Consider the following 107,938-nt stretch of genomic DNA (forward strand, 5'->3'; position numbering starts at 1 on the left):
TTATTAGAAGTGTGAGCATCACATTTACATACAGAAACCTGTTTGGGGAGGAGGATATCATCAAGCATCTGAGACACTCGAGCATGATGTGCAATTGATTTGTCTCTGTTTCCAAATCGCGCAAAAATCTTGCACACCAACTGTAAGTGTAGATATTCACAGTTTTCCTTTTAGCCAACTTGCATGCTTCAATGATAGCAGTGAGCTCTGCTGCTTGTGGAGACAGAGAAGCAGGAAGTGGTGGTGCAATCAATCACAGGCTGTGCAGATAGGCAGCTGCACATCCTCCACCCTGATTCTCAACACAAGTGGACCCAGGGCTGCGTGCTCAGTCCTCTCCTGTACTCCCTGTTCATGCATGACTGAATAGTCATCCCACAACTCCAACACCTTCATTAAATTTGCTGCTGACACATCAGCAGGATGGGCCACCCAGTCCTGCACTTAACTCATTCAACTCTGAAGCTCAATTTGGTAGCGAAAGCGAATAATAAAAAAAATCAATAATTAGGGGAAATTTGGGTAATATGAGACATTGTGAGGGACACCTAAACTCCAGTTTGCTTAATTCATGTTTAAAAAATCAGTCAACAGGACTTTTACTGTAGTCAATCGTTATAACCGTGGAATTGCTTGACAAGGTCAATGACATAAGATTCTGATAAGATTAATGTTAATGATATAAATATACAATAAATAAGAAAATGTTACTCATTGTTATAGAATTTTGTTTGTGATGTATTCAAGCCTCAAAATATGCATTGATTGGTTTAAAATATGTTTTATCTGTTTATTTTCTACAGTCATGACAGCCTCAAAAAGTAGAGCCCTATAGTCCTGATCGCACACTGGTGGCTGCCTGCAGTATAGGTCATAGATCCTGCATCGTTGATGGTAATGGATGGGACATATACTAGAAAAAAGTGGTGGTCCGACCACTCAGACTCGGTTCTACGGGACTGCTTGAGCACCACGGAGTTGTGTGTGTTCCGGGACAACAACATCAATACATACACGGACGCGGTCATCTGCTTCATCTGGGCGGCTGTGGCTGAGGGGTAGAGTGGTCGTCCTCCAGCCTGAAGGTCGGCTGTTCAATTCCCAGTCTTCCCCATGCTGAGGTGTCCTTGGGCAAGATGCTGAACCCCAAATTGCCCCTCATAGAACAACAAATGCTGCTAAGAGATGCACTGTATGAATGTGTGTGTGAATGGGTGAATGTAAAACTGTACTGTTAAGAGCTTTGAGTGGTAATCAGACTAGAAAAGTGCTACATAAATACAAAACCATTTACCATTTACATCAGCAAATGCATCGATGACGTCAATCGTGTGAGAGAGAAAGTGAAGGAGGAGCAGGATTTCAAACTAAAGGTCAGATCCTTTTCTTTTCTTCTGCGCTCTCTCTCCTGAAAGGCAGAAGAATCACAGCCTCACAAAAAGCCTGTGGAGGTAATGGAGGTGATGGAGGTGGCAGTTAAATTTAATCACAAGCAATTTGAGCCACAATTTGCCTCTTTTATCTACCGCCCCCCCCGGTGTTCGTACTTGTGGGGCCTCCAGCAGCGCCTGGGTCCAGTCGCCCACGATGCGGATGAAGAAGATGACGAAGAGGTGGTGCGTGTACCAGAAGACCTCAAAGTACGACCTCCGGATCACCTCCGTGGACGAGGTGATGATGAGGATGAGGGCGAGCGTGATGACCACGCCCGTCAGCCCGGCGATGGTGGTGAACATGACCACGGTCGGGTTCTGTGTCAGAGGACACATGAGTCACCATGGTGTCACAGGGTCAAAGGTCAGTTTAGGAACATTTCTCCTGAAGGATGTTATCTGCTTCCTCGTTCTACGTTTGACTGAATCAGAGATGGAAGGAAATTCATGTCAGGATTTCATGAGGATTTCGGTTTAAATGAACAAAGAACAAAGAGAAGAGCAAAGAGGAAGTTTCTGTCGTGACAACATCTCTGCAAAGGTCAATTCCCCCGAAGAGGAAGGTCACCAGATGAAGAAACACGCAGGTTGAAGACACCAGATTAAGCAACTGACCCGAGGGAGTTTCTCAAGCTTGAGCAACAGGAGAAGAATCCCACAACATGCACGAGTCAGAAGAACCGAACCGTCCGAGTGTTTCCACAACACGAGAAGCAGGAAGTGGTCTCGGGGACTCACCGTCTCATTGGTCCTGATCGGGTTCAGGAAAGACGCGTTGTCCCCGGTGCCGATCTCCGAGAGGACGAAGAGCAGGAGGCTGCTGTTTTGATCCAGTTGTGCGTCCATGAAATACTCAAAGTTGAACAAGTGTGAGAAGATGTGAACGGCTAGGAGACAAAGGATGGTTGTGTGCATGAGGACAAACCACCGATCATCTCACATGTGAGTGTTGGACCAGGTTCATGAGTCCTGGGAGTCCTGAGTTCACCTGTGTGGAAGGCGATCATGTACGCCAGCAGCTTGTGGAAGGTGATGTTTCTGTCCAGTTGTCGAGCGGCTGAGCGGCTGCAGCACTGACACACAAACACACACACATGTCAGTACTGAGCAGAGGGACACTGGGGTCTGTGGGGGGGGCAGGGTTCCTACCTGGATGGTGCCGCGCAGGAAGGAGAGCAGGTTCCTGCAGACCGGCAGCAGGATCAACATGCAGTTAAAGTTCAGGCAGGCGGCCGGAGCTCGGGCCCAGGACAGTGCTTGCTGGGAACAGAGTAATCAGATTACTTCTTCATCACACGTCACAGAATTGACTTTATTCATTAGTATCAATTCATCAATGTTCCTGGGAAGTTTGATCCAACCTATAAAATCCAGCTTTAATTCAAATTTTCATCATTGAAGTTTCTTCCAAAAGTTTAAAATATTAAATAACACTTTTAATCACGACATGAATTCAGACGTTAATTCATGTTAATATTTTAAGATACAAACATCTTAAAAGTCTGTTTCTCATTTCTAATCTTCTTACTGTGGCTAATTTTTATGTTTCAATTCATTTATTGGAATTTCATTTTAATTTTGGCAGGAATAATAAATAATAATATTTCAGTTTACCTGCTGGCAGTCACATGCTTCTGAATACAATATAAATACACACTTTTATTATCAGCTCTTAATTCTTAGCTGGGTCCTGAAGACATATCTTTACTTATCAGTCTTTAAAATAACAAACTACCTCTAAGTGATACTGAACTGTAAATAATTGATTTTATATATAATTGATATAATCTTTCACGCTAATCTGTAAATCATCTCCAGCTCAACACAAACAGATTAAACTGTTTGATCTTCACGTTTCCCGACAGCGATGATGTTTGGTCTGTTTCACTTCTGCAGACCTGAAGCTGAGCAGATGTGCAGCAGCTGGTTTGATCTGATCTTCATCATGAACTGAGCCGAGAGCACGGAGAACCACTCCCCCCCTCAGGACCAGGAAGTGTGACCTCTTGTAGATAAAGGGAGATTAATCGCAGGAGTGGACGTGTTGAGGAAGAGGTGAAACACCTTGTGAGTCATCCAGCTAATCAAACGTTCTTTCTGATATCTGACGTGGACCGAGGAGGAGGAGGAGGAGGAAGAGGAGGAGAAGTCTCCTGCAGCATGTCTCATTAAAGATGGAGACTTGAAGCAGCTGCAGCAACAAGAGGAACTGAAACCTGATTCTCTTGAATGACTGATTGCACATTTCCCTGTTGACTTGTTGGAGCCTCAGAAGAAACCATGGTGCTTGGAGTGAAGCTGCAGATCAGCAGGTGAGACTCACCCCCAGCAGAACCCTGGTGTAGAACCACTTGTCCGTCAGGAAGGCCATGTAGAAGTGCACAAACAGGAAGGCATTGATCCCGAGCCACACCAGCTGCAGCACACACACACATGCACGCACGCACGCACGCACGCACGCACGCACACACACACACACACACACACACACACACACACACACACACACACACACACACACACACACACACACACACACACACACACACACACACACACACACACACACACACACACACACAGACACAGACAGACAGACAGACAGACACACACAGAGTTCACACACTTCAAACAAGAAGTTTTGAGTACTGTCTGATCACAATCATATGGCCAATCTCTATAATCTGTATTATTTTATATGTACAATTCAATCTGCACATTATTCTTGTACAATCTAATAAACAGATAAAAGGGAACTTGGCTTGTAAATGTGTTTAAGGCAGCTGTGTGTTGAGGATCACAGAGGTGCTAATGAAAGTTAAAAAGGGTTGTTTTGTAAAAATAACTAAGTGTGGTTGAAACCTATTTTGCAGATGAAATCTAAGTTTATGAAGAACTGTCTAAATACATATATAACCTGTTTAAATACTTTTATAAACTGTCTAAATACTTTTATTTCCTAAACTGTTTATGATCGGAACTTTTATAACCCGAAACCCTTATGACCTTTTTAGCACTTATTAACTCTCCAAAGAACTGCATTTATATCTGCTTTATCTGCAAATATGTATATGTAATAATTTTTCTGTGTCTTGATTCCTGTCTCAAACGGCGCCTACAGAACCAGTCTAAACCATCTCCATCAAACAGCCTTAGTTTTCCTATATAAGATCCTTGCATTTGACTGTTCTCCACATTCACTCTGAGATCCCTGTGACTCTGGATTGATCCTTTCTGCAGAAAGCCCCTATTTAAATACACAAAGACAAATTTGGTGTTCAAGCCTCTTGTATTTTCAGATTTCCATCACACAAGCTTCAGGGGTACGACGGTATTGAATGCTGAACAGTAGTCAATGAACAGCATTCTCACATATGTGTCCCTCTGGTCCAGGTGGGAGAGGGCAGTGTATGGGTGAGGGAGATGATATATGCAGGTGACCTATTTGGCCTGTAGGCAAACTGAAGAGGGTCCAGTGAGTCAGAGAGGGAGGATGTGATGAAGGATTTGACTGACCGCTCAAAACACTTCATGATGGTGGAGGTGAGTGCTACTAGGCGGTAGTCGTTCAGGCTTAGGGTTTTTGTTTTCTTCGGAACCGAGACAATGATGGTCTCCTTGTAGCATGTGGGGACTACAGACTGGAGCAGAGACATGTTGAAAAGGCTTGTGAACACATCTGACAGCTGATCTGCACACACCTTGAGAGCTCGACCAGGGATGCCATCAGGTCCAGGTGCCTTGTGTGTGTTAATCCGGTTAAGTGATCTATACACATCTACCCTGGATGTTACAGGGGGGCAACAGTCCTTCTTGGCCTCTGGTATCTCCACAGTTGCTCTCAAAGCGAGCATAAAAGGTGTTCAGTTTCTCTGGGAGAGATGTAGACACAACCTCAGCACTGCTGGTCTTTCTTTTGTAGTCTGAGATAATTTTCAGTCAAGCCCACATGTGTCACACCGCGGTGAGGTTTGTCTTGTCTTGGGGTTTTTGTCTCGTAACTTCCTGTTTTATTTTGAAATCCTAACTCTCCTCTCGTTTCAGGTCACTTGCCCTTCCTCATGTGTCACCGGTCTGATTGTCTCTGATTGTTTCCACCTGTTCCCTTCACCCTCATGTGCTTATAGTCTGCGTCTCCCCTTTGTCTTGTGCCGAAGTGTTTCGTTCTTGTTCGTGCACCTAAGCCTTACCCACAGTCATTGTCGTTTTTGCCAAAGAGTTTCTTGCTACGCCACGTAAGTTGTTTTCTGTTTCCTCCTTGAGAGTGATTTTTTGTTTGTTAAAGTTTTCCAGTTTAGCTTTGTTTTGTGTTGTTTGTAAACTGTTTTTCTTCCTCCCTTTTGGAGCGATTTATGTTAAGAGAGATTTAGTTAGTTTGTTGAGCCTCCTGTTTAGGTGAGCCTTTTCTTTTGCCCCATTTATTAGTAGTTTGGTTTTCCTCCTTCGGGAGCGCTTTTGATTTCTTGCTCTTGCCATTTGTTTGTCCTCCTTCGGGAGTGGTTTATGTTTAAAAGCTTTTTCTTTTTCTAGTGTATGTTTTGTATTTATTAGGAAGTTCTTTTTCCCCAGTTATTGCTTGCCAAGTATTATATTATAGATATAGTTAGTGAGATTTTCATAGCCTTCTTGTTTGTCACCCTGCATTGAGGTTCTGAAATCAATAAAGTGTGCTGGTACGTGATATTCTCTGCTTCTGAGTCCTCATTCCAGTCCAGGCCTGACATTACACTTCGGCCAGTATGGACTCAGCAGGGATGACACAACTCACGGCAGTCCTGCGAGCCCAAGAAGCCCGGCTCTCCCGTCAGGAGGAATTCCAGACCGCTATGGCATCCCAGATGGGGATTCTCTCGACACAACTTCAGAGCCTGAACGATTGTCTGGTGCAGATGACAATTACAGCACCCGAGCCTCCAGTAGCAGCGGATGCTACAACCGTGGTTCCCGTCCTGACTGTGCCAGCCGTTGGAGCGGGATGCAAGTTAGCCCCACCAGCACGATTCGCTGGTGAATTAGGATTATGCAAAACATTTCTCATAGACTGCTCCATACACTATGAACTAAACCCCAATGCTTTTCCTTCTAACCGAGCCAAGATTGCCTTTATGATTTCCCACCTTACCGGAAGAGCCAAGGCATGGGCCTCGGCAGAGTGGGCCCGGGATTCGCCAGTTTGCCAATCCCTCACAGACTTTGAAGCGGCGCTGCAGAAAACTTTCGACCCGGTAACGACCGACCGGGAGAAAGCTGGGGAGCTGAGCGGGCTGAGACAGGGCAGCGACTCCGTTTGTGATTACGCTATCCGTTTCCGCACTTTGTCGGCGGAGAGTGGCTGGAATACAACGGCCTTATACGACGTGTTCCTGAAGGGGCTGGCAGTTCCTATCCAAGACCTTCTGGTTCCCTTGGACCTACCCACAGATCTCGACTCACTCATCGCACTCGCAATCCGGACAGACAACAGAACCCGTCAACTCAGACAGCAACGTCTTCCGAGACCCACAACGATGGAGAGACCCCTACGCACTCAAGCACCAGGATGGTCAACCACCCGTCGATCACCGCCAGAGCAGCGTCATCATTCCCATCCGGAAGGAGAGGGAGAGCCCATGCAGCTAGGAAGAGCTCGACTAACACCCGGCGAACGACAGAAACGTCTGCAGGAGGGCCGATGCTTCTACTGCGGTGAACCCGGTCATCTCGTCGCCACCTGCACTGCCAAACGGACCATGGTGGTGAGTGAATTCAAGGTTTCAGGCACCACCTCACGCACTCTCACGACAGTCCAGGTAATGCACCACACCACCACTGAACTCAAGGCGCTCATAGACTCAGGAGCTGATGAAAGCTTGATGGACTGGGAACTAGCAGAACAACTGGGGCTTAGCACAGAACTTTTAGCTAAGCCCATCAGAGCTAAAGCTCTTAATGGTCAGGAACTGTTTACTATCACACATATCACAGCACCTCTCAAACTGTGCATTAACCATCACCGGGAAAACATTAGTTTCTATGTATTCAAGTCACCGTCACAGACTCTAATTTTGGGACAGCCATGGTTATTCCGTCACAATCCCCATATAAACTGGAGAACAGGAGAGATCCTGGGCTGGGGAGGGGACTGTGTGAGCAACTGTTTGAACCCCTCAGTTTGGGAGGAGGAAGTCACGAACATTAAATTGATCTCTGTCAATCCAGCCGCAGATCCCAATTACCCGGAACTGAACTCTGTGCCTTCCTGCTACCACCACCTCAAAGAGGTTTTTAACAAGACTAAAGCCCTCTCACTTCCTCCTCACCGACCCTATGATTGTGCCATTGAGCTGATTCCGGGCTCAACCATTCCCAAAGGCCGCCTGTACGCGATTTCTGGGCCAGAGAGGTCAGCCATGCGGGAGTACATCGAAACCTCCCTGAAAGCGGGTCTGATTCGCCCCTCATCATCATCAGCCGGAGCCGGTTTCTTCGTTGTGGGGAAGAAGGATGGCTCCCTAAGACCGTGCATTGACTACAGCCCACTCAATGACATCACTATAAAGAATCGCTATCCACTTCCTCTTATGTCATCCGTGTTTGACCAGCTCCAACAGGCCAAGATCTTCACCAAGTTGGATCTTCGCAACGCCTATCACTTGGTGCGGATCAGAGAAGGTGACGAGTGGAAGACTGGTTTTAATACACCCAGTGGACACTATGAGTATAAAGTCATGCCTTTTGGTCTCACAAATGCTCCTGCTGTTTTCCAGGCTATGATAAATGATGTGTTAAGAGACTTTCTTGACCATTTCGTGTATGTTTATTTAGATGACATACTTATCTACTCCTCTGACCTGAAAAAACACCAAGACCATGTAACTCAGGTACTGAAAAGACTGCTAGAAAATAAACTATATGTCAAAGCAGAAAAAAGTGAATTCCATGCCGACACTGTCTCCTTCCTTGGCTTCATCGTAGCCCCTGGAAGTGTGCAGATGGACCCGGCTAAAATTAGCGCTGTGGTCGAGTGGCCTACACCTGATAGCCGCAAAAAGGTTCAGCAGTTCCTTGGATTTGCTAACTTTTACAGGCGGTTCATCAGAGGCTTCAGCGCAATAGCTTCCCCTCTCCATGCTCTTACCTCCACAAAGGTGCAGTTCCAGTGGTCTCCTGAAGCTGATGCTGCTTTTCGGATCCTCAAGCACCGCTTTACCTCGGCTCCCATCCTCACCCTGCCTGACCCTCAACGACAGTTCGTGGTAGAGGTGGACGCCTCCAACGAAGGAGTCGGGGCCATCCTCTCCCAGCGGTCAGAGCAGGATGGTAAGGTGCATCCTTGTGCCTTCCTGTCACGGCGGCTATCCAGGGCGGAGCGGAACTACGACGTTGGTAACCGGGAGTTGCTGGCGGTCAAACTCGCGCTGGAGGAGTGGAGACACTGGCTCGAGGGTGCTGAACATCCATTCATGGTCTGGACTGATCATAAAAATCTGGAATACATCAAGAAAGCCAAAAGACTAAATTCTCGCCAGGCCAGGTGGGCGCTATTTTTTAACAGATTCTCTTTTTCTCTCTCATACAGGCCGGGGTCCAAGAACGTCAAGCCAGACGCCCTGTCTCGTCTCTTCGACCCCGAACCTGTTGCCAAGGACCCAGAAACGATCCTCCCACTTACCTGTGTGGTTGGAGCACTGACTTGGCAGATAGAAAATGAGGTTAAGCAGGTTAATGGTTAGGTCCCATCACCTAGTGGGTGCCCAGAGAATCGTTTGTTTGTCCCAGTTGAATTGCGCCCACAGGTGATCCACTGGGCCCACACCACGCTGCTTTCCTGCCATCCGGGAGTTCGAAGAACGATGTTCGCTATCTCCCGGAGGTTCTGGTGGCCCTCCATGGAACCGGAGGTCCGGGAATACGTAGAGGCTTGTTCGGTCTGTGCCCGAAACAAGACGTCCTCCGGGTCACGCATGGGTCTTTTGCAGCCACTTCCCATCCCCTCCAGACCGTGGTCCGACATCTCGGTAGACTTCGTCACGGGGCTTCCGGTCTCTCAAGGTAACACCACTGTCCTCACAGTGGTGGACAGATTTTCCAAGATGGTTCGATTCATCGCTCTGCCAAAACTGCCCTCCGCCAAAGAAACGGCGGAGATCATGATGAACAATGTTTTTAAGGTTCACGGATTTCCCAAAGACATTGTCTCAGACCGGGGTCCCCAGTTCGTCTCCCGGTTCTGGAGGGAGTTCTGCCGGCTCATCGGAGCTAAGGCCAGCCTGACCTCGGGTTACCACCCGGAGGCCAACGGCCAGACCGAACGCCTAAACCAGCAGCTTGAAACCGGCCTCCGGTGTCTGGTCTCCCAGAATCCCTCGACATGGAGTAAACACCTGGTCTGGGTCGAGTATGCCCACAACCTACTGCCCACCTCGGCCACAGGTATGTCACCATTCAAGTGTGCATTTGGTTACCAGCCCCCTGTTTTCGCAGACAACGAGTTGGAGGTGTCTGTGCCCTCCGCCCATGCCATGGTTCGCCGCTGCCACCGCATCTGGGCAGCCGCCACGCAGGTATTGATTCGCCAAGGGGACAGAGTGAAGAAAACTGCGGACCGCAAGAGACGACCTGCCCCCGCCTACCAGCCAGGACAGAGAGTGTGGCTCTCAGCCAGAGATCTACACCTTAAAGTCCCTTCCAAGAAGCTGGCGCCGCGGTTCGTGGGCCCGTTTCCCATCATCAAGCTCATCGGTCCTGCAGCAGTTCGCCTTCGCCTGCCCCGATCCCTCCGTGTTCACCCCACCTTCCATGTGAGCCGGGTCAAGCCCGTCAAGGAGAGGTCGATGGTTCCAGCCGCTACCCCTCCGCCACCCCCAGAAGTGATTGAAGGCGGTCCGGTATACAAGGTCAAGCAGTTGCTGGCGGTTCGCAACAGGGGTCGAGGTAAACAGTATCTGGTGGACTGGGTAGGATATGGTCCTGAGGAGAGGCAGTGGGTTCCGTCTCGTCACATTGTAGACTCTACACTCATTACAGACTTCCACAGGGACCACCCTGACCAGCCTGGGCCGTCAGGAGTCGGCCCTGGGGGGGGGGGGGGTACTGTCACACCGCGGTGAGGTTTGTCTTGTCTTGGGGTTTTTGTCACGTAACTTCCTGTTTTATTTTGAAATCCTAACTCTCCTCTCGTTTCAGGTCACTTGCCCTTCCTCATGTGTCACCGGTCTGATTGTCTCTGATTGTTTCCACCTGTTCCCTTCACCCTCATGTGCTTATAGTCTGCGTCTCCCCTTTGTCTTGTGCCGAAGTGTTTTCGTTCTTGTTCGTGCACCTAAGCCTTACGCCACGTAAGTTGTTTTCTGTTTCCTCCTTGAGAGTGATTTTTTGTTTGTTAAAGTTTTCCAGTTTAGCTTTGTTTTGTGTTGTTTGTAAACTGTTTTTCTTCCCTTTTGGAGCGATTTATGTTAAGAGAGATTTAGTTAGTTTGTTGAGCCTCCTGTTTAGGTGAGCCTTTTCTTTTGCCCCATTTATTAGTAGTTTGGTTTTCCTCCTTCGGGAGCGCTTTTGATTTCTTGCTCTTGCCATTTGTTTGTCCTCCTTCGGGAGTGGTTTATGTTTAAAAGCTTTTTCTTTTTCTAGTGTATGTTTTGTATTTATTAGGAAGTTCTTTTTCCCCAGTTATTGCTTGCCAAGTATTATATTATATTATAGATATAGTTAGTGAGATTTTCATAGCCTTCTTGTTTGTCACTCTGCATTGAGGTTCTGAAATCAATAAAGTGTGCTGGTACGTGATATTCTCTGCTTCTGAGTCCTCATTCCAGTCCAGGCCTGACAACATGTTCCTTGTGTTGGAGCCCTGGTAGTGAGACCAAACATGGTGTCACTACAACTCTTGGCACTTCTCATAGCACTCTGGAGCGCGTACCTGGACTTCCTGTATACCTCTAGATCACCTGATTTGAAGGCGTCGGTCCGTGCTTTGAGTTTGGCATGGACGTCACCATTTATCTAGGGCTTCTGGTTTGGGAATGTTCGTACAGTAATCCTCTGTAAGACCAGAGATGGGCAAAAATACATACAAATGTATTTTGATACAAAATACAAAATACCCCTCAAATAAATGTATCAAAATAAAATACAAAATACAGGAAATACTTTTTCTGGATTTTCTGTTTTCTCACATTTTTGTATAGCAGAGCATTCAGGTTTGGACTATATAATGTACACACAGCTCTGGTGAACCCCACAAAAAGGAAGAACAGTCACAGAATGTCAGTGTAACTAAGCAAAGCTATTAAAGACAACAACTTGATTGATTATGTATATACGCTACCGTTCAAAAGTTTGGGGTCACCAAGATAATTTTGTGTTTTCCATGAAAAGCCACACTTTTATTTATCAAATGAGATGCAAAATGAATATAAAGACATTGACAAGGTTAGAAATAATGATTTTTATATGAAATACTAATTTTGCTCTTCAAACTTTGCTTTCGTCCAAGAATGCTCCATTTGCAGCAATTACAGCATTGCAGACCTTTGGCATTCTAGCTGTTCATTTGTTGAAGTAATCTGTAGAAATGTCACCCCACGCTTCCTGAAGCCCCTCCCACAAGTTGGATTGGCTTGATGGGCACAAGCTGCTCCCACAGCAGCTCAATGGGTTGAGATCTGGTGACTGCGCTGGCCACTCCATTACAGACAGCAGACCAGCTTCCTGCTTCTTCCCTAAATAGTTCTTGCATAATTTGGAGGTGTGCTTTGGGTAATTGTCCTGTTGTAGGAGGAAATTGGCTCCAATCAAGCACTGTCCACAGGCTATGGCATGGCGTTGCAAAATGGAGTGATAGCCTTCCTTATTTAAAATCTCTTTTACCTTGTAAAAAATCTCCCACTGTACCAGCACCAAAGCAGCCCCAGAGCATCACATGACCTCCACCATGCTTGACAGATGGCCTCACGCCTCTTCCAGCATCTTTCTCAAAGATACTGCCAGTTGAGGACCTGTGAGGCGTCTATTGCTCAAACTAGAGACTCTAATATACACTCCTGATCAAAATCTTAAGACCAGTTAAAAAATTGCATGAATTTGCATTTTGCACTGTTGGATCTTAGGAAGGTTCTAAGTAGAGCTTCAAAATGCAAAAAGAAGAAATGGGAACAAGAGACCAAAAGTTGTGAGCAGGCAATTTGTTGAAAACGACAATTTAACTCAAATAGGCTGTTCATCAGCTGATCAAAAGTTTAAGACCACAGCCTTTAAAAGCCAAAATCTGTGCAAAAATTTGGATTCCATGTCATTTCCTGTCAAGTAATCACACTGTGAAGATCTCTTGATGGCAAAGGCAAAAAAGCTCACCGTCTTTGAACGTGGTAGGATTGTTGAACTGCATAAACAAGGCCTCTCACAACGTGCCATCGCTGCTGAGGTTGGACGCAGTAAGACAGTCATTTCTTAAAAGATCCTCAGGGTTATGGAACAAAAAAATCAAGTGGTAGACCCAAAAAAATCTCACCGGCGCTGAGCCGGAGGAACCGAATGGCTGTCCGTCAAGACACGGGACGATCCTCGTCCCAAATTAAGGCCATTACTGGTGCTGACTGCAGCCCAATAACCATCAGACGGCATCTGCAAAGGAAGGGCTTCAAAAACAAGAAACGTCTTCAAAGCCAACGTCTCCTTCAACGCCACAAAATTGCCCGTTTAGACTTTGCAAGGGAGCACCAAACATGGGACATTCAAAGGTGGAAGAAAGTTTTATTCTCTGACGAGAAAAAATGTAACCTTGATGGTCCTGATGGCTTCCAACGTTACCGGCATGACAAGAAGATGCCACCTGAGATGTTTTCTACGCGGCACAGTGGAGGGGGCGCCATCATGATCTGGGGTGCTTTTTCCTTCAATGGAACAATGGAGCAATGGTTGTGCAGGGGCGTCAAACAGCAACTGGCTATGTGAAGATGTTGCAGCGGGCATCCCTCATGACTGAGGGCCCTCGTCTGTGTGGACTGGGTTTTTCAGCAGGACAACGCTCCAATTCACAATGCCCGTCTGACCAAGACTTTTTTCCAGGAGAATAACATCACTCTTTTGGACCATCCTGCGTGTTCCCCTGATCTTAATCCAATTGAGAACATTTGGGGATGGATGGCAAGGGAAGTGTACAAAAATGGACTTCAGTTCCAGACAGTGGATGCCCTTCGTGAAGCCATCTTCACCACTTGGCGCAACATTCGCACTAGCCCTTTGGAAACACTTGCATTAGGCATGCCAAAACGAATTTTTGAAGTGATCAACAATAATGGTGGAGCTACTCATTACTGAGTCAGTTTTTGACACTTTAATTTCTGTTTTAGGAGGTTTTTTTTTTTTTAGCTGTGGTCTTAAACTTTTGATCAGCTGATGAACAGCCTACTTCAGTTAAATTGTTGTTTTCAATAAATTGCCTGCTCACAACTTTTGGGCTCTTGTTGTTTTTGCATTTTGAAACTCTACTTAAAACCTTCCTAAGATTCAACAGTGAAAAATGCAAATTCATGCAATTTTTTAACTGGTCTTAAGATTTTGATCAGGAGTGTACTTGTCTTTTTGCTGAGTCTTGCACACACACCCCCCCCAACCCCCCACCCACTTCTCCTTCTACTCTGGTTAGAGCCTGTTGTGCTCTATCTGAAGGGAAGGGAGTAGTTCACACCGTTGTAGGACATTTTCAGTTTCCTCTCAATTTATCGCATGAAATAGCAATCATTTCTAAGAACAAGAATAGACTGGCGAGTTTCACATGAAAGTTCTCTTTTTCTGGACATTTTGAGAGTATAATCAAACCCACAAATGTGATGCTCCAGATACTCAACTAGCTCAAAGGAAGTTCAGTTTTATAGCTTCTCTCAACAGCTAAACAGTTTTCAGCTGTGCTAACATAATTGCACAAGGTTTTCAAGGATTTTCTAATCATCCATTCATTTTCTAAGGTGATTAGCAAACACAATGTACCATTAGAACACTGGAGTGATAGTTGATGGAAATGGTCCTCTATACATCTATGTAGATATATCATTAAAAACCAGACGTTTCCACCGAGAATAATCATTTACCACATTGACAATGTATAGAGTGTATTTCTGAATAATTTAATGTTATCTTCATTGAAACATTGCTTTTATTTGTGACCCCAAACTTTTGAACTGTAGTGTATATATTAATGGGACTTAATAACCCATAAACTTTGGCTTTGTATCAACAAGAAATTATTCATCACATATGAATAGCATCACACATAAGGCCTATGTATACTATAAAAGCAAAATATAGAATTAAAACCAGTTTTACACAGGTAAAGAGCCTAAATAAATTACTCTACATCAAGTTCTGCACAGAAATATGAAAACAAATAAAAGGTAAAAAGCAAATCAATACAAAAGTGAACAGGTAGCCTACTTACTTCTCTTTTACTGTACCTTGGCCAGTGGCATGGTAGGCCACATAGTTCTATATTAAAATGTTAAGTGTCTCATACAGGTTCACACTGACATCCTTATGACATAATAATCCTTCCATTTTGGTTTTCTTGAGACCCAACCACTGAGTAGCCAGTTTAGTTGCCTTTAAGAACAACTCCCTTTTCAAATATTTCTGTTGGTAACCGCCTCCTGTGCGGATGGAATATTATTCCTGCAAACGAGAACAGTCTCTCAATCGGAGCTGGGGAGGGTTGTGTTAAATCAAACAAAAAGGAGCTTGATAAGTGGTTACTGCTGAAGAGAAAGCAGGTCTTTTCTGGTGTCCTCCAGAAAACGAAGGGTCTCTAACTCAGCTTTGCTGTGGCTTGTGATCTCTTGTCTTTCCTGGACTTGAGTTTCTTAAGCTGAGAAAACAAAGGAGTCATCTTCCTCATCATCTTGGAGGCTGGAGGAAGCCGTTTCACTCTCTGCCACCAGGCCAAGATCTTCAGCTGAATGGAGCATAAACTGGTGGATCGCCTCCTTTCTCCTGACAATCGTGGTGGTAGCCAGCGCATTTTGAAGAATGGTTGAACTTGTGAATTGTTTTTGGATTCGTGGAGAAAGTATCTTGAGTATTTCAAATACAAAATTAATTCACTCTAAAGTATTTTGTTACAAATTACGTTAGATTTTTTATCGGCCCTATCAAATACAAATTACAAAATACTCAAAGTAATTGAAATACGTATTTCAAATAAAAGTAATAGAAATACTGCCCATCTCTGTGAGCAACAGTCATCTACCTGACCCGCTGGAAGGAGACCGAGGTGCAGATCCAGAGTTTGACCCAATGAGCATCACCAGCGTGTGAGACGTCCTCTCACTGCATCGCCATGTGCTTTCTTTCAGGCGGCTAACTTCCGTGTTCACCACGAGGCGGAGAACGACCCGATCACAGGCCTCAAGCAGAAGACCCTTTACGGGAAACCCAACTGGGACAACGAGTTCACCAACATCGCAGCCAATCACCCGGGGTGAGGCTCCTTATCGCACTGCACACACACACACACTGTGGAGTTTATGATCTCATACACACCCATTAACTCTGTAAAGACCAGACTCACTGATTATTAAATGATATGTAACTCAAATGCCATTTATAAAGTAAATACTGATAAAGAATAAACAGCTGCTGGTTTCTCTCTTCACTTTATACTGAAGAGGGTTAAAGGTCACATTCACTTTAAGTAATTCGATGCATCTTCAACATTATTGATATTCTGATTTATTAAACCTCTTTAGAAATGCAGTTTTCTTCAGGATCAATCTAATCCAGTGATATTTGGGTTATGGTTAAATTCTTATCTGAATTAAACAGTCTAATAATATAATAATGTTTTGTGTCCTCAGAACTAAAGTGGGAGTTTTCCTGTGCGATCCGCCCCAGCTCGGGAAGTCTCTGGAGAAACAGTGTCTGTCACACTCAGAGGCCGACGTCAAGTTCATCTTCAACACGGAGAACTTCTAGAAGAGCAGAATCGACAGTGGAAAGTTCCCAAGGAGCTTCTGAGCCTCGGAGCGTACGTGCTGCTCCGCTCGCCGCTCCACTCGCCGCTCCGCTCGCCACAAACCGTCTCTCTGTAACGATGCTGAAACGACTCTGCTGTATTTCACACTTTGCTTTCTTCTCCTTTTAAAGTTACATCAATAATACGAGAAGTTTCAAAACCTTTCTTCGCTTCTGAGGCTGAACATGGTCACGATTTCTCAGTTTTTTCTTCACGAACAGATAAAAATACTGAAACTATTCTTTAAATAAAATACTTTTCACCTGGTTTGTTGTTTAAATGATGAACCAGCAACTCTTTGTTTGTTTTGTGCTCATGGGAAACATGTTGTATATTTATGAAGCATAGATAAACAGTTGCTCTCGCTGTCGAGATGAATAACATAATTAAATATGCATGAAACAAGTGATGGAGACTATTTGTTGTTGTTGTTTTTTATTCTCTTGCAGTAATGTGACATGATGTAAACAACAGGAGAGCGTTTCCAGGCGTCTGTGATAAATAAGGTGAAGCTGCTGAAGCGACGAGATAAATACGTTGAGATGTTTTACTTGCATCTGAAGGAGAAAATCCAGATGTTTTCTTCTCTGCGGCTGCACAAACAGCTGGATGGTTGTGGCACTCGGTGGCTCCCCCTGCTGTTCACGTAGATAAACTGCATGATACTCTTTCTGGGTTCAGTCGTGTGTGTTGATGAGAGTGTGTGTGTGTGTCTGTGTGTGTGTGTGTTCTACGCGATGGCCACAGCGAACACACTGACCACACAGTACATGGTGCGGTTCTCCCATCTCACTGTGCAACTTCCTGCAGAGACAAAGGAGTGAGGAGAAAATAAACTATACAGGAGTTTTCTCACAAATATGAAGGAATTAATTTCTATTTGTACATTTTACTTCTTAGTCATTGGAGAGTTGATGGAAAAATAAAACAAAACCACATCTCTTATGTAAGATTTAATTTTCATTTCAACTGGTTTATTTGATATTTCCCTTTTCGTCTGTTCTAAATTGTTTTTTGTTTCTTTCTTGTCCTTCTGTGCTTCATATGAATAAAGCTGTATTATTAATTATGGAGCACAGGTCTAAACTTTATCAATAGTAAATTGCGGTTTATACTTTGATTTCTGTGACAGATGTTTTCCAGATGAATCAGTTATTCCCTAAGGATTTCATGATGTGATGACGGCTTCACTGGATAAAGTCAGATGCATACTGGGATTTTTGTCTAAGTGCAGTTACTTCCTGCTTGGCTGTGACTCAGCACAGGAAGTCGTCCTTACCGTCCATGTCCGTGTCCCAGAAGCAGGAGTTGGCCGTGTGGAGTCCGGCTCCGGTTTTCTGCATCACCGCACACGTCACTGTCCAGACACACAACAAACCAGGAATCATTTTATTATTATTGAATTCAACAGATTCCAGCAGAAAAAACACAGATTCAAACCCTCGCAGAAGGGAACAGGAAGTGAGACGCTCGTACCGATGTGAGGAGTTAAAATAAAAAGTACTTGTAAATAAATCTACGTTAGTACCTCCTTGAAAACAGGAATAAACATGAAACAGCACTTTGACCATGTTTGACTTCAGATTTATGGAAAAAGGAAATGACATCATTACACGGTTCATGTATAATTTGGTTTATAGATAGAACGACACAGGTGAAGAACTAGGTTACATCTACTGAATCACGACAACAGGAATATCTCATATATTAACGACAGTGGTTTTATTACTGTGCAAAACTAAATATACAACTCTAGTGAACGTGAGAAGAACGAGTCCTGCAGCGACACAAACGTTCCTATAAACTCTGTCCTATGAATTCAAGATAAAGACATGTGGGAACAGGTAACAACACATGTGACCCTGTCTGGGCCAATCACAGTCAGATGCTCGGCTGCTTCACACACGAACCTGTGAACTCAAACACGTCTGTCATGGAACTGTAAATATCAGATCAGATTAAAATCACAAGTTATTTAGAAAGGAATTTGTTAAACATTGAAGATAATGAATCAGCTCTTTATGTAGTAACATGAGACATCTGTTAGATTCAATAAAGAATAAACATATTAAGTGAGGAAATTAGAAACATGTAAATGAATGAGAACAAAACCAGAGGGAACAGAAGATCTCACATTTTATTTTTGAGGTTTCTATATAAATGTGATATTTAACACTGAAGACTGTCAGAGAATCAGAGCAGGAAGGGGAGTGGAGTCATTCAGGTTTTCAATCATCATGTAAAAATAATGGGTCAAAAAAAGTAATGACGGGTGTGGTCGCTCTCAGTTCCGTCTGTGGCCACCAGGCGTCTGAGTGAAGTAGTGGATCGTTCAGGTGTGTGACGCAGATAACTTCGACAGGACAAACACAACGTGATCTGAAGGTAAAGTCGTTTTGTGTTTAAATGTAATATAAAGTGTGTTAGTGTTTAATGACCTGTCACGTGTTATCACCGTCAAACACCATGTTCGGATCTATTTTATCATTAAACAGCGGAAGTAGTATAAATATACCTGCAGACGTGTAGGAGGGGGGGGAGCAGCCTCCTCTGTCCCCGCTGTCTGACTCTAAACTCGGACTGAAGTTGTCCGGACAACCGCTGAACATCTGAAGGTTCATTCATTACACCTGAGACAGAGGAGGAACAACTTATACATCTATCATACATCTATCTATTATCCATCTGTTTATTATCCATCTGTCTATTATCTGTCTGTCTGTGTATGTGCAGGTTATTTAAGTGTTTTATTATAAATACACTTCCTGTTGTTTGGGTGACTCGAGTCAGAAGTGGAGGATGACTCCTCTCTTGTTTTTTACACTGATATTCTAAATCTGGTTGGTGCATATTTATTTATGTTAATACTTTTTAAATTGGATTTCATTTATCTATCGCATTTGAAGTTATGCAAAACTCAAGGTGTGAATGATTTTAGGAGTAAAATGATGTTTTTAAGAGAGTATATTGATTTCCAGAGGCCATAATAATAAAAGATTGTGTGTTCTCCAGGTGAAGTTGTGTAGTTGTGATCAGGATGAGTGCGGACACAGAGGAGGTGACGCCCCCTCCTGACGACAAAGAGGAGGTGACGCCCCCTCCTGATGTCACTCAGGGTAAAGAGCCCCAGAGCGAAGACCAGAGGTGAGAAGAAGAGTTAATATCCCTCATCAAATGTTGATGTTAACACTTCAGTGGCTGTGATCAGGAGAAACATCAGATTCACTTCATCTTCTCTCTGCCTTGACGAGTTGGGACAGAAACTTGTGGACTGAGACAATCTACTTGGCAAAGTATAGTTTACACAAGTGAAGCTCGGAAACTGAGGATTGAAGATTTAAAACACATAGTCTCCTCCTCCTCTCTCCTCTCTCCTCAGCCCTGCTGGGAAAATAGAGCAACGGCTGTCATTAATGGACCGGCTACGAGGGTAAGTGAACCTCAGTCCTGATGTAAGCACACACAGAATCATTTCACATGAAGGAAGCAGAGTGAATCATACTGATCAGTAAAGTGACTCCTCTAAACATCCTGAACTAAAAACACTAGAGAGAAAACGACTCAGTTGAGCAGTGAGAGGAAGAGGAGGAGATTCAGGAGGAGCTCTGATGTTTGACTCACCTCCTGAATATTTCCCTCTCAGGTCTGCTCGGTATCTCTACGACTACTGGATCGGGGAGTCACCTGAGAGCCACGGTGCGTCAATGAGGACGAGGATCGGATACATCGAGCAACCAATTCTCTTCAGGTTACCGAACCTTGTGGATCCTGGTAGAGAGAGACAAAGGCCACCCTGACCCCACACCTCCTCCTTGTTAGTGGACTGTACATGGACCAGACCTAAAGCTCACTATTCAGATTGTCTGTCACGTTCACACCTTGTTCTTCTTATGATGATCAAATGAATCAGAGACGGAGAGAAGTTGACGCTGTTTAACTATAAGTTGTGTTCTAGAGGAACTTATAACCTCAAGTCCTCAACACGGGTTCACACTACACACTGAAGGCTCCAGGAGTTAATCAAGCTCAAAGTTCTGTGTCTCAGCGCCGGTGACACCCAGTGGCAGAAGGCATTATGTATTCGGGTTGTCTGCCCTATTTTATACATGATGATTCTTCATGATTCCACAGAGTCGACCAGAAGGGCTCAGACGCTCCCAGTGGTCAGTCCGCCCAGCAGCAGGACACACATCTGGATCCTGTGTTAACGGTCTGCTCTGCTGCTGCACCACAATAAACACTCCACCTTTTAGACCGCTGCCTCCGTGACTTTGATCCCATCTCGTTCTGCTCCTCCAGATCCTGCAGGACAACATTTTCGCTTTTGTGAAGGACGAGATGAAGAAGTACCAGAGGGTCCTGAGTCCAGATTACCCAGAATGCTTCGAGAGTCTGGGCGAGGATGAGAAGGTGTTGGACGGCGAGGATGAGGAGCAGAGGAGGAGCATCAAGGAGGCCTTTCTGAAGCTCGCAGTGAACTTCCTGAGGAGGATGAAGCAGGACAATCTGGCCGAGTGTCTGCAGAGCGGTAGGAGGATTTCAGGCAATGACAACATCACTTCCTTTAATAAAGAACTTCTTGATATGTTTTCTTTTGTGTTGATTCAGGATCTCGGGCTCCACTTTGTCAAAGTAAACTGAAATCCAAGCATCGAAGTTCCAGTGTGTGTTTGAGGACGTGGCCAAAGCCGGAAACCCGACGCTCCTGAGCCAGATCTACACCGAACTCTTCATCACAGAGGAAGGGAGCGGAATGGTCAATGACGAGCATGAGGTCAGACAGATTCAAACAGCTTCCAGGAAACTAGTCAGAGCGGAAACGACCATCAGACAAGAAGACATCTTCAAAGCGTCACCAGGAAGAGACAAACCAATCAGAACGGTGATGACAAAGGGAGTGGCCGGAATCGGGAAAACCGTCCTAACGCAGAAGTTCACTCTGGACTGGGCAGGAGACAAAACCAACCAGGACACAACGTTCATGTTTACGTTTACGTTCCGAGAGCTGAATATGCTGAAGGAGAAGAAGTACAGCTTGGTGGAGCTCGTCCATGACTTCTTCACTGAAACCAAAGAAGCAGGAATCCGGCGCTTTGAGGAGTTCCAGGTCCTCTTCATCTTGGACGGTCTGGACGAGTGTCGACCTCCTCTGGACTTCCACAACACAGAGATCCTGACCGACATCACTGCGTCCACCTCAGTGGACGTGCTGCTAACCAACCTCATCAGGGGGAAGCTGCTGCCCTCGGCTCGCCTCTGGATAACCACACGACCTGCGGCAGCCAATTAGATCACTGCTGAGTGTGTGGACAGGGTGACAGAGGTCAGAGGGTTCACTGACCCTCAGAAGGAGGAGTACTTCAGGAAGAGGTTCAGCGATGAAGAACAGGCCAATACGATCATCTCTCACATCCAGACGTCACGAAGCCTCCACATCATGTGCCACATCCCGGTCTTCTGCTGGATCACTGCTGCAGTTCTGGAGGACGTGTTGAACACCAGAGAGGGGGGGGAGCTGCCCAAGACGCTGACGGAGATGTACATCCACTTCCTGGTGGTTCAGTCCAAACTGAATAAGCTCAAGTACGACAGAGGAGCTGAGGCAGATCCACTCTGGAGTCCAGACAGCAGGAAGATGATGGAGTCTCTGGGGAAGCTGGCGTTCAAGCAGCTGCAGAAAGGAAACCTGATCTTCTACGAGTCCGACCTGACAGAGTGTGACATCAACATCAAAGCCGCCTTCGTTTACTCAGGAGTGTTCCCACAGATCTTTAAAGAGGAGCGAGGCCTGTACCAGGACGAGGTGTTCTGCTTCGTCAATCTGAGCGTCCAGGAGTTTCTGGCTGCTCTTCACGTCCATCTGACCTTCATCAACTCCGGAGTCAATCTGATGTCAGGCCAAAAAACAACCTCCCCCTTGTCTCACATGACAAACTTCTACAAGAGCGCTGCTGACGAGGACTTACGGAGTCCAAACGGACATCTGGACCTGTTCCTCCGCTTCCTCCTGGGTCTTTCTCTGCAGACCAATCAGACTCTGCTATGAGGTCTGCTGACCCAGACAGAAAGTGGCTCGTGGACCACACAGGAAACGGTCGAGTACATCCAGACAAAGATCGAAGAGACGACCTCCACAGAGCAAAGCCTCAACTTGTTCCACTGTCTGAACGAACTGAACGATCACTCTCTGGTGGACGAGATCCAGTGCTACCTGAGGTCAGGAAGTCTGTCCGCGGATCAACTGAGTCCCGCCTACTGGTCTGCTCTGGCCTTCATCTTACTGTCGTCAGCCAAACCCCTGGAAGTGTTTGACCTGAAGAAATACTCTGCGTCAGAGGAGCATCTTCCTCGGCTGCTGCCGGTGGTCAAAGCCTCTCAACGAGCTCTCTAAGTGTTTACATGAAGACGCCACTTACTGCACCCACACTGATACGGTTTACTTTCAAAACTCATCACGGTTCCTATGGTTACGCCCTTACATCACATTCACATTGGATTTCATTGAATCCCCAACAGCCATGTTGATGTGTCGTTCTCCAGGCTGAGCGGCTGCAACCTGTCGGAGAGGAGCTGTGCAGCTCTGTCGTCCGTCCTCAGCTCACCGACCTGCAGCCTGAGGGAACTGGACCTGAGCAACAACCAGCTGTCGGTCTCAGGAGTGGAGCTGCTGTCTGTGGGACTGAGGAGTCCACACTGTGTGCTGGAAACTCTCAGGTCAGGATTCTTCCACCTGTTTAACTGAGGATCTTTACCTCCTGCTCTCCGCCTGTTCATCAGTACGATGAACTCTCCTCCTTTCACACTTCATATCTGTCCAATCAGAGAAATATCTTTGGAAACGTTCTGCATGGTTTGATTCCACATCTCCAGGATCTCCTTTTAATGACCTCATGAATATTTCCCTCTCAGCTCTCCTCGGTCTCTCGACACCTCCCTGAACGAGGAGTCACCTGAGAGCCACGGTGCGTCAAGGAGGAGGAGGAGCAGATCCATGGACCAACCGATTTCCTTCAGGTAACCGAACCATGTGGATCCTGGTAGAGAGAAACAAAGGCCACCCTGACCCCACACCTCCTCCTTGTTAGTGGACTGGACATGGACCAGACCTAAAGCTCACTATTCAGATTGTCTGTCACGTTCACACCTTGTTCGTCTTATGATGATCAAATGAATCAGAGACAGAGAGAAGTTCTGTTTAAGTTCTATTTAACCACTCGGTCTCCAGTAATCTTTAGAGGAAACTGGATGTTCTACACTTCAGTGGCTGTGATCAGGAGAAACATCAGGTTCACTTAATTTTCTCTCTGCCTTGACGAGTTTGGACACAAACTTGTGGCCTGAGACGATCTACTTGGCAAAGTATAGTTTACACAAGTGAAGCACTGAAACTGAGGATTGAAGATTTAAAACATGTATTTTCCTCTCTGCTCAGGTTACGCATACGCAAGAGTCAGTCCATGGACCCACTGCCGTCATTCAGTGGACAGCCGATTCCAGAGTAAGTGAACATCAGTCCTGATGTGAGCTCTCACAGAATCATTTCACATGAAGGAGGCAAAGTGAATCATACTGATCAGTAAAGTGACTCCTCTAAACATCCTGAACTAAAAACACTAGAGAGAAAACGACTCAGTTGAGCAGTGAGAGGAAGAGGAGGAGATTGAGGAGGAGCTCTGATGTTTGACTGACCTCCTGAATATTTGCCTCTCAGCAGTCCTATGGTTGGCTGCTTCTCCCTGAACGTGGAGTCACCTGAGAGCCTCAGTGCGTCAAGGATGAGCATCAGATCCATGGACCCACCAATTTCCTTCAGGTAACAGAACCTTGTGGATCCTTGTAGAGAGAAACAAAGACCACCCTGACCCCACACCTCCTCCTTGTTAGTGGACTGGACATGGACCAGACCTAAAGCTCACTGTTCATATTGTCTGTCACGTTCACACCTTGTTCGTCTTATGATGATCAAATGAATCAGAGACGAAGAGAAGTTGAAGCTGTTTAACTATGAAGTTGTGTTCTAGAGGAACTGACTTATAACCTTCAAGTCCTCAACACGGGTTCACACTACACACTGAAGGTGTTTATAAGTTTTTACAGTGCACTTTCCTCCTCTATATTTATCCGTCCAGATATCAGACTGTAAATAAAGACTGAATGACCGCTGGCTGCAGTAAGGGTCTCAAACCCCCCCCCCCCTCCTCCAGGTCAGCAGATGGGACATGGAACAATCAAAGTACATGTTAAATACTTCTTTTGTTCAGGTTTCTGATCAGTTTGGTTTTAATTAGTTATCTGATGGTATAAAAACAAGGTGAGACATCGTGACTGACAGCTGACTCTTGATTGGTTGAGCAGCTCCCTGGTCCCTGCTGCTCAGAACACATGACACCAGGTGTGAGATGTCAGCGTTGGTATCAGTTATTCTTTATCTCTGGAGGAAGTGGAGACGCGTCTTCGTCTTTATTTACAGTCTGTGATCAATGAATAACCAGGAGCTCAGACTGAGCTGCTCTGACGCCCTCTTCTCTGTTCAGGGAGGAGCCTGATGGCGTCCGATGGTTGAGACCAGAGCTGAAGAAGTGTAAGTGTGGCTCGTTCAGATCACTGATGCCCGAGTCCGAGCGACGCATCAATAACTGCTCATCGTCTCATTGTCTCCATCAGATCTCTGTGAACTCGTCCCGGACACAGACACGATGAACAAGAACCTGCAGCTGTCCGACGACGGCAGGACGCTGACGTACGAGGACGACGTCCAGAAGTATCCCGATCATCCCGCCAGGTTCGACCAGCGCCCTCAGCTGCTGTGTAGAAACGCTCTGACTGGTCGCTGCTACTGGGAGGTCGACTGGAAGGGGATCATCAACATAGCAGTGAGCTCCAGAGGAATCGCACGGGAAGGAGACGGAGAGGATTGTTGGTTTGGAAGGAACGACCAGTCCTGGAGTCTCTACTACTCCGATCGTCACGGTTACACCGTCTCACACAAAGAGCGTCCGATCTGCAGCGATGGTCATTTCCTGGCTTATCACGATAACAACCCAACAACTTGCTCCACCACCTCCTCCGAAGACTCCAACAGAACAGCGGTGTACGTGGACGTCCCTGCCGGCACGCTGTCCTTCTTTGTCGTCTCCGGAGACGAGCTGATCCACCTCCACACCTTCCAGACCACATTCACCGACCCTCTCTATCCTCGGTTTGGGTTCTGGGGGGGTTCCGGTGCCTCAGTCTCTCTGCCTTCAGTGTAGCACGGTTTCACATTGACCCTCGTGAGTGGCAGAGGTCAAGACACGTGGTCAGAGACATGGAGGCATCAGAGCAAACGTGGAGCGCTGCTGTCGAAGGGGAGGGGCCAAGTCAATCACACTATTCAGAAACCATAAGTAAAACCAGCTGCTCGGGTTTGAAAATGTTACAAAGCTAAAGAACAATGTTGACATCTGCTTGTCGTGTCACACAGGAACACGCTGCTTCATCTGTCATATTACTGTTTGGTCCGTTACTCACATTTATTGTCAGATGAATGATTTACAGGGTCAAACACTTCCAGTCCTTTTAAAGCTGAAGGTACCACTGTATTTCTGTTGCGTTCATTTTCTAATTAAAAGCCACAATATTCAATTCAACCTGTCAGTTTGTCTTTTCTCAGGTTGAAGACGACTTGAAACTCGAGACTGAGAAAGAAACTCCTCAGGAAAATGTTCAGTGACGTTATAAAGTGAGAAGAGTCAGTTTCTCATAGTTCACTTCAGTCCCAGGTTTCAAACACTTCACTTGCTGGAGTCTACGTGTGTTTCACTGAAGTAACGACCTGATCCCTGATTGGTGCTTCACTCACCTCCTCATCTTCATCACTGCTCCTCCTCCTCCTCTTCATCACTGCTCCTCCTCCTCCTCTTAATCACTGCTCCTCCTCCTCATCTTCATCACCCCTTCTCCTCACCCGTCCGTCACAGAAACACGTCCCCAATGTCCTAATCACAGCTTCTTCGGTTCCACCTTAACAGTAACAGTGGTGTACAAAGTGAAGTACTGGGAGATAGAATGTAAGTATTTGATATTCAAATATACTTCAAGCACTAAAGTACAAGTACCTGCAGAGTGAAGCTTGTTCATTGGTGGTCTCTGCAGCAGGAGGCGGGGCCTAGTGGTACCTGCCCGCTCTGATTGGATGAATGGACCATATATGAAATAGTTTTACAATGTCAATCAATATTATTTTTTGCTGATATATGCAGAGGAGTTAAAGTAAAAAGTACTTGTTAATAAATCTACGTTAGTACCTCCTTGAAAACAGGAATAAACATGAAACAGCACTTTGACCATGTTTGACTTCAGATTTATGGAAAAAGGAAATGACATCATTACACGGTTCATGTATAATTTGGTTTATAGATAGAACGACACAGGTGAAGAACTAGGTTACATCTACTGAATCACGACAACAGGAATATCTCATAAATTAACGGCAGTGGTTTTATCACTGTGCAAAACTAAATATACAACTCTAGTGAACGTGAGAAGAACGAGTCCTGCAGCGACACAAACGTTCCTATAAACTCTGTCCTATGAATTCAAGATAAAGACATGTGGGAACAGGTAACGACACATGTGACCCTGTCTGGGCCAATCACAGTCAGATGCTCGGCTGCTTCACACACGAACCTGTGAACTCAAACACGTCTGTCATGGAACTGTAAATATCAGATCAGATTAAAATCACAAGCTATTTAGAAAGGAATTTGTTAAACATTGAAGATAATGAATCAGCTCTTTATGTAGTAACATGAGACATCTGTTAGATTCAATAAAGAATAAACATATTAAGTGAGGAAATTAGAAACATGTAAATGAATGAGAACAAAACCAGAGGGAACAGAAGATCTCACATTTTATTTGTGAGGTTTCTATATAAATGTGATATTGAAAACACAGAAGATGTTTAATTCTTCTTGGTTTCCTGACACAAAAAAAACGTTATTATCCTCTGAGCTGTTTCATGAGTGTGTGAGTCGCTGTGGATGTTAATCTCTGCACCTGACGTATGTGGGTGTGGGTGGGTGTGTGTGTGTGTGTGTGTGTGTGTGTGTGTGTGTGTGTGTGTGTGTGTGTGTGTGTGTGTGTGTGTGTGTGTGTGTGTGTGTGTGTGTGTGTGTGTGTGTGTGTGTGTGTGTGTGTGTGTGATTGTGTGTGTGTGTGTGTGTATAAGACTAAACGAGATAAGACTAGCACAGTCTCGGATTTTTTGGCCCTGATGTCATATGGGCAGTTACATAAGCAGAAATAGTATGAATAACCAGAGATAATTTATAGTGTGGCATAATGGTAACATTTTCCTTTACTTTCCTCCCTTTTGATCGTACAATGATCACAACAGTATATACAAAACATCATAATAAACATCAGACTCAGACATTCACAAAGATTCAATCTAGGACATCATGAACATGGTGAAAATCATATGTTCCTCCCAAAATAAGCATTTCAGGTCATCTGAAGAGATACAAAGCATCACAAAGGTCAAATGTCCTATTTGAAAATTATTTAGTCTGACTAACAGTTTAAAATAAAAGTCTGATTTACTGTTGCCAGCAATGACTTAGATATTTTGTCACGTCGAAGGGGAAATAAAAGTTTCTGTTCTGTAAAAACATCTGTTATTTCATGTTTTATAGAAGTCTAACATATATCAAATAAACAACTTATAAAACAATAAAAAAACATAGGTAAAATAAACAACTCACAACTAAAACACCAGATAAGATGGACTCTATAGTCCCTGTAATGGAAAATTCCATTGATCAATGTCTTATTACTGTTTTGACCGTTTCTGTGCACTTAGCTGATACATCATCAATGTCTTCAACCTCCTGTTGACCTTTAACTGTGTGCTAGATTTGTTCCTCTTTCTATAACTTTCTGTTCTGTTTCCCATTTACCACATTGTGTAAAAACCCTCCTTTATAATTCTCTTGTAGTTGCACTTTGAGTCATGTTAATGACCGTGTAAACCTCTGCAGAGCTAATAATGAAACCTCTAAAGACAACTCCGGTTTGAGAAACTCATTATTTCAAATCTCATGATAAATTTCCACGACATCCCATTAACAAAAATTGCCCTTGAATTCATATCAAATATCTGACACAGGATATATGTTAGTAGCTCAGTAAACTGCTTCTCTTATTGAATTGTTAAAATCCAAACATTCATATTGTACAATTACAAATTTAAAGGGACATTGACTACCTGAGCATTTTAGACCTTTACACCCTTTGGATAAGAACAGTTTAATAATCACATCAAATAGGAACACTAAAATGGATTTGACAAAAGATATGCTCAAACATACATTTTAACTGGGACTTAAATATTGGAATTCATTACAAAGTATTACATATTATTATATAGTCACAAAAAAGGGAAACATTCCTGTAAATCATTTAAATGTCTTTATTATTATTAATTATCGATGGAGTTAAAGCAACAAAAACACAATTAATAGAATTATAAGAATTGACTGTCTGATTACTAAAAATCACACTTGTTACAGAATCATTGAAAGCAGTAGGGATTTGTCTCAGGTAGAAACAAACATGGATGGCTTCACCCACAGGGGTGAAGTCCTGATATCTACATTATCTGCGTGTTTCTCTTTGCTCATTGGGAACTCAGAGGTGCATAGTCTTAGTCAAGGCTTTGTTCTACTTCGTTCTAGTCTCAATATGTTTGGATGAGAGGGATTTTCCCGCTGCTGTGATCACATGACCCAGGAAAGTTACTTTTGTCGAACAAATTGCAATTTAAATCACGTGAAAAATAGGCGTGCGTACTGGTGAGTGATGCCATGGAATGATTACTCTTACTTTCCAGTAAAACTGGAGTTATGCCTTTAATGGCTTCAGTTTTTAATGGATACTATTGTTGGCAGGGCCTGAAGTCATATTTTGGCGTTATTAGCCAACGTCATGTTTGCCTTGACCACACAGTGTCTTAGGGATTTCCTGTAATGCGGAGATGATCGCAACAGCTATTTTTGACAAAAGATGATGAGTCGACGACATTAAAGTTACCAGATGAACAGTTTTCTGCACGTGCACTGTAACAGAACAAAAACGTTTTATATGCATGCAGTTGGGGGGTAATGTACAATGCAGAGAAAGTCATTTTTAAATTCTCAGCATGTGATCGCTTCTAATATCAATGTGTGTGTTTCCCTATCCTGTTTGTGTGGTGTGGGTGTGATACCGTGTATCTCAGGCGTCGTATGAATCAGAGTTTCCACCGCTCTCTCCTGGCCCCCCTCCTCAAATCTGCCTGAGCAGCTCCACCCCGTTCCTCCAGACACTCCCTCGCCCGCAATGTTCTTTCCGCCTCTGCCCTTTTCTCTGAAACCACCGCGTCCTCAAACATCGGCAGAGTTGGTGTGGCAGCACCAGCTTAACAGGTGGATGTCGACTTTTATGCGGGTTAGAGGAGGTCTGCTTCTGTTGTCTGCTGTTCTGTTCGTGGAGTCTGGTGGATGGGCAGTTGTTGGTGGAGGACTATAGGGCGGAGGTGAACCGGCTGGGCCTGAAGCCACTTCAGGTCTCTGAAGGGAGGCACAGTCGAGATCGTGGTCCACTCTGACACACTGAGGCACTGTAGAATACAAAGAAACCTCTGTGCAGATTTATCTGTTAGTTCACATTAATTTGCCATTTTATCACATTCATTCCCTTGGGTAAGAAACAATATTTGTTTTGCATTCTTAATTCTTTCCCTGCATCTATATTCCTTCTTCCACACACTCAGTGCTTTCAAATGTTTTTCAATTTCATTGAGATCCTTCTTGGACACTTTTCTTTTTGACTTTTTCTTTTTAATTCCCAACTCTATTTGATCAATTCCAATTGACTAAATGTCCAAGACAATTACGGATAAAATGGTGTCTCCAGAAGAGCTTTTTTTCTCTCTGACGTCTCCTTGCCTTCACACAGGGAGTCATGGATCCCCTTCCATGAATCCATCTCTGAGCTCCACAGAGTAGCTCTGGCCCTGATCCACTTTGAGAAGGCGGTCTCATTGCCTTTTGCCAGACTGATGCTGTCCTTACAGATGTAGAAGATATCCATGCCAATGAAGAGAGCATTGAGTGCTATGAAACCTACCCTGGCTGACTTGGAAAGAGCTAGAGGCCCTTTGGCAACTGCCTGACCAATATCTGGGATGTCTGCGGCCACACTGGGCACATTATGTAATGCTTTACCTTCCTGAACCACCACCTTACCAGCACCTGTAATCAGCTCTTTGTTTTTCAACAATTTAGCAGCAGAGGCAGCATCAACTAAGTCATAACAACCTTTTGCAATAGCACAAACTTTACCAATACCCTTGCCAACTCCCAGAGCCACTGTGGTGATGCTCTCTTCCATTTTGGTGTCGGCTTGACTGGTCACCTTGTCCAGACATTCCTGGAGACTCTGCACATCCTCCATGAATTTCTGGAAAACCTCTCTGGCTTTGTTCTGCTGAGTTTTATTTACTCCGATCTCTGTGAAGGTGGTGACAGCGCCGTTGGCTGCGCTGGTGATTCCCATACTTAACCCCGTTATTGTCATAGCTAGAGACACCCCTGCCGTAAAAGGAATTAACACCAAGCCGACAATGGAGAACACACCTCCAGTCGCCCCAACCGAGCTGCCTACCACGCTGGAGATCTTTGCCCCCTTATTCATCCTGTCGAGCTGGACAGCACTCTTCTCCAGGTCGTTGAAAAACTCCAGCATCCTGTCCTGTTGCTTGCTGAAGACACTGATGAAGTCACAAAGCGATTCCTCTTGAAACAAGAACACCATCCTGAAGTGCTTGTTCATCCTGATGACGGCAAAATAAATTCTAAAATGTCAAAGTTTCAGATGCACCTTCAAGGCGCCATAATACCCTGTCCCTGTGATAATTGTTTTTACTGATCTGTATTTTCTCCTGGAATTTCTTCTGGAATTTTTAACTCCCTCCATATGACAATAAATTCTACCAGTTATCGCCCAGCCTCCAGGGAACTAAGCTGTCCGATTCAACAGTTAAATTCTCAGGTGTGGGAAAAGGCAGTGGAAAGAATAAAAATAGTATTTGATTCTCTGACGAGGAGTAAAATTATAAATAACATGACCAACACAGGCTTAACAAAAAAGGGCCAAGGACGGACCCTTGTGGGACCCCACATCACATGACCGCAATAGAAGAACTGAATGAAAAAATATTAAATTAAAAGCAGTTCCGTCTATAGCCCATCCAGGCTACTGAATCTGTTCCGGAGAGATGTATGATCTGCTGTAACAAAGGTTCCACTCAAGTCCAGTAAGTAGTTTCAAAGCAGCTTAAACAACACTTACCTGATCTCATCCAGCTGATTAATATGATCAAGCATCCTCTGCATGTCATCTTCAGACAGATCCAAGTCGAAGTTCACCACAGTTTCCGTCGTCATTTTCAAATGAAAGTCACTGAGGGAGTTGTGAAAGACAGTTACACTTACTTCCAGCACTAAATGTTACCCACTGCTAAATGTTTCATGTTGTTGTACGTCGGCTCACCTTTTTCCTAAAGTCTTGCAGATTTTCTGCGTGGTCCGTATGTACTTGTCCAACTCATGCAAGAACACTTCCACATTCTGAAGTCTGGGCTGGAAGAAGACTTGTGCATCTCTTTTGAACTTGAGGAGGAGAGGGCAGATCCGCCGTGCCGCAGTGATGACAACCTGAACACAATCGAGGGTGATCCCTTTGGGCAGAGATAGTGCCTGGTTCTCCGTAAACACATGGAGCGAAGTGACCGCCAACTTCTCCACTGCATCCAGGAAGTATTCGAGCTTCTCCAGGCCAACCAAAGTGTCCTTGAGCACGGCATCCAGCTCTGACTTAGAAACATGGTTGTCAACCCTCTCTTTGATATCTTTCATCATTTTTAATTCTGTCTCCCTACCGAGCCTCCATTTAGAGACGTCCTCACAGAATCCTCTTACAGTGTCGATGTAGATGAGGGTCTCTGTGACATAGTGGCACAACACCTCTTGTAGCTCTTTTCTGTAATAAGACATAAAGCATCAATCACTTTGGGACATTTCATTTAAGTCCAGAGCAGAAAATGTCACTGAAAAACTGACTGTATCTCTATCATAAATTTGAAGTGCCTTTTTTACTGAAAATTTGTAATAAGTTACAGTTACTAGTTACTTCTTTTAAAGGTAATTGAATTACTTCACCAGTTACTGTATATCAAAAGCACTTAGTTACTAGGGAAAGTAACTTTTAAGTTACTTTCTGTTATTTTATTGTGAAACTGTTTTATTGTGAAAATGTTACATGATTTTATTTTGAAACGGTTCCAGTAGAGTCGCGGATATTCTTTAATGACGACAACGGCGCAACGGAAAGGTTTATATTTATAGCGACCCTCCGAAGAAGCACTATTTCTTACAGTGTCCACGGTTGTTTTAAGGTGTTTCTAAGTTGTTCTAAGTTTTATTAAGGGGTACGGTGTTGCAAGGACGGCTCAAATAAACGACCACAACATCAGTTTAAGTCTCGACCATCTTTCGGGGGATCTGCTTCACTTGTCTTCTTGTCTGCAAGTGTTCATTTTTCACAAAAGAGAGTAACGCGAGTAACGAACTCATTTAAATTTCAATAATTGTAACTGCATTACTTGATTTAAAAAAATACTTCTCAAAGATCAAAACTCAATATGCAATGAAACACTAGGGAAACAGGAAAAAACAGCAAAGCACAAGGCATACGACCAAGAAGACACTGGAAACATGACAGCGAATAAGGAGCAAATTTTTCTAAATTAAACAGGAAACGCAAAACTCAGAATAAACAAAAATCTAAACCCAAGGTAAAACGCCATAATGAAAAGTGTTCAACAAAATCCAAAAGGTCTTTCTTTAGCTTAGAGCTCAGATGACATTGTCGTTGTGTTGTATCTCTTTGTTGTTTATAATCTCTTTGTGGTTACTTTCTGTTTCATTGTGATAGTTTTGTTTCTCTTTCCATTTTTGTGTATCTTTGTTCAAAATAACTGCTGACATGTTTAGGTCAGGGAGCTCAATGTCAGCAGGTGTCTTCATTCACTACACTTTACCTTTAATGGAAAATAGTTGTTGGTTGTTAAAGATCTCAAATACCTATAGCAGTTTTAAAAAAGCACAAAAACTTTAACTCCAAAAGAGCATTTGAAGAAAGGTACTGAGGCTCCTTTCTACTAGTGGATTTCTATGTTTATTCAATACTATAAAGAAAAACAAACTCAGAATGAACAAGGTTGTGTGTAATATAAGGATTAAAAGCACTTGAAATATTATCTCTCTCTTTTTTCTGCACTAAAGTCAAACTTACCTTGCAGCAGACATTTCCCCTTCTGCTGTCAGTTCTTTACTGGGGCTTCGTTGCTTCGCTGGTCTCTCTGATACAATGAAAACCAACTGCGTGTTTCTGGACGGCATGTTGCAAGAACTAAATCCTCAGCAGTCTTGAAAAAAGATGGTTTGGTTTCATTTTCCTTTCTCCACATCAGCAGGATGGGCCACACCCAGTCCTGCACTTAACTCATTCAACTCCGAAGCTCAATTTGGTAGTGAAAGTGAATAATAAAATAAATAAATAATTAGGGGGAATTTGGGTAATATGAGACATTGTGATGGACACCTAAACTCCAGTTTGCTTAATTCATGTTGAGGTCAATCATGATAACTCTGGAATTGATTGATACGGTCAATGATATAAGATTCTGATAATTAAGACAATGTTCCTTATTGTTATAGAATTTAGTTTTTGATGTTTTCATACATCAAAATATGCATTGATTGGTTTCAAATGTGTTTTATCTATTTATTTTCTTTCATCATGACAGCCTCAAAAGGTAAAGCCTTATAGTCCTGATCGCCCACTGGTGGCTGCCTGCAGTATAGGTTATAGATCCTGCATCCTCCATGGTAATGAATGGGACATATAATAGAAAAACTCAAAAGTCAAAGTACACATAGAAATAAATGTCTGAGTTCAAATTAATGGAAACCAGATAATGTTACATTAAGAGCTTCATTCCATCTAGTGCATTTATTTTTTGTATGTCTTTAATAAAAATGGTTCTTAGGGATTTGATGTTTCACAATTAACAGTTTGCATTTGTATCATGTCACAGAATCACACCGTAGATTGAATGTGAAGGTGGTTGACATGACGGCAACAGACTTAGTTTTTTTCCACTACACTTCCTTCCTTTTTGTCATTGATGACAACAAAAAGAATGCACAACTACAGTAAAACATTAAATAGATAAATTCACAAGGATTCAAGTGTATCTACACCATTACTGTAGGAGAGAGCAATTTGTATCCGGGGAAGGGAGTGCGTCTTTAACAACCCATCTGTGTACGTGCAGCCACATTTCCTTCAAAGTGCATGCACAACTGCTGTGGCTCTAAGTTGGAGTTCCTGTAAGTCATTGTTGTTGAGTCGACCTGTAAGAGAATGTGTGAGGCTGGCTGCTTTTGCTTCTGCATCCGCGCTGTTATTACCTTGTGACACTGGGTCATTATTAGAAGTGTGAGCATCACATTTCCATACAGCAACCTGTTTGGGGAGGAGGATAGCATCAAGCATCTGAGACACTAGAGCATGATGTGCAATTGGTTTGCCTCTGTTTCCAAATCGTGCAAAAATTTTGCACATCAACCGTCAGTGTAGATATTCACAGTTTTGCTTTTAGCCAACTTGCATGCTTCAATGAGAACAGTGAGCTCTGCTGCTTGTGCAGACAGAGAAGCAGGAAGTGGTCGTGCAATCAATCACAGGCTGTGCAGATCATAGATATCTATGGTGCAGATAGGCAGCTGCACATCCTCCCATTGACACTCAACAACGGTGGCCCCCAGGGCTGCGTGCTCAGTCCTCTCCTTTACTCCCTGTTCACGCATGACTGAATGGTCATCCCTCAACTCCAACACCTTCATTAAATTTGCTGATGACACGACAGTCATAGGCCAGATCCCCGTCATCGGCCTGATCATCGGCAACAATGAGAAGGCCTACAGAGAGGAGGTCAGAGCCCTGACATCTTGGTGCCAGGACAATAACCTCTATCTCAACGTCAGCAAAACAAAGGAGCTGACCTTGGACTACAGGAAGAGACGAGGAGTAGGACATGCCCCGGAATCAAGGAAATTTCAATTTAAAGCCACTGAAAATAAATAAATACTCAATTAACGGCTAGATTTTTGCTGCTTTACTATTTTGTACTATGCCGTATTTTATAATCATTTTACTACTGTACATTTTACCCCTTCACAGTTTCTGTTTTTAGTTTGGCTTCTGTATCAGTCTTGTTTGTATGATTTCAATAATAAATAAAAAATAAAACTAGAATGTCACTCAGTGGAGCACATACCTCCTCTTACCTGCACCTGATCATACTGTTTTATCATCAAGACGCTTGAATTAATCTCAGACAAATCAAGGAAAATGTCCCTATTTTACAATGTTTGAGAAGATGATTTATTTTATTTATTAATTCATCTTTATCTTAATCTTAATTAATATATATTTTTATGAAACATTTGATCAGTTGTGATAAAGATGTTTGACCAAAAGGGGGCGACAAACGTTTCCATCTCTCTAACAGAATAGAGAGATGGAAACATTAGTGTTCTAGGGTTAAGGTGTGAGGTGGGTCCTGAAGTTAGACCAGTTGAGAAACACTGATCTCAGAATCATTAGCGCCCCTGGTGGCTGTCTGCATTATAGGTCATAAATCCTGCCTATAAATCCTTTTTAGCAGATAAGAGAGAGACTTAAATAACGAAAAAGTCAAAATACACATCAGTATTTTCTCTCTAAGTTGGTTTTCTGTCACTTAAGGTAGTTCTTCTCACACTGATGTTCCAGTGTTATTTGATTACCATGTAACGTTATGGTTTTCACAGAGACTTGGCTGGACCATAAACTCAGGGAAGAGCAAGGGAGGAGATGTCTGCTGCATGGTGAACAATCTGTGGTGCTCAGATGTGGAAATTTTTTCTTCGGGCTGTTCTCCGGACCTGGAGCACCTCATGATCAGATGCCGACCTTATTATATCCCGAGGGAGTTTACATCGGTCGTTATAACAGCGGTGTGTATTCCACAACATGTCAGGTACTGGACGAGCTGCATGCAGTTATCGAGAGGACAGAGGCCTCACGGCCTGAGGCTGCGTTTATTGTGGCCTCAGTTCTGCTGCTGCCCTCCTTTAGGTAAACTGAAACGTGACAGACCGGTGACTCGGACGATTCAGTGGTGGTACGACCACTCAGACTCGGCTCTACGGGACTGCTTCAGCACTACGGAATGGTGTGTGTTCCGGGACAACAACATCAACACCTACACGGACGCGGTCATCTGCTACATCAGTAAATGCATCAATGACGTCGTACCGAGGATTACTGTACGAACATTCCCAAACCAGAAGCCCTGGATTAATGGTGACGTCCATGCCACACAAGGAACATGTGGGCTTGACTAAAAATCATCTCAGACTAAACAAGAAAGACCAGCAGTGCTGAGGTTGTGTCTGCATCTGTCCCAGAGGAACTGAACAGCTTTTATGCTCGCTTTGAGAGTTGTGGAGATCACTTAACCGGACTAACACACACATGGCACCTGGACCTGATGGCATCCCTGGCCGAGCTCTCAAGGTGTGTGTAGATCAGCTACCAGATGTGTTTACAGACCTTTTCAACATGTCACTGCTCCAGCCTGTAGTCCCTGCATGGTTCAAGGAGACCATCATTGTCCCGGTTCCGAAGAAAACAAAAACCCTGAATGACTACCGCCCAGTAGCACTCACCTGCACCATCATGAAGTGTTTTGAGTGGTTAGTCAAATCCTTCATCACCTCCTCCCTCCCTGACTCACGAAGAGGTCCATTTAAAATCCCATCAGATTTTAATTTTCCAAGGGGACTAGATGGCAGGGCGTTTCATAGTAGCCTACAATTCAAAACACTCTCAAATGGAGAGAAAATCACAAGACGTTGGCTTGTTTACTCGCAACAAAGCAAAGCTGTGAAGATTTTCTCAATACTTGAATGTGTGTGTTTTAGCTGTTCTACATAGTGTGTTTACAAAGTAAAGTAACATTTTGTGAATTATCTGCTTCTAAATCTTTGCTTTATTGAAGAAGATTGCTAACTTGTATACTTCTGCTTTTAAGTTTGTATTTATGGATGACTATTTAATTTCTACGAAGATTTTGCACATCCCAATACTTGTGTGTATGTATGTTTTGGCCGTTCTGTGTACTGTATTGACAAAGTAGATTTTCCTTTTTCGTTTTAATAAAATGTTAAACTGACAGAAACAAACGTTTTTTTCTCGGGGGGGGGGGGCATCATAAAGGAGTTATGCTTAGGGCACCAACATGGCTAGCAGCGGCACTGCATCTCCCTCACCCTTACACTGCCCTCTCCCACCTGGAGCAGAGGGACACATATGTGAGAATGCTGTTCATTGCCTGCACTTCATCATTCAATACCATCGTGCCCCTGAAGCTCGTGTGATGGAAATCTGAAAATCTGTGTCTGGAACATCAAATTTGTCCTTGTGTATTTTAATAGGGACTTTCTGCAGAAAGGATCAACACAGAGAGTCACAGGGATCTCAGAGTGAATGTGGAGAAGAGTCAAATGCAAGGATCTTATATAGGAGAACATAAGCTGTTTGTCTGAGATAGTGCAGACTGGTTCTCTAGGCGCAGTGTGACACAGGAATCAAGACACAGAAAACTGATTTACATATGTTTCCTTTGGCAATAAAGCAGACATAAATTCAGTTATTTGGAGAGTTAATAAGTGGTAAAAAAAGGTCATAAGGGTTTCTTGTCATAAAAGTTCAGATCATAAACAGTTTAGGTCATAAAAGTATTTAGACAGTTCATAAAAGTATTTAGACAGGTTATATATATATTTAGACAGGTCTTCATAAACTTATTTTTCATCTACAAAATAGGTTTCAACCACACTTGGCTTTAGGGATAGGTTCAGGATCCTGCTGAAATGTCAACTTTGTGTTTCGATTTCATTTGGATAAATCTGAGCACAGAATGATTCCATGTAGCTCAGCATTCACCCTACTGTTGCTATCACCAGTGAAATCCTCTGATGTTCTTGTCATGAAGTCGGCTTTTCGTTTTCTGGACTAACTGTACATTAACAAAGAGGTTTTACTTCACTTTTCAAAGGATTTTTGTCTCAATCAGAAGATTCAGGATCAGAAGACATGTTTTCCTCCGACGATCAGCTTGTTTTACCACTTAACCATTTTTTTTTCAAGACAAACCCAACTGTTGATTTTTTCTTTTTAACCTTCATTATCACTTCCTTGATCCTCGACACACAGCTGCCAAAAACACATTTACAAGCCAAGTTCCCTTTTATCTATTTATTAGATTGTACAAGAATAATGTGCAGATTGAATTGTAAATAATACAGATTGGCCATATGATCGTGATCAGACAATACTCAAAACGTATTGTTTGAAGTGTGTGAACTATGTGTTTGTGTGTGTGTGTGTGTGTGTGTGTGTGTGTGTGTGTGTGTGTGTGTGTGTGTGTGTGTGTGTGTGTGTGTGTGTGTGTGTGTGTGTGTGTGTGTGTGTGTGTGTGTGTGTGTTGTGTGTGTGTGAATAGTAAAATCACATGAGATAAGACACAGACAGAGGCTGAAGTCTTCTTCGAGGTCTTGTTGGGGGTAGACAAGCACAGTCTCAGATTTGTGGCCCTGATTTCATCCTGATAGTTACATAAGAAGAAATAGTATGCATAAGCAGAGATAATATATAGTGCGGTATAATGCTATCGTATCCCTTTACTTTCCTCCCTTTTGATCATACAATGATCACAACAGTATATACAAAAAATCATAACAAACATCAGACTCAGGATTTCACAAAGATTCAATCTAGGACATCATGAACATAATGATAATCATATGTTCCTCCCAAAATAAGCATTTCAGGTCATCTGAAGAGATTCGATGCATCACAAAGGTCAAATGTCCTATTTGAAAAGAATTTAGTCTGACAAACACTATAAAATAAAAGTCTGAATTACTGTTGCTGACTTAGATATGTTGTCATTAGAAGGGGAAATAAAAGTTGCTGTTCTTTAAAAACATCTGTTATTTCATGTTTTATAGAAGTCTTACATATATAAAATTAACAACTAATAAAACAATAAAAAAACATAGGTCAAATAAACAACTCTCAACTAAAACACCAGATAAGATGGATTTTCTAGTCCCATTAACAAAAATTGCTCTTGAATTCATATCAGTCATTTGACAGTATATATTTTACTAGCTCTGTAAATTGCTTCTCTAATTGGATTGATAAAATCCAAACATTCATATTGTACAATTACAAAATTATTGGGAAAATTAGTGACTGAGATTTTTACCTTGACACCCTTTGGATAAGAACAGTTTAATAATCACATCAAACAGGAGCACTAAAATGGATTTAACAAAAGATATGCTCAAACATAAATTTTAACTGGGACTTAAATATTGGAATTCATTACAAAGTATTATATAGAATAAGTCACAACAAAGGGTTAAATTCCTGTAAATCATTTAAATGTCTTAATTATCAATGGAGTTAAAGCAACAGAAACACATTCATTAGAATTATAAGAATTAACTGTCTGATTACTAGAAATCACACTTGTAACAGAATCATGGAAAGCAGCAGGGATTTGTCTCAGGTAGAAACAAACATGGATGGCCTCACTCAACAGGGGTGAAGTCCTGATATCTACATTATATGTGTGTTTCTCGTTGCTCATAGGGAACTCAGAGGTGCATAGTCTTACTCAAGTCTTTGTTTTACTTCGGTCTAGTCTCAATATGTTTTGATGAGAGGGATTTGCCCTCTGCTGTGATCACATGACCCAGGAAAGTTACTTTTGTAGAACAAATTGCAAATTAGTTTTTTCCTGTGAAAAATAGGCGTGCGTACTGGTGAGTGATTCAATGGAATGATTGCTCTTACTTTTCGGAATGATTCAAATACTGGAGTTATGCCTGTAATGGCTTCAGTTTTTAATGGATACTATTGTTGGCAGGGCTTGAAGTCAGATTTAGGCGTTATATTAAGCCAACGTCATGTTTGCCTTGAGCTCACAGTGTCTTAGGGATTTCCTTTAAGGCGGAGATGATCGCAACAGCCATTTGAGACAAAAGATGATGAGTCGACGACATTAAAGTGACCAGATGAACAGTTGCACGTGCACTGTGACAGAACATAAACTTTTTATATGCTTTAATTCTAAGCATGTGATTGCTTTTAATATCAATGTGTGTGTTTCCCTATCCTGTTTGTGTGGTGTGGGTGTGATACCATGTATCTCAGGCGTCGAATGAATCAGAGTTTCCACTGCTCTCTCCTGGCCCCCCTCCTCAAATCTGCCTGAGCAGCTCCACCCCGTTCCTCCAGACACTCCCTCGCCCACAATGTCCTTTCTTTCTGCCTCTGCCCTTTCCTCTGAAACCACTGTCTCCTCAAACATTGGCAGAGTTGGTGTGGCAGCGTTGTCTGCTGTTCTGTTCGTGGAGTCTGGTGGATGGGCAGTTGTTGGTGGAGGAATATAGGGTGGAGGTGAACCGGCTGGGGCTGAAGCCAATTCAGGTCCCCGAAGAGAGGCACAGAAGAGATCATGGTCCACTCTAACACACTGAGGCACTGTAGGATACAAAGAAACCTCTGTGCAGATTAATTTGTTAGTTCACATTCCCTTGGGTAACTCACAGCATTTGTTTTGGATTCTTTATTCTTTCCCTGCATCCACATTCCTTCTTCCACACACACAGTACTTTCAAATGTGTTTAAATTTCATTGATATCCTTCTTAGACACCTTTCTTTTTGACTTTTTCTTTTCAATTCCAAATTCTATTTTCTCTTCCAATCTTAGTAATGGTCTTGGACTTAATGTTCATGTTAATGTAATGGGGAGCCGTATTTATAAGGGTCTGGTGGCAACCTCACCATATTTAGTTGGAATGATTTTCAACTTTGGAGCCTCAAAATCTGGCAAATTATCAGGGTTCCATTTAGCTACTTTTGTGGAGAATTGTGAAAATCCTAATACAGAGATACTCTCTCTGCACTGAGCACTACTGTGTTCACCACAACAGTTTTTCTTCCAGTTCTAGTTTACTTTGCTTCTTCACATCCATCTCCGGATAAAATGGTGTCTCCAGAAGAGCTTTTTTTTTCTCTGACTTCTCCTGGCCCTCACACAGGGAGTCGTGGATCCCCTTCCATGAATCCATCTCTGAGCTCCACAGAGTAGCTCTGGCCCTGATCCACTTTGAGCTGTCGGTCTCACTGCCTTTTGCCAGACTGATGCTGTCCTTACAGATTATGAATATATCCATGCCAAGGAAGAGAGCATTGAGTGCTATGAAACCTGCCCTGGCTGCCTTGGTAAGAGCGAGAGGCCCTGTAATCAACTCTTGGCTTCTCAACAACTTAGAAGCAGAGGCAGCATCAACTAATAAATCAATACCTTTTGCATTAACACCAACTTCATTAAGACCCTTACTAACTCCCAGAGCCACTGTGATGATACTCCCTTCCAATTCGGCTTGACTGGTCACCTTGTCTAGACATTCCTGGAGACTCTGCACATCCTCCATGAATTTCTGGAAAACCTCTATGGCTTTGTTCTTTTGAGTTGCATTTACTCGGATCTCTGTGGCGATGATGACAAGGCTGTTTACTCCGCTGGTGATTCCCATACCTAACCCTGTCATTGTCAGACCTAGAGAAACCCCTGCCGTAAAAGGAATTAACGCCAAGCCAACAATGGAGAGCACACCTCCAGTCGCCCCAACCGAGCTGCCTACCACACCGGAGATCTTTGCCCCCTTACTCATCCTGTCAAGCTGAGTAGCCCCCTCCTCCAGGTCGTTGAGAAACTCCAGCATCCTGTCCTGTCGCTTGCTGAAGACACGGATGAAGTCACAAAACGATTCCTCTTGAAACAAGAACACCACCCTGAAGTCCTTGTTCATCCTGATGAATGCAAAATAAATTCAAATTTCAAAGTTTCGAATGCACCTTAAAGGCGCCACAGACTGAACATTGTCACATTTTTAATACCCTGTCCTTGTGCTGATTGTTTTTGCCGATCTGTCTTTTCTCCTGGACTTTCTTCTGGAATTTTTAACTCCCTCCCAATGACTATAAATTCTACCAGTTATCGCCCAGCCTGCAGGGAACTACGCTGTCAGATTCAACGGTTAAATCCTCAGGCGTGGGAAAAGGCGGTGGAGAGAATAAAAATAGTATTTGATTTTCTGACGAGGAGTAAACTGATAAATAACATGACCAACACATACAGGCTTAACAAAAAAGGGCCAAGGACAGAGTCTTGTGGGACCCCACATCACATGAATGCAATAGAAGAACTGAATGAAAAAATTTAATTAAAAGCAGTTCCGTCTCTAGGCCATCCAGGTTACTGAATCTGTTCAGAAGAGTTGTATGATCTGCTGTAACAAAGGTTGCACTCAAGTCCAGTAAGTAGTTTCAATGCAGCTAAAACAACACTTACCTGATCTCATCCAGCTGATTAATATGATCAAGTATCCTCCGCATGTCATCTTCAGACAGATCCAAGTCGAAGTTCACCACAATTTCCGTCGTCATTTTCAAATGAAAGTCACTGAGGGAGTTGTGAAAGACAGTTACACTTACTTCCTGCACTAAATGTTACTCACTGCTAAATGTGTCATGTTGTTGCACGTCTGTTCACCTTTTTCCTAAAGTCTTGCAGATTTTCTGCGTGGTCCGTATGTACTTGTCCAGCTCATACAAGAACACTTCCACATTCTGAAGTCTGGGCAGGAAGAAGACTTTTGCATCTCTTTTGAACTTGAGGAGGAGAGGGCAGATCTGCCGTGCCGCAGTGATGACAACCTGAACACAATCGAGGGTGATCCCTTTGGGCAAAGATAGCGCCTGGTTCTCCGTAAACACATGGAGCGAAGTGACCGCCAACTTCTCCACTGCATCCAGGAAGTATTCGAGCTTCGCCAGGCCAACCAAAGTGTCCTTGAGCACAGCAGCCAGCTCCTCCTGCAGCTTTGCATGGCTCCCTGACTTTGAAACATGGTTGTCAACCCTCTCTTTGATATCTATCATCATGTTTAATTCGGTCTCCCTTTGGAGCCCCCATTCAGAGACGTCCTCACAGAATCCTCTTACAGTGTCGATGTAGATGAGTGTGTCTGTGACATAGCGGCACAACACCTGCTGTAGCTCTTTTCTGTAATAAGACATAAAGCATCAATCACTTTGGGACCTTTTATTTAAGTACCTGAGCAGAAAATGTCACTGAATGTATCTCGATCAGAAAATTGAAGTGCCTTTTTGTCTCTTTGTGGATGTTTTGTTTCTTTGTAGATCATTTACTGTGTCTTGTCTGATTTCTTTCTTTTTGTGGTGACATTGTATCTCTTTGTGGTTGTTGTGTGCCTGTAGTTGTTTTGTAGTCATTTTATGTCTCTTTGTGGTTGTAATGTTGTCAGTTTGTTATATTGGTGATGGTTTTGTTTCTCTTCTTCTTTGTGCTTTATTGGCAAGTGCTTTATTGGCAAGTGGCAAATTGCATTACCTTCATCTTCGTGATTGTGTCTTTTTGCTGTTGTTTTTTTTCTGTTTGTGGTCGTTCTGTCTCTGTTTAATATTTTATGTGATGTGTCTTTGCAGTTAATTGTTTTGTCTATTTTTTGGTGCTTTAGCCTCTCTGTCGTTGTTTGGTGTTGTTTTGTAGTTTTTAGTGTATTTGTTTGTCAGTAATAGGGGAAAAGCAGGTTCTGAATGCAGGAGCCAGTCAAATAACAAAAAAATGTTCGGCAGAAATAATACTACAGACGCAAAATAGGATTCCAAAAAACAAAGATCAAAACTCAACATGCGATGAAACACTAGGGGAACAGGAAAAAACAGCACAGCACAAGGCATACATCCAAGAAGACACTGGAAAGTTGACAGCGAATAAGGAGCACATTTTCTAAATTAAACAGGAAACGCAAAACTGAATAAGAATCTAAACCCAAAAAAACGAAAAAGTCTTAAGCTTAGAGCTCAGATGACATTTTCGTTGTTTTGTATCTCTTTGTAGTTTATAATTTCTTTGTGGTTTTTTCTGTTTAGTTGTGGTGGTTTTGTTTCTCTTTCCATTTTGTGTTTGACTGTGTCAGGACACACGTTACATGTGTCAAAGCCTTTGTTCAAAGTAATTGTTGACATGTCTAGGTGAGGGAGTTTAATGTCAGCAGGTGTCTACATTCACTACACTTTACCTTAAATGGAAAATAATTGTTGGTTGTTAAAGATATCAAATATGTATAGCAGTTTTAAAAAAGCACAAAAACTTTAACTCTAATAGAGCACTTAAGGAAAGGTACCCAGGCTACTTTCCCCTTGTGGATTTCTATGTTTATTTGATACCAAAAAGTAAAAACAAACTCAGAGGGAATAAGTTTTTGTGTTACTATAAGTATAAAAAACACCTAAAGTCAAACTTTACCTTGCAGCAGACATTTCCCCTTCTGCCGTCATTTCTTTACTGGGGCTTCGTTGCTTCGCTGGTCTCTCTGATACAATAAAAACCGACTGCTTGTTTCTGGACGGCTTGTTGAAAGATCCTCAGCAGGATTGAAAAAAGTTGACACACACATTTTCCTTTTCCTTATCAGCAGGATGGGCCACACCCATACCTGCAGGGCACATTATTTTCTACATGCTTTAAGAGTAGACTGGATAAAATAACTCAAATGATTTGTTAAAAGAATGATTTTTGAGGATGTTATGAATGTTGAACAATCGTGTGACCACGCAGCGCAGTATAGGCACCAGATTAAAGAAGCAGGCTTTCACTTATTTTATGATAAAATGGCTTAAAATAAAAAATAAGATAATAATAATTATATTTGTTTATGAAAAGAAACAAGTGGTCCACTCTGACTGTCTGTTGTTGGTGTCTCAGTGTGTGTGTGTGTGTGTGTTTGCGAGGGGCAGAGCAGGGACACATTTATATCAAAGCGCTCACTCAGCTGCTCTCTGCTCAGCACAGACACTCAGTGATCAGAGTGGGAATGACATGGCAGAGTCCTCACATGCAAGACAGCAGCTAAACACCAGTGGAAAGTAACTGAGTATACTTTTACTCAAGTGCTGCAATGCATTTGTGTGTTTTGCTTGCTTAAAGTATCTTATATCTGGGAGTTCATGTTGTCAAACTGTTAGGACAGATCTGTTTAGCAACAATAAACTCAGCACAAACCTTTTCAGTTTATCTATGTCCAAAGTGCAAAAAAACATAAATAAAGAGGAGTAATAAAAAGGAGCTTTATTATACCCAGGGCAGTTTACTTCCTGCATGTCCTGAATGAAAGTGTGTCCAATGCACTTTGATATTTGAGGACTTTACTATTTTGGTGACATAATAGTATCAAACCATAGACAATAAAGTTGTATGACATGTCAGCACCAAAAGTGAAGTCAAATCATTTTGAACGCCCCCTGGTGGCTGGCTGTCACATAGGTCATAACTATATATAACCCTCATAGTTATTAGCACACTGATGCATGTTCAGGTGTTCATGTTTCTGACAAGCTTGGTTTTAATAAGTTACTTGATCACATAAAAACAGGATAAAATGTCATGATTGAGAGCTGACTCTGTCGAGCAAATGTATCGAGAATATTTACCTCAATTGTATAAAATTTGGCTGCAACTCTGTTTAACCCTGAAACTCCAAAAGGGTTTTGTGGACTTAACACTTCACCCACATTGATATGAGTGATTTTATGTTTATGAACTAGCTCTATGAAAATGGTCAAAATTCAGGAAAACGAAGAAAGCAAAAAAAGGACCCCAAATGCTTCAATGTTAAAGAAAATCATCAAATCCTACTCTTTCCAAAGCTCATTCACAAGTGCATTTCTAAAAAAAGGAAATGTTTTTCACCCTGGAGAGCAGAAGGCCCTTGGGTCCATACACCCAGAGACTCCAACTAATCAGGATCAATTACTGAGGATAGAAACAAATGTTCAAAGGGCGACCATCTTTTTTTCCACTTCTTCTCCAGGGCAAGTTTACTAGAAGCTCTCGCCGAGCCAATGCTCCGGGGGCCCTCTAACAAGGCCCTGATTAGGGATGGATTTGCAGCTTGCTGAGTTAATGTCAGATTGGCATAAAGAATCCATGTGGGAGCGATGTGGGTGCAGGCCTGGGACCTGATTTGTGTGGCCCTCTTCGCCTGTCAGGGATAATTGTTTAATGAGAGCGAAGGGCGTCCCAAATCCTGGCAGAGGGGGGAAACAGAGAGGTCTTTAGTCGGAGCTCAAGGTCTCTCTTCTGGGAAACGTGGTGGATCTGCAAGAGAGAGAATCTGCCTCAGCAAGCGTTTACAGTATTCTCCTGTAGAACAAACACTGGGTTGATAATGTAGATTAACTCAAGTGCTGTACGTAACTCCAGTCTGGAAAACAAGTTTTTCTGTTTTATGTACTTTATATACCTATTCTTTAAAGTAAAATGCAGGCAACTTAAATTTGCTCCACCTCAAGCAGATACATTACAAAAATGTGTAATGATATGTGATTATGAAATAACATAATTGAATTAAAATTGTAATGATAGTAATGATATACTTTTACTTTATTTCTGACTATTGACTTTTACTTGTAATTTGTTTGTTTCCTTGAAACTTGATGGAAGGAGGGGAAATGGGCTCATCAAGTTTTGGTGGATTTAGGAATATTTTATCTCTTTCTTTAACATTATGAAAGAGTGTTTTTTTTTTTACATATTCACTGATTTCTCATGGAATCCTGATGAAAGAAATCCAGCCCAATGTGAGGGGAGTGTTGTTCCGAGGCAGAGGGATGAGCTCCGCTGAGTGTCATTCTGGTTATTAAAGTGACCAAACATAATGGGTTTACAAGACAACAAAAAATACTATTACAGTTCTTCAAAGATATAATTTTGACATAATAAAATAATTTATTATTTTACATCTATATACCGTAAATAATATATCTACTCTCTCGAGCTTGGCAAACGAAGTCCACCACAAAAACGCTTTCCCTCTTTAAATACAACTTGAAGTTTTTCATAGTCATTGGAATAAACAGAAATATTTCAAAGTATGTCCCTTATGTCCATATAGACAGAAGAATCGTACAAGAATTTGATTTCATTCTCATCTTCACAACAAACAAAATCTGTTCTCATCTGGAGGAATAAATTAGAAAACCTGCCTGTTTCTGCTCCTGAATGTCACAGTATTATCATGAGTATTGTTTTTATATATTGACCTAATGATAGTTTCACTCAAGTAAAGAGTGGGAATATTTATTCCATTAGGTGACCTGAATTAAGCCAGACTTGTATACCCCTTCTCACCCGTTTAGGATTCATCTTTATATTCTGTGTATATATTTATATTTCTGTCTCGTGCAGCATGCAGCTGCTCTCACAGCAGAAATCAGCCTGACCTGATGTGTCTGAGTGTTTGACATAAGGCCCCTGAGGACTGAGAGAAATATGATGATGAATTTTTTTCATGAGGAGACGTCCAACCTGCCCGGGCAGCCTATTTCTGACACCCAATCATCAGAAAAAAGCAAAGCACAAAGCTTATCTTGCTCACAACGCGCTTACACAGACGTGAATGTGAACGAATAAAAACTGAGACCAAAATGACGATTTATTTGTCTCTGCCCAGAAACTTGTTGTGATGTTTGTGGATAAGCTTGAACAAAGGAGCAGCCATTGTCCAGTGAAACAGTATTTTAACAACGGAATCAAGCAAATTTTAGTTTAAAGCCACTGAAAATAAATAAATACTCAAATAATAAAACTAGAATGTCACTCAGTGGAGCACATACCTCCTCCAAGCCCCGGTCCCCTTGCAACCACATTCTAATTACCTGCACCTGGTCATACTATTTTATCATCAAGAAGCGTGAATTAATCTCAGAGAAATCAAGGAAACCGTCCCTATGTTACAATGATTTGAGAAGATGATTCATTAAATGTATTAATTCATCTTTATCTTAATCATAATTATTATATATTTTTATGAAAAATTTGATCAGTTGTAATAGAGATGTTTGACCAAAAGGCGGCGGCAAACTTCAGAGTGGCAGAACAGAGAGATGGAGGTAGCTGTCCTTTCAGCACCACACACAAACACACGCACACACACACAAACGCACAAGTCTCCATAACTTCAGAGGACATTACATAGACTTACATTGATGTCCTGGAGACTAACCCAAACCGTAACCATAGTGACAACTTACCCAGCCATAACCCCAACCATAACCCTAACATTAAACCTAACACTTAAAATATATTCACCTAACCCAAATTCTAACCCTAACCCTAAAACTCTTAACCCTCAACAAACAAACCAATGTCCTCACCTTGTAAGGTCTGTGCTCAAAATGGTCTTCACGAATACATAAGTACAAGTACACACACACACACACACACACAGAGAGAGAGAGAGAGAGAGAGAGAGAGAGAGAGAGAGAGAGAGAGAGAGAGAGAGAGAGAGAGAGAGAGAGAGAGAGAGAGAGAGAGACTAATCAAGCACATTAATTATGACTCTTTTTTAAAACACGGTGAAATAAACGGATCAGCTCAGGGCGCAGAGCGGCAGGGTCAGCGGGGACGTTCGTAAAAGACGGCCACATTTGGACAGTAAGGAGCCATACACGCACGAGTGTCCGCCTGTGTGCGCACAGATGCATGTGGGTAGTCCTCCATCCATCTATGGAGAGGGAGAGGGAGAAAGCGAGAGAGAGAGAGAGAGAGAGAGAGAGAGAGAGAGAGAGAGAGAGAGAGAGAGAGAGAGAGAGAGAGGGCGCATCGCAACACCCCCTCCTTCCGCCCCCTCCACTCACAGAGACGGAATTAAAAAAATCTTTAATATCTCTCCAGCAACGAGCCACCGTTGCTGCAGCGCAGAGCGCGCACACATGCACACACACATGCACACACACATGCACACAAATGCTCACACACATACACTGTGTTGCCTTTGAAAACGTCGCCGGTGAGAAGGAGGAAAACTTGGCTGCAGAACACCGTCTTCCTGCTGATATAAAAACAGATAGAGAGAGGGGGCAGGCTATAACCTGGACGTCTTGAATGTGGCCTGTGGAACCTCTGCTGATATCGTGACAACACCAGCTCTGTGTGTCTGTGGAGCTGTGCAAGTCCTGGTTGTGTAATATCTTTTTTTTCTCCTTCTCGTCCTTCCGCAAAGCGACCAAACCTGCAGCCGAGAGCGCACTGATAGAAAGACGGAGCAGGAGAACAAGAACAAGAAGAACAAGAAGAACAAGAAGAAGAGGAGGAGGAGGAGCAGGAGGAGGGAAAAACGGGAGGATTGTAACGTTCATCAGAATTTATTTTGTTTCCTATTACATGGCGCAAGGGCTAAACAAACAGGACCGTCCTGGGTGTGAAGCTGCCACGGTGCATTTGGATATTCAAGCAGAAGCAGCAGCAGCATCCTCCTCCATCCAGGGAGGAAGAGGGAGAAGCCACCTCGGCTGCGGCGGCGCACACACCGACTCCTCGTCCTCCTCCTGCCGGCTCTATGTCGAGTGATGGTCGGCTTGCCTTGCTGGATTCTCCCCGCTCTCTCCAGATCGTCGACGACCGAACCTCCTCTGACCGCAGACCCCCATTTTCGGCGGAAACCTACCCAGAGCGATAGGGCTACATATGGAAACTGGGGACCAAAATTTTAGGAAAAAGGAAAATCTAAGCGGTTGATTTCATTTATTATAATTATAATCATTTATCAGGTTTCTCTCGTTTATGTGTGAGCTCGTTTCTTTTAAAGCCCGCTGATTAATGAGTCTGTTGGCTGAGCCGATATTTCCTCATGCCATCGGGTTGATTTGTGAGCAGCCAGCCGAATATTGTCCTCACAGTAGGTCGTTATAAAACCGCTTTTATTTCCTATCATCAGGACTCGGATCCGTTCATTTGTTTATGATCCTCTAATATGAGAGCTTTCTCTGCTGTCCTTCCTTTCCCTTCCCAGTTTACCGTCACCTCTCTAGCTTATAAGAGTCTTGAGGAAAATCTTTGGACACATCTCTAATTCTTATTTCTTACTGGCTTCTAACTTAAGTAACTGTAACTCATTGTAAGAGACATATAGAACCGTTGTACTGTAAGCCTGCAATTACTCTAACACCAAGGTCCGTCTCTTTGGTTCATTAGATTAGATGTTAATTCAGCTGTAACCTCTACAAGTCAAGAAACAGGTTGTTTTTGTTGTGTTTTTCCCACTTTGGTTAATCTCACCTGCATCACCTCAAACATCGTTAATCCTGCACAGCTCATGTTTGCAGAGTGGCTGTTGTGTGGGTTGAATCTGCAGCTGCAGGCCTGCTGAGGTGCTGCCTGATCTCACATCTTTATTTGTGAGGGTCTGAAAGTAAGAACGGAGAGGAGAGACACAACTGCGTCCTCCTCTCTTCCCTCCCCTCTAAAGAGATTACCCAGAATTTTTTTCTCTTGTTTTGGTCCCTACCCAAACGCAACCATAAGGTTCCTACCGCATCCTCCTCCTCCTTCTTCCCTCTCCTTCCGCTCGAGTATACTCCGTTTTTTCGGTTTGGTGTGGTCCCGCAAATTTTCAAATATTTACTTCCTGTACATCAAGAGGAAAGGGGGTCCCCCTTTCATGGAATGCGGAAACATGGGTCTGTTCGACCGCGGTGTCCAGATGCTGCTGACCACGGTGGGAGCATTCGCGGCCTTCAGCCTCATGACCATCGCAGTCGGGACGGACTACTGGCTGTACTCCCGTGGCACCTGCAGGTCCAAGTCCATGAGCGAGAACGAGACCAGCAAGAAGAACGAGGAGGTGATGACCCACTCTGGCCTGTGGAGAACGTGCTGCTTGGAAGGTAAGAGCAAAGACATTTTCTCGCTTTTCCCTGACGTGTTCTTGTCTGTTGGGTTTGGATCTGGCTGCCTGCACTTCCCTCTTCCAGGACACTAGAAGTTCAAGGAGGCTTCTCAATGCCTCCACAGGAAATGCACAACATGAGTGTGACAGAAGCTGGAGTTTGAAGGCCTGGATGTCGACCAGCACTGATAGGAGCTTATTTCCAGAAACACAACCTTGATGGGTTGCAATATAAATATGAAGCATCACCAGATCATGAGTTTTACTTTATTTCTGTAACTTAAACGTCGATCCCTCTGATAGAGGGCCTGCAAAGATGACAAATCACTCTTTCCCTGTCATGAAACACGCATACCTTTTGCAGGGTTGTGCTTCTTCATATTGCTCAGAAGATCCACACTAATGCATATCTTTTGGGGAGTTCAGCTGCTGCAGGCCGGGTGAAGGAGGTTATATGTCTGATGAGTCTGAGAAACAGATGATTATTTAAAGGGTGCAAGTGCAATCACAATGTTTATACTCCCCAGTCTTTGCTTGTCTAATTTGAAATAATGTCTTAAGTCTTAAAAAAATACTCAGATGAAAAAAGATTCCTGCTAAATGTTAGATAAAGACCATTCATTCTAACTTTACACATGGGGTTTCATCTCCTGCAGGCCGGGTTAAACAATCCCGTCACTGTGCTGCAAGATTAGTAGTATCTATGTTGGTCTTCATATAAAACATAAACGTTTTGCTTTGTCATATGTTGAATGAAATAATCCGTGAAAGAATATCACTTGAAATCCGCACGTTTGTTGTCATCGCTTAATTTTAAGGCGTAACAAGGCAGAAAGAAACTTGGCTATAAACCATAATGACTAAAACTCTGGCTTGAAATCCAGACTGATGCAGTTGTGGTCAGGACTTGAGCTCCAGCAGCGAGCGTTAAGTAGGCTTCTGGATACAGACTGAGGCCGTCCCTCCGAAACCCACTCTGCAACAGTTTCACCAGTCAGATATTAGAATCTAAATCATGAAATAATAACATATTCACATGCAGCAGTTAGGGTGGGACCTGCATCGTATATATCAACCTGATATACTGGCAAATCAATACTCTGGTCTCACCCTAATTAAGGGAAACTGCAGGGGAGCTGTCCCTTTAAAGAGGATGTGACTCTGGAACAGCAGGTTGGACAGGGTGTTTGTTTTCATCGTGAAAAGTCATGGCGGCAGAGATGCGGCCGTTTCTGTGTTGACCTCCTCGACACCCTTGATGATGACAGGGCTGCTCGTCATGTAACCTTTGACCTGTCTGGGTTCGGTGATCTCCGAGGTGTCAAACGGCCTCACCTCCAGAGTCCACACCATCTGACGGAGGCGGTGTGTTTCCTGTCACGGCCCGGCGGAGGAACCGGGTGAGCAACTGTAGCCTTGTGAGGGCACAGAGCGTTAAAGGTCTGCTCATCTCAGCTGTGAGATCCTGAAAGGCCACAGTGTCTGACTTTGTGCTCCTTCAGTGCACCTTCTGGTCAAAGCTCAGGACCTGGTTTGAAGTAACAAGTGTAATTGAATGCAGCTGTAATCAATATTTTTATAGTAACAACTTATAGGAAATGACAATGGAAAGACCGTGTGAAAGAGGTCACTTGTAGTAACAAACCTACCGAGATCTCCAATGGCCCTCAGGCAGCATGGAACTCCAACAAGCACAACCACATTTAAGTAGATCCAGATTTTGACTTGGATCCGCACCAAATTGTACATACTCATAAATATCAGTCATCGAAATGTACCAGATTTTTTTCATCAAGAGCCATGAATTTTTCTCTAAGAAATCAATGAAAATGTTAAAAAACACCCTACCACATAAAGAAATATAAAAAAATAGCATGGATCTGCCCCCTGATCTGGATCTGCACCAAAATGTAATGTTTTCTTACCTGTCCCCCACCACATCTACCAAGTCTTATGGTTATCTGTCCAGTAGGTTTTGCATTATTCTGCCAACTAACTGACGAATATAGAACCTCCTTATGGGGAGGTAATTAGCTCCTGAGTCTGCTATGCACAACTTTATAGAGATGTATGGTTAGTTTCAGTTCAGTGTTAAGTCGTCTGCTCCTCAAACGTTTCTCACCACTCTCACATCTTAATTTGCTCCCGAAAATCCAATGTCCAGTATCAAACAGCAGCTGTAGAGCCAGATATTTCCTCCAAGAAGAAGAGTCCGTTATCAATATTGAGTTGATGGCTTGTTTCAAGTGCTCTCAAGAGGCAACAGTCATTGAAACTAAGATTTGTTTTGTAAAAGTTATCTCAGAATGAGCTCTTATCAGAAGCAGGTCCTCTTCCATGAAGTCTGCTGTGTTTCCACTGTAGCCCAGAATGGTCAAACCACACACTGGCTCAGGATTTTCATATCATCATTGATATTGTACCTAATTCAAACTCAATTGAGTTGTGCAGATTCCTGGTTTTGTTTGTTGTGCCTTAACCCCATTTGATTTTATGCAAAGTGTCACTATGACATGTTCTGCAAAATTCAAAAGTAACCAACATCAGCAACAACCTGTGCCAACAGTTTCACAGCACGAAATCCAACATGTGCTGCATTAGTAATACTTAATATGACTAGCTGATTAACATGCTATTATGTTTCTTTCTTTATAAAAGGAATAACAGCCTCTAATGTACACTTACTGCTGAGCTGCTGAGATCAACTTTCAGTAGAAGTAAGTTGGCGGGACATGAGCGTGTTTGTCTTTACTATAACGTTCATTTGTTTCTGTGGTGTGGACAAGACGAGATGTGAGTTAAGTTATTTATTGGCAGTTGGTAAACTGACTCAAAGGTGCATTACTGCCATCAAGTGGACTGGAGCCACTATGCTCAGTCGCATAACTGATTATGCTGCATAATAATGATTTTCATCTCCGTATTAACGTTTAGGAAGCGTCCAAGAAATATTTCTGATGCTTCAGACAAAAACAGAAACTCAACATTCAGAGAAAGATTATAGCAAAAACACGAGAGTGATCAACGCGGTGACATACGAGACAAGCATCACCTGTGTTCATGGTTAATGGTAATCATCATCTGCAAAGTGAATATCAAATGAGTGTATTGGAATGAAAATTACAATTTTAGAAGTACTCACTAACATAATGAAAATAGAAATGCTAATTGTAAGTTAAATATCTTTAAAATGTTTCAATAAGCAGTTGTTTTATACAACTAGCAGAATGAAAAACAACAAAACAAGTTTTCCTTGGATCAAACTGTCACATTAATGTAGGTAAGTATCAGGAGGAGAACTATTGATACTGAAATCAAAATATCCACTTGCAACATCTACACATCAGCTGTTTCAGAGAAGCTGCTCAGGTGCTGGCAGCAGAAACCTCTCTTCAGTCCAGATGTGAGTGTGTTTGTAAAGAGCTCTGTGAATATTCAGGGATGTAACCCTGAGTGCCGACACAGAGCTCTGTCCCCGCAACGATTCCATTAATGCACATAGGATTAATCACAGCTGGAGTAATGATGACCAGGACGCCATCATTTAATTGGCAAATAAAACAACAAAGAGTCAAGATGAGATCAAAATGTCGCACTCTGGGATTAGTGTGTGTGGCTTTGTGTCTACACAATGAGCCTCCTGCTTTGAATAAAGGATCCAAATGGCAGGAAATAAACCCACATTTGTCATTTGTGATTCATGAGTGATCCCCAGAAAAAGCAGAAGAGTGGGAAAAAAAGGAGGCCAGCGCATTTCATTACTGGGGTCAGGTTCATTTAAATTCTAAGTCAGATGACTTCCCGCTCAGGAAATTGGGTTTTAAAAAGCTAGTACATTTAATTATAGGTAGTTTGTACATTTTAGACCAAAAAAGTGGGGGGAAATTGAAAAATTGAAAAGCAGGGAGCGGATGCAGCTGTGGGAGAGCCAGTGATAAGCAGCCTTTTTTCAGCACACAGAGTCAGGAGGAGTGATATCAAGTTTTGCATTTCAGATGTTAATTAGGCCTCAGCTCCATTAATTCAAAGTGCCAAGATGACTAGTATTCATCTCTCCCCCAGCTCGGCTCAAATGAAGTCTTCCTGGTGATCAGGCGCCGGCTGAGGCTGTGATCGCTGTGTCCTATTCACAGTAGAGCTTGTAAACTGTGTGTTTGGCAGCAAAGGCACACACACACACACACACACTCACACACACACACACACACACAGAGCTTGAATAGTGGACACGGGTGGATCTGTGTTTGTGTAACCAGTTGCCAGAGAGGAACCTGTGAGAAAGGAAGACCCACACTGGGTTCTCACACTCTGACCTTTGCTTCACTTACTATTAGGAGGGGCTTTATGTGAGAATGCAAACGTCCAGCAGTAAAAATTCCCAGCAAGTGAGTGGACGTGCTGATGGTGCATCTAATGTGCCTGACGTGAAACTGGAAGAATACAAATATCTCAAGATGAAAAAGAGGAGGCTAATTTACTGCCTCCTGCATGCTGCATGTGCTTAGACACCACCCTCACTGAATGTTCCTTATATGTGGAAGATAAACAGACGGGAATGTGTACCTATCATATGGATGAAGCCACCGACCATTTTAAATAATATCACAAGGCTTTGCTTGAAGCTTGAGAGGATTTCCAGACAGTAGCTCTGACTATTTCAGTTCTCTGAGGGAAACCTGTACCTATTTTTACTACAACGTTGTTTTGTTGATACTTTGGAATGTTTTAAACTGCTCTTTATGTTCAGTTATTGTGGATCCACAAACACAGTTGAGGTTTCAGATAGTGTGGGTGCAGAGAGAGACCCTGCTGATGAATTGGCCCCTGGAGGACTCTGATTCACCGGCACGGCCATGCCCTCTAAGCTAGGTGCACCATGCTGCGTTTGCCGCTAACCTGAGGCGTCCATCTTTAGTACAGCGCCACCCCTGGACTCCTCCGTAGTTGCAGGATGAGACACTTGGAATCGGGGAGGGGGAAATGTGATAAAGGAGGGCCAACGTCGTTTCTGATGCTTTGTCTTTTATTAACGTGTCTGTTAAGGTTCATTATTCAACCAATGACATTTAAAATTATTAAAAGAATCTTAAAATCATCCAAAATGATATTGTCAGCCAATGAAGTGAGGCAAGAACTGGAAAGACATGGGTCTGAGACACTAAGATACACTTATTTATGTCTTTGGATGAAAGGCTTAAGGAAAACCAGATGCTTGATTCCTGCACAGTTTGTGGCCTTAAAGGTAAAACTGAGGGCAAACAGTGCCCATTTTTGCCCAGAGAGCTTTTTTCTATGACAACATCAGAAAAATGATGAACACATCTGTCTTTTTACCAACTCAGATCTTCTCTCAGCTGATGTGAGACGACACTGTTTACAGAGATTTCAGTTTCAGAAAAATCTCAGATGTAATCAGAGCAGGGGCTTAGCAGCAGTTTGACCTTTGTTTATAGATTGTAATGATGTGTTTTGGTGATTCATTTTGTGACGTAGCCATGGCGACTGTTTCTTTGTGACCGTTTTCCACCCGACGCAGGTTATGTAGAAAAAGGAATTCTACATTCTACATTAAAAAAAAATGATTTTCCTGTTTGAATTTTTTAACCAAACATGGCTGCCACTTCAGTGTGGCCTCCCACAGCTCTTGTCACTCAGTTCACAGTTCACGCTTCCTGCCTCATGATTTTATGTATGAGCATGTGGGAGTATCAATGTAGTGTACATTCATGCAGCTGAAAACACATGTGGGAGTATGTGTGTGTGTGTTTGTGTGTGTGTGTGTGTGTGTGTGTACATGTTTGTGAGTGTGTTCTCTGCAGCAGAGAGGCAGGATGAGATAAAAGCAGATAACTGAGCGGCAGAGGAGAGCGGGATTAGTCTCATCGTCCAATCAGATAAGGATTACTCAGCTTGAGTTTGCCCAGCCAGGCTAATGTCCCGGCTCATAAGTGGCATTATGCTGCATTATGACGCCGATCCACTGCACACCCAGCAGCATGGACCAGATTATAGTTTGACACAAGTTGAGAGCGCTGTGGATGGGAACATGTATGCGGCGCCACTTGTTGAGGCAGAAACGCCCCCTTCTCTCCTCCATCAGCATGGTGTCACTACTCTGGGCATACTAGCCCCTCATCTGCTAACAGCCTGCGTAAAGTGACTGAGCTCTATTGCTCTGCACTGTCACTCTGCCCTGCAGCCGGCGATGGATGGAATTCATTTAGCCTTCTGCTGGAGCTCCGCTGAGACTGCAGACGGTCTCAGCCCAACACATCTGTTTTATTGGTCTCCACCTTGCCATCTCTATTGCCCACAAAGGCAGGGCCAGACATAACGGATTTAGGCTGAGGCCAGCAGCGGGCCAAGGACCGTGCAGGACAAACACACTGTGGATGCAGGGTATCAGTGTAGAGGTTATTGATTGTGTTTGAGTGCAGCGTTAGGTCTGTTATGGTAGCTTCCCTGATCAAAGTAGGTTTGATAACAGTGCTGCTATGATAAAACACTTTCAACCAAGTAAACGATGTGTATTTCTTTGACTTGTATGTTGTGTTAAAGGAAACATATGATGTTTTTACAATATTTTACAATATAGTGTGTTTTACTGGTTATTACCTCCACCTGCACCAAGAGGGTTGTGTTTTCACCCCTGTTTATTGGTTTGTTAATCGGCTTGATTTAAAGCAAGATAACACAAAAACAGCTGAAAAAATTTTTAACCTTTAACCACCTTTTTAACATTGTGGGATAGGGCATTATGCAGAATTGTCATGGTTTTCCAAGAAAATATCTCAATCATTTGAATGAGAAAGAAATCAGGTACATTAATGGAACTGATATCTATGAGTGTGGGTAAATTTGGGGCAGCTGGATTGAATTTAAGGGGATTGTTAGGCCTGGGTGGAGGTATGTGCTCTACTGGGTAATATTCTACATTTTTAAAGTTCTGCTAAGTTAAAATCCCCCAAAGTCTGTGATAAAACGAGTTCCCCTCCTGCACAGAAAAGACTGAACGTCCTTAAACACCTCTTCAGTAGTCTGCCTGATATTTTCTCGCCATAGTGACTTCATGTGACATCACAATGCCTTACATTTGCATGATACAGGCCAGTGGCTTGTCTGGAAAGCCTCCTAACAAATCCAGGTAAAGTGAGACATTGGCAGACCTATTGGAAGCAGTTGACCAATCACAAAAGAGTCGGCCAGCTGGCCAATCAGAGCAGACTGGGCTTTATCGTGAGTGGAGCCTTAAAGAGACAGGAGCTAAAACCAGATGTAGAAGACAGAGGCTGAAAAGAGGAGCTGCAGCAATGGGCATTGTGAGGAATGTGATGTGTTTTATGAACATTCGAGCTTGAATATAAGATCATTATTTGTGTAATTCCTCTTGTGCTGACATGTCTGAGTGTTTCTTTTCCCTCAGTATGTACTGGGTGCAGACCGCTAAATGGACTCAGTACATCCAGTATTGGGTGTCAGACACCCCTCAGGCCCCTGAGTGCAGGACACATTATCATTATATGCTGGTATTGTGTTGAAGTAATTAAACAGTAACTGCATGATGTTTTTATTCAAATTATTGTATGCATGTGCAATATTACAAATACCTGTATTAGCTGTAATATTACAAAAAAAAGTGTCTCTGTTTCTTGATGCACGTCTCGGCACCTTTAGTCATTATAGTATCCATGAAACAAATATGGGTGTAGATTTAAATCACAGATTTAAGGCGACATGATAACTCCCCAAATTGGAGCCAAATCATCTGCTTTGCCCCCTGCTGGCTGGCTGCAGTATAGATGATAAACCCGGCCCCTTCATGTTAGCAGACAGGACATGGACCAAACCAGAAAGTCAAAATATGTTTAAATACATTTTCCATCATTTTAGGTAGTTGCTATATTACTGATGTATGTTCAAGTGGTCATTTTTCTGATAAGTTTTGTTTTAACTAGTTATTGGATTATATATAGATGGGATGAAATGTCTTGATTGACAATCACTACAGCACAAACTCTGACGCCAAATGATGTCATTATTTGTAAAACAGGAAGAAGTTGAGACTTGTTGTCCATCTTTATGTACAGTCTATGATCCAACTGTAGCCATGGTAACAGTAAAAAAGTACATTCGTGAGCCCTACGTGGGCTGCATCTACCTATACCTGATATCGATCGGTTTGTAGAAGGACTGACGTCAGTGTGTTTTAAATTCAGCCATTGAATTATCTGGACCAGGACCACCTCTTTTGATTGCACAAAATTTTGGTCCGTTAGTCTGGACCATGGTCCTAGGAACTTTTTGCACCTGTTACTTTGGTTCAGACTAAACTGAAATGTCCGAAGGTCCAAATCAAACAAGGTATGTGTGAAAGTTACCTTCAACAAACTTATAGGTACATTTGTCAGCATTAAAAGTGCAATATGAGGTCCAACAAGTCTATAAATAACCTGTTGAAACAGCTATAAGTAACAATTCAATAAAAAAACTACAGCACAGACTCCTTGTTATACCTGAAGCCTCCACAGTTTTTTAAGTGCTGCTGTCGGTTGAGAACTTTAGCAAGATGTCACACTACTAAACTTGTGTAAAATTTTTCTGTTATAAACTACACATACATAGTTACTGTAGTGTTGCACCACCAGGACCAGAAAAAAGCCTCAAAATTTGCACTGGACAGTCGAAAACTGAACAGACTGAACAACAAATGAAACCGTATATCATGAGTTATATCAGACTGTAGAGGACAACAGAGGTTTACAGTACACACCCTTATGACCCTTATGTATTAATAGTCATGTCTTGGTGGCAGCGTTCAGTCGTCCCGATGGAGCCTCAGAGATGAGATGGATGGTGGACGGGTGTGATGGCACTGTAATTGGTTTAGTAAATGATTAATGGCTCAGATGGCGTTGATCGATGGGAGAGGGGCAGTAAACTTTGGTGGCCCTCTCCCATAAATGCTGTCACCTGTTCTGCCTCTCAGACCCCAACAACAGCTTCTCCATTCACAGAGCCTTCTGATTATACATTTGAAAAATATAAACAGAAGATTGAGCATTAAAGAGAAGCATTGTTTAAGTTACAAGATAACAATTATCCGCACATCATCATCACAGCCAGCAGGACTACAGGTGTGTTTCTAGCCTTGATTTACATGTTATTTTTAGCTGCACTGGGTGCTGTTGGGTGGGATCTATCTTTATTCGACATGACCGGAGAACAAATCAATAAAAAACCTACCCTGGACCAGTCTCTGTGTGATCACACTGGGTGCCACCCCAGCATGACACTGGAAGCACGGACTGCTCTCCACCTGCTTGCACGAGCATTTTCATGTTGCCGTAACTGTTCCTGTGACTCAACATGTTTCCATTTGATTCTGGCACAAGAAAGGTTTTAATACACACCTATAAGCTCGATCAGAAAATAATCTTTATAGTTATCTAACATCCGTTTTGCAAGTGACAACTGCCGAGCAAAAGCTACAAATTTCAGCCATGTTATGGCAAATTTTGACCAGAGCTGTGATTGTTTGTCACAGAAAGATGATTGAAGACATGACTGATGCTGCAGAGTTGCAAGAGCAAAGTCATTTTCACACCTGTCTTGCATCAGTCAATAACACACATTTCGCATACATTTACCTGAATTAATCAGACGAAAGAGGATGAGCTGCAATAACTTGTTTTTTAACCAAATAATTGATCCACTAAATTGCTAATAATTGTTAAGAGTCAATTTTTTCAGCATTTTTCTTTATTCTTTTTCATTCATAAATGTTCTGGGATTGAAGTGGTGACCTTGGACAATGAGAAACTTCAAGAGAATTTTAGGCAAATAATTTTAAAAAATTTAATCGGGTAACTGTGTAACGAAATTATTCATTAAAGAAGACATTTATGTGAATTGGCTTGGGCTGTTTGGAAATATAACGGCACCTTTTTTCTTCTACATTCAAACATTTTAAAGACAAAATAATTTAGTGAGTCATCAACAACAACTGTCCGGTTGTAAATAAGCATTAGATGAAAATTATAGGTTTAATTTTCCTTTGACTGAAGCGTAAAAAAATAAACAGATAAAAACAAAGTGAGTTTCAAACAACTGCAGTTTTCAGAGGTCAGAGGTCAAGAGCAAAAGAAGAGAACTCATTATAGCCCACAGTTGCTGCTGTGTATTTGCTCTTGGCTTTTGTTTATCAAACAAATGTTGCTCACTTGAAAATGTTAAGTTTCCAGGTTGAAGCAGTTTGGATAAGCACTCGATTTTCAGTGAGATTGCACTCTGATTACATAGAATTGATCCTCTTACAATGAAAGTGTAATTACCAGCAGGCCAATCTCCGATTGCATCGCAGCAGAGCTCCCCTGCGTTCCACTCCGCCAGCCATATCCTTAAGCTTTGCAAACATCCCAGAGAGACCCTCTAGTAAATGATAATTAACTGCAAATACAATCCATTCATTTTAAGGAGGTGCGATTCACTCCCTTTATTTATTTATTTGTATATTTTTTCAATAGAACAGAGAAAGTACGGCAATCTGCCTTTTGATTAATTGGCGGTGTCTGTGGTGCAGTTCATTTGCAATCTATTACACTGTGTTTGCTTTGTGTCAGAACGCAGCCCAAACACACTGCATCATCTCAGAGGTGGCGGAGGGGACAGATCAGAGGTCTATTGGAGGCTTTGCCCCTGTCTTCTAATAACAATGCTAATAATAATCATTATAATAATAATAATAAAGCCAAAAATGCAGACACCTTTCATTTTATACACAGGTTTGCAGTCAGATTCAATGAACATTTCCAAAAACACACACACACAAAGAATCAAAGACGAAGTCAGAAAACAAAATTTGGTCAATAACTCACGGGAGAATAAACATGAGGAGACGTTGACAGAGAAACTGACGAGATGAACTGGATCTGAGGCAAAACTAAATACAGAGCGTAAACCTGACAGATGAAACTAATGAAGGCGGGGCAGTTGTACAAGTAGTTGTACAAAGTAAACAGGAAATGATGAACTCAAGGTTCAAGGAAAGAGAATTCCAAAAATCCAAGCACAAAGGGATTATAAATCAGATCAGATGCAAAAATGAATCCATACAACAGAAAGACTTTCAACAGACTCAGCAAAGGACGCCTGTAAAAGTAATACAGTACAATAAAACTCTCCTGCATTTCAGTGAAGTGCTTTGAGTTTACAGTTTTATTGCTTATTATTGAAAAAAGATTTTCACTTCAGACAGAACAGTTCAACTGTTCAACCGTTGCTGATGCTGATGTAAATATTGTATCTTAAGAAACAAAAGGACAAACAGAATTGAACAGCGTCGACAAAGACGTTCCCACCTCTTGACACCCAGCCGGAGAGAGGCTGACAGTTCTGCGAGCGTCATGGAAGAACCTCCCCAGACCGAGAGTCTCAGGCCTGGGCCGAGGTGAGGGCGGAGGGCTGGAGGTTCCTGAAGCCGGAGCACAGGGCAAATGAAGGTGATCCTGTCCAGATGGCCCAGGATCAAATGTGTGTGTGTGTGCGTGTATGAAACACATATACAAATCTTGATGGGGAATTGAGGTATCAGATATCTTTGGTATTTGACGTCCAGTGTGATTTATTTGTTTCCTGTACAACAAGGCAAAGAAACCAGACAGTGCTGTAATTTCAGACAGACGTTGGGTCAAGCACCATTGATTCTTTTTTTGTATATAATTCAGTAGTCTGCTCTGAAGGACAGAGGAATTTCGAGGTTGTGTGTGACTCCTCACTTTTGGCCTCCATCTTTCCTTTGATTGAGATGATAAATTGTACACAACACAACACACAATAAAAATCTCAAAAATATTTGCTTCAGTATAACGTGAAGGACAAGTAAGAGCAGTAGAATATTCAGCTTTTCTTTCTCAAGACGTCTTAAAACATTTAATCCACAATATCTGAAGTTAAACTTTGTCTTTGGTTTACTGACTAATTATTAAATTAGACAAATTTGAATGGAAGTGATTTCATGAAGATATTTCTGGAGGCTTAACATGTTGTAATGTTCGGAAAACACATCACTTTCCTCTTACTCTCCATTGCTGCAGTTACTCTTTTCAGACCTTGTCTGAAGTGGTTTTAGCTCCTGTCTCTTTTAGGACCCCTCCTGATTGGTCAGCTGGTCCAGTCTGTTGTGATGGGTCAACCGCTGGTGGAAATGGTTTTGTTAGGGGGCCGGTCAGATAGCCGCTTGGTGTACACTATGCAAATATGGGGCATTTTGATGATTCAGACTACTGACGAGGGGATTCAGGAGCAACGTTTATTTCACATTTACTTTCATATTAACAAAAAACCCATACAACACACTAGTGGAACGGAATAATGGAAAATCCTTTAAATTAATTAATCCCTTTATTATGTTTGTGGAATAAATGACCCACTTCTGAACAGTTAACGTATGGCTCATCTTTTCGTGACTATGTTGATAGCGAAGCTCTGGAGGTGCCAAAGCGGCCTTTTGGGGACGCCTGTCTGTCTCTGAGGACGTCCGAGCCGCCTGTCAGAGCGACGCTGCTCAGATGGCTGTTTACTGCACTTCCAGAGCGAGTATTTACTGCAGCCGACAGGGCTGGCAGACCCCACTGTCACAGCAAATGGTGCTGTTGGGAAAACAAACAGTTGTAATGAGACTGTATCTGTCAGACGGGGCTGGTGAAAACCGCTTCAGTCCAACACACATGAGTCAAAGACGGAGACCGAGTTGAAAGGTTGTTGAGATCAAAGACGAGGTTCATGTAAAAACAGCTTGAAATTTTCGGTTTGAGTCTTTCTGGCACAAGTTGGGAGGAAGTTCAAACGTATGCCTGTAGAATTCCTTTAAATTTCAGCCAACGCTGAATGTGACCTAACTTTAATTGATTTAGACTCTGTTTGTTCTATCGCTCACACGTCTCCGTGGAGCAGCCTGATGGAGCGAGTTGGGTGCTTAACCTGAAGGATGATGATTTAATAGGCTTCCTACAGGAAATGATGTAAACCTGGTGTCTGGGAAAGGCTGACACTCGATTATTCATGTCTGGTGGCGGGACGCGTTCTGGGACTGTGAACGCTCGGAGAAAGCGCGGGCCAAACTGCTGACGACGCTGACGATTGTTGCTGGGATAAAAAAGACAGTGGCACGCGAATCCGCAGATCAGAGCAAAACAGGGGAATTTGTCAAAGTGAAGTCACCGCTGTTATCGTCGCTACATCCTGATGTAGGCGAGGATAAGGTGCTGCTGAGTCCACTGAGGAGGATGATGTAATTTCCAGTCGAGCATGATGCTGCTCTCCTCCCCCTCTCCTCATCCGTGTGCGTATGTGTGCGGCGTGTGTGCTTGTGCGTGTGTGCAGGCATGTATGCGAGCGCTCACCTTCACATCTCTGTGTTTCTGCGAGCAGCGAGGAACAGGATGAATTTTTAATGAGCAGCAGCGTGGCTTCCCTTTGCTCTCTCAGATCGCTTTCCAGGACAGGGAGTCTCTCATGATCACAGCAGCACACACGCACACACACATGCACACACACACGCACACAGGCACACAGACACACACACACACACACACACACACACACAACGAACGCATATTCACCTGGAAATTAGTGCAGATGTCACACAGCACATGCAAGTCTTTTTTTCTTTCTTCCCAGCAGTGTGGATGTGAGCGAGTGTGACACCGGTGCTGCTGTGACATTTTCCTGAGCCCTACAGTTGTGTGTCCGTAATCAGCTTTGTTTTGTGCGTATGTATGTGTCATGCATTACATCATCGTGGTGAGGGCCTGCACTATGCCGGTCTTTAGGATGACTCCACGAGCAAGTTGAGAGAATCAATCTCTTATTTACCCACAGTGCTCTTTGCGCCCCCCACTCTGGGGCAGCTTGGCCACAGCGTCGCCAGCGTGTCTGGAATGAAGGTTGTTGTCGGAGCCTGCAGAAGTTCCCGTCCCAAACCTCATGTCTGAATCTATGGCTGAACAAAATGTTGAGAATAAGCAGCAGGAGTCTGGTAGATGTTGTGAGAGTAAGCTCAGACTGTGAAATGCAGGTTACATTGTGGACATTGGAAATTAAGAAGAGGAAATGACAATAAACTCAATATCTAAATCTTTAAAAAACTTAAACAATTACATCCATATTCTACTGCCTGATGTGGATTAAATACAGATAAGGAAATCTGAAAATGTACCTTCACATATTGTCTAAACAGGCAAAAACTAATTGACGGTTGAGGTTTTAGATGGAGGATGATGTAACAAGTGGATCTTGACGTCACTGTCTTGAATAGTCTGGTACATGTCAAACATTCGTTTTTGGAATCAAGTTGTTGGACCCAAAATTTATGTTTTCTTTGTAGTGCTTTTATTTTGACACTGAAATTAGTTCTTACACATTGATACTGTAATCCCTTGTAAATATGTATGTAACTTTTTAATATCTTTGATATCTTTTCATTATTGTGTTTTCATATTTAGCTCAACAGCATGGTTCCAGGAGTAAAAATCACATTAATTTTCAGAATAGAGATTTTGATTGCCATAATATTGAAACCATCCAATGTTGGCTTACAACAAACTGCGAAATTCTACAAGAATTGTACAATCCTCAGGTGTAACAGCGACATCTATGATTGATGGAGCTTTCTGTGAAAAATGATGTCGGCTACGATCAGCTTGTTCAGCGTTCCATTATGTTTACCAAAAACCACACATGAGTTCCCTTTGTATCACATTGCTGTTTTTCAGAGATGAGGACAATAAAGTCCAAGGGGTGAAAATCACTACAACAATGTTAAATTCAAGTAGAAGCTGCGCCGGAAAAGCATAATCAACCTTTAACCTTTTTTCCGTTTTCCTTCCTTTATTTTTTGCTTAGAATCAAATGTTTCATGGTCACCATTCATCTCATAGCTTGTCGACCTGGTTCCAGGTTTAAACTCTTTAGGATTTTCTGGGAAATATACTACCGGAACAAGAGCCCTTTTAAAGTCTCTCACTGTCGTAACTGTTTGTGTGAACTGGTTGCTGTGGCTTTGTCTGTCATTGCTCTTCATCTGGAAGATTCCGACATGTATGAATTTCATCAGCTGCCTGCGCTGTATGGTTGGTGCCCTTGAAAGGTCACTCGACAAAAAATATTTGCTGATCACTGTACACATTTTCATTTCTCCCATTAACTATATACAGTCACTGACACAAAGCAAAGCACTGTGTGTGTGTGTGTGTGTGTGTGTGTGTGTGACTCTCAGAGTGAATGTAGGTCACACTCTTCTCCAAACGTCATCTGTCAAAAATGTGTTTGTAGCACGCAGAGGGACAAGCTTGTCACTGTGAACGCTAACCGCTAATTAAAATGATTATCCAATGGAATTAAGTCCTGATCACATGGCCTGTCATCTCCTCTATCCAGACCTCTGATCCCCCCCTCCACCTCCCCCACCCCAACCTTTTTTTCCCCAGAGGACGTAATATTAGTGTTCTTCAGACGTTGCACTCGGGATTTAACGGAAGAAGAGGAGGAATTACAAGAGGCGGTGAAGAATTGGCCAGGAGAGGACGATGTTTGTCTTGTATCAGGCCGTGAGAGGAGGGGAGTGGGAGGATGAGGGGGTGGGAGGTGAGGGATGAGGGTCTGGAGTGCACACACATACACACCCACACACACACACAATCACATACACTTAAAGTACATACCCAGCAGCATTGACATACATGCTATGAAACAGAGAAATGGATGAATACATGCCTCCATACATCCAGTCATCTTGCCTGCCCTCACTTAAATACCCCCCCTCTCTCTCTTCCTCCTCCCAGCATGCCGCGCTGCTCGCCGCTGCAGCAGGGCAAGAGATGACATGTGGACACTCACTGAATTGCCAATCGCCACCGACAGAGAGAGGGAGAGAGAGAGAGACGGAGAGAGAGGAGGGGAGAAAAGAGAGACGAAGGGGAGGTGGTTTGACGCATCCCGACTGCAACCATTGGCTTTTTTTCCCCTACATTAAAGATTAGAGAAAAAAAAGAACTGCAGAGAAGCACTACACTGAATACTGGATGTAACCCCCCCCCCCCCCCCCCAACACACACACACACATACACACTTTCAGCTCAGAAAAGAGAAATCAATAGTCACAAATTAATCACTCTGGCCCCCGGCAGTCGAAGGGAGGAGGTGAGGGTGGGGCCACGGAACGGCTGTAACCTGTAACCGAACCTGTATGTCATGGTGGGTTCGTCTCTTCCCCATTTTTCAACCAAGGCGGTTCAGGGGCCGGTTCTGAGCCAGAAACTAATCTCGAACCTGTTCTCTGTGTCTCACCAGTCAAAGAACTGGCTCTCGACTCTTGCACCGACACTTACGACGCTGGCCTATAAGAAAGAGCGGCTTACGTCAGGGGCTGGGCCAACAAGACCGATAAGACCAACCCAAATATTGCAACCACCGATCTAACCATTGTGACCAGCGCGAGTTGGTGCCAGTCAAGGTTTACAAAGCCAGGAGCAATATATGAGAAGAGAGTCTGCCATTGTTGATGTTGTGCTTGAAGTTGAAGTTGAGTGTTGCTGGGAAATCAGAGATGTATTGAGTAATGTAATGCCGTGGCTCTTTGGTTGCTCTAACCAGTGGGAAAGCAAAGTACACGTACAGTTCTGTCCCTTAGTCTTGAAGAAATTATTATGCGACCTCTCGCCCAAACTCAGCTGGGATTGGCTCCACCTCTGGATGGACGGATGGATGAGTCAGCCTGTCTTTTCTACAATAACCTCCACTATAAGGGCTCAGCAGTCAATCTTCATTTGAGTTTTTCCAAAGCACTTCCATTTTACGACACAGCGTTTGGTATATTTTCAAATGAGGGCTGAGACTTCATAAAATAAAAGTGAATAACTTTGCGTTTTAGTGTTCAAATGTATTATACTGCCTCAGACAATTCAATTTGTAATCCCGGGCACAGAGCAGCTGCCTCACAGTGCAGGAATCTGTCTCTGCTGCTGATGTGTGATTTTTAAGGCCGGGCCACAGTTTTGCACCTCGGAGAACTCACTGTAATTGGCAAAAATTTTAAAAGGGGGTGAAGGTGACTGTGACAGATTGCACGTGCACCTTCTGATTCCAAGTGTTATCGGTGCTTTTAAAAGTGGAGATTGACTTTGGTGGAAAAGCTCAAATGTCCTCTGGATGAGTCCATGAGGTCGTTTCGCTGTCGACGAAGCTGCAGGAATCATGATCAGACTCCGTGGCAGAGAGAGAGAGGGAGGGAGAGAGAGAGAGAGAGGGAGAGAGAAGGAGAGAGAGAGACTCACAATCACATTTATTGATCAGCCTGTCCGAAGCTGTGGGAATCATGTGAATTTGTAAACCGACCTGAGTAATGTTTCCACTTGAGAGACATCCAATAGTTTCCAACACGGCACAAGATTTGTAACGTGGGCATGAGATATTGTGTTTACGGCACACCAGCATCCCTCACTCTCCCAGGCTCACCCCCCCCCACCGCTGCCGTCATATTCATCACCAGCCGATCGGAACCGCAGTCACCTCACTTCACCTTTGCTGGAAATTGCCGCTCACAGTTTGTCTTACTGCAAAGACTTTCGTTATCTCCCCTCAATAACCTTATCTCGCACACTGCTCGAGCGTTGCTGAGGTCGGCACTTCTCAGGAACAAGAGGACACTGATGGAATTATTTAAATTGAGTGAAAACTCACTCGGTTTAAATCTTACTTTTCTTTTGAGGGGACAGAAAAGTACGAAGTGTTTAATGCGGAGCCGAATGTGTCCGACCGGAGTAAAGTAGATGTCTCACCTGAGCCTTGCGCTGCTGTCATCACTGTTTTAATCAAGTTTGATCCCTTATTTACAGTGAGGACACACTGAATTTTTTCATTCTTATGGTTTGTCAACCTATTAGATGTTTTGATGATGTATTGACCGAACAACAATAATAAGAGATTCCCAACTGTTTCTGGAAGATACGTAGAACGATTGTCTACCTTCTAATTCTAAAAATGTCTGTCTGTCTGTCTGTCTGTCTGTCTGTCTGTCTGTCTGTCTGTCTGTCTGTCTGTCTGTCTGTCTGTCTGTCTGTCTGTCTGTCTGTCTGTCTGTCTGTCTGTCTGTCTGTCTGTCTGTCTGTCTGTCTGTCTGTCTGTCTGTCTGTCTGTCTGTCTGTCTGTCTGTCTGTCTGTCTGTCTGTCTGTCTGTCTGTCTGTCTGTCTGTCTGTCTGTCTGTCTGTCTGTCTGTCTGTCTGTCTGTCTGTGGAACACATATCCCAATAACCATTCATCTAATCCACTTCACACTTCACATATGTTTTCTCAGTAGCCTGTGTTGAATTTGGTGCGATTTGGAAATGTTCAAATCTGAATAAACAGGCAAACAGCACCTTGCAGTTAGTGGGGATGGATGAACTGTGCCTAAAAAGAGAGGCTGTGGACTTCTGTCCTCAGATAACAAACAGCAGTAGTCGGCAACTGGCAGCAATAATATCTCCCCTGCCAGATCATTTTGATAATTTGCTCATTTAAATTACACAATGTCAGACTGACACAGACGGTTGTCATTGGTGCTGATCTGTGTAACGGCAACAACATTCATTGAATCACTTTGTCTTAAGCAAATTATCCATAAAGTAAAAGCACACCGTTCGTTTCATTGCTTTATATCATGCTTTATATCGAGCAGATTTACAGAGCTTTTATTTTGAAAAGGTGTAAAGTTTGGTCCGAAGATTGTTCCGATTGCCTAACAGACCTCTGACATTCAGGTTTAGATCGGGCACTGCACTAGCATTTAAAATGTTCCCATCACCATTAATCTTTGGATTATTACAATTGTTGACAACTGTCTCAAAAAGACAGGAATTATTTTACTCGTTAGCGTAGCTTAGCATAAAGAGCAGCTCTGAACTTGCCTCTAAAGCTCTGTATATAACATTTAATACGACTTTGACCTCTGCGGTGTTTGGTGAGAACACGGTGCCTCTCGCTGCTTGTTTCACCTTCTTTGTGCAATGCAGTGAGAAGAAAGAGATACTGAATATGAGAGGTGACTTTAAACCTTCCTGGTGCAAACTGAACATTGAAACTGCAGCGACAGAGGAGGGAGAGTTATATTACTGCCACACAAACTTATAAGGAAGAGTTCCGGTCATGTGATGGTCAATCTAAGCTTTGACTGATGGCTGAATTTGTCCATTCTGTCCTGTTTTGAACGATGCTTATCGGACATTGAGATCCTTCCACTTTTAACAGATCTTTGCACCTCTTCCACGCCGTTACAATTTATCTCTCCAGCTCTCGAGTTGGCAGCGAGTGACTCCTCTTCTTGAGCCTTTTTTCCCTGCATGATGAGTATGATGAAGACCTATCATTCCATGTGTGTTAGCGAGAGATTGAATACAAGACATATTGTTTTCACTGCAAAGAAAGACTGACATTGGAGTGAGTCATAATCACTGTAAATGTAACCAACTGCAAAGAGCATCTCTCACTCCTCCTCTTAGATTAGGGTTAACTTTCAGGAGAGGGAGTTTTCTTGCTGCTCTGTGTGTGTGTGTGTGTGTGTGTGTGTGTGTGTGTGTGTGTGTGTGTGTGTGTGTGTGTGTGTGTGTGTGTGTGTGTTCAATTCTTGTTAATATCTGGAGAGCTGTGTTATTCGACCCTGACATCGTCCAGAGGGAACACAAACCATCATAATGTCGAGCTGTGTGATTCGGATTCCGAGTGACTTGGCTCTTGATGCTGTGTTGGTATAACCTGATACACTATTGGTGCAACTGTTGGCTGCTGTCTGCTGCCAACTGCTCTACTATACTACTGCACTCGTATCAATGCTGTATGTATGTGTGTGTGTGTGTGTGTGTGTGTGTGTGTGTGTGTGTGTGTGTGTTTGTGTATTACTTATGTGGACAAATGCAAGTCCCTATAATGTAAATCTTTCCATTTTAAGGTGAAACAATATTTTAAGGTTAGGTTTAAATTAATGGTGTGGTAGAAAATGCACTGTGTATTGGCCCTGAATGAATGTAATGTAAAGTGTCAACAATAAGTAACTAACCTCGCAATTTCAAATACAGATATTAGAGATATTTGAACAATTGGCAATGATCCCAATGGTGTCATTATCAAACCCTAAAGACTGCCATGTAAATGAGGCTTGATATTTAACAGTTTAACCAAAAAAAAAGTTAAATAGAAGAAAACAGAAATACAACCAATTATGTAAAACTTTTAATGACGTTAAGTTGCTCCACCTCGAGGAGTTACAACAATAAAATGCTGTTTAGACACTGATGCAAAGGTGCATAGAGCATGTCAAAACACAAGATAAAACAAGAAATAAATTGTCAGTGCAATGTCCATGCAAACTTGAGTTTACTAAAATTAGAGAGTATGAGAAGTGTATGAATGTAAAAGGATAGTTACCATATAAGGGCTGTGAAAACTGATTTTAAGAACGTAGATAAATACTGAATGATTAAAGTGATAGGAGTGTATTGAGGTAAGTAATACAGATGTAAAATTATGCACAGTTAAAGCGAATAATAATCTGAAGAATATATGTACACCACAAGAGCAGCGGATCAATAACTATTTTAACATGAATATGTATAAATATAAATACATCAGATATGTAATAGATGAATAAATATAGCAGCAAGTCTGTGTGGGGGTATGTAAGTGAATGTCTGTCCTTGGGGGGGGTGCAAAAAGAGTATGTGACTTCAGTGTGTGTGTTGGGTGGGATTGGGGGGGGTGTTAGGAGTTGAGGAGTCACCAGCCCTGGAAACAAGGGTTGCCCTTCTCCCCTGAGACCTGCAGCCAGGGCAGCGAATCTCTGCAACCAGTTCCTGTTCTGGAGGCTGATGGAGCGAACGAGCAGGTGAAGGAGAATGTGATGACGTTCTCAATGAAAGAGCAATAGAAAGTCTGGAGGATGTCCCTGCTGACACCGAAGGAAATGAGCTTCCTTAGGGGGTATTGCTGCTGCTGACATCTTCCGAGAATTTCCTCTGTGTTTGAAGAGAATTTCGGTTGTCAGTCAAAGATGGGGCCCGGGTATTTGTACACCTTAACGCGTTCCACTGGGTCCCTGTCGATTGTGGTGGTGGCTGCTGCTGCAAGTTTGCTCTGCTTGTTTGAAAAGGTGACAACCATCTCTTTGGATTTGCTGACGTTCATTTCCGTGCTAAAGCTGTCGCGCCACTTCACAAACTCCTGCAGAACTGGTCCGTGGTGCTGTGAGGGGCCTGATAGCAGAGACAGGAGAACTGTTGCGTCAGCATATTTAACCAGGTGACATTGGTCTGTGTGGATCTAAGTATTCCAATAATATTAACCACCGGAAAAAACGTACTGTAACTTGCTGATGCAATAGGTCTTCAAACTGTTTTGAATGCAGCTCTTTAACTTGTAGTGACGAATTTACATCGTGGCGTTGGTATTTTTGTGAAACTAAAGAATATAAATACTTCTTCCACTAAGACGTTTAGGTTCTTTTTTTGTCACATACGTCTGATGCCTGATATCAGGTATTTCTGATACACCTCTAACAGAGTTCACAGAAGTTCTTTGATATTAATGTGTGTGCTGGAAAAAAATGGTGCAACGCATAAAACAAAGAAGATTTAATACATTCTGTACAGTTGAAGGGAAAAGTTGTGTGTGCATATGATGGTTTTCATGTGTGATGAGAGATGGGGAAGATAGGTGGGTGGCTGGATACACAGTGTTGGGAGTGTGTGTGTGTGTGTGTGTGTGTGTGTTGGTGAGCACAGCTCTGAAGTGACTGAGGGGGGGCGATCAGGACACCAAAGCCCTGCGAGCACAAGAGTGAGTCAGCCTGTGCTACAGGCCTGATCATCAACGCAGAACAAGAGTCCAGAAATTAGACACGGCCGCAACATGATAACACACAAAGGTCCGCCTCATCAGTTTTGTTTGAACCAATAAGCTTTCAGAAGACGGGTACAAATACAGACAGAATTATTGCAAAATAGGAACCTTGAGATAAAATTAGCCTTAACAGCACAATAACATCCATTAATGTTATAAAAACTATTGTGTGTTTTTTTCTCAGCTCTTATCTTTTTAATATTTAAGGATGTGATACAAGTTAATAATATCAGACTGAAGATTTTCACTTATAATGTAACATAAAACTTCTATATGGAAAAAATATACGTTTGAATGGCTCATAGTTGTTAAGAATGACTTTATATAAGGATTGAAGACATGACTGGATCGACCCCTTGTGGCCCCACCTCCTCCATGTTAGCAGATGGTACCAAATCATGAGCCAAACTAAAAAGTCCAAGTACATGCTCCTCAGAGATGGTATCTTTCATTTTAGGTAATCACAGTAATGTTTGTTCAAGTGTTCAAGCTTCTGATAGGTTTGGTTTAAATTAGTTATTTGATGCTATAAAACCAGGGGATTGACAGCTGAGGAGTCATGATTGATCGGGAGGGTTGTCCTAACAGGAACCTGAAACTGCGGCTTTAGCTTTTTTTTTATTTTTTATTACGTTTTTCCTGTCGAAAAGGGAATTTAAAGACGTCAAAGATTTTCCATCAGTTCCTAATAATGATTTGAGCAAATGATTAAAGGATTAATTGAGAACGTAATTGTCAGATGAGTTGCCAATGAAATAGTCATCCTCCCCCTTCATCAGTCTATATATCTGTCTGTCTATTAGAGCACAGGCTAATGAGTTTAATTAGCAGGACAGTTGTAAAACATTTGCGAAAGAAAGGGCAGACACCATCAGAGGAAAGTCAGTATGTTAAATGGAAATAATAATAACATTTCCAGGTAAATAAAATCAACATCCATGTGTCCTGCAGCCTTCTTCTCCAGGCTTTGTGTCAGTGTGGCTCATACACTAATCGTTATAATCTAGTTAAACAGTTTCATCGACTGCCTGTGATTTGTGATTTCTTTATAGACTCCAGTAAATGTAACCCCCCTCCACCCCTTCGTCTTAGATCTTTCCTCAAGTGTTCCCGCTGTTATTAATGGCGTTTGGGAATCCAGTTGATTTAAATAAGAGAAGCACACTGATAAGATCAATGGGCAACTGTTTTAAGCTTGAATTTATGACACCCAGCGATTGTCCTACTGTGCATACGTTGCAGATTTTGTGCCGATACCGTGAGCTCACTTCCTAGACGCGTGAGTCACGTAAATCACGAGGAAAAGGCCGTAGGTGGGGTCAAACCATTTAGCGTTGCATGATGGCCAGCTACAGCTTCATCACCTGATCGTCTGGCGCAGAGAGCTGAACCATCCAGTAGGGAATTGAGTGTGATGTTTTCCAGGCTGAGGATATAAACCCGAGGTTTGTTCTCCTGCTTACACAGAGTTAGAATTTTAACCACTCGATTGTTACATCTCTAAGTCTCCGTGTAACTATGAGTCTGACAACAAAAAACATCTGATCAGCATTAATTGGAAAGGAAGGAAATAGACAAAAAAAAGATGCTGTTTTTGTTTGTTCAGAGACAAACGTTAAACACATGAATACACAACGACCTCCCAAGTGTTTTTCCTTGCATGCTACATCCTGAACCCAGGATGCAGGTAAACGCTTATTTATTTACAACATCTCCTGTAGTTAGAGTACTTACCTTTTCTCACTGTCTCAGGCTGCAGCATGAACACAAGTAAGCAGCTGAATGTAATCGAAACAAGTGCTGAAAATGTGCAGAAGTAAAGAGAACTTTGCTGTTTCTTCATCTGACATCGGCTGATAACCACAGATTGTAAAGATTGTCTGAAGCCCCTTTTCTTCTGGTCAAAACTCCACTAACATCTGGCTTTTATCTTCAGAAGAATGGATAGAATCAGCATTCACTCCTAGGTCAAACGACTCTGTTGTAAACAGAGGTTTTAATCGTCTCCGAGAGCACTGATGGAAACATCAAAACCAAGTGAATGTGCTAATTTTGGTTTTTGATGCATTTCTGATATTTAGCTGATTTACAAGAAAACCTGCTTATTTTCATGTAAAACAAGTATGATGTGGTAAAGAGGAGCTGGAGATGCCTTATGCACATAGAGATCAATTAATTGATCAGCTAACTGAGATACAATTTATCTGAAAGGAATTTGTTTTCCTCCAAAAATGGCTTTTCTTTATTGTGAACATTGTCTTGTGTTCTTCCATGGCAGTAAATTAAAGATTTCTGTTTTTTTATCAGTTAATTGAACAAATTATAAATTCAATATGGGCATTTCTCACTGTATTCTCGTGGTTTACAGATAAAACATTTAGAATTTAATGCAGCTACGGATATAACTAATAGTGATTTAATTACTTATCTGGTTTATATTCTTGACTAATCATTCCATTGTCAGGCCAATGGAAAGTCAAAAAAGTGTTTGTCGGATTTCAAAGTGAATCCTTCATCTTCATCTTATCAAGAGAAAAGAGCACCAAACACTTATTCGATCATTATAATATTTGCAGATTAAATTTCTGGAAGTACACTGATCAGATTTTAGCAGATCGATGTTGCACATTATGACTCACACAGTAAGATGGTTTAGAGGCACCTAAAGCCCAGAGGAATTGGGGTTCATGGACGGTTTAAAGATGGACGACATGCCTCGACTTTCTCCCACTTTCAAGAAATTAAACCAAAATATCCCAGCTAAGAAACTCTGCGCCTGAGCATCTGAGCCTGTGTGGGGGTATTGAGCTGTGATATTGAGTTCCTTCTGATACACGCACTTGGCATTATACGCCGTCATTAAATAACAAAATAAAACCATCTGTAACACAAAATGACAGAAACCATCTTCGAGTTTATGCAAAATTCATTTGAAATTAACTTTGATACATTTTTAGATTTTTTTGGCCCATGTCCCATCTGCTTACATGGAGGAGGCATGGTATATGACCATTCCTGCAGGCAGCCACCAGGGGGCAATTGAGAAGCTTCGGCTTCACTTTTGGAGAGCTTTAACATCAATCATCTGTATAGTCTATCGTGTTGACGAGGAAATCCATGTGGACTCTGTTAATGCTCATGATGCTAAACACACCGAAAACAGCTGTTTATAACACACACACACACACACAAACACTTACACACACAGAGTTGATCACATGATTGCTGTTGGCGTAGGTGAGGTGTTGCATTTGCAGCCATTATTAGCGCACAGTGTTTACCTGGCCTGCATTTTGGGAATTCCTCTCCCTGTGGGCACTGCTGCTGCCGAGGGACTCTCCTGCAGAACTGTACATCATCTCCCCCCCGTCTGACCAGAAGGCCGTGATGCACACCACACTGACACCGGTGACTCACTGGTTCGCCGGTCCTTGATCTGTGAAATCTCATCCCACCCGACCTCATCTGCTCTGTGACCTCACACATCCCAGTGCGTTCGCAGGTCTGAACTGAGACACATGGGGGGGACCACAGAGCAGGAGAAAACCCTCCCACCCCTTGGACATCCCCAATTGAAAAAGAGAGGCAATATGAGAGGCTGAGAAACAAAGCATTGAACTAACGGGAGCTTCACCTGTAACGTGGAGTTTCCCTTAAATTAACTTGTAAGAACTTGTAGGATGTGGTACCGTCCTCTTCCCAGTACTATTGGAGAAAAAAAAGTATAATTTCTTTGTCCATCATTAGTAATTGTCACTGTTGCTTTTATCACCTCCTTCTGGGGGAGTACAGTGAGTTTCTGTTGTGGAGATACAGACATTAAATAAAAAGTGATAAAAAGTCAAGAAAGATTGGTCTGTCCTTCCCACAGGTTCGCTGCTCCTTTGGTTATGTATCACAGCCGCTCCCTGCCTCCCTCCTTGTTTCCTCCACACTTTATCTGAGGAACAAACAGACCCACGCGGTGCGGCCTCGGCTCACAGACAGACGCAGACGTCCCACTGCTCAGGGCAGAGAGGTTCCGGCTTTGTTGGGGAAGCGCTCGGAGCCGAGCCACAGGAGGTCAAACGACTGTCAGTCGTCCTCGCTGCCTACGTTAGTCTGATTCTCACATCACCTGCAGCTACTGAGGCCTGAACGATGCAGCTTTTTCAGTGAAACTTCTAATATTATATTCTTCCGGGTCTCTTGTTTTTATGATATTTCCAATACAAACAAAGTGAGCTTAATCTTCAGAAAGGCCCTGAAATCTAATAAAAGCACTGAAAGGATGCAGCAACCCACTGTGACGTCACCCATTAGGCTGTGAGATACGGTTTTGGACCTTCGAGTTCGGCATTTTGTCAAGTGCCATCTTGTTTTTTGGAAGCAAGAAGTAACCATATTTTGAGGAATGGGGGTGGAGCTTGTTTGAAGGCACCAGAACACCTCAAGCCCAGCGCAGGCACCCATTGGACTGTAAAACTAGCTGTCAATCACACAGGGACATGAAAACAGGAACATCATGGTTGGGGCGAAAAAATATTCTAACATGGACGAAGTGACTGGAATATATTTACCTCCTTCTCCACCCTCTGATTCAATCATGCGGGTGAGGGAGGTGTGGGTGGAGGCAGTCGAATCCAGACCTGAAAACCGCTGTGGCTCTGCGGTACGATCTCAGATCCAGATTTGATGCGAAGGCTGCCGAAATTATACCCTGCCCACCTATTCCACTTCACTTGGAAGTAGTTGAGCTGAAGATACTGTGGATGTCATTTCACTGTGTCTTTAAGTCTTCACACAGCAGCTCTGCTCCGGCAGTGACATGAAAAAAGCCTGTTTTCACAGCCTGAGATGCCCCACTACATCTGTGTTTAGTGTGTGTGTGTTTATATGCTAGCAGAGGGAGAGACCCTGCACACAGGCCTCCCTGCCTTCTTCGCAGGGTCATTACCAAGATGAATATAGTGATTATAAGGATGAATAAGGTGTGATTATGAAGATGAATAAGGCGATTAGGGGCTCTTGTCACTGCGGCTCGGGCGCCTGTTCGTTAGGAGAGAGAAGATGTCAGCGTGGAACATGCGTGAACCCATTACCTTTTCATTCACAGGGGATTTATAAGCACATACCTATACATGCATGCATGCACATGAGAAAGCTGCAGCTCTGTAACGGGGGGGAGAGGAGACCATTTGTATTCATTTGTGAGGTTAAATGACCCATGTGTGCAATATATCTCTTTCCAGTGGCTGTTCAGCGTAGTAATCCCCCTTATGCGTTTGACCTGAAAGGACACGAGCACACCTGCTGCACAGGGCTTGATGTGCAGGTAACTGGACCAGCTGACTGTGGCTCAGCACTGCCAGAGGGGAAGTGATGAAGTATTGAAAACAGAGGTTTAAAATGATTGTATTTTGGGGGAAATGATCATACACGAGTCATATCGAAGATAATAATAATAATATATCAACAACAAATTGTTTATAAACAAACAGCACTTTCATAAAACACATATAGACAAACAAGTATTTGACACTGCTGCAAATCTAACAACATAGTCCTGCAGTCAGTCTTTACCTCAATTCCTGCAGGTCGTGTTTACATTTTTAGAAAGAAAGCTGCAACCAGGAGTACAACAGTACAAGCACACAATCCAATCAGGCAGGTTTAGAGCAGGCCCAGCACTACGGTGATAATTAATGTTATATTAACCAGATGAAGAAATTGAAGCAGCAAAATTATGTTTTTATAAAAATACCTTTAAAAAGTTACGTTTTATTTAATTTGACGTAATCTGCATCGCATGTATGTGCCATAAAATGACAAACTTGAAAAATAGTTTACAAATTTACTCTATGTATAGTTTATCATGACAATTTATTTAACTCAGACTTCAAATTTAATAATAGATAGACAGATCAACTTTATTGTCTGTCCCAAAGTGACAGATATTGAACATACAAAAGCTCTCTCCACTGCGAGGCTGGGCCCTAAACCTTATCCTGCTCAGGGCCCCCAGACGCACAGGGCCCACGCTGGCTGCCGTGTGTTTCCAGGGGTTAATGACACCTCACCGGCTACGTCCACGTGATCCTCTTCTCGGTTAGCTATAACCATGGCAACACGATGTGAACAGTTCTGAGGTCCACATGGCAACGGCTGCCGTAGGGACTGAGGATGGAGGTGGGAGGATGAGGAGGATGTGGGGGGGAGTCCTGGACGCTGACGCACTTGGTGTCTGCCTGGAAAGTTTGATAGAATGCCGCCCACTGACGAATCTGAATCTCTCTCTCTCTCCCTGTGTGTCTAAACTGCACCTCCTACTCAGTCAAGGGTCCTCCTGACCCCCCCCTGTAAACTCCCACCCTCCTCCGTGTTTGTGTCTCATCAAACCTTTGTCTCCGTCTGCAGTCCTGTGGTAGTGTTCACAGTTGCAATGTTGGGAGGGTCTCATGCACGTGGGTGGGCCGACCCGGATGTGTCCCTCTCCTCGGGCTCTTTTCTTACCTGCGGAATGTGTTAGATTTGATGAGTACAGTGGTGGTCCTGCCGTGATATTCATCCTACCCGAATATTTTATGATTGTCTTGGTGGCATGAGGAGCTCCAATTGAGAGTGATCTCTAAAGTGAAGAAGCAGCAGCACGTTGCAGATGATGTGGACAAGTTTTCTTCACCTTTATCCACTCTTGAAATGAATTATATCTATTTGTGTAAACAAGGACAAAGTTCAGTGTAAAGTAACAAGATTGGGGGGGGGGGGGGGTATCCCATGTATATATATACTTAAAGTTCCTGGGAGAGGTCAAACTTCAATAACACTCTGTACTTCTTTTCACATAATTCAGCTCCTGCTCAGAGCCACAGTTATAAACTGATCTTAATGCAAACTATCAGTGGAGCGGGCCTTTAATACAGGAGATGTACAGAAGATGTTTTTATGAAGTCCAATATGTTGTGTTCAGACAGTTTCTAGAGTTTGACGTATGAATTCTGCTGTTAAAATCAAAATGAATGAATCTTTTTGTTTGGTATATGGTTCCTCTTTCTCATGCCGAGATATTTCTATTCCTCCACTTACACATCCGTAGCATGTTAGAAATGCCATCAACACGCCCACTCACTCACTGTGAATTTTACAGACATTTTCCTGCTGTATTCTCGCATGGGCTCACTCAGATGTTTCTCTTTAATGAGATGCATTTACATTCCTCCATTCATTTTGAGAAAGAAAGCTTTGCTTGGTGTCATACTGAACTAGACACAGAGGTTTTGTGTCTTCACTGTAACAAAACAGTTGTAATGGCACTGAGGGGAGGGGTTTTTCTGGAGAGGTAGCATTACGTAGAATTTTGTGACCTTGCTAGGTAGCTGGATTTTTCACAAGCCACAATCCATCTTCTCAGAATCTGAGCTTTTCATTTTCATGTGTCTGGATTAATCCAAATAGTCTTATATCCAAAATCGGTCACAGCAAACTGCTACTTTCTGGGACTAAATACATTTTCTGTGCCTTTCTTGTCATTCTTGGCTTTCTAATGTGCTCACTCTGATCATCCAGGTACCGAGTAGAGTTGTGGGGGTGGAGCATAAGAGTGAAGATTAAGTGAGAGTCAAAGTGGGATAAATGGTTTGCAGTTGCCTTAAAAAGTTGCAGAAAGTCTCTTAAGCAGGTCAGAGAATGTCCTTCCCAGGCGAAGATGGAAAATGTGAGTTTTCTTTCCGTGTTCCTGTCTAATGACCAGGAACCAGGTGCATACCCAGGTGCATCATTGACGTCTTTTAACCAGTGAACACCTCGGAACACCTCTACATCTCTGCATACAGAGAAACACAGCGGTGTGGCCAGGAATAGCTTCTACTTGTGGTGGTGCATTCGTACCAGCAGGGCCTGAAAACGGGTTCGAAGCTGACCGGATAAACCCCACTCCCTTAGGAACAGACACAGAGGCTCAGTGTGGTGGGAGACTATAAATCTATATCCACCCAACTCCCCCGCCTTTCACTTTGCCACAACCACCTTCTCTTCTCCACAGCGCACTCCACTCCTGAGTGCTCCTGCATCTCTCCGGCCTCTGTGATAATGAAGTGCTTTATGGCTGCAGAGGACAGGAGGGGACGCAGGGGGCACGGGGTTAGCCCATAGCTCATTCCCACTATATGGGGGCAGTGGCCATGCAGTGACTGGACTGATTGAGTAATTCTGGACAACCCCCACTCTTTCTCCCAAAACAAAAAACACATCACCGGGCCCCAGCAGACGGCTCCAGGCGTGTGGGACGATGGTTCAATCCCACCGGGGGATCTCAGATAACCTGCGCCCTCTACTGATGACGGCTGCTCTGCAAATTATCCTCAAATTGATTTATGCTGCTCAGTCAGGCCGAGCAGGCTCTTCAGAAACTCATCTGGATTACAACAACCATCTTCAACCTTGTTCTCAGGTTTCGAGGAGGGTTTCATGTCTCCATCTGTTGTTCTGAAGTATCTTAGGCCTTTTGAGACTGAAACTGGGATTCAAAGCTGCATAAGATTCACTCGCCTCCGTCAGAGTCGGCAAATGTGTTTCCACATCGTTTGCCAATTCTTCAGGTCATAATGTTTGTATGTCAACAATTTAATGCTAAACAAAAGTAGAAAACCTTTCCGATATTGTATTATATCAAAGATCCCACTGTTTCTTCTTCATACTTCTGTAGTTCTTAAGTAACTTGCTCTATTTAAAAGAAAACTAACTTTTATAAAACAAGTTTTAGGGTCAAAGTTTTGCTATCAGTATTCTTCCTCCATTTAAAAATCATTTCAAATGTCTCCACATCATACAGTGGAGTAGAGTTTATTGATTTATCTTGTTAGAATTTCAACACTGTCTTTTTGGAAAGCAGAGTCTTTTAAAATGCATTTCAATGTGTGAGCAGCTATTTAATTAATTTATCAGTAAAAACATGAAGCTATCGAGGGTTTTGTCACAGATATTGATTTGCACGGAATGTGCATTTTGCCCATAGACAGACAACGTGTCTCCACTTCCTCCCACTATCCAGAAATCCCTGATAGAAACACTGCCATCTTGTGCATGTGGAGCCAGAGTCAGCGCACCAGCCGATCGAGGGATGGAGCCACAAAGTCCGACCGATACACGCTCTCGACCAATCACGACTCTTTGTCATGAGTTAGTCTTTTTTTTATAGCATCGAATAACTAATCAAAACCAAACCTGATAGGAATTACATAAAATGACAGACTTTATCGTTGAGAAAAATGTATATGACGGGTCAAGATGCTTTTACTTCACTTTTGGGGACCTGGCATGTCGTCTATCTTTATTACGCCACTTGTGGCAGAGTTAACGGTGACTAGCAGCTAGACAAGGAAACGTATGGACATCCTGTGATGTCATTGATGAATCGCCACCACCTTCGCCTGCATCTGTGGATTTAGCCAATGAACTGGAAAGCGTAAGTTAGCCAGGGTTAGGGGATAAAAAAATTATAAAAAGCTTTAACATTGGACCCAGAGAGTAGACGCCTGTGAGAGAAGGATGAGTGTTGAAAAAGAGATTGAAATTATTGTTTTTTGTCGGACAGCATTTGATTAGTTAAATGGCCACAGAGGATTAAACCAGAAAATGGATGTAGGTACATTGAGAACATTTGGATCTTTGAAACTGATTTTGTGTGCAGCATCTCCTGCCCCTTCATCTTGTTTCACTCTGATAAACGGTAGGTGAGACGCACCTATGCAGCGTGCAGAGCTGAAGGTGCAGGTGTTGCTCAGTGAAAACAGGTGTTTCTCTTTGAGCAATGAGCGCTTTAACCTGCTACGCAGCCCGAGCCTTAAGAAGCCCCTCTGCCAAAAGTTTTTTGAAAGGCCAAACCGGTCTCACCACGCAGACGGGCCCGCGCTCGCACTCACGTGGGGAGGTCCCTGAAGTGAAAATGCCATTGCAAACCATTTACCAGCCTGCTGAGTTTACATGTCGTACAAGAAAAGGAGCGTTCGGAGCGGTTAAGTGTCACATAAATCTTTCAGCAGGCTAATTGAAGTGGTTCCCCCAATAGGCCACTCTCCACAGCTGCTATTACAAATAGCACAACTGTGGATGGGACGGCCAGCTGTAAACCAAATCTTACACCCACTGGATAACACCGCTAACACACACACACACACACACACACACACACACACACACACACACAGTGCTCTGTGGGTTGCTGCTGCTAGTTTGCTCAGACAGCTCCACTGGGAGCTTGCGATGTAGTCGTATGTAAACACAAGTCATCTTTCAGTGAAATATGCTCTGAGAGGAGACACAAACGACTTTGCCTCCCCTCATCCTCCCCCACTTTGTCTCCTCTCCCACAACCACAGCGTGTTTAACGCTTATTTGAGCGGGCGAGTTGAAGAGGAGCACATTGTTATTTCCAGCAGCAGCCTGGGGGAGTAGTTGCAGGAAGCGGCAGGGTTACACCTACAGTGTGCACCAGCTCACTTCTCAAAGCTGCAGCCGGAGCTCCGGCAAAGCTTCTGAGGATCGCTCAGCTCGGGCTTCATGCTAGTCCGCTAGTTTAACAGAGATTACCTTCCAGCTGAATGGACTAGGCCCGGTGCTAATCTCCTCATCTGCCACTGAAAGAGGAACTTGATGTGATATATCAGAGCCTCAAGTTCAAAACTGTGCAGGTCCGTTAAACACTGGAGGGCTTTTTCATGGCTCAGCAATTACCCAGGGCCTAAACTGTGACTCTTAAACTTGATGTGTTCCACCTCGCACTCTTTTTTCTTCGTCCTTCAAAAACACTCTGTTCCCTGCCCGTCCTATATTTATTTCTCCTTCCCTTTCCCATTTTCTCAATCTTTATCTCCCCCTCTCGGTCCCTCTCGTCCTAATTGCCACAGAACCTGTTGATTGGTGTATTTTGGATTGTGGGCCAGTGGGAGAGAGAGGGGTGGTAGCCTACATTGGATTGCGTCCACTGAAGATTAGAATTATTTTTCCCACATTCACACTGATGCTGCTAAAAATTCATGTTTCCTGCATTTAAAAAAAGGCCCATTAGGTGTGTTTCCATGTACCTTTACACTTACACCTGGGGCTTGACTCAGGCAGAGAGGTTGGTGTATTAATAAAAACTAAATATGACAGAGTGCAAAAAAAAGAGTCAGGATAAAGCATGAAACACCACACCAGCTTGCACTGAAAAGAAGTTAAAATGCCTGCAACACACTGGAGGATTTTCAAATCTGAATCTGGATTGTAAATACATGAACAGAAATATAGAGAGATTTGTTTTAATTGTGAAACCTGGTAAATAAAACAAAAGTATTTTTTACCTCAGCCACGGATGTTTTCAAACTTGGCGGAAGGATGTGTCGAAGACAGATCTTTTTTAATATTTTCTGTGTTCACAGGGAAATAATTCATGGGTCTGGAGGGGAAACAATCAGGAATATTTAGACTGATGAAATAGTTGCAGTTTGATTGAGTTAAGGGGACTGTTGGGCGTTGGTGGAGGCACGAACTCTACTGAGTGCCAATCTAGATTATGCTCTAGGTAGCCATGTTTAAGTTCTACACACGAGTACAGAGCAACTTTACTGCAGATTTCTGCTCGCTCTCCCTAACACTGTGTCCCTCACTACAGGATAATTTGGCCAGATAATCTGTTCAGGTCACATCAGTCTTGAATCGAGAACGACCCCGACACATTCTTCTTCAACAATTACTTCATGGCTTTACCAGATGTTTATCATAAAGAACCAACTCCAAGAAACCCTAGAAAACAGTGGAAACACATCTTCTGTTTGCCACATTTCTGGAAATACTTTTACAATTAGAACTACAAAGGGATAGAAACTCAGTGATTCAGACGATCGAAAGAAATATCCATCCGTCTCTAGATGAAATTCTTAACAGGCAGCAGCAGCGGTCGCCCTCCGGCAGGTAGCCCCGACGCAGACACTGTTCGCAGTTGGGAGAGCAGATCGCTGACGCTGTGATGGCTCTTTTTCCTAGGTGACGCTCTGTCTCATGTCTGAGCGGTCGTCACCAGGGGGTCCCTCTCTCTCTGCGGGGTGTGGGCAGTTCACAAAGTAATAACCGCACCCTGCTGTGCCCATCATGCCTCGCTGCCAAGACCTCCTCGTGAAACACCTGGCACCATGGTAACCAACACCTGTTCACCTAATTAGAGGGACACTGGAGGGAGAGGAGATGAAGAAGTTAATGAAACGCTAATCTGGTCCAATCAAACGCCCGGGCATCTGGCTCCTCGGCGCGGCAGCAGGTCACTGTAATGGCCGCCTTATGGGTTGCCTCCTTGAGTGACCTCATCAATGCCAAGGCTCCTCTGAGGGGCAGCAGATAGAGGAGAGCGGACATGGAAGTGGGAGGGAGGGGAGCGGGAAGTCGGCGTGCTGCTTCCTGGATGGAGTAGCTGGACGGCGAGGTGTCAGCCAAATGAACAAGCATTTAAGAGATGAGGTTCCCTGTGCACAGCCGCTGGAGCAGCTCCAGGTCGCGCCAGCTGCACTGCTCTTGTTTACAAGCCGCCACCTGCTAGTGGAGAGGCCTGGTGCTCAGGTTGGATTTCTGCAGAGCATCCTCTGCTACCATCCCCTGATATGAATCCTTCTGACTCTACCTGCACTGAGAATTAAAGAAACTGTAAAGTGTCTTAACTGTAATGTGAGTTACCAAAAAAGGGATGGAGATGTAATGTATATTTTCATAATGAAGTAATCTACCCTTTATTTTCCTCATGTAATCAAATTATCAAATGATCAACTGAATATGTGCAAACAGTCTGAATATACTTCACTAGGAGCTAAAATAATAATTTATCCTGTGTTGGTTGTTGTTCAATTAGGCTGCAGGTATTTGTTTTGTATCATAACTTCTGGGCAATGAGGGCAGGGTTTATCCTTTTTACCTTCTTTACTTCATCAAGCAAGTGGTAGACAAATACAGGAGTAGGGCTCCGATATTTTGTATTATCATCAAATCTTACTTTACAATTTTATTTTAAACGCCACAAAAACGTATTTGGACGCATGGATCTTTTTAACGCGTCACAGTAGAAAGGCAACACGTTATGTCTCTTTTCGACTGTTTTAGCTTTGTTTTGTTTATTTGTTTGTTGTCAGCAGGAACACTTAATGCCTCTGTCTTGAAAATCGTGAGGTGTTTTTTTAGTCAATTTCCAAAGAAATAATTCATGGATCTTGATGAAAAAATCAGACGTATTTAATGGAGTGATATCTCTGCGTTTGTACAATTTGGTGCAGCTTGAGTGAATTGAGATATGAACTCTGTGTGACATTCTAGTGTTGCTTCTGGATTTGCTCATTTTCCATCTATTTGTGGTGTTTTCTCTTCTAGGAGTCTTTTCAGCTCTTGTTGTCTTTTTAGATGAGTCAGTCACTCCCTGCTGACCTCTGTGGCCTGAGGGCCTGTGTCCATAGGAGATCCCTCTGCGGCTGGAATGACACATTTCTGCTTGGCAAATTACTTCAATGATTAATCAAAAATCAAGCTGACTTAATGATTAATTTTGTGTTGTTTGAGTAAATCATTAATCCACTAATTATTTCAGCTATAAAAAATACAAGTTTGCAGATCGGCAGTTTCTATTGTATTGTATGAACTCAGCTGAACTCTCTCTCTCTCTCTTTGTCTCTCTTTTCGCCAACAGGAAACTTCAAGGGGATGTGTAAACAGATAGACCACTTTCCAGAGGAAACAGATTATAATGCGGACCCGTCTGAGTACTTCTTACGTGAGTATCTTATGCGCATTGAAAATCTTGTGCATGCATTTAATTATATTGGTCCTTTCCTGGGTTTCATGTTGGACGTGACCACAAGGGGGAAATTAAATCTCTCCAGGATTCCCTTTGCTTGTAGTCTTGATTTTGAATGTGTCCCACTTTTTGTGCCGTCTCAGACCCGAGTGCAATGATAGTAACTGCTCTTGGCCCGTGTGTCACTGCCCGTCTCTGCCGGCCTTTTAGCGTGAGGCCTGCCCAAGCTGAGAGTTGCCAAGCAGCTCATCTGTTTTTACTGCTTGGCTGTGTGTAACATAACGTGCAGTGTTACAGTCGGCTGTGTACCCTGTAAACACAGCCCATTGATTTCTGCTCCCTTTTCCTTTGTGCAAGCAAGACAGAGACACTTGTTGAACTCATTTGTCTACTAATCCTAAAAATCACAACTTCGAGTCGGAGGCTCATGATGTACTGTTAGTGTTGTTAGCTCGATACCCTCCCATGACTGAGTTCATGTGTTTGAACTAATTAATGTGAATCCGACTCAACATTTTCTGCAAAGATGTTGCTGCTTATTCTTTCTGTGTTGTTTTTAATGTCGACACATATGAAAGGTACCCTTCATTTGTTCATGTGGCTGGAACAGTGTAGCCAAATGATGCTGGAGACGGCCGTTTCTATAGTTACTGTCACAGTGTAGCAACAGATGCAAGATAACAATGTTTCTAAGGTTACCGCTCTGCTCCACTGTTGTGTAATAAACAGTAACGGAAATAAAGAGGATATAAACAAAGATATTCAGGCAGCTTAAAATAACTTTTTTACATACAAACTGCACTACGTAATATGGGCCTGAGCCTGCGTTTAAAATGACAGATAGCATTTATTTTTGGGAAGTTAAACATAAACCAAAAGATGCAAAAATAAGTCTCTTATGCAGGAGAGTCAGGGGCTTTGATCTGTCTGCTGCCATCCTCTGTTTCCATGCTTAGAGGAGCGAGAATTAAAATGTGGTTTATATTTCTGTTGTTCAGGTTCGGGGACATGCAGTGATGATTGTCATAACATTATTATTATAGCTACTAAACTAAAACTAACAGTTTGGGGGTCAGCCAGGAGTTAGCACGAGGTTTGATATCAGTTTGGTAGAGGAGCAAGACTGAAAACAACATTGTTGTATTTTAAGCTCTACCGTTTTCAGACATGCACTGAAGTCCGGACATTTTCCAGAAATTTTCCAGAGGGTCTGTGACATTTTTCCAGAACTTTTCCTGCAAAATCCCCTCGTAATAAATCTAATTCAAATTAATAGTGAGTGGATGGGTGTGTTGATGATGTTTCCAACCCGTGATGGATGTGAAACTGGATGAATACAAATATCTCGGAATGAAAAGGAGGAGCCAAAGATGTCGACTTTGAAAGACGACAAGACACAAGGGATATTGGTAAATATAGCAAACGTTGCTGTTGATGTGATGAAACAGAATTTACAGTTCATGTCACGTCCTGTCTCTATGAGAGCCGACTCGTGATTGCCAGTGCTGGAGATTAACCCCGGCCAATTAGGTTGTGTTTGACTTTAATTCCTCACTCTGAGCGGTCGTTCCCGTCCATATGTGCCACTGAGAATGCTTATGATAACAGCTCTGGTAATAATTCCAGCGATACTTGAGCCTCTGTGAAGGCAGATCAATCTTACAACGAGGCTTCTCTCTGGCTTGGGTTGCCGCCGGACCACCGACACCACATGTGTGCAAGTTGACCTCTTCCCATGCTGTGATTGGAGGAGAAGGCCGCAGTACTCCCAGTGGCTTGCCAATTAGGACACTCACATCCATAAATATTTCAGCCTCCTTTCTTATATGGGTCAGGCCTCTCTCTGTCGCCGTTTCCGTCCCATTCTCTTCACCATCACACGCGTAATGTCTCATGTCAGGAGTTTGTTCGACACAAGTCTCTGGCTACAATGATGACTGTGATGATTCAAAGGATTAAGCTGTTTAAACGCGTGAGTGTTTTTTCTTGTGGGTGCACGAAGAGGTCACAGGGGACACATGACATCTCAGTGTCCCCATACTAAACCCCTGAGATGTCATTTTAAACCTGCTCACGCCCATTTTGTGGACTCACACCTGGAATTTGCATAACAAGGAGGGGGATAGACATTATGTCACTTCAGGTGAAGGCACAACGGAAGTGACATCAGCGGTGGGGGATGCTCACCAGTCCAAAAATTGGAGGGGACACACCGGTGACGTCACCAGATAGCACTAAGGGGAGGAGGAGTATTAGGTGCCATGGTTGCCAAGCAGAAAACAGACAAATCTGACTATAAACATGCACCCCTGCTTTATTACACACACAGACACACTGATCTGCTGTCCTTTGTGCGCACACACCACATATCAGTAGCTTCGCTGTGTGTGTTCCATGGGTCTGCAGCTCTCCCAGTAGCAAAGCAGTTTGCACATCCACACAGGGTTATATAAGCCAGCTGAGGCACAGTAAAGCGCCAGTGGGTTTTTAGATCATGTCGTGTCGGAGCTCCCATCATCCACTGCTCCACTGGGCGCTAAGCAGCTGAGAGAGGAAAGCGGGAAGTAAACGCCCAGTTACACAAGCTAATATTACTAAACTGAGACACACAAATTCACCGTAAGATAGAGAGGAGGGTCACGTGAGGCGAGGAAGGAACCATGACCGGTTATAAAAACGGAATAATTCTTTAAAATTTAGAGCTGAAATACTATGTCCATCAGTCGATAAGCCTGAAGCTTAAGATAACAATCATCCAATTAATTGATCTATCTTTTTTATTATTTCACGTTAATCAGTATCTATTAATTGTCAGAAAACGTGCCTGAGGAGGTGAACAGAGATGGAGATAGAAGAGTAAACTTTGGACTTTGACCCTCATCATTTCTTCTAGAATGAATAGAGTCTTAAAGCTGAATATTTTCAGTTTGTTGATGTAAAAGAGAAAGTATAGTTCCCATTTGAGAAGATGGAACCATAGAATTTCGAGGGCATTTGTTCCAAAAAAAAATCCTGATTGAAATTGCATATTATTCTGTTGATTGACTAATTAAATAATGAAGACATCAAATGAAAAATAATACACAACTATTTTAACGTTGAATAAGTTAATAATTAATGAATAAATATCGAATTAATAATAGTTTATTTTAATTCATAATAAATAAAGTGAGCATTATGCAACTGTGCCATGTTCCATCCTGTCACTGCGGATTCATTTGATAATTCTATATGTGATATGTAGGGTTTTTATTGTGTAGGTTTGTAATTCTCTCTCACTCTTGGCCACATAATCTTCTCCTGCTTCATGCTCCATGTCCCCCCCCCCCCCCACAGCACGGGAATCCCCCTGTCATGCAGTGTCCCAGTTACCTACTATAGACTGAAACTATAAAGCATGCCCCATATCCTAAAGTTGATGTACTAACACTGTTTCGGTAGGAAATATTCTAGACATTTGTGTTCAGTATTGTTAAATTAACAATGGCATTCTATAGTAAAAAAGTTATAATCAATATTTCAAACTAGGGGGTCGCTCATAGTGATGCAGCTTCACATTTTAGCGTCTTTTAACTCATTGTGTATCTGTCCAGCTGATTATCCCTTGTCATGTTGTCTCACTTCTCTCTTAGCTCCACATACTTAAATACCAGCTGGTGAGTATAGGGAAGCATTTAGCAGCTCAAGAGTCTGATATTTCCCATAGGAGGTGGTGAAGACCAAAAACCTAAGATAAAAGAGAGTGAATTTTGGAGTTGACACAAACATGATTCCAAATAAATTATAATGATGCTGCGTGTATATAAACAGCTGTTTGCTAAGTTCAAAGATGTATGTTAAAGGGATAGTTCACAGAAAAATGAAAATTCACTCATTATCTACTCCCCTCTATGCTGATAAAAAAAGTCTTTGAGTCGACAAAACACTTGGATTTTCAGGGGTAAACAGCGTCGCAGCCAAATCCAAAACATTTGAAGTAACAATTCTTCAGACGTATTAAAACAGAAAAAAAAACAAAAAAAACCTCAGTACTCGGCTCGTATGGTGTCATCCAAATGTCTGGAAGCGCTGACAGTCATTTACGACTAGAAAAATACATAAAATACACCAAGTGTTAGCCTGTTTTTAAAAAAATGGATTTGGCTGCACCGTGGTTTACCCCTGAGACTTAACACTTCACCCACCCCTCCATCGGCATAGTGGTGAGTAGATAATGAGTGAATTTTCATTTTTCTTGGAACTATCCCTTTAATATTTTTGGTGGAGATCAACCAAATTCAAGTACTATTAATTCATAATTTGACTTGATGAATGTACGGCATACTCAGAATTACTGCATAGTGTGTAATTTCGGGCACAGCACTGGCTAAATTAAAGTAGTTTCAGCATTTGAACACATCAGTGAAATATCATGTGAAAATACTCTTACTACTACCAGCAATTATGAGGTAATTTTACCCCCCTCGTTTGATTTTCATATGAACTTTCCCGTGTGTTCTCGCCCCAAGCCAGTGTTAATCCCTGACACTGCTGCCTGCTTGCATGCGTTGATCTGAGAGTATTCACTGACATTGGTGACAGAAGGGCAGGCCTGTCACAGCCTGTGTCACCCTGGGGCCTCGCGGCAGACTGGACGCTGGCCTGAACTGGCTTTGGTGTCGCCCGATAAAATCAATGGGTCTGGGGCAGGATACGTAGAGGATTGTAGGGCAGAGCAGGGTGTGGCGACACCCTCAGCTCGTGGACCAGTGCAGCGGCTATAGTGACAGTATACAGTCGTGTGAAGAAGGGGGGGGGGGGCCTCACCAGTGAGCTTAAACATGCTCACGTGAGCTGAGACGAGGTTGTCAGAAGGTTATATTACGTGTTAAATCTTGGCAGTGACATTAAAATCCAGTGTTTGATTTAGCAGTTGGTAGCCGTGACATTGAGCGTCCCGTTCTTCTCGGTATCCAAGGCAACAAATGAGGAATCCATCGACTGATATAAACGCATGCGGCACGCGGACATGGGCCAAATAAATTAAAAGCCAATCATTGTTGTCCTGGTTGACCGAGTGAGTGACAGCCTTCTAACTTGATATCATATTAACATCGCGTATAGAGGCAGAACAGCTTGTAAAACACACAGAGGTGAGAGAGTGTGTCCTCGTATCGATGTGAGATTAGAAATCACAGGATGGGCCGCAGCGTCCGGCTTTCACAGCGTTATCATTAGAGGACGGCTGCACCCTCTCGGTTCATTTATACACACTCACATTTACTCATAAGCTGTGAGGAGAAACTGTCTGAATAGTCCAACCGCTGCGAGAGAAAACAACAAATTATATACTAGTGTCCTACTTTATCTCCTAACATAAAGAAGCATAGAGTCAGCTTTGACAGTATTTGTTCCAAACACATCAGAATGAGAAGAGTGGTAGTGATGCGGGCGGTTCTGCAGGCAATTAAAACCTGAAAGACCCGCAGCAGCTACAACATGAAGAAACAACTGTTAACACAACATTTGTCTCCGTGATAAATTCTTGTATCAAGGAAATGTGCTATGTCAGCATATTTCACATCTCACAGTGACATATTTTAAAGATGTGTTTACAATTACCTGCTCGCTACCTGAGCCAGAAGCAAGGTATTGTTTTCATCCCTGTGTGCGTGTGTGGGTGTGTGTGTGTGGAATTAATGACTTAACACCACATTTTTGCTAAACTTAATGGCAGTATTAGTAGAGAGGATATCTACAGATGATTCATTTTTTGAGGGGCTCCGTCAAAGGTCAAAGTCAACAAAAAAAAGGTCTAAACAAACTAACTTTCAAGGCATCTCTGCAGATAACAGATAATCTAAAGCTTACATTGATTAGAAAATGATTCCCCACCATATGTCATATGATAATTCATTTATTGAGGATGTCAAAAAATGATGTCATACATAAAAAAAAAGAAATTCTGATATTTTCCATCCCTGAAAAATAGTTCATGATAATATATGACAGGAATTGATTCATCATGATGTCACTATGAAGCCAGAAAATTAGAGTTAGTTAGTGTTTGTGTTAATTAGGTAAAACATCATTATTAAATGGCATTAGTGCCGTCTAAAAAAGTTAGCATTGCTTATCGTCCGATAAAGAATGCACCACGGAGTTCTTGGCTGTGGAGATTTTAAAGGAGGCTCTGTGATGTTAGAGGAAAGGTGGCTGTGGTCCGTTCTTCTTACAGCTAAACACAGTACAGCTTTCTGCTCTTAAATTCATTCTATGCACGATCAAGTGCTTCATCAAATTTGTTGTGTTCCAGATCTTGGCAGTCATGTCCTTTTTTCATAAATTGCATCAGATTCTTCTTCTTCTGAGTTTGGTTTATTGCATCAAATTTAATTTCTTAGATATTTTTGAACCCACTATGACACGCACACAAATTTCTCAAAATAAAACAACACACACATGCTCAGTCTTGGGGTAAGACAAGGGGTTTTCCTGGATGCCTCTACAACAGCCAATCAACTGATTATTAAATCTTGGTACCAGCATGCTTCATGCTTATTAACCCAACAGAATACGGTGCATCTCAATTAGACTTAATCATGTAACGATTCTATCTTATTAACTCATATCAGTGTAAATGGAAACCTGCTTTAGAGCAGCTCAGTGTTGGGTTTCACTTCCCTGCTGACATGTGATTTTGGCCAAGCTACGCTCTGCTAAGTGCTGTCATGAAGATCCCATGTGTTATCTGTGGGGACATCAATTTCATTTCAATATTATTTGCATCTCGCTTAATCATAATATACACTATCCTAAGGCACTTTACATAGTAAGGTCGAGACCTTAACATTTTGAGAGAAACCCAACAGATGAGCAAGCAGTCCTCATTAACTGAAAGAACCCTGCAGCAGAACCAGACTCAATGTGAGCGGCCATCTGCCTTGACCGGTTGGGGTGAGAGGAGAAAAATGGGGAAGGAAGAGAATCATCATGTTTAGAGTGATATTTATAGATATAAAGATGTTATTGATGAAAGCAGCACCAGTTATTACAATAATAATAAACACTTATAATAATAATTGTCATTGTTAGAGATAGAGAGAGCCACAATTCTAGAACCACAAGTGAGCCTGTATTTTGGTAGCGAAGTGATCTATTGGGACAATGCATGGTAATGAGCTCATTGATATATGAAGGGTCTTGATTGCTAAGGGCTTTGTACTTGAGTAGAATGATCTTGTCTTTTCTGAATGTGTACAGCCAGCCAATGCAGAGTAGCTAAGACAGGAGGAATATGATCTCTCATTCTAGTTCCTGTCAGCACCCGAGCTGCAGGATTTTGGACCAACTGGAAGCTTTTCACAGACTTACTGGGGACATCCTGAAAATAAAGAATTACAGTAATCCAGTCTAGCAGTAACAAATGCACGGACTTGTTTCTCAGCATCCTTCTGAGACAGGATGTTCCTAATTTTCATAATATTGCTCAGGAAGAATTAAATCTGTCCTAGAGACTTTTTTTTATATGTAGGTCAAATGACATGTCCTGTTCAAATATAACTCTGAGGTACCTCACAGTGGAGCTGGGGGCCAAGCTGATATCGTCCAATGTGACTATCTGGTCAGACAATGTTTCTCTGAGGTGTTTAGGGCCAAGTACAATAACTTAGTTTTGTCTGAATTCAGAAGCAAAAGGTTCTGGGTCATCCAGGCCTTAACGTTCTTGAGACATTGCTGATGTTGAACTAAGTGATTAGATTCATCAGGCTTCATAGATATGTACAGTTGGGTGTCATCTGCGTAACATTGGACTTGTAAGTGGTGCTTTCTGATGATGTTGCCTAAAGGAAGCATATATAAAGGTGAAAATTATCTGTCCAAAAACACTTGTGTGTGCATGGAGGAATCATTGTTAGCATCAACAAAATAAAATATATTTTATAAAGACAACTTAAACCAGCCCAATGCCGTTCCTTTAATCCCAACATGTTGTTCCAGTCAAATGTGTCAAATGCTGCACTAAGATCCAACAGGACAAGTATAAATCCATTATCTGATGCCATGAAAAGGTCACCAGCAACTTTTAACAGTGCTGTTTCTGTGCTGTGATGGAATCAAAATCCCAAAGGAAACTCCCACAACGAGCCATTACTGTCTAAGTAATCGCAGAGCTGGTTAGCAACAGCTTTTTCAAGGATTTTGGAAATTAAGGGAAGGTTTCATATGGGTTTATAATTAGCTAAAACATCTGGGTCAAGAGTGGGCTTTTTAAGCATCAGCAGTGGAGTGGAGGGTAATTACGGTAATTGAAATGTGTTGTATTGAGGGAACTTTAATTGTCTGAGCGTGTCTGTCATGTGATGTGATTTCAGTGAAGCAAAGTGTTTGAGAGTGAACTGTTACGTTAAGACGATCAGAACTCTGTGAGGGAGCACTGGATCCTAACAGCAGCAGTTTATATGTGCAAATCATGTGAGGCTTTTCAGTGACCAGAGTCCTTAAATGTAGTACTGGTTCAAAATAAAATAAGTCTAAGAAGATATTCAAGACTTCTTCTTAAACCTTTTTTTGCCTACTGTCAAAGACGTTCATTATAAATGGATGTTGTGTCAGATTGGGACTGTGTTGGATGGTTGTGACAGTGGATTCTGCTGCAGGAGGGAATTTATTCATGTTTGAGGAGTCACAGTCAGAACAGTCAGACCTGTAGCAAACAGGGACTATGTTGACATGGACTAATATTCTATTCTTTGACTATTGATTTTTTCTGAATAAAACATTAAGATAATGATATTGCTGATAGAAATTTCCATTATATTCAATATTCCATCCAACAGTGTCATTATGACTCATGTCAACGTTACGTCCTACTACTTGTTTACACTCTAACCCTGGGCATGTGTTGTCAAGATGTTAGCAATTGTCATTTGTTGATGTCACAAACTGCAACAGGACATTATAATTACGTAGACATTTCGACCAAGGACATAATGCTCCACATGTCTTTATTACTTATTGTGAGTATAACCTAATTTAGATGAAGGGAGTCAGAAAATTACATTTATATGGCAGCACCTTATTCAGATAATTGTCTTAATCTGGTTGATATAGTTACTGTTATATACACTGCTGGATATAATAATGAATACATCTAGTCAATATTGTTACCTCTGCCAAGGAGGTTTGGTTTTACATTGGCTCTAGTTTTCTTATGGAGGAATTACTGCAAAACTTGGTAAAGGTTGTGATATAGGTCAGGGGAGAACTCATTTAATTTAAATCAATCACTTTCAAATGAAGAATGAAGAAAACACACACTGAACTGAAAAGGGCAGTGGATTTTGTTCCCCGCTTTTAATATACAGTACATATGGGCTCTCCACAGACTTAAGGTTCATGATACTATTCATTATTTCTGTTCAGGACAACGTTTAAAAAGTAGATATACATGACTCCTGCAGTCATTCACATCATCTTTTCACCAGTAATTATTTAATCACATTGCTCATTTGGAAGATTCTAATATGGATAAAGAAGTTTTAATGAGAAATACTTTTATTTTTTGGCACTTGTGTGTGAAATTTTCAATGGATTATCAAAATAGTTGTGATTGTTAGATTTCTGTTGAATGATCAATCAATTAAACACTTTGTCATGGCTGAAATCTAAATGTCATCACGATGACGATATTTGGAAAATGGATAAATTGCTAAAAACAGAGAGAATCTGAATAATGAGACGAAAATAAGTCGATGAATTCCCAGTGGTGTGTTATACGTCACATCAGAACTTCTCAGCTTTAACTCATGGGCCAGTTAATAAATGCCAGAGAGTGAAACCTGCATTTATTCACCAATCAATTCAAGTCAAATTACATTCTGCCTCCAAGGTTAGTTGTCAACACACATAAGCTTTTAGCCATAGGACGGGAGCCGCGTAAGCATCCTTGCGAATTTAGCCACCAGAGCTAATTTCCTTTCTCGATACACATTGTTTCACACTGTGTATTTTAACACAATCAGCAACCGCCACCATTTTTTTTTCTTTCTTGTTACTTGTGGATGTGTGATGCATCATGGGGCAACAAACCTGGACGAGGACGTCGCAAGGGCTCAGTATTGAGGAAGAAGAGGAGGAGGAAGAGGAGGTGTAGAGGGGATTAATACGCGTTTGTAGTGCTAAATCAATGTGCCTGTGAGCTGAGGCACCTGATTAGCATGACCCCGTCCTGCACATCAGCACATTCAGGGCTAGGGGAGTCTGATTAAGAGCCAATGCTAATTTACCCTAAACCCTGTCAATGAAAGAGAGAGAAAGAGAAAGGGCAGAAGATGGAAAGAGTGGAGTGTGCATGTTAATTCACATGTATGTTCACATGTACAGTACATGGGTGTTGTGTTTGTGGGTGCACGATACCAAGCACCATGTGTCCTCTGCATGAAAGTGACAGTACAGTTTCACGAGAAAAAATGTATCTCACCCCAGGGGTGAAAAAAGTACATTTACTCAAGTGTAGTTTTGAGGTACTTTTCTCAAGTATTTACATTTGATGGTACTTTACTCATTACATTTCTGAGGGAAATACTGCACTTTTCAATCCTCTTCATTCATATACAGTAGGTTCTAACTTCATACAAAACAAAGGATCAGGTATAAAATATGATGCACTATGAAGTACCCTGTCTGACTCGTCGGATTTGACTGTATGAGCCACTTAATTTCAAGCAGTATTCTCAGACATGAGCATAAACAGGTTTTGACTTGTTAAAGACAAGGTTATGTTATCTTCAAGATAGTATTTCATAAAATAATCTTGATGAAAGGAACATTCCACGTATGATGTAGTGAACATTATGTCGACCTGAGTAATCATGAGTGAATGAATATACCCTATGACATGTAAACAGGAATACTCCATAAACAACTATATAATGGAGTTTATGTATTAGTCAGAATAAGATCAATAGAATATTGTTGTCCATGTAAACATGGTCACTGTTTTTTGCAAAGAGAAATAAGCTAAAAAGTTTGAGATCCGCTGGTTTTATCTTACCGTGTTTTTGCATGTTATAGTAATATCTTGATCTTAAAGGTAACTTGTTATAGACTATTTTCCATTTGAAATGCAATGGAGTATAAAACAGAAAAGGATACTTTAGTGTCAAAGTGACATTTTTTTTACAAATTGAACTTGATTAATCGAACTATAAATTTGATAATGTTAACTAAATTATCATTGGTGCAGAGTTTACAAGGTAAACGTATATTCTTAATTTTATTTGAATGTATAGAGATTGTAGATCTGGAATGCAATATATATCCATAAAGACTCACTGACTTATATTTGACTTCATACTGTAAATATGAAATGATCCAAGTTTGTTGTATTTCAGAGTTTGGTGGATTGTCTCCTGTGTGTGTTTGTTTTTGGAAATTAAAGCAGCTGCCAGTCAATGTGAGTTTCATTTCGACGAGTATGAAACTGATTCCGCTGCTCAGATGCCTTTAATATTGCGTCTATTTACCATTCAGTTGCATGAGTGGAGACACAGAGGAAGCCAGGCAGCCAAGGGCCTGCATGGCTGCTGCGTCTCATTAAGTTGTTTGTCAGCCAGCATTGAGGAGTGCCAGCGCTCGGACACCAGCCTGAGCTGCAGCTGTGCCAATCAATACAGTACCCACAGTATCTGCTTTCAGCCTGTGAACAGGTTGGCACGCATGCTGGCAGGACGGCAGGGCTAACCAGCCTCCATCGCCTTTTACTACATCTCCAATCCGGGCAGAGCGAGACACTGCCTGTGGGGATATGTACTTCATACTGTACAGATCTGGAGACAGATCTAAAAGCAGCCAGTTGATTGTCAACATGTGTATTAAAGGATCAGAGAAACCAAAGATTGAAATTGCTCAGTGTTCTTGCTCAATAAAACCAAAGCACATGAGATTTTCTCCAATCAGAGGATGTGGCAACTCCCATTGTGAATAACGACAAAAGTCATATTGATGGTAAATAGGAAAAATGCCAATCATCATGAAGGAAACAGTCACCACCAGTATAAATACTGATACTGAGAAAAGCAGTCATTTTAGTTTCACTTGAATATGACTTGGCTGTGAGTTATACTACAAATATGGACAAACTTGATTCTATATGGGAAAACTTGAGTAAATCCAGTCAAATCTAACCTGTAACCCTATAATTATTGCCAATAAAATATTTGTTTATGCATTGATCAAATTTATAATGACAACTATACGGCACATTTGTCTCTCAAAATTTTGTTTTTAACAGGGTTTATATTTTACACGGTATTCCACAAATGTTAGCCTCTAAAAAATTTTTGAAATGACGTCAATGTCACCTATTTTATCGAACAGAAAGCTATAACAACTTGATGCTGGCGCTAAAACTACATTTTAGCCTGGTTCTGGTTGAATCTTTCATGTTTCTAGCTGATTAGTTTTAAAACAGAGAGCCTTGATAAGGATCTTAAACATGCACTTGTAGTATTATATATAAAAATTTCAGTGTGATTTGTTTTGTCGCAACCCTTGCTAACATTTCGTTACCTAGCTAACACTAGGTAATAAAATAGCTAACACTAGGTAATGAAAGCATTTCAGCTTCCAAACAGTCTTTCCTAGCTCGCAAATTTTTCAAAGTATTTTGCAACCAAAATGGCTAGCTAATCACATTCAATTTGTCTTACAGGCTAACTTAGCAGGACATGCTAACCTCTGACGCTATATAATGGTTGCTCAGCCATTGGCTATCCGAAGAAGGGTAAAGCAAAAAATCTATTATAATAAAAATGATTCATAGCTGTTTTGATTCAAAAGCCATCAGCAGAAAACATAAACATGATAAAGTGTGTTAATAGCCATCACAGTCATGAACTGCAGGTAAAATATGGAGAATGGGCTACAGAGTTTAACCAGACTTTTCCGAAATACAGAAGAACTGCGGAGCTCGGGGCGTGTCTGAAAGCAGCAATTCTCATGTGGGTGTCATGGGAAGAAGAAACTGAAGATTCGCTGCTCTGTTTGATCGTAACCTCAACCCAAATCAAAATGGCGACCTCAGTGCTAATCACAGTGCTCCTGAGTGCATCCTTTCATGTCGGCCGAGGCCAGAGCTTCAGAAACACAAGACGCCACAGAGGTCGCCACCGTCTTCGGCTATTAGCACGGAGGTCAAAGCCTTCCTTTGGACTGGGTCGTTGTTTTCCAGCAGCCGCAGATTGACAGCGTTTTACCACAGAGGAGAGTCACCACAGCTCTCTCTCTCTTTCTCTCTCTCTCCCAAGAGGCCTCCGTCAGAACAATGTCACCCTGGCTGAGATAATCTCTGCTCACCAGGCCGCCCCAAATAAACTATGAAGTGTAACAGATGAATTGCAAATGAGCGTCACAGTTGGTTTGGGAAGGTGATGATATTATGCCAATGGCATTACAGTCTTTTACTTAATGTGTCGTTTATCATATAACATAGTTCAAATCAAAACTATCTACAAAAAAATACTTTTTCATCAGTAATCATGCATCAGTAATAACCATGAACATATACACAAAAAATAATATATCAGTAAAATCTACATTTAGCCCCCAATACTTTACTATTACTTACAGTAGAGTTCATTGTTAAGTTAGTTCTTTAACTTGATGCTTTTTCAAACGTGGCAGCAAAAACTATAATTTGACAAAAATGTCTGCAAATGCAGCTATTATTTCTTTATTTTATTTTAACAAGGAGCAAAGATTAATCAACATTGTTAAGAAGTGCATTATTTATTTTTTGTCACGTATGAAGAGCACAAAGGTCCTGTATCTATATTTTTGTTGACGATCATAGCTTATTTTCTTCAGTTTGAAAATACTATATACTAAACACTATAACTGTAATTCAGTCCTTTAACAAATGTATTTTAAATGATCATATTCTGCAAGACAATTTTTTTTTTATTGTAGGGTTTTATGTGAGTCCAGTTAGAAACCTTCAATATGTCAGAGGTGGCTGACATTATTAGCCTACAGCTAATGTTTAATAGAAGGTCAAACATCCATTCAGTATATCAACAAATCAATATGTGTGTCTCGCCCTGTGCAGCCCTACTAAACATGGTGTATCATAGACTTTTTTTTTGCACTAACCCGTCCACAGCACAGACTCGTCCCTGTCTATCTGTCAGCCTCTCTCTCTGTCTGCCTCCCCCCCGGGGGCGCTGCTGTGCTTAAACATCCCCCCAGGCAGGATCCGAGGCGCTGACAGGGGCTCTGCAGATCCTTAACGAAAATGAAGACGTGAAACCTCCAGAAAGTGTTGAGGGAGGATTGACTTTAAATAAGTGGCCTCTCAGATAGAAGCAGTTCCAGCGCCCTGAGGCAGAGTTGTTGCCACATCTTCCCCCGACAATCAGCATGGTCGGCCCTCACTGCAGGCAACAAGCTGCTGGGAGACAGCGTCATGCATGCGCTGTGTGGCCACACTCAGTATTATGCAGGAGAACAGAGTGCATCCTGGCATGAAAAATGTGCAGGGACTTCAGCTTTTTCTTATGAGGTAGAGCATGGTCAGCCAAACCCAGGGGCACCTTGAGGCAGAAAATCGCAGTCCCAACTCAGGGACGGCCCAGTGTATGCTGGGAGGTCACTGTGGAGGTCACTGCACTTTTAAACGCACTGATAAACATTGATGTTAATACAGAGAATGCAGGACTGGAGAAGGAGAAACACTGTTGGCCAGCCAATCCTTGGAAGCCATGCAAATGAGCTGGATCCTCTTGAATCCTAGAAAGCTCCAACATCACAAACCTTTTCGCTGTTTTCCAGATTTAAACTTGTGCTGTGGAGAACAGCACAAGTCACATGTCTTTATATATAATGAGGCTCAAATGATGTAAGTTTCTGTTTATAATGTCAAGCAAAAGCTTCAGAAACTAAAATGACACGTTGTCAGATGCCTATTGAAGTGAAGAGGCTAAATCACGTCAGTGTGATCAGATCTTTGTCTAGATGAGTGCAGTTTATACCCTTTTCTATCTCGTTTGTCTGCCTCTCTGAGATTTTTACTGCAACTTTGGCGTCACCTTACACTCCTACACTATAAAACAGACAAATTGTCAACAATCATTGAATTTAGCTGTCCCTCTTTCCTTTTGTCTCTGCAAATGAAGCTGATGGATGAAAAAAAAGCCATGGTGCCCTCTCTCAGGTAATGTGCTGTGAACGACCACGTCAATACCTTCATGGTTAACGGAGTGGCGGTGGCGGGGGGTTTTGGAAGAGTGATGCATTTAGAGCAGGACACTGGAGCAGGGTCAGCTCTCAGGACAACTTAATATTTAATCAACCCGCCTGGCCAGTAACCCTAAACCCCACTATCCCCTGTGGTGGAGCAAGGAGACATGTGGGAGAAGGGGGGGGATTAGACCCAGAGAAAGACAGAGGGGAGAGAGAGGGCGAAACGACACTTTATCTTTCAAATTGTCTTGCACTTGCAACTGAGTGTGAATTGAGTGGGCGAGAGATGGGGGAACAAAGAGAGAAAGACACGATGGGATGGGGGACGTTTGGCGGTTGACAAGAGAGGGACAGATGGAAGAAAAATGGAAGTGAGGTGAATAACGGTGCTCAAGTCGTCTCCATCTTACAGATCGGAGCTGAGTGGATGGGCAGTTTCAGGCAAGGTTAAAGAAAGAGATAAGCACATGGTGATGTTGAATGATGATATGATGAATACAGGCCGGCCATCGAGCACAGACATTACACAGGTCAGGTCAAAAGCACATTCATAAAAGGTGCTCACTAGTGATGTGTGACATTCTCAAACTCAGACTTAGAGCTGCGGACTTTTTCTTAATATCATAAAACATAGTTTGTCTTTTTGTGTGGCTGAATCAAGAACAAAGGTTTTATACACAATAAGACCACAAAGAATAGATAATTTAAAAAATATGTGAATATTTCTAGTCACTGCTGCCCTGACGACATAACATTTACATAGAAATACTTTTAAAAAAACTTAACTCGAGTGGCTTTTAGAGCCTGGTTTGTTTATCACACTTTACACAATACAAACATTTAACAGAATCATTGAATCAATGAATGAATCAATGAATTTCTCTTAAAGAGGGTTGCTGTTATTTTAGGTAGTTATTATCACACTGATGTATGTTCAAGTGTTCATGTTTCTGATAACTTTGGTTTGAATGAGTTATTTGATTATATAAAAACGAGTTAAAACATGATTGACAGCTGAGACTGACTCGGTATTGGTCAAGTGTGTGTATCGGCAGGAATTAGCTACCATGACTCTATCCAGTGTTGTAAACAGTATTACAAGCAGGAAAAAAGGAAAAAAAAATAGACACCACATTGTTTCTTTTCACCAAAGTAACCAAAACCAAAGCAATTTACTTTCCCATCCCTACACCTGGCTTTTTATTGGTTGATGAGTACACAACAAGGAGAAATCCGAGAGTAGACGTAGTTTCACACGAGCACAGAAGCAGATTGAGGGAGAGGAGAAGAGCTGAAGCTTGGAAAGCAGGAAATGCAAGCACAAGCAGGGTTTTGAGTTGGAGAATTACAAAAACTGAACAGGACTCAAGAAGTCACACTCTGGCCTCCTCCCACAGTCCAAAGACATGCACGTTAAGTTAATTGCATATTCTAAATTGCCCATTGGTGTGAATGGATGTTTGCTGGGGACCTGTCCAGTGTGTACCCCTGCAATTGCCCAATGTCATCTGGGATCGACTCTAGTCTCATTCATATACAGATATGTTTATTTTCAATTTTTTGTGACGTTTCCTTTTATATTTATCTTCTTATAATGAAATACTGGATAGGTTACACAAATATACAAATAAAACAACCCTGGAATTTGAATGAGCTGAAAAGTCACTGATGTATTTAACATCTGACAAGGTGTCCTAAGTAGTTGTTGCTGCATTTTAAGGCGTCACAGAGCAAAGTGATGGAGAACCACTCTGCCGGTGTTTCATTAATGAAACTTTAAAAGCTTATTTTCATCAGAGCTGGGTGTGGCACATTATTTGGCAGGCAATGGATATGTGCTGCAACAGCACTCAGCCCAAGGAGCCTCATCAGGTGCTGGTTGTCCCCTTGGTTACCGCCCAGCGGACGGTGAGCAATGAGCACCCAGTCAGCCATGACCACCGCTCGCCACTCTCAGGGCGGCTTCCCCCACTGAGGTGGCTGACCGTCATGTCTCCTCAAGGTGCAGGGGGGTTGAGGATAAGTGGATCCCTGACAGGGAGAAAGGTATACGAGGAGGGGAGTGGTGAATGGCAGCAGGAGGCAGATGGGCCTCCAGGAGCCCTGGTGGGTCCCCGTGGAGGTGCAGGTGGCCCCAGTTCAGCAAGGAGCCAGAAGAAGAAGCTGGGAAAGGGCTGAGGCGGCAGCCATATGCGGATATGAGGTGAAGTGGTGAAGAATGTACCAAGGCTGAAAATTTAAGCGTGCATGTTAAACAGGAGAGACGGGGGAGGTAAAGTCAGAGGCTAAAGGATGGCAGGAGGTGACTGAAGAAAATAAAGGACGGGTTTGAGAGACTTCCTCTGCGAACAGTTCTCTAACTCCAGCATGACTTTATTTTACCCAACACCGTATCTCCCCCTTTTGACCCTGTCTTGACTGCTAAAGCGACTTCATATTCTGTTTCCAGTTTTTTTTTCTGCTTCTTATTAATTAGCTGCAAGGACGCCGTTTGCTTTTCAAGGACATGCCTCTGCAGCATGGCTCATATACATGCCAGAGCCCCGTAGCCCTTTTGTTGACTGCCGTTCACATAAAGCAGCGAGGCAGTTTGCTCCGAGGTCTGCGGAGAAGTGTGCGGAGAGAGGGAGGGAGAGTCAAGCAGCGTGATTGCATAAGGTTGGATAACAGGCTCACTGTGGGGACACACACTCACTAGACAGTGTTGATGGAGTCTTTCACAGGGCTGATGGGGTGTTGATTAGGATGTGTTCACACACGAGGAGCAGATGCTGAAATGGATTCTAATGTGCTTTTCTGTCTTTGTTTCCTCTTTTTCTCGGCTGTCCCTTTGGCCACTCTCCACTCCGTGTGAACACCAATCACACCCCTACCTTCCCTTCCCTCACCTTCATCCCCCTTTCCCTTTTTTCCTCCTCCACTGATTTTCCAGGTGCCGTGCGAGCCTCCAGCATCTTCCCCATCCTCAGTGTCATCCTGCTCTTCATGGGAGGCCTGTGTATAGCTGCCAGTGAGTTCTACAAGTCACGCCACAACATCATCCTCAGCGCAGGGATCTTCTTTGTGTCTGCAGGTTAGTCAAACTCCTACAAAGTAATACAGAAGGCCAGGCATCAATTCAATGAATTTCTTTGAGCAGCTGTATATTGAAATATATATATAGCCTTCAAAGTGCATGGCTACACAAAAAAAGGCCTTGCTGTGGTCCAAGAACAGTGGCGTAAAACACCATCACCTTAATAAAAGATTTAAGCCGTTACTTAAAGCTGAATACACACGGTCACCAGGGAGCCGGAGCGAATCCTATGATGCATGACAGGTTTTTTAATTTTTTATTAAATCATTTTGCAGACTTCCAATAACTAATAGAGGCAATTTGAGGTTCAGTATCTTGCCAAGGACACTCTTGCATGCAGATGGGAAAGACTGGGATCGAACTGCCGACCTTCTGGTTGGAGAAAGAACGTTCTACCCCTCAGCCACACGTCCCACCTGCAGCTCCAATAGGAGGTGCACCAACCATAGACTGTATATAAAGATGGACAACATATCAGCTCACCAAAAGTGAAACAGAAACATCTGGATCACCCCCTGGTGGCAAGCTGCAGTATAGGCCATATATTTCAAAGATGTCAAGTGAAGACGCTCCTTTCTGTCCTCTCCGTCCTGTTGCTGGGCTGAAAGTCACCCACTGGAACCCATCTCTAAAAATACAATTTCTCTGACACCGTTTCCCTGCGATCCACCTTGGCGGATTCATCATGTCAACCATTTCTCTGTGTGCGACTAAACTAATGAGTGAAAGTATTTTCTGTATATGTGGATAAATAATACTCTAACACAGAAAAAAGCTCCAGTGAGGATTATTTTATTCTGTCCTAAATGATCTTCGTCGAGAGCCTGTTTCTCACTGATGAGGAGTCAGATCAGCATGGACCTGATTAGTTCACAGTGAATCAGCATATTAAACATATGTGGTATGATACTGCACATTAAATGAATCATACACCAAGAATAACTAGCTCATCCTGACTTCAACTTTTTCGTTTCTCTTTGCTCTTTTCTTCAACTCATTACCCATAATCCACTCCTCCCTTGCCCATGCTGCATCCCCTATCCTCTTAGGTCTGAGCAACATCATCGGGATCATCGTGTACATATCAGCCAACTCGGGGGACCCTTCAAAAAGTGAATCGAAGAAGAACAGCTATTCTTACGGCTGGTCCTTCTACTTCGGTGCCCTCTCCTTCATCATAGCTGAGATGGTTGGCGTCTTGGCCGTGCACATGTTCATCGACCGCCATCGACAGCTCCGAATAGGGGAGCGCGCAGCCGACTACCTCCAAGGCTCAGCCATAACGCGGATCCCCAGCTACCGCTACCGCTACAGACGTCGCTCGCGCTCCTCCTCCCGCTCCACAGACCCATCACACTCCCGCGACAACTCGCCGGTGGGCCTCAAGGGCTTTAGCGCGCTGCCATCCACGGAGATCTCCATGTACACGCTGCCCCGGGACACTCTCAAGTCCTCTGGCACGCCTACCGCCACCTACAACTCCGAGAGGGACCACAACTTCCTGCAGGTCCACAACTGCATCCAGAAGGACCTGAAAGACTCGAGCAACACAGCGAACCGCCGCACCACGCCGGTATGAGGGAGTTGACACAGGCCAGGCCGGCCCGGCAAAGAGTGGAGACCAGGAGACACGGGAACCCCTGTGGGTGCAGTACGCCCCTGGAGAAGATGGATTTCCATGTTTATAGACATTTGTTCTTTTTGTTCAGGTGCATGACTTTTCCATTAGCATTGTTGAGAGAGTTTCAACAGGTCTGCTGAGTTCCTGGGTGGAATAGCAGAAGCGTGAGCCAGGTTCGTACCGAGAGAGTGAGTTGTGTAATTTTTCTGCACAGGGTGCTTTCATGAGGTTTGGGGCACTGACAGCGAGAGAGGGGAGGAGGGGGGGCATTTATGAGATAAAGACTTGATTTCATGATTTCATTGCCCTTTGGTTTGACATTTTTGCTCCACAGTTTGTTTGGAGCAACAGGTCAAGCTCCCCCTAAGCCAGCCCACCACCTCTTTTATTTATTAACTAATTTGTTCATTTTTTGCATTAAAACTGTGAATTGTTACAGTTTGGGATTCAGTACGAAATAGCCCAATCTGTAATCTCTAACAAAGGTACTATATATATATGTATTACTTTTTATAAATAAATTATTACGTTATTAATCAAGAGTTACAGACTTTACCGAAGCAAAAAAATGACAAAAAAAAAGTTATAACTAAACCAAGTGCTGTTGATAACACGAGAAAATACTCTTTTAGTATCTCTTCATTTGAAGGTTGAGAACCAGCAAAGGGCCTTTCGGTCGCAGCAGTACACAGCGACTGACGGCGCCAGAGGCAGACGCTGAAAATGAACGGTAGAATAATATCTTTTCTTTAAACAGAACCTTCTCGTCTTTTTCTCAGTCCCTGTTCGCCTTCTTTTTCGGGGGGAGGGTCGTAATGGGAGTATTGAACCCCTTAACAGAAAGAGCAAACAACAAAAGGG

At 42.7% G+C, this 107,938-nt stretch overlaps 3 protein-coding genes and 2 pseudogenes across 3 annotated transcripts; 2 read left to right on the forward strand and 3 right to left on the reverse strand.

The window, feature by feature from the left end:
* Positions 1-1,374: 1,374 nt before the first annotated feature.
* Positions 1,375-5,089, reverse strand: LOC133022919 (cytochrome b-245 heavy chain-like). Its single transcript, XM_061089822.1, has 7 exons — positions 4,988-5,089; positions 3,757-3,849; positions 2,583-2,693; positions 2,422-2,506; positions 2,172-2,320; positions 1,548-1,751; positions 1,375-1,443 (listed from the first exon to the last, which is right to left on the reverse strand). The coding sequence occupies exons 1-7, from the start codon at positions 5,087-5,089 to the stop codon at positions 1,375-1,377; spliced, it is 813 nt and encodes a 270-aa protein (XP_060945805.1).
* Positions 5,090-20,562: 15,473 nt separating this feature from the next.
* On the forward strand, positions 20,563-26,040 carry LOC133023207 (protein NLRC3-like; annotated as a pseudogene).
* A 2,904-nt stretch (positions 26,041-28,944) lies between these two features.
* LOC133023208 (uncharacterized) lies at positions 28,945-33,907 on the reverse strand (annotated as a pseudogene).
* Positions 33,908-41,610: 7,703 nt separating this feature from the next.
* LOC133022921 (apolipoprotein L2-like) lies at positions 41,611-43,774 on the reverse strand. Its single transcript, XM_061089823.1, has 3 exons — positions 43,248-43,774; positions 43,047-43,184; positions 41,611-42,505 (listed from the first exon to the last, which is right to left on the reverse strand). Exons 1-3 carry the CDS (start codon positions 43,772-43,774, stop codon positions 41,611-41,613), a joined length of 1,560 nt encoding a protein of 519 aa, XP_060945806.1.
* A 7,445-nt stretch (positions 43,775-51,219) lies between these two features.
* cacng2a (calcium channel, voltage-dependent, gamma subunit 2a) lies at positions 51,220-107,035 on the forward strand. Its single transcript, XM_061090369.1, has 4 exons — positions 51,220-51,445; positions 87,051-87,134; positions 105,313-105,453; positions 106,506-107,035. The coding sequence occupies exons 1-4, from the start codon at positions 51,220-51,222 to the stop codon at positions 107,033-107,035; spliced, it is 981 nt and encodes a 326-aa protein (XP_060946352.1).
* The last annotated feature ends 903 nt before the right edge of the window (positions 107,036-107,938 follow it).

This window comes from Limanda limanda, chromosome 17 (assembly GCF_963576545.1).
Source record: "Limanda limanda chromosome 17, fLimLim1.1, whole genome shotgun sequence".
In the NCBI taxonomy this organism is placed as follows: Eukaryota; Metazoa; Chordata; class Actinopteri; order Pleuronectiformes; family Pleuronectidae; genus Limanda; species Limanda limanda.

Coding starts and splice junctions, on each gene's coding strand:
- LOC133022919 (XM_061089822.1), bottom strand. CDS start 5,089: ATGTCTCTGCTCCAGTCTGTAGTCCCCACATGCTACAAGGAGACCATC. Junction 2,321..2,421: donor CATGATCGCCTTCCACACAG/GTGAACTCAGGA, acceptor TTTGTCTCCTAG/CCGTTCACATCTTCTCACAC. Junction 1,752..2,171: donor CGATCAGGACCAATGAGACG/GTGAGTCCCCGA, acceptor CCTCTGACACAG/AACCCGACCGTGGTCATGTT.
- cacng2a (XM_061090369.1), top strand. CDS start 51,220: ATGGAATGCGGAAACATGGGTCTGTTCGACCGCGGTGTCCAGATGCTG. Junction 87,135..105,312: donor CCCGTCTGAGTACTTCTTAC/GTGAGTATCTTA, acceptor CTGATTTTCCAG/GTGCCGTGCGAGCCTCCAGC. Junction 105,454..106,505: donor GATCTTCTTTGTGTCTGCAG/GTTAGTCAAACT, acceptor CTATCCTCTTAG/GTCTGAGCAACATCATCGGG.
- LOC133022921 (XM_061089823.1), bottom strand. CDS start 43,774: ATGTCTTATTACAGAAAAGAGCTACAGCAGGTGTTGTGCCGCTATGTC. Junction 43,185..43,247: donor TGCAAGACTTTAGGAAAAAG/GTGAACAGACGT, acceptor GCAGGAAGTAAG/TGTAACTGTCTTTCACAACT. Junction 42,506..43,046: donor AATCAGCTGGATGAGATCAG/GTAAGTGTTGTT, acceptor TGCATTCATCAG/GATGAACAAGGACTTCAGGG.